Below are 144,179 nucleotides of genomic sequence, written 5' to 3' on the forward strand. Positions count from 1 at the left end.
GTCAAAGCCACAGGCATGGCCTGGACGATCGTAAATGCAGAGAGCCATTCCATCATGTCTTTTCATTATAAGATATGCTGTTTGTGCCAAGGAAGGGCATCCACTGACAAGGTGTTGGACAGTCTCTGTAAATTAGTTCACTTCATAATCGACATTTCATGGAAATATATTCTTTTAGAATCACATTCTGGCGATTGCGAGTGGGAAGTGACTAGTCCTGTGCAGCAAAAAGGAAACCCTCCGTTTCACATTTGCGAACAGCCGACTTGATCCAGGCAATGGAGTCGATTGGATTGTTGTTCTGCTCCACACACTGCATGTACACACAATGCAATGGCTTCTCAGAAAGCTTCTCCATAAAGGACCGACTCTGGGCAGATTTGGTGAACAACTTCACTTGGTTTACTCCCATCGGTGTACCGTCCAACAGTACATCACCATCAACAAAATCAACCTTAAATTTCAGATTGTGTCCAGCAACCCTGGCTGTGGTATTCCTTGCTTTGATCATGAGTCTTGAATATACATCGCCTGAGGATCATCCGATAAATAAATATGTGCAAAAGTACACAATAAGATTCTATCATGAAGAACCTCCACATTAATTAATCCCCAACCTCCTGAACTGACTGACGATATAAACAATTAAAAAAGGAACGAGGGTGATGGGCTCTAATATTAGTTATGTTCCTTCTGGTCAGGAGGTTAAGACTGTAGATGCCTTGCTTTGTCCAATCAACTACGCCAAAGCAATAGGAAAGCACTGGCACAGCAAAGGTATTGGTGGCTGTGACTTTGTTTCAACCATGTAAGCTTTGAACTCTTTGAGCCTTTTCTTTACACGAGATTTATACGAAGAGTGTCTCTTGAATCTGGGCATTGTCCCTAACTTGCATGCAAAAATAGGTGTAGGCCGGATCTTCTACAAGATCTTCAATAAATCCTTCCCCTTTTACCTTGACCAATCCATCATTAGTTACCTTTTCATGTTTGAAATGAGTATTACATTTGTCGATTTCAAATGTCATGTCAATATCATTAGAAAAGGACTCGACAAAGAGAAGATGTTCTTTCAAATAGGTATCTCCCTTGGCAAGGACCTCGATGTCGTCCGTGCAGAGGAGATGAGTAAGAGGTGTTGGGGATCTGTACTGAGGAGGTTCGGGATGATAACCCTTCTCCCTATTGAGAAGAAATCTCAAAGGATTTAGAGAAAGACAAAAACTGCAAAGGACTGAAGACGTCCCTTTTGAAATATTCGCCTTCTGATTGGAACAGATTCCGAAGTCAGCATCTGCCCTTGCGTGTAAATCTCAAGTTGAGTTGACCTGCAACTCATTAAAGATTTGAGTAAATCAATTAGTCGCCCAGGGAGGTCAATACACTGAAGAGACTCCAGGCTCCATTCGTGAGGGACAGAGTCATGTGCTTACTTGTAGTCAATCCAGGAAACGTTGTGGTGATAAGTTCTTGCCTCTTGCAACATCATTCCCTGTACAAGAAGTTGATCCTTGCACCCCCAACATCCCTTTCTCGCCCCCTTCTGCTCTCTGTAAATTATCTCACTGGAAGAGCAGAACGATGTCACGAGGTTTGAATAATTTGCATTAAGTATTCAAACATGTGATAGGGCGGAATTTTGGTGATCAGTCAAGTCTCCTTCTTTGGGAAGAAGTATTGTGCGACCTTTGCAGAACCACGGAGGAACGTCACCTGTGTCCACATGAGAACTGAAACAGTGAAGTAAAGGTGTTTGGACAGAGGGGAACAGCTTCCAGTACCGGTTTCGAATGCCAAAAGGCCCTGGAGCTGTATTAGGTTTTGGCTTTTTGATAACATTCTTTAGGCAACATGGTGAGATGTAACAGACAAACGACACAGCAATTAACGTCATGTAATTAACAGACCGCTTCATACAAATAATGTTATTAATAAATCAATTCATTTTGGGGAAATACAGATAAATGTTGTTGGATTGGCCTCCGTTACCTTAAGGGGTAGCAGATTTATTTTTATCAAAAATAGAGTGAAACAAAAAACATACAGAAGTTTCGGAAAGATCAGCAACTGAAGAAGAGGAAAGCGTCAGCCCTAACTGGGTGATGTACGTTTGGCTTAGAGAATGGTTGTCTGCCTGTCGATGCAGGAGCTCATGGGCGTGAGTTACGTGCCCTCGTTGAAGCAGGATCACATTATCGCGTAGCACAGAACTGTACTCATCATAACCATTTATCTTGCTTTGATCAAGGCAGTAGACCAGAATCTCATGCCACTTCAGCTGAAGCGGTTTCAGTTGTGTAGTTCAGGTAACTGTGTAGCTGCTTATCGTCTCACGATAAACCTCACACGGTTGTTTGCTGCTTTGAAATACCGTATCCAATTATATGTTACATTTGGCATTGCACTTTCTTTTCAGATTAATCTGTGAAGTGCAGGTACTTAAAGTGCAGACTCAATCAAAAATAGAATGTGAAAATATTCTAGAAAAACATATTTGCATGTGTCCGTTACTGAGGCAGCATAATTCCCAGAGTAGCATATATTATATTTGGCCGCTTCCTAAATGGGACGGTCCATTCATTTTCAGACTGTTTCTTGCCTTTTCATCTTTCCTCGAGCTGTGCAAATATTGAAACCCGTATAATCACCGTCCACCTCTGCCACTCTCTACCTCATCAGACGCTACAGTTAAAAGCACAAAAACAAGTTCTTCATCCATGGCGAAAAATATGTGAATACAATTGCTCCATATGAAACTGATACTTTGAAATTGAACCACGTTTGCTTCAATATTCACTTAACTGCTACGAAAATAACAACTTACTGCGCGCAGACTCCATTTGAGATCGTTTCATCTTACAGTCCCCTTGCGCGCCAAGTTACAACTAATATTGACTGGAATAGAATTGTTGAGGAATCTCCCTCTATGAATGCCAGTTCAACCCAACCAAAAAGAGTTCCGTCAATTTAACAAACTGGTCGATATTCTGATAAAACAGTTGCAATCTGAAACGCAGCGATATCGTATTCCTCTTGAAAGGAGGAAACCAATAACTTCTTCAAATATCGCTTTCTGCTGTTACGAGATAGCACCGACGAACCGACCCTATGACCACCGCAGTCTCTTTATTTGCAATTCTTTTTTACAGCGTAAACGAGATTGGCAAGGCGCCGTTCTTCGCCCATTTTATATTACGTGAATCCTCAGAAATAACCAGATAGAGTGATCTAGGTCAAAGCTGGCACTCCACAGAGACATTTTATGGTATAAAGCTTCGCCGTTATTGATGGGAACAGAGAGCATGAAAATTGTTATGTCCGCACTGTTCATCATTGCTGGGAACTGCGGCGATGAGGTGTAACCTTGTGATGAATTTTATTAGGTCTGATTTTCATGTGTGTTTAGGAGTTAGTGCCTCGACGTGGAATCTGAATGCTTTATATAACGTTGTGTGGCGTATGTATCACAGTAGGCTTCTGCGTGTGTTTTGTACAGAAACATTTGGCACATGTATGTGTCTGGTAGTTAGTCATAGCTGGAATTCCACGTCCGCCCGTGCCGCCGAATGAGTATTGCCACATCACGTGGTCTGTAGTGCAATACTAGACAATCTCGATGTACCACGCGGCCTGTGTTGTAACAGGGCTGGGGAAGGTACACTCCTCTCATCATATGCAATTACTTCATGATAAACATGTAGAGACTGTAAACAAAGCATAAAGGATTTCGCTTCTTGAAGATATAATTGACACATATAAAATACCGGGCAAAAGAAAGCATATGGAAAGTTACCATTTCTCAAATATTTTTGTAGGTACATTTTACACTGAAAAATGTCGCCCCAGCGTACCTTCAGTACGTGTACGTAATAAAACGTCGAAGTTGTCAGTTGCATAAACCCTGCTTTAGTTGCACATGCAATAAAGATATAATGCGGATATAAAGTTAGAATGCGGAGAGGTCACACATGCAGATTGGAAAAGATCACGACAAACGTGCTACGAATACTAGCAGTTGAGAGGGCCATATGTTCCAGATGGGGTCGACACAGGGCACCCTTTGGCTGCACCCGTGTGGTGGTCTGTAGAATGTTGCAACGTTACGGACAGGCGGACACAATACCAGACAGGCCAATAAGTGGGAAACCGCGAGTAACAGCACCAGCTGAAGACCGCCATTTTAGGACGTTACAAGCGATAAGCCGTCTTCTGAGGATAATGCCATCAGTGGCGAATTCCCTCGATCACCGTGTCAATTGATACACGGTGGCTAGACGTCTTCGGGCAGCAGGTATCAGAGCCTACAGACCCTTCAAAGGACAGGTTTTGACTCCTGAACAAAGACATCACAGATTGCGTTGGGTCCGAGTTGTTCGTCTTTGCAGCGACGTTGGAGGTACAATGTTAACGTTCTACAGTGGCCAGCACGTTCTCCAGACATGTTCCCGGCCGAATACATGTGGGATGTAGACAGAGGCGTGCGGAACCGCCCTAACCCAACACAGAATAGGCAACAACTTGCACAAGTCCACCAGGACCAATGGCGTCGCATACCACGTGACCTTGTCCGACGTCTGAGGTCTTTGGCGAGAACGAGGCTGAAATTCATGTTTATTGGTGACTGCACGTGCAACCCATACAGGCCCTGATGCCTGCTGCAATGCAACTGTCTCATGAAGGTGTTCCTGTGAATGTGGTGTCCGAGTATCGTTGCTGCTTGTGTCGTCATAGGCGTCGTCATATAGTTGTTGTGACCCCTATGCAGGTCGTATCGATGGATCTCTCTTGTTGTTCTGCTGTTAGCCTTGGCATTCCTGTTGTGTACTTTTCGTTGCAATAATGTCAGTTTATACCGTGGATCACCGATAAACATGAATTTCGAGACGCGTTCATCAAAAGCAAAAACCACTGAAGTTGGTGTGTTTGGGCTAATGATACACATGCTGTGTACCTGGAATATCACACTGACCACAGATTTCAAGATTACTTTATCGGGTTACTTTATTTTCAAATTCCTTTCGAAATTACGGGTGTAAAAATATGTGTACGTCAGTTTACTAAAATTGCGGAAGCATTAGACACATCTTATAGACAATTAGTACATCAATGTAGAAACATGTCGAACTAATGAAATCAGTACGCACCGACTTGGGGTGACGTGTTAAAGTCGTCAAAAATACCTTGTGTTATCTGAGCCACATTTAAATAATGGAAATAGAACACGTGGTGGTTAACACGATAGCCTTGTCACGTTGCTGACGTGGACTTTATCCTTGATTGTGGAACTACCAATTGCAAGCGGTTTATGTACCGTACGAAGCCAAAGTGTACAACCTGCGTCATCTCTAAATGTTTCCCTCGCCGGTTTTCTATATAATGTGATATAACCTGATTCGGTTTCTTGTTTCAGGACCACACAGAGATAGTAAGGCTTCCTGCCCTCAAGGACAAGCTTCCTAGCTGAGGTTACTGAAACCCAAGACTATGGAACCTTATTCCTGGAAACGTCAGTCTAATTGTTAATTCCATATATTAGGATATAGTAATCCATGACCAATTACCTTAGGTGTTTTGTCAAAGCATTATGTAAAAAATGTCAGTGAAAAAGTGTCCATTGGCTTGAAGTCCATTGTGACCACGAAAATAATTTGTGTCGTTGTTAGTACTCAATGCGAATGTACGCGAACATTGCCCGAGGAGAGACAGTGTTCTGGTGTTGTGTTCTTATATTCTATACTTAAGTCAAGATACCTCTTGACTCAAATGTCATCATTCGTTTACCAGTTTATGTTAGGGAATCTTTGAGACTTGAAAATACCAGTTTGATAACAATTTGCCTTTAACCGCAAGCATGGATTGATCAATAACTGACCCGGATCTTCACGGGTGAGATAAATAGAATTTATCTGAGACTAAACCATCTATACATGTAGCATAACAACATTAATTTTGGGATGGCAGCTTTCATTGTTTTATTTGAATTTTAATTGAGAAAGAATTTCAGTATGTATCAATATTTCGTTTTATCGCAAATTTCGTTTTATATCACTGCGATGGCCAAACCGCCATTACAAATCGTGCTCTTCCGGAACCATGCTTGACAGTAATGTAATTCCTTGTTTTCGAAGAATATTACCTCTGCCGGCAATCCGTAAACCAGTAAATCGATAGCTCACAAGGCCGATGTCGCAAGTGCAAGTGCGAACAAGGAACAAGGAAGTATATTTCGTGCACAACACTGTCCATGAAAACATGTTATGGACGACAATACAATAACAATACAGGGTCCTTTCGGAAGTCCTGACAGACAATGTTATTGGCTTTTGTTATCCCCAACGGTTATATCTAGTGATACACAGTTTCGACAGTGTTGGTAAGCGCCATAGATAGTTACTTGAGGTGTGGGGACAGCTATCGATTTCACTAAAAGTCTCTTGCGTTATGGAAGTTGTATAAGGTTTGTCATTGACGGCGTGTTTGTTTCAGAAAGGGCCTGTAGAAGAAAAAGGGCGATTTTCACCGTGGGCAAGATTTGAAGATCGATGGATTCATGAGTTTGGTATTAATCCCGATTTTGTACATCATTTCACTGGTGTCATGATGAGTCAGTTTAGTTTGTGAGGAACTTCAAATGTGAACCAGAGTGAGTGAGTGAGTGAGTTAAAATGTAGTCACTAGAATATCACAGAGAGAAATTTGAAATAAATGACTTAAACGTACATACTATTTAGGATACTACAATATAGACACAGGCTACGAATGACCAACAACTGATCGTGAAGGCAAATCAACTTACTAGGCACCACGGGTGCTTACACTGCTTTTATTACCTGAATGGTCCATAGCTGGACCCGTTTGGAACCTAGCCCTTCAGCCACTGGCCATTGTAGTGGAATTTAGCCACTATTTAAAGCAAACAATATTCTACGATTAAAGTATAGTAGGTCCCAGATGACTGACGTATCCTTTCAAGACAATATTTTTGCAATCACTACGAAAATGACCTGGTTTCCAGAAACCAGGAAACCATCCGTAATGTGGGTAATTGTGGAATGCAGTTGGTTTCACTTCACTAAAATTCCCTGAGTTTCCAGCTAGATTCCATTTTGGATTCCGTGATGCATTGCTAACCTAAAATAGTATATGAATTTCTTGACCTGGATTATTTTCATCAATCATATTCAACACTTTGCAAATTGATATTTATTCTTTTTATTTCACGCTTTATTGTTATCATGAGTGCAATATGACAAGTTCCTGACTTTTTTAATCGATTCATTTCTACATTTCCACAGCATAATGGGGGGCAGTGTTGGACAAACTGAAGAAGGCAGTCAAGACCAACTCATTTTGACATACAAAATGTATGTATAACCTAAGCCGTCCAGTACATAATGTACATACAAAATAACCAAATAATCATTATGTAAATCTTAGGAGTCGGTAAAAATGCACGCCACAATCACTATTCTTGTAACCTGCAACTGGAAACATGTTCCACTTATAGTTATGCATCATGCACAGGTCTCCTTTCAGAAGCTTTTTGACGGGTTTGGATGAACAAGATGGATCACTTATGAAGTTGTGGGGAAAGCAGCGGCCCAATGCTTGTACACTTATTACAACAGATTATGAATTTAAAGGAAACTTTTTAAAAGTTGTCAGAATGTCTGCCACAATGACTCCACGTTGTTGGTTAAGAAAACATTTCTTTTAACAATAACGGATAATTCGTAGTTCTATACACGTAATATATACGCATATTGTAAGTAATATTCAGAAAATAAACTATAGCTTTCAAAGGAGAATTCTTCGTGTCTCTGCCCTCAATCAAATGTCAATAAGGTGTTCTGCGATTGAACCTTTTGTCACTTTGGAGGTCAAACGCTCAGTTTATACTCTCTGAGCTCCTCGCTTAGTAGACAGGGGTTCAGTTTATTTCACCTCAAGTAATACTGGACAGTTTTCTTTTCTCTAGCCATGGATATTATTGACGAATGCGTGTTCGTATTGATACTTTGTTTTCTAAATTTCAGAAGCTGGAAAGCGGGAAGGCTGTGAAACGATTGACTGGCCGGAGGAGAAGCAGAAAGTTCTTCCTCTCTTGGGGAAAGAGCTAACATTTCTCAAACTAGGAAGCCAAGTGATATCGGTTGATCTACATCGATGTGTTTAAGAAAACATTCTATACGCATTGCTATATTATTCCTTTGTTTTTATTTCATTTACTAATTTGAATATTCCAAATATTATTTGTTTACAAACAGATTGTTGAATATAAAGAAACGTTTAATGAATTTCTGTTTAATTCTATTATTTGTCATCCTGAAGCTTTTTACCTTAATGCAACTGTATAAAATACTTGATTTGCTCCATGTGAAATTACCTCTTCTCCGGAGGAGCAGGTAAGGGACCGGCATGAGCAAGTTTCAGTTCATGGAAACTAGATTATAAACTAGATTGTAAACTAGATTGGAAACTAGGTTGGAGACTAGGTTGGAAACAAGACTGGAAACTAGGTTAGAAACTAGGTTGGAAACTACAGCATGGAAACCGGGTTGAAACCTACAATAAACTGATGCATGGAAACCAGGTTGAAACTTTCAATAAACTCATACATGGAAACCAGCTGGATCCTCCATGGATTAGTGGGTAGAGAATCGCACTGGAAACCAGCTGGAAATGGTGCAAAATTCAGTTTCAGGTTTCATGGAAACCAACAGTAAATTACAAACACAGAAACCTTGGAGGATTGGGTAATGAAACGAACTGGAAACCATCCTGAAATGGTGCAGTTGCAAGGAAACCACAATGAAACTTTAGGAAATTCCTTGGATACCAACTGGAAATGTTGGTTTCCGTGACGTTTCTTCTCAGTTTCAGTGTTCCGGAAACCAGCTTATTTTTGTAGTGAATACTTTAACCACCTTCGTGGATACAGCCCCTGATCAGAAACTGCAGCTTTAACTCTGGCAGTATTAAAATCATCTATCTATGCATATCACAATTTATCAGCTAACGCAATGTCTTATTAAAAACATGGATTAAATGAGGTGTGAGATAATTTTAAAAAATCCTTCGTTAGTTTTACATTGAAATAGTTACTTGTGATGAAAAACTCAAAACAGTCAGGCAGGACATGCTTGACCATGGGTAAATCAAATATTGGCGTGCTGTCAAACCTGGATGTCTGATACTCCTGAATAATCTGTGTTATGATGTTGGTGTTCAACGTCGGACTCAGCAATATTCCATCTACAATCGGTGATCAACTTCATTAACAATGCTCTACACAACTGGGATCACAGCAAGAATAAGCTGGTTTCCGGAACACTGAAACCGAGAAGAAACGTCATGGAAACCAACATTTCCAGTTGGTTTCCAGGGAATTTCCTATAGTTTCATTGTGGTTTCCATGCAACTGAAACTGCACCATTTCAGGATGGTTTCCAGTTCGTTTCATTACCCACTCCTCCAAGCGGGATCCAGTTGGTTTCCATGTACGAGTTTATTGTAGGTTTCAACCTGGTTTCCATGTATGAGTTTATTGTAGGTTTCAACCTGGTTTCCATGTATGAGTTTATTGCAGGTTTCAACCTGGTTTCCATGTAGGAGTTTATTGCAGGTTTCAACCTGGTTTCCGTGTTGTAGTTTCCAACCTAGTTTAATACCTAGTTTCCATGAACTGAAACTTGCTCGTGTCGGCCCTTTACCCGGTCCTCCGGAAAAGATGTTGTTTCATATCTCACATGTAGCAAATCAGGTATTTTATACAATTGCATAATGGTAAAAGGCTTCAGGATGACAAACAACAGAATAAAACACAAATTCATTAAAAGTTTATTTATATTCAACAATATGTTTGTAAACAAATAATATTCGGAATATTCCTAGTTTGAAAAATGTTAGCTCTTTCCCCAAGAGAGGAAGAACTGTGTGCTTCTTCTCCTCCGGCCAGTCAATCGTTTCACAGCCTTCCTGCTTTCCAGCTTCTGAAATTTAGAAAACAAACTATCAGTACAAACAAGCATTAGTCTTCGATATCCATGGCTAGAGAAAAGAAAACTGTCAAACATTGCTTGAGGTGAAATACACTGAACCCCCATGTCCGATAAGCGAAGAGATCAAAAAGTATAAACTGAGCATTTGACATCAAAAGTTTCAATCGCAGAACATCTTATTGATATATGATAGAGTGCGGAGACATGAAGAAATTCGTCTTTGAAAGCCATAATTTATTTTCTGAATGTTACTTACAATGCACAATTTGAGTATAGAACTACGATTTATCCGTGATTGTGAAAAGACATGTTTTCTTTACCAATAATGTGGAGTCATTCAGGCAGACAAGCTATGAATATGGGGTCACAACCATACGCTGCAGCATAATGTGCTGCATAATATTTAAAACTTTTTAAGCTGTATTTTTCAAAGGATAAATTGCACATTTTAAACAGTGTTCATTTTGAAATTCCTTGAATGTACATAGAAAGAATCCAAATTAACTTGATATTTTAAAGGTTTCCTTAAAATTTTTTTAATCTCTGCAAGATGTCAAATGACTAGAATACGTTTACTTACTCTGAACTTTTTGCCGTTCTTTGCATGCAAGCCTTGGGCCTCTGTTTTCCCCACAACTTCATAAGTGATCCATCTTGTTCATCCAAACCAACCAAAAAGCTTCTGAAAGGAGACATGTGCATGATGCATAACTATAAGTGAAACATGTTTCCAGTTGGAGGTTACAAGAATAGTGACATGCGCTATGCGTTTTTACTGATTCCTAGGATTTACATTATTTGGTTATGTTGTATGTGCATTATGTACTGGATGGTTCAGGTTATACATACCTTTTGTATGTCAAAATTAGTTGGTCCAGACTGGTCCAGACAGTCTTCAGTTTTTCCAACACTGCCCTCCTTTATGCTGGAAACGTAGAAATGCATCGATTAAAAAAAGTCAGGAACTTGTCATATTGCACTCTTGAAAACAATAAAGTGTCGAATAAAAAGAATAAATATCAATTTGCAAAGCGTAGAATATGCTAGATGAAAAGAATCCAGGTCAGCAAATTCATATAATATTTTGGGTTGGCAATCCATCATTGTATACCCATATGTTCTTTATATACTCTTCATAACCTTTTCTGTGGGACTAACACAATCCACATTTCTTCATTCAGAGTTCGTTAAATCTTGATATGATAAGCATGACACTACTTACATCAGATGGCAAATCTAAATTAAATCATAAATCAATAATATAAAACTCTTCAATATTAGTTTGAAAACATTGTGAAATTTCAATTTTGAAATTTCCTCAAACAATGCACCAAATCTGGTCAGAGAATGCCTAACCTAAAAATGCAAAATGACACACTATTCCCGACTACATTGTTTTCAAACGTGCAAATATCAAAAGCAATATGAAAAGTCGTAACAAGCACATTAGCAATAATATACCAGAGATGTTTTTGATTTATTTTTTTCTTGCAAAGATAATTCATTAACACATTGAACCATTTTAATCGTGTGTGAGCTGATCCAAATCACAGTAATATTGAGTTCTTGAATTAACCGAGTGCTGAGTGAAGGAAGCCATACATCCCTCTTGCTAAGAATTCGACACGCATTTGTTTACCGAGGTCCATCAAGTCTAAAATTTCATATGTATTGTAGTAGTTACTTATTTACGTTAAACATTACGAATAACATGTGCTATTGCTTATTTCAAGAAAATAACACTGTACCTGACCAGATCGTGGAATGTTCCTTTTCTCCCGCGGCGATCGACGACTGCTGCTGTTCTCAATTTTTCACGTATCCGAATCTCAGAAGCTTCCATTGTAAATGTCATTGCCAGTCTCTTGAATCAGATAACACGGGCAAACGTAGGAATACTGCACTGTGTTGACTTCCTTGTCGTCGTTACTGGACATACCGGGTGAGAACTGCTTTCAAAATAGTCGTCTCAAACAACTTGGGATCAAGTGACAAAATGGCGGCAACTGTGCGTAGGGGCATTGTGGGTAATAAGAAATACCTGATCCTTTTTCGATTGGCAGGCACGAAATCCTTCTCTGACCCAATTTGGATGTGATTTTAAGACAAAGACTGAAAACGACCACTTCAGTACATAAAACTGTTGCTTTCATAAAATGTCACGAGTTAGCGTGCCCATGGATTACCGGTTCATAACTTCCGGGTTTGTCTGTCAACACCTGACTCAGGTAAGTTCTATTGTTTTTACAGGTAGCTAATTTTGATAATAGGAGCCTGTTAAGTGGGGACTGCCCCAGTGAAGCCGACACACGAACCCCGACACACTAATGACCTGACACTGATTAGTTGTCAAGTATTTGAACTCAGTGTCACAGTATGCCAACTATAAATGCTTTTAACGCTAAACTTTACCGCACTGCCTCAGTTTATTGTATAATTCACGTATATTCTGCATAAATATCATCATGTAAGTACCGAACTGACAATTGTTTTAATGACTTATACTAATCTTCCTAAATGCTTATACTCTTTCACATTCTCAGGAGTTGGCAATCTATAGCCTGTTTTTTTATATATATTGCATCATTTACCTTTTAATTATTAATATATATCTGAACTATTGCTAAAGTGGCTTTAATTTTATTTATTTTTATACAATATATTTACTGAAAGGAATACAAGCCCGTACACCAATAATCCAATAAGTTATATTTAATATATAATAAAAGTTTGAGCAATGTTTCTATGCAGAGTCAACTCACCTTTTATTCTTGTATATAGATATCACTGTTTTATTATTTCTTTTCAGATAAAGAAAGCGTCTGATCCTCAATTTGACAAAGCAGACAACCGAAACCTGGACTTGCCCCATTCATCCCAATCTAGAGAAACGGAACTAAGTGTGCCTAGCACCATTTGCATGTTTAGTGCGGTTATTGTGAAGTTTGTGTGCATGGTAGTTGGAATATGATGCTTCATTACATTACGAATAAACAAGAATGTGAAGGAAAAAGGTGTATAGTTTGTTCTTGTATCATCAGTTTGAAGCCATATTTAATATTGTGATATCCACAGAATGATGCGTCAACAATTTACTTTTGTTGTCTTGTTCATCTAAGCAAAGAACCGAATCTACTATTCCTTCCCCAGGCACATTCAGATGGATACTGAATGGACACCAACTGGATGTCAGGATGGTAAACAATTACACATTTTATGTTACTTAGTTCAAAACCGCGCAATGGAAACCAACATGAAACTACATTTTCTACTTTTATGTTGGTTTCCATTTAGTGAGATCTGAGAGTTGCAAATTCCAGGTATGGAAACCAACAAGAAACCCCCGAACTTAGTTTCATTTTGGTTTCCATTTACAGAAATACCAAAATCACATTTCCAAAACGGAATCTACTTGGAAACTCAGTTAGTGAGTTTCAGAGAATGGAAACCAACTGGATTCCGCAATTTTCCACATTACGGATGGTTTCCAGGTTTCTGGAAACCAAGTCATTTTTGCAGTGGATATTGTGACGTGTAAGCCACGTCAGCGATCCTTGGTCCCGATGCACAAAGAGTTCACAACATTACGTTATTCGTAAGTATACGGAAAATGTAGAACTACGACAAGTCGTAACGTCACGAAGCGTTTTGGATCCGAACCCTGAACCCGGTCAGCGTAATCAATTTCAAACACGATTTTGCTTCGAGAAGCAGTTGTGAGCAACAACGTGTTTGACAGCCGGGAGTAGCAATAGTAGTCCCTTTTGACGCCATCTTGGTGGGATGAGGATGCCCGGATGATAGGCCCAATGTCCTGATCACGCAAGCCAACTGGCATGAATGTCAACATATGCATAATATAAGATGTGGCATGGCTGCTTGTGGGTCAACGACAAACGTCCTTCAGTTTGGTTGATTTACACTCGAGTGTTTGCAGGTTTTTCGGTTATAAGTACTCTCACTTGTTTTCAGCGTAATAAATGGCGGGAGCTTAACGGGTACAGCGCGCTATAGTCACGCCATATATCCAGGTTCAATGCCACAAGTTGCCAAGTGGTTAAAGCGTTCGTTCAAGACGAATACGCCGGTTCGATTCTCCACATCGCTACAGTGTGTGAAGAAAATGTCTTGTGTCACCTGCGTAAAACTAAACTCAGTCCCGCACTCGCGTTAGTACAAATTGTTTGTTAACCCAGCTGTTTCCAGTGCCTCCTCTGGCATATAGCTGAAAGCAGTGCAAAGCCGTACTATCTTAGTCAAATAGATACAGGCAAACGGGTATTATGACGTCAGGACTGCAGGTCGGTTTAACAGCATCTTAAGATCTGAAGTAATGAAAACTTATAACTATAATTTTACGCCGCGATTAAACTTTATTCCTGCCACATTCCTTTAGTGACCAGCACGTTTAACAAATTCAGGAGTGAATGGTACCAATGTCTGCGACATGGTGAAATATGACCTTTTCAGTACTGTGAGTGGGTTTAGTTTTACGCCGCACTCAGCAATATTCCAGCTATGAGATGGCAATTTCTAAATAATCAAGTCTGGATCAGACAATCTAGTGATCAACAGAATGAGCATAGACCTACGAAAAGAGGAACCGGTGTCATGTGTCATCTTAGTCAGAGAGCCTAACTTCTTAATGCAAAATCGATATCGCCACGTTACCCATTACGACGTTCGAGGTTGGCTCAACAACATTGCTTATCTTAACAATGCCTCACCATCATAAAATTGCCAAAAAAATTATACTGCATAGCTCGATCCATTAAACAGGATGATAGATTACAGAATAGATAATGTATGTCCACATAGATGAAAAATTTAGCGGCAATGGAATATACTGTCATCGGTCCCCAATTACGCAGATCGATGGTCATGTTGTTAATCACTGGAGTGTCTGGTCCAGACTCGATTATTTACAGACCGCCGCCATATAGCTGAAATATTGCTGAGTGCGGTGTAAAACTTATCTCACTCACTCACTCACTCTGCCTCCTCCCTGGCTTCATCATTAACTTTTAACCAATCATGTAAATCCAATACCGTCTTCGATGTTTTTGAAAGGTTTATAAAATCAACACATCACATTCCGTACGCATGTTGTCTTAACAACAACCCTTTGTAAGATTTTGACTGACATAACGATCTGGGTATATTTTCTAAAATTACGACACCATGAAATGATGATAAATGATGTTCACGAAAGGCTGGCCGTATTCTGCCAACCGGTACCACATCCCCCTTCTACAGTGTTCCCCCTCACTGATGCAAGTCAACATTCCACTGATGACGTCAAGAAACAAGGTTAACAGTCAGGCCATGCTAAAAATAACTTGACGGCTGTACTTATATTCACGTTCAGCAATATGGCTCAGTCTTAAATGAGAAGGAAACAGTTTTACGGAGCCATCTATCGCCGTTTGTCTGACTTTGATATTTCTCATTTTCCTTCTCGATTGAACTATTCTGCAACGATGATTTAGTTTTAGTTTTAGATCAAAGTGTCGTTGGATCCAGATTCACCATTTCACGCACACAATCTTAAATAACAAAAATAAAACAAATAAAAAAATCAGTCTTTAAAATGTAATGTAACCAAATATATAAATAGAGCAAGAAAGTCAATGAATGTGGCTAGAATTCCATAGCTTCAGAAACTGAAAATGTAGAAGGCCTCAGGGCTTCCTTTCATTATATTTTATTTTGTTTTACTATGAGCCCTTTTTTTTAAATACGTTCATTTCAGAAACTAGTTGTAAAATTACCAATACACAATAATCCACAGCGAACAAATATACAAACCGAATGTTTGATGAGGAGACGAGTGAGTGAGTGAGTGAGTGAGTGAGTGAGTGAGTGTTAAGCCGCTTTTATTAATTATTATCACGGCAGGGGACACCAGAAATGGGCTTCACATTTTACCCATATGGGAATCGAACCTTGTTTTTAGACGAGATACACAGACGCTTTAAGCACTTGGCTACCTCGCCGCCCTGAGACGAAACGACGCGGTATAGTACTAGCCATGCTATATAACAGTTACTATTGTCATCAATCAGATGAATTCGTATTCTGCCGTCTGCATCCGGCCGTCTCCTTCTGTACCCAGTGACGGCGCATCCCGTACTGCTCTTGATTGATGTTTACCATTGACAGAAGTCATTAATCGAGCAGAGAATGATTTTCTTAAATCAAGCAGGATGTAGTCTGATCACATTCATCAAGAAGTCCGCAACGTTCACTGAGAGCATCCTGGATCTGACAGTGCGCATGTTCTAATAACAGCGAGAGAACCTTACCGCGGACGTATCAGTCTTACGGTTTTCGATCTTACTTCTTAGGAGGTCATCACACAAGGGTTCGCTATGAATCTAATTGCCTAATTGGGAGAGGGAAAATTGGAAGACTGGGCGAAGGAAAGGACGGAGCAGAGACAGAGGCAAGGGAGAGACCGCAAAGAGAGGGGCGAGGTGAGAGGGGGGCGTCATTGGTACCGTCTATTAAGAAGGGACACTTATGGACACCGAGGCCTTGAAGAATGATACCAGAAACCTTGTATTGTCGGAAGAGGCGGCCAAAATAGATGGCAGTGTCAGGTCCGTGTCCTCACTGAATGCGAGTTCTTGTTGTCCTTGCTATGCTCTTCCAAATAAGAAACGCATAAGTGATATTGTTGTATGAAATTTCAAATATGTTCCAAAATTAGCGTTTGCTTGTTGTAATTTCGCCTCTGTAATGACGGATCCCCGTGTGTATGGAACGTATGCACAGCTCATAAACACACCTTAATGGACATTTACATTGGGGAGTGCCATGTAAAAGTGAGAGAAAGTGCCTTGCAATATTGCGGTTATGAGGAATCGTGAACGGGGACCTGGCCTGTACAAGACCGTTTTGGTTTCTAGGCTGTCATCAGCATCTGTTACAAACTGGAAGAATGTCCTAATGCCACGACTCTTTGCTGTAAGTGGAAGCATGGCCATTGGGCGTCTGGCGGCTGGGGAGTCTCAAATCTTTCAAGAATCTCTCAGTCTGCCGTTGCACGTTACCTCAATTGACACCAGTATACCAACACCAGTCGTTTATAAATGGTACCGATATCAACAAAATAATTCAATGCAAGATGGGTTTCGAACCACACGTCTGCATACCACAGCATCCCAAAGTATGCGGGAGGATCTTACGATTTTACGATCTTACGATCTTAAACAACTAGGCTAACAAACCACCCTGCATTATTGTTTTGAGAGTAACTGTTAACTGGGAGAATTGACGTGGGTTAGGTATATATATAAACGTGATATTTGAGATTACAGATCATGGGTTGCAAATGGAGCCCCATATTGGGTTTCAACCCACATTCTCAGACTGAGGCACGAAATATACCCAACACAAAGTGAGTGAGTTTAGTTTTACTCCGCACTCAGCAATATTTCAGCTATATGGCGACGGTCTGTAAATAATCGAGTCTGGAGCAGAGAGTCCTGTGACCAACAGTGTGATCATCGATCTGCGCAACTGGAAACCAGTGACATGTATCAACCAAGTAAGAGAGCCTGACTACCCGATCCCGATAGTCGCCTCTTACAAGCGTCGCGTTTTATGGCAAGCACGGGTTACTGAAGGCCTATTCTACCCCGGACTTCCACGGGTCCCTTCACTAACAATGGAGGTATGAACTGGCAGATTTCACACTAGTGTTACACCCGCCTCATAAACTATACATCCAGGTGCGTCTAATCCCCGGAGGGACATGAGTTATATTTGACATGTGTATTCATACGCGAATATAAAAAAATGTTAAGAGTCGATCAGTGAGAATACTCAAATTTCCAACATGCCATATGTAACCCCCCATCGATCGACATCAGGCTCGCAAAAATAGCGCAATCAATACATATTACATTAACGCTGAAACTGGTATTTCTTTGAAGTTATCGAGTGATAAAAGATTAGGCTAATACTTGAGGCTACAGAAAAGACTTCATGGAAAATTATCTATCTGTGAAATATATATAAAATAAATAGCGACGATGAGCAATTTAAGTAATAGTAGATGAAGAAGATTTGGGTAATCTCGACTTGAATCTTTGACAGTGTGTTTGATGTGCCAGCAATATAGCATACGAGCGAAAGCACTTAACCGTTTCTATTACGATCATTCACGTTTCAAATAGTGTTCAAAGGCTTAATTCTATTCTGATGCCTAAAAACTGATAAATTGCAACATCTGTTTCCGATCTTGAAATGTTATTCATATTTTTAACCTGCACTTTAATCTCGAATGTCATTCAGTATGCACTAAGGTGAACCTCGGGGGGCATTTATGCTTCCATGTGTGTACCGTAAAACCGTAACTGTAAATCATAAATCAAACTGAAGGAAAGACGTATCATGAAGTGCAACGATTAACCTTGCTCCGTGCAAAACATGACAAAGATGATGTAGAATACACTGACTGTAAACATTTATAGACAAAATGCCATTTTAATATCAATTTGAAATGTATATCCGTTAACGCATTTGACATTTACGCGTCACGAGAACCTATACAACCCGTTTACAATTTCACTTTCTATTTTACATCTTTGTAGATTTAAAAGTCAATGTGTTTACGTTTTATAAATGTGTTTTGTGGAACAGGGACAAAATGTATCTTGTTGCAGCAAAAGAGAATGCAATTAAACCAGTCTTTGACATTTGGCATATCAGTTACGCTCTCATCCGTAATACACAACGAATTTAAAAACGCATCAATGATTATTCTGAAATTTGTCAAGCAATCCAGAAATAAGTTTTATGAATATGTATCCTCCATAGAAAACGGTTCCTTATGAAAACCATTGATTTATATTTTATGCATGAAACATACAGGCCAGAATATATTCACATATGCACAAACAGCTATCACATTAAACCTTTACAGTAATGAGAAAGCTGGCGGCTGTGAACATCTGGTGGCTTGTGCGTCACATGATAATACGTGCCATGTCACCATGACAGTTAGTTTATGCAATATATGCCTACAGTTTATTAATGTATGTGTGTGTGTTAAAATGTGAATGTACGAGCGAATGAAACTGGCGGCGGAGTTTGTTAAGACAATAAAAGCGATGGGGTAGCCTAGTGGTTAAAGCGTTCGTTCGTCACGTCGAAGGCCCGAGTTCGATTCCGCACATGGGTACATGGATATTGCTGGAACATTGCTGGAATGTTGCTGAAAACGACGTAAAACCATACTGACTCACTATTAAAGAACACATTACATAACCTACCAAATGAAGCAACGGTGTCCAGCAAGGACACTCCAACACACATCTCTTCTTCCTCAACCAGTTAGGCTGGGTTATTGGAAAATCGCCACACAGATAACTGGAGACAACTGAACCGCCCGCTTCACAAAATTACACAAATTTGCAATAACCTAGTCGATGACGATAAATTGTCGGAATAATTTGGGCCTAATTGCAAATCTCAGGTGCTAAACAGACTAATGTAACATTACCTCTTGGGAGACGAGAAATGCACTTACTCATCCGATAAATGCTTAAGAATTAAGGGACACTGAACATCACTCGTTGAGCGAGAAAATGATGTAGGTAAAACTACGTCGGGCACACATGCTGTTGGATAGAATTACCGCTTGGTAAATAAGTGAAGGCAGGTCTACATAAACCTACTTTCCAAAGACAAAATGCAAGTATCGACATATCCAGCTGATCCTTGTAAACGACCGAATGGCATTACGGTGTATGTCCAACATGAAGAGTAGACCAAGACGTCTCATCTGTGTACAAGTAAGGTCAGCTTTCTGTTTAAGTGACACAGGAGAAAAAAATATTCCCCTGTTCTATCTGTTCTATTTGTTTTGTCTGATGTATTTGTTCTATTTGTTCTATTTGTTCTATTTGTTCTATCTGATCTATTTGTTCTATCTGTTCTATTTGTTCTATCTGTTCTATTTGTTCTATCTGTTCTATTTGTTCCATTTGTTCTATCTGTTCTATCTGTTCTATTTGTCATTTTCCTCTAGCAAATTGATATATAGCTCCGGGTCTTTCTCGCAGCGCATCGTCTATCGCACCATAACCTTTACAGAAATACGCATACCGTGTGAAGAAACGGGACCTTATTCCTGGTATAAAAGTCAATGTCCAAATTATTACATAAATACAAGATGATGTTAGGAAGCACAGCTACATTAATATTTATTTATTACGTGTATTTTATGTTGAGGGGTGCTATTCATTTCTCCGGGGCTCCGTCAGCGTGCGGGTTAATGGAATTTGTCTTTCTCGTGACCGAGGGAATGGTCTTGGCGAATGGATAAAAAGAAAATTGTCAATTTAAACCGTATAACGAGGCCGTCTCAGGAACTGCAGCAATAAATCACGCTTACCGTAGCTCCTGTTTTGCATACAGTCCGATACTTAGAGGAGGGAAGTGTCAAGCTGCGTAAACATAAGGCTCGTGCGCCATTCGGAAATGAATGCCGAGGGTTTAATGATGGTCCTAAAATCACGACTGAAGGGTTATTTGGATGTACCAATATGGGGAGTTTTCTATACTCTGGTTATGTATTCTTGAATTTATTGACGTTCAACATTCACTACTTGTAGTAATTACACTACATCAAGCGACTGTTTCTGATATCACGAAAAAGAAAGGAGTCATCTCGTATTGCACTCACTCTGAACAAGGTTGACAAAGCACTGTCTTACGGCCGGAACAGCAATGAAGCTCTGCTCTGCTCTGCTCTGCTCTGCTCTGCTCTGCTCTGCTCTGCTCTGCTCTGCTCTGCTCTCCTATGCTCTGTTCCCACATGACTATAGTGTGTGAAGTTCAGTTTCTGGTTTTCACCTCTGTGGTATATACTCGAATGTTGCTGAAAGCGGCTTAGATCTGACTCACGCACTCCGGTAGTGGTCGCATATCTGTATTGAACACTACCTGATAAGAAACAAGCATCCATCAATGTAATGTCAAAGTAGCCCTGTGACGATACTGGTTACTGAAACCTTTAGTCGAGACAGGACAGAGCGGTGAGGGATAAAAGTGAAGGATTGTGCAAAATGTTTTGGTTTAGATGACTGGAAACTGAGCGTCGGTTGCCCATCGGTTGCGGGTGTCACATATCGGTTATCATAGCGATGTCTGAAGGCATATAGTACTAGCTGAAAACCTATGTGTGTCCATCATCTATCCTACATCTTCAGAATGCCTAGTATCCGCCTCCAAGATGCTCAATCGCGCTGACGACATTTGTAGCAAGCTGCACATTTACAAACCTGCATTTCCAAACCTGCATGATCCAGATCTTAGGGAAAACCACGAATACACTCAAAAAACCCATAATGGAAACACAACTAAGTGAAATATATAATTTCGTACTATAGGCCAACATAAAGTTAAGGAAATGATTGGCTGATTTTTCCATGACACATGTTTTCATTAGGCAAAAACGTGATTTTTTTTAATTTAAAACAGCTACGCCGCATTGCAAACCCAATCCAATCGGATCACCGCGTCATAATGTCAGTTGTTTATTTGGGACATGTTGTCACGCACGACATGTCACGATATCCTTTGTCATGATGGTCACGCGTTTAATTATCCTGCAAACGTGTTTTAAAAGGCTCGAATCATTCACGTTGGATAGACGTAGAGTTAAAGTGAGGCTGGGCTTGTTACCCCAGAAACTCGACCCATGTCATTGCAGACACAAATAACCCGTCTGCTAACTCACGTTTTAGCGACAAGTCAAAGCTAGGAATAAGTGATTACTGTAATCAAGTAGACACCTTTCCTCAATATCACACAGACCGTTAATAACAGCGTCTAGACGTTGAGTAGGCCATCACGGTGCACGGTGCGTCTGGAATGGCTAAAACAATGAAACTTACTGACGAACAGCAATACTAGCTGGCACAAAAACGGATGTGGTGGAGTGAAGGTTTCGTAATTATTTTGGTAAAAAAAACAAATATTGTTTATGACAGTGAGACTCTAACACCTTTAGCATCAGTTCCACACCTCTGAGCCAAACCGCTCCCCATCCCACAAAAAATAACAAACAGGAACACGTTATCTGGATGTCGGCGTTTATATCAATTTTGAAAATATGAAAATTTATCAATGCGTGGCAGGTTTTATAGATAACAAGTTGGGGTTTTATATTTGTTTTTTCATCACGACGATTCGTAGCAAATTGTTGCTCTTTCGTCTGGTGACGTGAGTGAATTTAGTTATACGCCGTTTCTACCAATATTACAGCAATTCCACATCGGAGGATATCGGAAAAGGGCACAACCATTGTACCCACGTGGAGAATCGAACTCGCGTCTTAGGCGTGAAAAGCGTTGCTGGAACTAACGTTGCGACGTCTCTGTGGACTGTTTGCATTAACACACAATTTGACAATATTTCAATGAAGGTCACCCCCATTCTCTATAGCCACTTCTGTCGGCCCTTGGAAATCGCCTTATGGACTGTTACGCTTAATCTGTGAATATATCTAATTTTTGTAGTAAAAAATGCACCCCATGAGACTGATCAGGAGCCACAATGATATCAGATATTCGGAACCTGCGACTGGACTTCCCTCATTTAAGGCTTCAGCATGCCAGGGAGGCTGGTCAGTAGGGATATGATTTGGTTCAGGGAATGTGAGACAGGCTAATGACCGTAAGGCCAAAAGACAATCTTTGTTTACACAACCCCAAAACTTGGACATCTTCGCTGGCCACGTGTCAGACGAGTCCTCATTCATTCTGAAATTCCTTGATAGACGTCTAAAAGAAGGTCAAGCCAATGTCAATCTGAGATATCACGCTACAGACTAGGCGGTGGATGAGATATTGTGTGACGTCGTATCCTCGTGATTGATCGCGCCTTATTCTGTTCGGACAGTACGATACTAACATCTTTAATTGTCCAGTTTGCAAGGCGCGTGTCCTTCAAGAAAACAACGTCCAAAACAATACAACAACCCACCAGCGAGTTCCGAATGAGGAGTGATTTTCAACAACCATGAGAGGCGACTAACAAGTTCGAATGTCGGGTCCGCTGATTTGGTTGACAAATGACATCATATTCCAAAAACGTACATCGACGCTCATCTGGCTGATCACTTGGTTATTTGATACAGGCTTATTTAAAGGCTTATTTACAGGCTTATTTACGGGCCATAAAGTTGGAATATATCTGAGTGCGGCGTAAAACAACACACAAAAACAACACAGTACGACATCCTCAAAATGCAATATTCATGACTTTTCCCTGTTCCACATACCTTGGGATGACAAGGGGGCATTAAGGTCATGCTGTCGACCACCCTCCTTAGTAGCGCGTGACGGTGGGACAGCATCGTAGTTACAACGTCCGCTCGTCACGGCTAAGGTCCGGGTTCGATTATTCATATGTGTGATATATGTGAAACCCATTTCTGGTGTCGCGGTTAGATTGCTGGAATATTGACAACATTTACTTAATCCCCAGACTCCTTTCAGACACCTTTGGGGTATAAAGCCTCTTTGGTTACATGAATGATTGTCAAATCTTCACGAAATTCCGTACTACTATCGTTGATTCGTTGATATCAGACCCGTGATGGTCCCGGGGTAGAATAGGCCTTCAGCAACCCACTGATTGCCATAAAAGGCGACTATGCTTGTGGGTGATCAGACTCGCTGACTTGGTTGACACATGTCATTGGTTCCCAATTGCACAGATCGATGCTCATGTTTTGGTCACTGGATTGTCTGGTCCATACTCGATTAGTTACAGACCGCCAACATATAGCTGGAATATAGCTGGGTGCGGAGTAAAAGAAAACTCACTCACTCACTCACTCACTCGTTGATAACATCTAATTCCCTTCTTAGCTAAATGCTACACTGTGTTCCACATGTGCTCATTACATCATACATCTAACACTGAGGTTCCTAATATTTCAGGAATTTTAAGCTAGCTCCGTTTAACCTAATGAAGTAATATATCATTCGCAAATATAGCAGCGACATTGTCGGAATGGTCAGAAACGAGTGCGACCCGCTGTCTTAAAGAGCATTATAAAGGCGTGAAGATCTGACCCACGTCTCGAGGTAAGGGCCGTTCTCTCATGATTCGATACTAATGAGGTCTGCAAGGACAGTCGGTACATTGTCCATCCACATTGTGCGGCCACGCCGTAGAAATAAGTCAGACTAACGAACATCATACAGACCCCTCGTCCTGAGATAAATTGCATTGATTTATTATTGGAGGTATTTATCTAAGACATACTGAACCAAAAACGTTTAGCACCCCTGGTGTAAATGAGTCTTTGAAATGATAATCCTGCTCAACATGTCTGAAATTCAAAAGTTTACAATGTCAAATCTCCTGGCATTGATGCATAACGAAAACTCGAAATGCACGTGTATTTTTTCAGATGTTGATGGTAATCATCGGAAACGCATTTTTCCTGTTTCACACAGAACAAAACCATCCAGTTTTCGAAGCTTTAATGCACACACATTAAGACATTCACCAGAACGTCAAAAACGTTTAAATATTTCAAGCATTAGCATACTGACATTTCAGACCCCCATCTCGAGTTTGGGAGTGTGGAGACGTTGTTGGGAACACTGAACACGGTGATTTTCTAGCCGATAAATGAAATGCGACAATAGCATGATTTGCAAATACAAATTATTTTTGGTATAATATGATTTATGTCATTTTGTATACCAGCCTGCTAAACCTTTTTGGTTGAGTATATAATCAAAGGTAACTTTCCGTGCCATCAGATATATTTTTTCCAGTACATATGTGAGTTTTGTTTTATGCCGTTGCAGCATTATACAAATATGGAGTTGCACGTCAACAACGCGAGCAATACTTTACAGAATGGCGCGGAATCTAATAAATTAGTCCCCATACCAGGCAGCAAGTTACATAGATAATGGCCATTGTGTCCTCACGATCCTCCATATTGCATGTTGATCGGCCATGAATATCGACACATCAATGCAGCCAAGCATATTTGATATATTAATAATAATGGCACATATCTTCCTCTGTCCCTCCGCTATGAAGGTATGCTCATAGCGTATCACATATTATTACCCCGGATATCCCAAGCTGTCTGTAAGGCGCAATACATTTACATGATTTATATCCTACCGGGTACCCGTTTTCTTCTGGGAGAACAGGTGCAAATTTTGAATAAACTCACATGCCAAAGATAAGTCCACATGTACCACAGGTGCTTCGTTGTGGGCACGATTAAACTCTCAGAGGTCAAGCTGTTACACACTGTCACGAATCCAACGTGTCTGCGCGCCTAACTACAGACTAACTTCACCTGACAGTGATCTGAGCTCTATGCACAGGAACACACGCCATTACATTTTGGCTAAGAAACAGTGTTCCCTGGGAAACTGCATTTCACTCTTTGTGTTATTCATCACTCAAATGATCTCCGATGTCCTGTGGTACATGTGGACTCATCTTAGGCATGTAAGTATATTCAAAATTTGCATCTGTTCACCCAGAAGAAAATGGGTACCCGGTAGGATACTGTTACTTACATATGCCATCCTCAAAACGTGGTAAAGGTATATGAGCCAGAATATTCATAGAAGATGTTTTCAAAGTAGTCGACATTGCAAAACAGCCGAAAAAGGTATGACGTTTCAGCTGAAGACGTTCAACAATCAAACGAAAAAACAATATTCAAGTCACTATCAGTTGGTAGCATTGTGAACAAGCTTAATATCCCTATGAACCGTTGAATAGTATATGTCACGCAGCCCCCGATAAGGTTGGCCCGTTGAACTAACGTCGTAAGCAGAGCGTGGGACAGTGTCATGTGTATGAGGCCTAGCCCATGACGAGTATGCTGTGAAAGTATGTCACAATGAACACAACGTGGGTATAGAGTGTTAACTGCGGTGGGGCAGAACACAGCAAAATGTCTAACACACGTGACTGGGCAATGACACGTGTAGCTACACAGGTACTACTTGATAACACAGCTTGATTTCAATTCACTGGTGGGACCTGGTGACACGATTGGCTGTTTTCTTGTTTTACGCCGCACTCAGCAGTAATCCAGCAGGCCGTCTGTAATCGAGTCTTTACCAGATACAGATACTCCATGAACAATATGAACATTACCCTGCACAACTGGGATACAATGACATGTGTCAATCAAGTCGGCAAATCTTAACACCTCTGTGTATTCCAAGCATTGGACTCTGAAGACGAATTCTGATATGGGTCTTCGAGGTACGGAGCGGATTTGTAAAAAAAAATAATTCCTTACAATAAACACACAATATTCTTTTCAGGCTGTGATCTTGTACACCGTGTGTCGTTATGCTTGTGTTGTGTTTTAAGCCGCACTGAACAGTCGGTGGTGTAATGGCGGCCCAGTGTATAGACTTCAGGTCACAAATCAGTAGACGTTAAGCAACGTTTGTGGCGGAGAGTCATTGGATGGGTGACCATTTTGGGGTGGGATCCTGACTCCTCAGAGTTTCTTGGACTTCAGTCCTGCCCCACTAAGAATAACATACGATACACGTGATCTGACCACAAGCAAGTGAGTCTGTTCAAAACTGTCACTGTTCAACCAGCAGAAAAAGGGTATCCGTTGGGATATGAGTCACGTGAACACCCTCTCGCGCCAAACAGGCAACAAACGATTATTCTATGTATTGATGTAGTAATCGCGCTTTTGGCTCGTCATGCAGATGATCCGGGTTCGATTCTCCACATGACTACAATCTGTGATGCCCATTTCTGGTGTCCCCCGCTGTGATAAGCGGCGTAAAACCATACTCACTCAGTCACTCACCAACAAACAATCCAATATGCTCATCTCCTGCTTGGAATGTTTTTGAGCTTGGCAGTACTGACCGTGTACTACTTCACGAACTGACCTAAAGAAAACAACACTCATCACTTGATGTGACTAAAGACAATTTATTCAGCAATTATACTTATCTCCCACACCCACAGGCAAGTGTATCAACATAAAAATGACAAAGTCGACCTCTATCTCATATTACTTACAGCGAAATCAGTGATGGATGAAGTACATAAACATTGAACTGTTTGGTTTCAGTATGTTTAATGACATTTGTCCTTGTAAAGATAAAATACCACCGATCACGTGGGTTGCAATCATCTACAAGTGTTATATGTGCGTCACAGGTACAAGTAAACGAATCTGTGTTATAACCATTAGGGCAATTCAATACTCATTTCCCCCAGAGAACAAATTAGGTGGATATTATTAAATCAGCTACGTTCCCTCGGGGAGTTATTTAACCATCCGTCCAAACATTGTCTATATTTGTAACGCTCCGCCGCTCTGGTTAAACAGTTAGAGTAACGCAGTTCACAACCCACTACATATGTTGTACACGCAGTGGAGTGTACAGGTTCAGAAAGCACATTGTACGAAAGTACGTCGTGTTTCGTTGTGTCCTAATTGGAAATGTAAATGACTGCCATAGGCAAATAATTCACTAAATAATTCATGCATGTAATAATATCTACCGAGACGTTGCCGTGTATTTCATGCCGTCACGGGCAACGTCACATAGACGTATTTACTCTCACGGAGATAGTTATTTGATTTTGATCGGACTGTGTACCCAGGGAATGTACGTTTCAAATTATCAGTGATCAGCTAGTGGGAATTTGAATTTTATCAGCAAACACAACATTTCCCTGCCTTTGGCAACCGTGTCAGTACATAACATGCAGCCCTAGTTATGCTTATCTCCTACAGAAGAACCCATGATTTGGAACGTAGATTCACTTGCACCTGGTTTTCAAATATCTGATCATTTAATGTCAAGGATGTGTCACTTGTATTGCTATAATGGATAGACTCTGTGTGCGTCATTGTGACATGTGAAAGGGGAAACACTCCCATGTGCACTAAAACCAATACAACCACAACTATGTGCACTAACACCAACATGGCGACTATGTTCAGTGTACATTCTAAAGCCAATCCATCCACTCCAAGCACACTAAAACCATTCCAGTGTCTGTCACATATATGAACAAGGCTCCAATCAGTATCAGGCATGCCAACGCCAACAGAAATCACTACCACGCACAGTAACACCAGTCAACTAGTTCCACGCACACTAACAACACCCCAACCACTACCACGCACACTAACAACACCCCAACCACTACCACGCACACTAACCACAACCCAACCATTACCACGCACACTAACACCAGCCCAACCTTTACCACGCACACTAACACCATCCCAACCACTACCACGCGCACTAACACAAACCCAAATACTCCAGCTTCTATCATTCTCACCACCTCACACAATTCCACACCTTCTACCACCAGCACAACATAGGCTTTACCGCAGCAGCTATCATCACGCTATATTAATATTGTAAACAAGCATCTGCGCCCAAACATCCCCTCCCCGCACCCATCTCTCTCTTGTGTATTTCTTTCTTTCTCTCTTTCTCTCATTCTCTCTTTCTCTCCCTGTCCACCCCCACCCCCCTTTCACCCCCACACACCCTCCGCCCGCCCTGCAAAGTTACTTAAGTCAAAAGGAGTGGACCAGGAAGTTTTAGGTTAAAGTTAATAGTATCTGAGTAGATAGTTTTTGTTGTAACATATTAACCCATTAAAATTGAAATGGAGCCCAGAGATTCAGAACCTGGGGGAATGTACACTTGCTTCATTAGGGGAACTAATGTGGTTCAGGGACTTTGAGACGGACTACGGAAAGGTTAGACTTCTGATTTTTTAATATACTCTCTGTAACAAGTGGTGAACTTGCTTTTGTCTTCAATGTTTTAGCAGAACTGAAACAGTCTCCACAAATGTACATTATCTGCCAATCACATTTACCTGTAACTGTAGTCATGCATAGACAAGGCACACGCAAACAGCTACACATCCATAAATTGTCACTGTCAAACTGTAAACATCTATCAATGTCGCCCTGAACATGTCGACCATGTCATAATCGTAAGCAATGTACATTACGTGTATGCCATTTGCTAGTGAATCTCTTTATGTTGCTTTTCGTAACTAGGCAGGTTGGCGTCGATTCAAAAGGCGTTTTTAATAAACCTTTCACAAAATAGATTATTTCATTTTACCTTTCTGATGCAACTTGTCATGACAAACCAGGTTGGCGTCGACTCAATTAACCTTTTTGATAAACTTTTCATAAAATGGAGATAGCTGTCAATTCAAGATACGATTTTAATATACTTTTCATGACACAGGGCATGGGTGATTCTACATTGTAGCTTTTAATACGTTTTCTAACAAATGATATTGTCTTCTTCACATGGTACCTTTAAATAGACCTTTTCATCACAAATTATAACAGCCTCATTTACATACTGCACATTTTAAATACGTGCGACTTTTCAAGTATATGAGCTTCATCACATTGCTTTATATAACATTTCATGAAGCAGCATAAAGGTTTCTTTACATTGTTCTTTTCCATTCAACATTTCATACCAGAAAACATTGGCTTCATCACATTGTATTGTTTAATGCAACCTTACATGACAGAGTATACTGACTTCATGACATTGTATTGTTTAATGCGACTTTACATGACAAAGTATACTGACTTCATCACATTATATTGTTTAATGCAACCTTACATGACAGACTATACTGACTTCATCACATTGTATTGTTTAATGCAACCTTACATGACAGAGTATACTGACTTTATCACATTGTATTGTTTAATGCAACTTTACATGACAAAGTATACTGACTTTATCACATTGTACCTTACCATAGAACACATCACAAACTGTGTTGGTCTCATCACATTGTATCGTTTTGATGCAACATTGCATAATAAAATATATATGGATTTTGATTTATTCACTTTGTATATTTAAATGGAACATGTCATCACAAATTGAATTGCCTCCATCACATTGTACGTTTTCAATGCGTCTCTACATAACACAGTATATGGGCTTCATCACATTGTAGATTAAAATGGAACAAAATTATATCGGCCTCATCAATATATTTCATCTGTTAAATAATAAGGGCTACATCAGATTCTACTTTTTTAATACAATTTACATACCAAAGCGCACGGGCTTTATCACATTGTACCTTTATAATATAACTTCTATGACAACGTATATCAGATTCATTTCCGTGTACATTTTAATACACTTGAAAGGTATGAGATGTCACCAAAGTGTGAAGCGGCTGAAATGTTGATGTTATCAATTTCGACAATATCCCAACGCAGCCCTCTTGTCAAAGAGTCTTGTGGTAAGTGATATGTCACTCTGAATCTATATGCGTGTGTCTTAATAAAAAAAAAGTATATGAGGTGATCTCACATGTGGCATGTATTCCTAGTTCAGTTCGGTAAACTAGTGGGCTTAATTGGCCTTTAGATTGTAATTGAACGCCATCAAATCATCAAATGAGTGAGTGAGTTTAGTTTTACGCCGCACTCAGCAATATTTCAGCTATATGGCGACGGTCTGTAAATAATCGAGTCTGGAGCAGAGAATCCAGTGACCAACAGCGTGACCATCGATCTGTGCAACTTGGAACCCATGTGTCAACCAAGTCAGCGAGCCTGACCGCCCAATCCCGTTAGTCGCCTCTTGCGACAAGCATAGTCGCCTTTTTATGGCAAGCATGGGTTGCTGAAGGCCTATTCTACCCCGGGACCTTCACGGGTCAGATCATCGAGACAGCTACAGCCAATCAAACGTCTTTGCCCCTTGATTAGACCTGGCGAATCTGAGCAGATCATCCGATCTATATGCATAACCGAACACAATTGGTGCCCAAGATGTGCCCAAGATCATGCGCACATGAACATAGGCACAATTTAACACCACGTGCGCCACTTAGTGTTCGTGTACGCAGGGGCCCTCGATGTCAGTTTAAAGGGTTATTATTCAGCAAAGTGCATTCTTCTTACTGAAAATGTATCGATGTAGCTCTGTTCTTTTTCCACTCATCTGTGTCATATCTCTCGATGAATGTCGCTTGGTTAACCTTTGCAAAGACAGATAAAGAGTTAAAAAAGTAAATCACTTGTCAGCTGAAACGTTTCATCTTCAGAGGCTATCCAAAGGTAAGACTGCAAGCTTATCAAAGACCTTGTTGTCGGCGCTACATCTAAGGCATCCAATGACGTCACTCCTTTTTTCATGCTGTTGTGAGAGTATGACAGAAATAGCACTTCTCTCTCGTCGGTTAATTGCCCCGCTGTTGGATATGTGCGACATAAGCTACCAGAAAGCCATCATCAAAGTATGAGTAATTTGTATAATTAATATATGTGTCTTCTTGTAGTGACCTGTTCGTTGTTTACGGATATGCTAACGGTAAATTGTTGAAAATTGTAGATTAGCTGAGTCGACTAAATCAAAATATTTTTGGGTCATCAACCGGTTCATTCACCTCCTCTCCACAAAGACGGAGACGGACTATGTACATGGGTACGTTCAGATCGTTTTCAAGTGTAATAAAATCGAATACTGCAAAATCAGAAAACAGATATTTGCTTCAGCATTGATTATGGTTCGTCAGATCCTCCTCGGTGAGGTTAGCTTGACCTGAAGCTGGTAACATCTGCTGAAACAGTAACTGTTACGCATATATGTAACGGCTTCATTCAGATACATATGCGCCAGGTGCTTAACAGTGAACCATTGTAACGACACCAAGATGTGGCGAGATATGATGCCCTGTCTAAATCACGACGTACGAAAAATCGATATTGCCTGCCAATAAAAGTAGGAAACAATACTCCGACGTCGAAACATTTATTAAGTTACGTTCACAGTCGTGTGTGGGTGTGGGTGTGTGAGGGGATTTTTGTTTGTACGTTTGTACACCCCTGTATGGGGTGTGGCGTTGTCCTGCACCACGTCACATGTTTAACGAGGACCTACATTATAACACCCTATCCTCATCAGACACGACCTCCTGGTGATGCAGTTTGTTTTCCATTTGAATAGAAAAGACGCTTTTGTAGCAACGTGCAGACAGAACTGGCTTTTATCAGTAAAGACGACCCTCTGCCAGTCAAGTCGCTGCCAACAACCTACAGCCATGGTATCATTTCGGACTACAATATTCCACTGTCAGTAACAGTCCTCGTAATGTATGAATGTAAAGTCTTATTCCTTTAGTTCTCAATCAGCTGGCCACTGCTGTTCCGATGGTATTTCACTACGATACAGTCGTTTCCGGAAGTAGCCAATACGGTGATTCCATTGACCTGTATGTTGTCTGTCCAGTCTGTCCATAAGGTAGCATCAGGTCCGTTATATGCCAGGTCGGTTACAACGGCATCCGACACTGCCCACTAATGCCTGCTCAAGAAAGTACACAGTGTTCCTGTTGTATCTATAGCGGATACTAAACGACCTTCCGTGTAACACCATTTTTATCGAAAGAGTTAATGACTTGGTATCAAACTAGCGAAAGTTTGCTACCAAATCTTTCACGAGTTTAATGAAAACTGTATTTCACGGGAATGAGTTTAATATTCGGTTTATTACTCTCCATCATAATTTGATAGAAACTGCCTACAGTGTGATGAGTCTCTGCTTTCCGCGAATCAAGCAAGGTTTAGTGAGACTGCTACAGCGTCACTAGCAATGTGACGTCATAAGTGTGACGTGTAATGGCGTCATTCGTCTAGCGATATTACACTAGTGTAATATTGCCGTACAAATATTACACTGCAGTAATAAAGGCATGGAAATGCTCTGATGGAACTGCCCAGCATCATTATGCACTACATACTAGGCGAGTTGGATGGCAAGATCTGAAGGTGTGGTATGCTCTACCTGTTTCATTCTGTAGGTACTGACACTCCCGTGTATTAGATGAATAACTGTCGTGCCGTTCACTGCAACACATTGCAACATAACAGTTCCTTTCAATCCTCATGCATGTCATGTTCTCTGTAGCACGAGTAAAATGACTGTTCTCTAACTGATACTCTGTTGCAATATATGAAGTGTGTTTATTTCCAACGGGGAAATAATTCTAGTGGGTGAGTGAGTGAGTTTAGTTTTTGCGCCGCTTTTAGCAATATTCCAGCAATATCACGGCGGGGGACACCAGAAAATGGGTTTCACACATTGTACCAATGTGGGGAATCGAACCCGGGTCTTCGGCGTGACGAGCGAACGCTTTAACCACTAGGCTCCCCCACCGCCCCAAATAATTCTGGACCGAAAATTGAGGTGTCCAGATCTTAATGCTTCTACGTACACAATAACTCAATAACTTCAAATTTAGAAACAGGGTTAGATTTGTTTCTCAAGGTTAGAGGAAATGACGATATGTCTGGTATATCATGGTCATCTGTTAAAGGGTGAATCTTCATCATGAAACCAAAAAACATTTACACCAGCTGATGTTATTGTGACATGGTGACGAGCAATCTGAACTAAACAACAAAAACAAATCTTATAATTACTCCTTCCACATCGTCGTCTTTTCTTCAGCTGCAGATCATATAGTTGATTTTCCAAGTAAAATACGATTCACTTTATTGCTTAGGTCTAATATCATTTACGATTTAAAGCTGTGTAATGAAACTTAGTATGGTAACTGAATGGATATGATATGTGAAATCAACAGAAAAAAACATCATGTAAAGCTGCTAATTTCTAGTTGTGAAAAATAACTGGGCTCAAAAAAACTCTTAGAGCTTAGCGTCCTATATTTTGGCCAATTATGAAATGAAATTTTCATAAATACATAAAACCGAATGCCTTGTCATCTGTAGAGATAAAATTGACAACATATGTCAGAAAATATTCAAAGACCTGATAGGGAAATATTGTTATTTGGATGAAATATACGAGGCAGTCTAGACAAAATATATGCAAGGTTATAAAATGTTGCAGTAAATGTCACATGAAGCCAGGGAGACCCTACTTACCGTCACCCACATATGAGAACATCTCACTTTAACATCGGGTACAATAAGGGAGCCCTGGTTATAGAGTTGTATTAAGTGTCGAAACTCATTATACACACCTACATGATACACACCTACAATGATACACACCTACATGATACACACCTACATGATACACACCTACATGATACACACCTACATGATACACACCTACAATGATACACACCTACATGATACACACCTACATGATACACACCTACATGATACATCGAATACACATCTGCACTTATTAACGGTAAACTTGTTAAAGCGTTTAACGCTATTGGTTTTCACCTCATCAGACTTCTAACTGACTAACGTTTGAGTCTGTCTTGCGGTAAACTAGTGAGTGAGTGAATGATTTTAGTTTTACGCCGCACTCAGCAGTATGCGGTAAGCTAAATGTTAAATCTAAAATCTAGAGGTCGGTAGATACTGCAAGCTTATCATTATAGTCATCATGACCATCCTCATCCTCATCATCCTCACCAACACCATCAGCCACAGCAGCAGTACCACCATCGTCGTATCGCCATCATCGGGATAGCAAGAGCATCAATAACAAGACGAAAAACAACAACGATACACTGGTTTTGACACATTCTTCTGTGGTGGGAATTCACCAAGTTCTCACACAAAGCAAATAAATAAATAAATAAATAAATAAATAAAAAAGGTTTTGGGGGTAGGCGGTTCCACAGTTTGAAGGGAGGCATAGCCTCCCTACTATTTCAATGTGTTGGATAGATTACATAAAATCTGTCATCAACTGTTTTGGAGGACGTGGTAGATTTTTAATGTGCAAAATTTTTCATATTTATTTGTCTGATGATCTTGATCTCAGTGTCAGTCTTTTTGATTTTTTGATGGTGCTGTACTGCTGGGAGGTACAAGAAGGAATGACAACAAGACCTAATACTGTTGCAAAATGATAGACGCACAGCTATGCAAAGGAATGTTATCACACAACTATTCAATCGAGTGTATGATGTCTTAAGAAGATGATCAGCCCTGCCATGCCCTTCCCTTTGATGGAGTTTGATGGGGAGCAAAGTAAAACCAGGCCTTCTGTTTGCTGCTCAGGAAAAGTCACTTCCTGTCTTAACTGTCCATGTGTGATTGTGCGTTAAAATGTAGATGACTAGTGTGTAGTGAAATATTTGATATTGTCCAACATCTTGACAGCAGATGCCCAGTGTCGGCACAAACACGGCATCTAAAGCGACATGATGGCGTCGCACAGTCATTATATCAAATCGGTGACAAATCTGTGTTGTGTACGGCCCATAATAAGTAAAGGGAATCATGGAATAGGACACCTACAAAATTCTATGGAAAGGCCCATATCTAGACCAGATACTTGTGCCTTTTGACAAAGGTTATGAATCTTGTAAATCATGCAATTTTCTGACTCTTTTGACACTAATGTGATTGACAAGATTCAGGAAAAACGTGACAAATATACGGAAATGGTTCAAAAGGTCACGACTACATCCTAAGTGACAAGTTGTCCGGCGCCACAGTGTCTTAGCCTCCTGAGTTTTGGTACCTGCAAGTCCTTTGACAGAATATACGACTTTGCTGCCAAGACGTTCGGGCTCATTTGGTAATGCAGAAAAGCTGATGGATTGTATTGACATTCCCGGGAAAAAGATCTTGCTGGGTTCGACCAGGAAGCACTTCCTGCCAGAGAAATCCCATCCATTGTTTGGGCTTCAAAGGGAGGGGACGCTTAGCTGATGATGAGCTTTTCAATCCTGACAATGCTGCCATCACCCGAACCCTGACTGCTGCATTCACGTGGTTCAATCTGTAAATAATAACGATGACAATTTATTAGTAGATGTTCTATTTTGTTTAACTGAAAAGGCTGTGAGCTACTTTGGCGAACATACCGGAATAATAAACTCGCACATTCTATTTAATGACTGTTGGTTCATCCGGCAGGTGAAAAGACTGTGACTGGTGAGTGGCTAGTTGCTGTTTATCTGTTCGGTTGTGTGGTAAGCTCTTGCTGGACAACGGACGTGTTGTATGCGAACTGTGTCGATGTGTCAGGAAAGGACAGGTGATGCCTGTTATGAGCAAGAAGAATAATGTTAACTTGCATTGTCGTTTGACATGCAATTGGTTGAGGTTCTAAAATGGCTGGTTTATGTTACTAGTACAAGTAACAATATCAGCTCGTTCGTGTTTCCTTACCGGTTGTCTTGGAATGCATCTTGAAATGTTCAGGAACGAAGGTCATTTTGCTGTTCAACACCTTGTACTTTCAGAGACACGGGAGCTTCTCCCCTGAAGATCCACCCCACAGATACGTCGGTTATGGCGAGGGACCCTCATCACCTACTGACATCATCCTTCCAAGTCCTTAACATCAGCAGCAGCAACATTAGAGTCCATGTACATTAACCTCCACGTCAGCATCTACACCATCAGCAGCACTAAAGTCCATTTACATCAACCTCCACGTCATCATCTACACCATCAGCAGCACTGGAGTCCATTTACATCAACCTCCACGTCATCATCTACACCATCAGCAGCACTGGAGTCCATTTACATCAACCTCCACGTCATCATCTACACCATCAGCAGCACTGGAGTCCATTTACATTAACCTCCACGTCAGCATCTACACCATCAGCAGCACTGGAGTCCATGTACATCAACTTCCACGTCAGCATCGATATCTACACCACCAGCAGCACTGGAGTCCATGTACATCGACCTCCAAGTCAGCATCTACACCGCCAGCAAAACTAGAGTCCATGTACATCAACTTCCACGTCAGCATCTACACCACCAGCAAAACTAGAGTCCATTTACATCAACCTCCACGTCAGCATGTACACCATCAGCAGCACTAAAGTCCATTTACATCAACCTCCACGTCATCATCTACACCATCAGCAGCACTGGAGTCCATTTACATTAACCTCCACGTCAGCATCTACACCATCAGCAGCACTGGAGTCCATGTACATCAACTTCCACGTCAGCATCGATATCTACACCACCAGCAGCACTGGAGTCCATGTACATCGACCTCCAAGTCAGCATCTACACCGCCAGCAAAACTAGAGTCCATGTACATCAACTTCCACGTCAGCATCTACACCACCAGCAAAACTAGAGTCCATTTACATCAACCTCCACGTCAGCATGTACACCATCAGCAGCACTAAAGTCCATTTACATTAACCTCCACGTCATCATCTACACCATCAGCAGCACTGGAGTCCATTTACATTAACCTCCACGTCAGCATCTACACCATCAGCAGCACTGGAGTCCATGTACATCAACTTCCACGTCAGCATCGATATCTACACCACCAGCAACACTGGAGTCCATGTACATCAACTTCCACGTCAGCATCTACACCACCAGCAACACTGGAGTCCATGTACATAAACTTCCACATCAGCATCTACATCAGCAGCAACACTGGAGTCCAACTAGATAAGACGATGATCGATGAACACACACGTGACGAATATCTATCCTCTTGCTGACAGTCCCAGAATTCGGGATCGTGGGGTAGCCTGGTAATAAAAAATGGCTCGTCACGCTGAAGGCCGGGGCTACATGTATGGGTCCAATGTATGAATCCCATTTCCGGTGTCCACCACCGTGATAGCTGGAATGTTCCTAAACCGGCATTTAAAAAAAATTAGTCACTCACTCATTTTTCCCCAAACCACCGTCATAAACTCTGGTGTATTGCTCAATTCAAAGTTGTACAATAGATATTCTCAAAACAAATCTTCCAACCGAGATAGGCCCTCACTGTTGCAGTGATAATGCAACTATTGAATAGACTACGCATTCTTTTTTCACTGTATTGTTTCCGGAACAAAAACGGAAATCACAGCTGTGTCGTCGCCGTTCGATATATTGCCGTGACACCACATCACCCGGTGAACACTCTGCATATTACATCTACTGCACGTCGAGGACGATAGCAACGATGCTGCTTGGATGGATACAAATGGGAAACACAGTTTGCCCCATTGGATTAACCTGTGACGGAAAGGTAATGAAGAGTGAATGAATAATTGATCATATCATAAATAACACAATTTCGTTTTTGTCACAGCACGTCGTCTGAACGAGCAGTTAAGGCCAGACATGAATATAATGCTATAAGGGAGAGATACAGATTCGCTGTCCTTACATTGGGACGTTGGAGCGTATAAATGGCTAGCTTGCGAGTGTGACTTTGTGATAATGATAGATATATGTGTAAATGTCTTCTTATCTTAACTCAGTTCCCTTGACCTCCACTGCCACCATTATAGCAGGTGAAGAATTTTTTACAATTTTATGTAATTTAATGAGTCACTCAATCCATCCATGAAATCTGGGCAGGGTTGGTCTTTGACAATCTTTGCTTAATGGCGATTATTGATCAAGTTGGTATTGTTGATACATGACATTGTAGCCCTGCTCGGGAATTAATGCTCACCTTACGATAGATTCAATAAATTAATATATTAGATACATTTTTACAGGTCCGGTTCGGGGAACGGATGTTATGTTTAACGGGCTTCTAGTAGGGCCCTTAAGTAGGTCACGTCACTTGGCAAGACCTTAGTACTTCCGGTGACAAACAACGTTTCATAACTTTTCCAATGTTCTCTTGGTTGACAGTAAGGAGCAGATGATCCTTGGAGAAATAACAAATTTCCCGTCTAACCGTCCCCATATTAGCTAACTATTACGACTGTCAACAGCTGTGACAACTAAGCATGGGTGTACACTTGGCCCGGTGTAGTAAAGTCATATTTGACGGTAGCGCAATGTGGAACCAGAACTGGTTCTTGAATATACTCCGGAAATCTGGAAACAAGCTGGGCACCGTCTCTCAGTCAACAAGCTGGCGCGCGCAAAGGGATTCGGAAAGCAGCTTAGTACCGGAAGTAGCGAGATATACAGTCCCTCTTAACATCCACGAATTGACTAATCCATAAGAAGTATCTGATAAACGCAGAGCTGATTGTGCAACAATTGAAGCACGTGTGTATGGTATCATTGTCCATACCCATACACTGTATTAATTAACGCCTACGCTATTTGAAGACTGTTATCAGAACGAGGTTGCTAAGCGCTATATCATGGTACTTAAGATAATAAAGTGCAAATTTCACTGTTTAAAATTAATTCCAGGCGAAGTACGGAATTCAAATCACTGAAAATTAAAGAGCACCATGTCTTCCTTTTCATTGCAACTATTGCGAAAGGGGGTATATAATATGACTATATAACTACAATTACGAAACTTTGTACGTAACAGCTGAAGTTCGTTATATACGTTTCTACTAAATTTTACTGCAAGATACAAGGAATACGCAGTTTGTTTTCTTGATAAACCAGCTTTATCGTATTGTTTCGTTGAGAGACATTTGAGAAGTTGTAAGATGATGGAAAACCACCTACTGTGGATAATCAACAGTTACTTCTTTTTTGCAATACTTTGCGACGTCTCGGTGGAGGTACTTACTGACTTTTTTATAACAACGAAGCTGATTTTCGCAGAACTTTGGGTTTTTTTCATTATCGTGAATGTATGTGTGAGTGAGTGAGTTCGGTTTTACGCCGTACTCAGCAATATTCCAGCTATATGGCGACGGTCTGTAAATAATCGAGTCTGGACCAGACAATCCAGTGATCAACAACATGAGCATCGATCTGCGCAAATGGGAACCGATGACATGTGTCAACCAAGTCGGCGAGCCTCACCACCCGATCCCGTTAGTCACCTCTTACGACAAGCATAATCGCAAGCATGGGTTGCTGAAGGCCTATTCTACCCCGGGACCTTCACGGGTAAGTGAATATATGAATGGAAATTCTATAAAATGAGCTTACATTGACAATATGGCCAAACATGTCACTTTTAAATGCAAGGTCAGTCGTGTGGATGCAGTAAGAGGCCATGCAGTTTGTGTTTCGTTTCTATTAACAACGGCGGGGAAGGGGGTGGGGGGTGTGGGTGGGGGGTGGCCGAAGAGAAAAATGATTGTCATCAATTATACAACATATATGCATATTTTATGTAAAGTTTCAATCACTTGTCGCTAAATTAATTGTGGTGTAAACAGAAATATACAAGAAAAAACACACAAGATTCTTCTGGATCATATTTAACAACAGATCTAGAACAACGACCGTCGTAAATGTATTTCTTAATTTAATGTTTTATATTTTAAAAAGTGTTTCGAATGTGACTGACAAGTAGCAGGCAATGTTTACGTGATCCAAAGACGCCGACTTGATCCAAAAGCACCTCGTGTGTACTTTCTTTATTTTACGTCAGAATTCTTACTTTGGTGAGCCTTATGTGAATGTATTTTAATTAACGCACAGTTTTCACACGTTTCGTTGCTGTGGACGCACGTGTTTTCACACAGTGATCCCTCCTGTTTTCACATAAACAACTTAATGATGATCGGGCAGTTTTTCACAATATTTTGTTTTCATTTTTTCGCAAATTAACATGCAGAACTGTTGCCATAACAACAGTATTGAAAGTTACCCTGGAAACTGCATCGGATGTCTGTTCCCCCTTTTTTATATCATGTGTTGTTCATCTTCTGCAACGACTGAATCACTAACTAATGCATATGTCTTCACCTAGTGTTGCATCTTGTATTATTTATTTATCAAATTCTTTCGGATATCGGACATGTTCAGCTTAGTGAGATATTGAAATGGAACAAAATCGTTTCATGATTGACTACCGGGGCTTTGGAGCGAACCCATAAAATAAGGTTGGTTGGTTGGTTGTTTAAAGTCGCCCCCAGCAAAGTCCAAGCTATAAGGCTGCGGTCTGTAAATAATCGAGTCAAGACCAATCAATCCAGTGCTCAACAGCAAGATATAAAAATAAAATAAAATGGTGAGTTGATAACTACGATGCTTTTGTCTGTAGCAGTAGCACCAGCATCTGTGCAGCAGGTAACTGGAATATGTAGCTACAGATTCTACCAATGTTTTATCAGAAAGGCCATGCAGAGAAAGCGTATAGTGGACGAGGAAGTAATGTTGCTTTGATATTGTATCCATGTAGGGTTGGTTGGGTAGTATAGTATTTATAGCGCTCATCCGTTTCGGAGACGAATTCAATTCAATTCCCCACATGGATACAACCTGTGAAGCCTATTTCTAGTGTTTCCCGCTGTGACATAGGTGGAAGTTTGCAAAAAGGAGCGAAAGGCTACATTTACCACCCACGCAATAACAGTTTTTTAGATATGCTCGATGACGTGCTTTGTGCACAATATAAACTTTTTGTCTATGTATATATGACATAACATTAATGTCAATGGTGTTGTTAAGGCTCAAGTTACGAAGCAAATGAGTTTTAAATACGCTCAATTATTGTACGTTAAGAACTTACACAGATAATATGATTGTTTTCTTTTCGTTGAGTATTTAATATTTTCCGATATGTTCATTCCCCTGTTGATTTCATTACAGTACCGGAATGTTTGATCAATGAATCTTTAAGGAGACTTTAACCAGTTAAAGTGAATGAATCGTTTCACCCGTTGATGTCACTCATATCATATAGGTGAATATCAGCTCGACATGACAAGCAATGATCACACAGGTAAATACAGTAGTATGGGAGACATTATACAAGACAAACTTAGTGACCGTAAACGTTTCTGTAGCTCTGGGAAATGAGTGTTAGAGTATCACATGTGGCTGTACAAACCTTGTAGTCATTGACAAGGGCTTGCTGTCCCAGCTTATAGAGCAGATAGTGGAGTTCTGTCGTGTAGTGAGCCAGTGTGTAGTCATAATCAAACACATACACTTCCACATCTCCAAGGTGCATCTCATTGTTAGCAAATACACCTTCCTTGTTCACATCAGCAGCAAAGGATTTCTCTGAAATCACCACATCTTAATTACTACTTCTGTATTTCAATCTACCATGCATATGTCCATAGTTTGCATAAAACCATATTTGCAGAGACAAATGCAACAAAAGCTTTACGGGTCACATGCAACCAAAAAATCAAACTAAATGGAAACACAGTTATCACTTGTTTATGATACATAAAATGAATTTTAAACCAAATGCACTCGTTTACACCGAGTACGGATACAGCAGTCAAGTGTCGTCTGCTGGCCGTTTCAGATGGTTCCCATGGTAGCATCTGGAGCTGCTCATTTGTGACGCCATTCTAACTTTACGTCACAATATGATTTGAATGACGTCACCACTGTTGTTGACACAGCAAAACAATTGTGTGCGACGTTTCTACGTGTCAATACGCAATACGTTTGTAAGAATTCGCTACGCGGATTCATACAGTTTGCACATTGGTTTTTAGTTTCATACTTCAATGCAACGAAAGAAATACACAGTCAATCCTTAAGTAAATAGTATTGCCGTTTCCGGGAATCTAATACCATTTGATCATGTTTTTCAACCAATCAGATTACAGAAGACAGTGACTTTTGGTTTACAATAGAGAATACTACACGCAACCTCATTGCATCTGAATTATACGAAACGAGTGTCCTTCCTATGACCGAGGTCAGATACCATAGGAAGTTCACGAGTTTCGTATAATTAGTATGTAATGACATCGAGTGTTGTATTATATTTATTACCCACGTTTTACTTGGATTAAAATGACAAAATAGCGTATCGTTTTATTTTTATGGTTTCAGACCGAAACCGCTTTCAGAAAGACGTTAACCCCATGGATGCCACAGGGACATATATGTCCCTCCTCTTCACCCCTCACTTTGAAATATACCACGCATATATAAATACTTCACAGTTTTGAATTCTGCGGAAAATTCCCAGTTTCTTGATACCATCCACTATTATCTCAGACCAAGCGAAAGTGCTTAAAATCGCCTTTCAAAATAGGCTTCTTCGTAAATGTCGCCATTTTTCAAACTGTACAAAATCGAGATTCACAGCGTTATTTGCAGTATGTTTTGAAATGTGAAAATCGGATAATTACTGGGAGTAATGAATTTCAAAAACAGCATATTAATGATCACTGATATCAAGTTTTCATGTAACCCGGAATGATAATTCTGAAACGTCACCGATGTACCCAGAATCGGTTGGGATGTTTTCGAAAATACACTTACACGAACGCCGAAGTGCGCTTTCCGCCATATTGGATAGTGTTTACTAAATCACGTTTCGAGAAGGCCGGTATTGAGAAGCCTATTACAGCATGTATACTTCATAGTTAGCTGCGACAAATGCATCATTGAATTCCCCATATATCTTAGAATCAAATTACAAATGGTCTTTGTCACCAATACCAACTGTCTAGACAAAACGAAACGAAATATACTTTGTATGAAAACGAACGCTGTGCTCGAAAGACAGCGCTTGACTGAAATGTAAACAAAGAAAAAATCCAATTTTACACTGCGTAGCATTTTCGGAAATTTCCTAACATCCAGCCCTGTAATCATTGCTTACAATAGCTCAATACGCTTAGTATATTCAGGGGAAGAGTATCGTGGCAAAAAATAGCAAATTGAAAATAGATACAATGAAATAATTTGGTAATTCATAAGAAACTGTCAAACTTTTAGTGCAGCGTGAAGCCATGACTGACGCAAAATCACGCAGAACGACAACGGTACTTATCGGCATTTCTGGCTTGTTCCGTCATTTACAATGTAAACGATAAGAACATATCACAATACACAGATAGTCAGAATAATTCTGATTACTTACATCTCTCATTTATGTACAAAAGATCCCTGAACCCAGGAAAACGTCCTCGCAAAATCCTGTGTACCCTTCTCAGCGAAGCCGCCATTTTGAAAGAAATCGGTCATCGGTAGTGATGTCACACGTCAACATTGTTGCACATATTAGGCAATTGTTTTGAGGTGAAGGTCGGTTGAACAAGAGTAAACACAATGCCCATACCATTCCGATTGCACTTTTAGTATTGTGATGTATATTTTGCGCATCGTTCAGATATTTTTTCATGAAACTGATTTCAGTATCTATGTATATCCATGTTCAACACCATATCATGTGTGGATATAAGGTATCCGTTTTTATTCTTTGAAAGCTTTTGATTGTTTGAATAATATTTACATGGGAAACTGTCTAAGTAAGTGTATTAGACCACATTTCAAGCCTCTACACAAGTGTTGGAAGATCACACGTAGCCATTACTGCAACATGTGCTTTAGTTCACGTGATGTGCAATATTCAGTACGTTGGGACAAATATTGCAGTTTCATATGAACAGGTTAATAAACAACGATTTAATTCCAACTTATAAGTAAAACGGATAATATTAATGAAAATGATTTGTACATTTTATCAAATGTAGGGGCACACATACTACTGTTTAAAGGAATTGTCTTGTTCATTGTATTGGTTTGTGTCGTTTTTATAGACAAAACTATTATGAATATTAATTGACCAGGTGCGACTTTGTCAAAACGTTTCATGATTCATTATCATTGTTTTTCGATAATAAAGCCAATTCAAATGCGATTAAAATATATCTGATGGCAGAATGTCTAACTCAAACAATATTTATACGGAAATTGTTAAAAATATATACATCAGGTCAAGTCTTAATTTGGACAAGCATTACGTCCATTTTCTAATACTTCTTTACTGAAACATCGATCTCTTTGTACGTTTCATTGCCTACTTATGAAGGGAATTGATTTCATAATCATGAGAAGAAAAGTGTTTTTCCTAAATGAATACTCAATGAATATTCAGGTGTTGTGAAATTTTCATTTATGCTAAATTGATGCTAGGCAGGTGCGCGTGTTGCTCACAATAAGATATGTAGTAAAACCGTGTAATTGTTGATATATTCAGGACACTATTTCAGTGATAATACCATTCATTTTATATTTTGGCTGAAAAGTGTTGAATTCTGACACAGAAGCCGAAATCTTTTACACATTGAGTGGAAATTAGGTTAGATATATACTAATCAGCAACCAGAGTAGTCTTTTTCCGACGTCACAAAATGCACAAAACATGCTGTGACGTCAACTAAAATGTCGCATTATTTTCAGTTATTTCATTACGTTTGAAAATGTTGCTGTTACTCCGTTAATAATGATGGAAAATTAATAAAAATACATATACACAAACAGGAGAATATGGGAATCTAAGAACTAAAATATGTATCGGATAGGGACATCCAAATCGCTATTGCCTGATTTTTGATGTAGTACACTTGCATCTTTTCTTACAAATTGTGAAACTACCAAAAGGTATCCTCTCACATTGGGGAAATTTGTGTTGGAATAGTTTGGTTCACTGTGAACAAAACATCACGAAAATATACTGTCCATATCCACAGCAAATTCTCTTCATGTGATCGGAGTTACATTGACCTAATGTAAACCATAGCTGACTTATGCCCCCTTATCTTCATACGTGCATGACCTCTCTGTCGACGTTTGACGTCATAGTAGAAAATCGATTTTTGACATTTATTGCGGGTCATTTTTGATTTTGTGAGTATGACGTTATGCATTAGCACATACATCCATTTCATATACACTTATGTCGTTCAGATATCAAGCTGTATTTTCTTCGCTGACACTTCCCGTAAAGATGCCAAATTAAAAAAATCGTAGCAGAGTGCTTTTATTGGTGCATGATAAAAACCTGAGAAATTTACTGTTTTTGAACACACACAAAAGTTTTTGACAACTTTTAGCAGTGTCTATTTCTCAAACCCCTGAGGTAGCCGCAATTATATTTATACCAACGGATAGGAAATCAAATATCCTACATGTCTGTGCAATTTCATAGCCGTACGCAGATCCAGGACCACGCGAGCGCAAATCTCGCACAACGTTCACTTTTCAAACTTTATGAAAATGTGCGTCTGAAAAAAAACTCGGCATCCAGGGGGTTAAGGAAGAATGTTGTACTATTGTACACATTTTGCATGACGTCACACTGTAATGACGTCACTACATGTAGCTCCTTGATAGCCGACGCCACGATGCATGTCAGTTGTCATTGCCTCGACCAGCAGTAAACAGTGAACTGCTCCGATCAACCCCGCTTCTTGGTTTGTCCCGGGGCGGTGGGGCATACGTAGCCTAGTGGTTAAAGCGTTCGCTCTTCACGCCGAAGACCCGGGTTCGATTCCCCACATGGGTACAATGTGTGAAGCCCATTTTCTGGTGTCCCGCTTCGTGATATTGCTGGAATATTGCTCAAAATGGCGTAAAACTAAACTCACTCACTCACATGTAGTTGTTTCACTCGGCTAACATTACTGGTGGAACAATTATGGTTATGTTTTCGACGAATATAATATCTCGATTCGACTCACAATCAATGCATATATTCACGTGAATTCACGTGTTTGTTAAGGATGGAAACAAAGTTCAGTCACAACGTGACGTAACTGCGAGATCGTCGGTTATCCAATCAAATCGTTAGAATCTCAGGTCAAGTCGTTACGACACATTTCAACGCGATATGACACAGGTCAACCCGACACGACACACCTGTAACGTACGAGATTAGTATGCATCTGCCCGTACGTTGACCACGTGGGTAATAAAAAACGATATCTCATATGAGATAGCATTTGATCTCACACCAGCAATATCTCCCGTGGAACACAGTTTTTGGATGATAAATTATTATCAGTTCAAATGAATAATTTTATATATATCATAATGTGTATATATATATACTCATTTACACACATATATATATAATGGAAGAGACAGTCTTTGACAAGACGTCAGTGTGTTGTACACAGAGGCGGTCATGAGGAAGCTGGGTATGAGCTTCAGGAACTCACTACGACAGGAGTAGTCTAAATTGTTAGGTCGGTAGGCTGTGGCATCTGCATCATTTGTACCTGCAGTTTCCCATCAACATGACATGCAGGTTGATGGGCTTGATATTAGTGATGATTGCCCACAAGATATCCCATAGTCAAACTATATATTGCAGGATGTCGCAACGTGTCTGATAAGGTCCGTATAAGCTTGGCAAAGTGTTGGCAATGTCATTTCTGGTCGTTTGAAAAGATTACCTTAAATGTTCTTTATGTGTTGGGCCTCTGAGTTGCGTCCCTTAAGAACGGTAGACGCCTGTGGTTGTGGGCTCGAAATTAGAAAGCTCCCACACATTTTAGGACCTGTTTCGTGACGACATATGAGTGGCCAGAATATGAAGCAGGTCGACAAAGACACATCATGTTCGGTCATTTGGATGTGAAAAAAATAGCAATATGTGTTGTTTTCAGCAATGTGTAGTGTCTCTGTGTTGTACTTTACAATGTCACCTAACCAACGAAGATTCGACTTACGACTGGTCTTCAGCAACCCATGCTTTGTCGTAAGAGACGACGAACGGGATCGGGTGGTCAGGCTCACAGACTTGGATGAATCATATCATCGTACCTCAACAGCATACATGATGCTGATCATTTGGATTGTCTGGTCCAGACTCGATTACTTACAGACTAACAACTAGTGACTGAACAAAGTTCATAGTAAAAACAAATAATATAATGAAATGGAGCCCCGAGACTCTCTTCTGAAGCTAGGGGAATCTAGGGGGACTTGTCACATTTTTCAGACTTGGATAAATTTGCTTCGGGGTCTGTAGTAAGACCGCCGCCATATAGCTGGAAAATTGCTGAGTGCGGCGTAAAATTAAACTCACTAAACTACGAAAGGAACAAATTGCGTGACCATCTAATCCCTCCATCACTCAGCCGCAATGTTAGTCACCTCAAATTCGACTTAAGGACAAAGGAGGTCAGACAAAGAAAATGCTCTGAAATATATTGCCGCTCTCCAAGGTCCTTCACACCGCTGAGAGCTGACCACCATCCGGGTCGGCAGGACTTGATGTCATTACTACCTAAATGCAACCCAACCCAGATGAGCCCACCATACAGAGCAACATCTTTTGTCCAAGATATTCTCCCAAGGGCTTCCGTAGGCTACCGTTATGGAGAACTATAATTAGTAATCCTTAATTAGAGAATGAGTTACTCATGTTAGCTCGTAGTATGCGTTATTCATCATAACGTAGTTCGTTTTATCAGTCAGGTCTGAAGCATAGGCATGTTGATTCCATCATGCCTTGCCAAACACATGGGGATGTTCGTTTGGGCAACTGCCTCTAAGTTTCAATAGATGAGACAAAACCTGCGGTTATAACGAACTATGAGGGGTTCGTTCGAAATTTTGGTTCGATATAACAGTATATAACTTAATGCTCTTCAAATACGGAACGGCGCCACAAATACAGTTTGTTATATCCATTAATTCGTTATATGCGTAGTTTAATGCATCGTGACAAGGATGGTATGCATGAGTGCATAACGCGCTATCACATCTTGCATTGACATATGAAACGAACTTTGACATATCAAGCGAGACTGGTAAGGGGACACAGTACGAATTTCAGAAAAGAATGTACTTCATAATCTCCGATCTGATTCCGAAAATCCGGATTAGATTTCTTCAGCAACCCATGTTTATCCAAAGAGGCGACTAATGGGATCGGGTGGTCAGGCTCGCTGACTTGGCTGACACATGTAATAGTATACCAACTGTGTAGACCGATGCTCATGATGTTGATCACTGGATTGTCTAGTTCAGCCTGGATTATTTACAGACCACCGCCACATAGCTTGAAATAATGATGAGTGCGGCCTTAAACAACCAAAAAGACATCTTCCTATTCGGCACATCCGACGTACTCACTCACTCATATCTTCCGTGTTGGCTTAACGGGGATTGGATGGTCAGACTGTAGGACTTGGCAGGTAGCTTGTGTTTTTAACTAACCTCAATGTCGAGATAAGTTCATGTCTTCTCTGGTCTGTCGGGATACCCATGTGACTATTGTTCCATGTTGTTTTACTGTTAAATATTGCTGACTATGTCGTTACAATTATTCACCAACACACAATGACAGTAAATCCCAGAGTTGTTAAGAACGACGCATGTGTGCGCATATGCAATGACCTTTAATATATATATGAAATGATATGAACTACCTCAATGTGTATGTAGGCTGACTCGCTTACATTAACACGAACATGTTTAGAATGGCAAATGTAAGTCAAATTCTAGTCTCTCCTCACGGCAATACATTCGGTGGAACATTTTTCAGTAAGCCGTAGGGCGTAAGGAAATACCTATCTTCACTAGCAAACACAGCCTGATAGTAAATTAGTAGGGATGTGGGTCACCAGATATATTATTCCGTAGTAAATACAGGGTCGTGTAGGATGTTAGGTGGAAATTAGAGATCAGGGGGTGGGGTAGTTCTCACTGACTGTCTCACAGCCCCGGAAACACAATATTTTCCATATTGCCAGTTTCTCCCTCAATGCTAAAGCCCTAAATGAAGCATGTCTAGATTTCCTCAGGTTCAGAGTCTCTGGGGCTCCTTTTCAAGTAATGTGAGTCGCCTCATGGTCAAAGTGTCCGCGCTTCTCGCCGAAGACCCGGGTTCGATTCCACATATCTCTGCTGTGATATTGCTGGAATATTCCTGTAGAAACATAGTATTACTCATTCACATATTTTACTAAACACCAGTGTGTCAAGTCTCCTATGAGTACAGCCGAAGCGTAGCTTTAGGCACGCAATCTGCTTGACGTTTGGGATGTAGTCAAACATAAATAATGTTTGCTGTTATCTTGCCACAGCTACTCAAGTTATGGTTTCGTTTGATGTAATATATTCTAGTCACCTCTTCCTTGAATGATCTGAGTGAGCGAGTTTAGTTTCATAAGACTCTTTTAGCAATATTTCAACAATATCACGGCGTGAAACACCAGAAATTGATTTCACACATTGGAATATCGAACTCGGGTCTTCAGCGTGACGAGCATACGATTTAACCACAAGGCTACTCCACCGCCCCAATTACGCTAAGGTACTTGTAGCTACCCACTGACGGTCAGCAAAACTTGAATGAATAAGTACTGATGACTCGAGTAAGTAATTTAACAGTGTACTCTCCAAACTGAACTACAAAATGGTACCCCAGTGTTTCATCAGTCAAAACCCTAACATCTGTACGTGGCTTCGCGTCACTATTTAGAAGCAGTTGTCCCGAATGGACCGTTAAGCTGAATTTCACACCTCTACATAGCTAGAATATTGCTGAGTGAGGAGATAAACAACAGACAACCCTACTTTACCTGACCTCACAATTCCAAGCTAAGTGAGTGAGTGAGTTTAGTTTTACGCCGCACTCAGCAATATCCCAGCCATATGGCGGCGGTCTGTAAATAATCGAGTATAATAATAATAATAATCCAGTGATCAACAACATGAACATCAGTCTGCGCAGTTGGGTCCAAGCTAAGAGCGCCTCTTTCAAAAACACGCCAGGTCTCGTTGTACAAAGCGATTGTACTCCACGACAGTCGTAAGTCTGTCTTATGGTACGGAATTTACGATCACTTAAGCGTTACGACGTCTTTGTAGAATGAAGACACCTACACTTCATTCACCTTGCATAGAAGCATAAAACTAGGACACAAAAGTAAGTCACTTCTCTGACGAAAATTAATCGCCCAGGTCAGGTGAAGCATTTGATATGTTTCTGACATATGTGTCTGACATATCTGTCTGACATGATGTTCAGTGGCAGGTTGCATTTACGTGCTGTGGGACCTTTGTGGTTCAGGTTAAAGCTGATCTTCAACAACCAATACTTGTCGTGAAGGGCGAATAACGGGATCAGGTGCTCGGGCTCGTGGACTTGGTTGAAACATGCCATCTTGTCCCCACTACGTTTTACAGACCGCCGCCATATATCTGGAACATTCCTGAGGGCGGCATAAAACCAAACTCGCTCACTCACTACATGGTATGGCGCCGCTGATGCAAGTAGATGTCAAAGACATCAATCATATTTGCCATGATAGTTTCATATTAAGTTGGTGTTAAGGTAGATGTTTTACAATAAAAATATTACAGTATTCCTCGTCTGTTAGGTCCACAAAATAAAGAGCAGGAAATAAACACAATGCTTTTCATTTAGTGGGGTTGTACGTATATAATAAAATTCTCACGACGATTCAAGCTGGAGGCAAACGTTGCCGATATTGGTCACCACACTGTGCCATATTTCTGAATCAAACGCATTCCTGGGAAATATCGAGACGCCTTTTCTCCACTCAAGCTAAATATACAGGACAATGATACGTGTGGTTTATTGTACCGTGGTTGGACAGTATGACTCATCTCGGCACGAACCGAGCCTCTCAGATGATCGGACACGACATACAGCCTTCCGACAGGGACTATTAAGTAGATCAGCTGAAAATAGTGTGTTTACGTGAAATGCGTTCATCGCTAGAAGCCCCGCGTGCATATCAATGAATTGAGGCCCGTTTTAGTAGTTTGAAGCTACTTACTGACCATGAAAGTTACTGACGTTTATGCCTCTAATACCGTGGGGTTATGAAATTGAACGTCTGTCCTAAATATATAAAATATATTTAATAGAATTAATCCAATTTCCATGAGCGGTATTGGCTGCTGTACAGACCATGTTTCGTGGGGTGTTCCAGCAGCTTTCAGGGGATTTGTCTGAGCTTTTTATTCTGTGTCAGCCCATCGTGCTGACGATGTCAAACAACCTAAGCGATGGATTCTTGTCTTCCTGTGATAAAGATTTTATGCTGAGACGAAGGAAAGGTTTGATAGTCTGTGGATGCATGAAACCAGCGGATCAGTCTACTGACCAATCTAAGGCGTGTTCCCAATACCGGGGCAAGCGAACGACTTTAGTTTTACGCCGCACTCAGCAATATTCCAGCTATATGGTCTGTAAATAATCGGTCTGTAAATAATCGAGTCTGGACCATGGAGTCCAGTGATCAACAGCTTGAGTATCGATCTGTACAGTTGGTAACCGATGACATGTGTCAACCAAGTCTGCGAGCCTGACTACCCGATCACGTTAGTCGTCTCTTACGACAAGCAGAGTCGTCTTTTATGGCAAACATGGGTTGCTGAAGGCCTGTTCTACCTCGGACCTTCAAGGATCGTTCCTGAGATGGTCAAGTGGTTAAAGCGCTCACTCCTCACGAGAATGTTTCGGGGTCGATTCCTAATATCCCAATATCTTTTTCTTGGTCCAGCAGATATTAACTATCCCCTTTTTCAGCTCGAGCTGTTTAAACTCACCCCTTTTCACCTCTAGCGTCTTAACTGAAACTCGCTGATTTCAGTCCTAGCAGCATTAACTATCCTTTTTTTCAGCTCAAGCAGCCTAAGCTCACCCCGTTCTTCAGGTCTAGCATCTTAAACCCATTCATTTTCATTAATCTCTATTATCTTTTTGGAACCCCTTCTCCGTCATGCAATGTAGACATAATTTGTATGCATGGTTATATGTAGGTTGTATTGAGTGGGGAAGATAGGATTCCGACAACCCGTAAACTGAAAGCATATGGTTGTGTCTGAGATTCAAGCCCTCGGCCATTGCATCTCAGCAAAGGAGGGGACGTCCTTCCCAAAATATAATCTGAAATCTGTATGCATTAAAGCAGATGAAATTCGGAATATACATTATTATTCGATTCAAGTTTCAGCACATATGATATCATTTCATTTTTTTCTGGGACAAACTTGGCAAAAATACATAAAAAAACATGCCCGAAAGCATTCATATGACCTTTGCTTTCAACACCGAGGATCAAATAAGTAATGATTCACGGATTTGGCCAATCCGTCATTAATTCTCTGGCCCCAAGCCAGGCGATCGATAGCGACGGAGATCGTATTTTGAAATCTGCTTGAAATAGACCAGCTGTTTGTGACTGACATCGATTTCAGTGCAAGTGTGATTGAAATGTGTTTCGCTTCATCACCGGTCTTACGTTAAAGCGCGGATTCAAATAGGTCGTGTTTGAGCAATAGGTCTGTCTGTCCACAACTTAACAGCTGTCCTTATACGACAGCGATGGCCTGTCTTCCCACATCTTTTCATTGACGTAATAATGATGTTCGCCGTTGTTGTTCGATTGATCAATCTGATCTGAAAATGTATGTATGTTGATTCCACCATGCCTATCATGTAGATGTTTGTCTGTTCGTGCAGACGTCAGCCTCTCCGTAGAAACAGCAGAACTCTATGGGCGCCTGTTTGTGTGTCCAACCATCTGTCTTCTCATTTATCTCTGTTGTCGTCTTTCTGTGTGTCCAACCATCTATCTTCTCATCTATCTGTAAGGTTGCGTGTCTGTGTGTCCATCCTGATCTGTATGTCTATATATGTTTCTATATATGTGCTCATCATGTATCTATATATGTGTCTACATATATATGTTCATATATCTGTGTCTGCGTGTATGACCATCAATATATGTATCTTTGTGTCTATGTGTGCCTCCATCTGTATGTGCGTCTGCGGGTGCTACCTTTTCTATGTGTGTTTCTGTGTCCGTCTATCTATCTGTCTGTCCATATGTTTCTATACATGAGCTCATCTATTTGTGTCTATAGGTGTGTGTCCATCTATATATGTCTACCTGCGTTCCCATCTATCTTTGTATATGTGTGTACCCATCCCTCTGTGTGGATATGTGCGTATCCGTCTGTCAGTGGATCCATATATTATGTGTGTATATGTATTTGTGTGTCAGTGTGAGTATTTTCTGTATATCTGGCTGTCCCTCAATATCCTGCGTCTATCCTTTTGTCAGCTTTCCTTCAAGAGTCATTTGTATGTATCCTCATATCCTTTATATCATATCATTCATCTCGTATATCTGGGACTTTACACTCTGTCAGAGAACCGTGTCCTGTATTGTCTCCATGTGCCTAGCAACACTGCCTGCATGTCTGGTAATTATAACCAACTGCCCCCTTTTCACCCTGTCTGTCTTCATCGTTCCGACTGCATTCGTTCCCCCTTCCCTGTATACCTATCTACCAAGGTGCCTGTCTGATCCATCGCCTGTCTACAAATCAACTCATCGGTCCTAACTGTCTGCCTGTCTGGAGATTACCAGCCCGCGACTGGAACCCGTGGGTAAATTGGCAATCAGCAGGAACCACCGTTGTAACGTCAACGGAAATAGGTCGACGGCCAGTGCAATCGATAGAAATAACAGTCATCGCTTAAGTTGCCTATTTCTGTACACGTTGACTATGCATAGTAAATCTCTTATCTGGGTTCGGAACTGTCTATGCAATGGCGTGCGCTATCGGTCATTGATTTCTTCAAACTTTCCTCCATCTAGTAATTGGGATCCCGTTATCTGTGACTCTGGTGCATGAGCGATACCGACGTGCCTGCAGAATTCGTAGATCGACTTTTGATTACCGTTAAACTGATATCCGTGTTAAGAAAAATTGTGATATAAAATGCGGTCTATCTCATATCAACTCGTGTCACTGTGATCTGCTATTTTCTTATCTATCGGCTGTGCGGAATAGCTGTTATCTGATAATGGTGTTGTCTCCTTCTACAACGGAAAGTACATGTATAGTCCGTTTGATTAAATTTGAGACCGATGAATTGTTCAAGGACACACAATCTAATAAATGCAGCAAACTCAAATTTTGCACAGTCTCATGAAATTGACAGACCAACTCTGGTGATTTGTGCCTTTCGGACACCCAAATACAAAAAGTTGCATAACAAGCGATCATTATGCTGTTGTCACGTTTCGCCATTTCTTACGAGGGAGGAACACTTGTTGGTAGAACATGTAGCTTGGTGTGCGAGTGGGGTGGGTAGACAAAAAGCCCCTGGGATAAAGAGACCTTGGACGAAAAAAAACCTAGGCCAAATATCCCCAGGACAAAAAGCCCTTGCAAATTTCCACCCATAGGAGAAAACGTTTATTTTGACCTGACAGTTGATAAAATGTTGTTTTGTGGGCAATATCTCCCACTGCTGACAGTTGTCACAGGTAAGTGACAAGTCAGAGTTTCTGATTGGTATCGCACACAATATTAGACTGGTTTGAACTGTAATACAAGTATCAACTGCACAAAATGCATTGTGTGCTTGTTGATTTACATATGTCAGTTACGTACTATTTACATAAGTTTTACTATGATATCATATCATATCATATCATATCATATCATATCATATCATATCATATCCATTGACGGCTTTTTGTCATGGGGGCATTCATATTAGCCAAGGGGTGTTTTGTCCGGGTGTGTTATGTCCTACTGGGCCTATTGTCCTACCACCTCGAGTTGCACGTGCAACATTGAAATTCCACTACACACGCTTGCTGATTGCCTGACTTCACTGCAAGTTGAGTGTTTTAAATACATCTGGTATTTATGGCACATAAATTCTATGAGAAATCACAACACACGCAAAGGTAGTTTTATTTTCGTACCTTTCTGCTTAGTGAGTAGGATAAAGTACATCGCATACCTTTCGAAAAAATTTTAATAAGAGAAAATGTATTGATTGTAGTTATTTTTAGTTAGTTCGGTTTGGATAAAAATGTACGAGTAAAGCAAAGCAACATGAAAGGCCTTTGTGAAATGCTCGCTCTTGTTTTGCTGATCGATGTTCTAAATGTGAAATCCCCTACAAGGTTTGATGCTCTCGTGTCATGACACTTAAAGCCAATGTGGAGGGCAAAGGTTGAAGGTCATGACCATACAGTTGAAGCGAATGGTCACGTGCACTTGCTTGCGTGACCTTTTGCCGCCTGCGGTATTGGCTTAAACTTTGAATATTCCCCTTACTTATGCTGACAGTATTGTCTCAGGTATTGGAATAAACCACTAAAATACTCTGCTGTACACGGACGACCATAATCTGTCATTGCTCCTACTACTTCTGCAAACCTTGAACATTTTCTGCTGTGCGTGGGAGTTCTTTGATTGCCTCTGATTGCCTGTGATATTTTCATAAGACCTGACTATCTGCTGCTGTGTGAGGAACGTTTATTCGTTCATAACTTCTAGTATTGTCACAAACCTTGAATATTTTTTCTCGTATGGGGGAGTTTCATTCGGTCATTGTTTCTTGTATTTTCAGAAATCATAAATATCTACTGTTGCTGTGTGTGGGAAGTTTTTTCGATCATTGTCACTGGTATTTTTATACACTTGGAATATCTGCTGTTGTGTGGGGGAAGTCTGTTCGTCCATTACCTCTGGTATACTGGCATAAACCTTCAATATCTGCTCCTGTATGTCAGACGTTTATTCGTTTGTTGCCTCTGGTATTGCCATAACCTTGAGTATTCGCCTGTTCTTTGTGGGAGTTTCATTGTCATTTGTCATTGTCTCTGGTGTTTCTATGAAACGTGAATACCGGCTGCTGTGTGTTGAAAGTATATTCGTTCATTGCTTCTGGCATTGTCACAAATCTGGAATATTTTCTTTTGTGTGGGAGTTCCATCTTTTCTTCTAGCATTGTCATAAGCATTGAATTTTTGCTACTGTGTGTGTGAAGTGTATTCGTCCATTATTTCGGGTATATTGGCACGAACCATGTATAGTTGCTACAATGCGAGGAAAGTCTATTCGTCCATTACTTCTAGTATTGTCACAAACCTGGAATATTTTCTGTTGTGTGTGGTGCTTTTATTCAGTCAGATGTTCTGGTATTGTCATAAACTTTGACTGTTTGCTGCCGTGTGAGGAAAGTCTATTCGTCCACTACTTCTAGTATTGTCACAAACCTGGAATATTTTCTGTTGTGTGTGGTGCTTTTATTCAGTCAGATGTTCTGGTATTGTCATAAACTTTGACTGTTTGCTGCCGTGTGAGGAAAGTCTATTCGTCCATTACTTCTAGTATTGTCACAAACCTGGAATATTTTCTGTTGTGTGTGGTGCTTTTATTCAGTCAGATGTTCTGGTATTGTCATAAACTTTGACTGTTTGCTGCCGTGTGAGGAAAGTCTATTCGTCCATTACTTCTAGTATTGTCACAAACCTGGAATATTTTCTGTTGTGTGTGGTGCTTTTATTCAGTCAGATGTTCTGGTATTGTCATAAACTTTGACTGTTTGCTGCCGCGTGAGGAAAGTCTATTCGTCCATTACTTCTAGTATTGTCACAAACCTGGAATATTTTCTGTTGTGGGTGGGACTTTCATTCAGTCAGATGTTCTGGTATTGTCATAAACTTTGACTGTTTGCTGCTGTGTTGGGGAAGACTATTCGTCCAGTACTTCTGGTATACTGGCACAAACCCTGCATAGTTGCTGTTGAGTGTGGGAAGTTTATTCGTTCATTGCTTCTGGTATTGCCATAAACCATAAATATTTGTTGCTGTTTGTGGGAAGTACATTTGTACTGACAGAAGCTTTGATTATTCGATGGTTTGTGTGAAGTGTATTCGCTAGTTGTCTCTGGTATTAACATAAACTTCAATCATTCTCTGCCGATTTGGCGACGTATATTCCTAAATAACCCAAGCGGTGACATAAGCTTTAACTATTTCTTGGCGTTGGGGGAAATATATTCGTTCACTGGTTCATGTACTGACTTAAGAACTTTGATTACTCCCTGGTGTGAGGAAGTTCATTTGTCCATCGTCTTACATTGCTGATGCTTGAGAAATATATTTGCCCGTTTCCCCCTATCAACTTTGATCTTCGCTGGTGTTTAGTGGAGGTTTATGCGCCCATGGCATCGGATATTGGCGTAAACTTTGATGAATCGCTACTGTTTAGGGAAGTTTTTTTGTCAATCGCAGGGCACTGCCTCTTAATGACCATGTCACCAGGACACGTGGTACTACAGTCAGCGTAAAGCCAAGCCAGTGAATGGTGTTAATGAATTCGGTGTCATGTTGGAGATACATTGTGGGTTTCCATGTTCATTCGATAAAGTCGTCCAAGGAAGACTTTTATAATGGTGAGATTGTACATAAATCGATTGGTTTCTAAAAGTTCGGCTACTGCGTATTTAATTGTCATCATTTACGAACTGGGTGTGGCAATGTTGATATTCCACCAATAGGTTTGTCCGCTTGAACAACCAATTCACAGGCATCTATGACACAGTTGAGAAAATGTTGACTGTGTGTGTAAACACACTGCGTGAGATCCTGACTGTGTGGATACTCATACTATCACCCACTTGTTTTGTAGATATTCTGCCACAGTAATCGATAACATGAGCAATTAATGATTTTGGGGTAAACATGTTCATATCTATTGTGGGACCGGGAATTTTGCCTTTTACGGGTAACAAATGAACAAAACACTGAATATTTGAAACCTGCCTTCTATAATATACAGTTCCTTTAACAAAAAGAAACATTTTATGTCTGTGTATTGTGTTAATCTAGGTTCGGGATGACTTGCAACTAATGGCGATAAAGATAATTCAAGCAAAAACAAATTAGAAAGATGAATGATAATTTGAGTATTGTATTATATACTGCCTGACGCTGCATGACAAGCCTATTTCAAACATATATCAGTGCTTGAAATAGCATACTACACTACCGATGTATGGCCAGTGCGGGATAGTTTGGATTTCAACCTGAACTCTCTTTTAAGTAATTGTACGTATGTCAAAAACATAAGTAAATGTGGAGTAAATGTCTGCGTTAATGTTGATTGTTATTTGTTGTTTAGAGCTGCCTCCAGCAATATTCCAGTTATGTGAGTATTATCAAGTCTCGTCTAGACAATCCAGGGGTTGACAGCATGAGCATCGAGCCATGAATTAGGGGTATGACATGAATCAACCAGGGCCTCCTTCCACAAAGCACTAAGGTGATCTTAAGTCACTATGTTAACCTTAGCGGAATCTTAGTAAAGGTTGCTGTGAAAGGAGACCCAGGTCAGTGAGCCTAGATACATAAAGGAAGGTGTGTTTCTTTGAGCTTCCTCTTGCATTCCATGTGTGAGTGGGGCTTACCTCTTGGATAAACGGACGTGTATTCAGTAAGAGTGTCTTGACCCAAGAAGGAATGGATGCGTCACTGAGGGCCACCCAGCTCCTTCATTAGGCTAACGGTCAGTCTCTGACTATGTAACAGGCAAATCCATTCAAACTGAAAAGGAGCCCAAGGGAGACCATAGAACGTGGAGAAATCATGCTTCATTTGAGGCTTCAGCACTGAACGGAAGGGCTAGGCTGTACGGAACATAAATGGTTCTGGGACTGTGAGACAGACTAGGCTTTAGTATTGCACGGAGGGCTTGGCAATAGGAAAAATAATTTGGTTCAGGGACTGCGAGACTAGGATTTTGCATTTCAGAGAGAGCTATGCAGTTGGGCAAATAATGTGGTTCAGACAAAATCGTGAGACACAGTAGGCTTTTTATTATTACATGGAGGGCTAGGTTGTAAGGAAAACAACATGGTTCAGGGATTGTGAGGCAGACTACACCTTCTTAATCTCTACAGTTAATGACGAAACCAAGTGAGGGTCGACATTGGTGTTTCATGTCCGAGATCCGCATAAGCCACAACATTCGCTTAACGTTATCGTGTATGTCTTATATCAACTATATTCTACTACACGGTTCGGTGGTGATCACGCCCATTGAAATCCGGGCTGTGATTGATTTTCAGCAACCATATGTTTGTCGTAGGAGGAGACGATGTCATGTGGTTTAAGGACTTTGACCCAAACGTAAATGTGTCGATGACTTCCCTTAGTGAGAGTTATCGAGTCTGATGTCATAAATTCAGTTACTGGCTCAAAAACTATTAAGGTCCATATAATTGTTAAAGGTCACATGCAACGTAAAACACAACTTTGCAGATTCTGGTACCTTTAGGTATGCACTTACCGAAACAAATCATAAAAAATGCCAATTCAACCTATAAAGTTGAAAAAAACGCGATGAAAAAAAAGCCCGCGAAATCGGAGTTCAAACGTTTCACTAAATTCCCCCCAGCGCTGGGGGGAAAACTGGTTTCAACAGCTGTGCTGCGCTGCGTCCATAACGCATGCGCAGTGAATAGGTTCACGGAGCTTGAAACAGTATCCATGCCCAGCGTCTGAGGTCGTGAGCAGTAGTCTAATCTTGGTTGTGTACACAAACAAGTAATTAATCTACTCGTTACGTAAAACAACTTGTTGGTTGTAGTAAGCAGTTTCTGTCACAGAGAAAGCTCATTGTCTGGTTTATTCACACCTATATGTCTGTCTGTCTGTCTGTCTGTCTGCCTGTCTCCTAAAGACAACATGCAATACACAGCTTCAATCATTGACCACGTGCAATTTGAACTTAACACCTATCAGACTATACGACATAAAGAAAATAAGTTGATTTATGACTCGTGCCACCGAGTCCCGTGTCTGCCACATCATGTAATTAGGCACGTGTGATACACACGACATGTTTTTATGTCTGTGGGTTGCAAACAAACTACATTCATTTTTTTCGGATGACTGGATCTGACGGAAACTCGTACAAACTCTTGTCTCTTTCAAGTCCTGCTTTGTACTTGGACGAATGACAGATTCCAGTCACGCAGTAGTTTACTATCTCTACTGACATGATTTTTTATTGGATCCAGCACAAATTCAGAGAACATGTATTTTCAAAACCCAGCATCTCTATATACATTCTTCATGGATAACGACTTCTTTTAGTGTATATGATTTTATTTGACAACAGTATATGAATCCTTACTGAAACGACGCATCAAGTACACAAAAAGAAGTTGTTATCCATAAAGAATCTTACTTTCTTGACTGGCTATACTTCTAAAATGCCCATCAAACAGATCATCTTTCTGTACACACAAGGAGCTCTCAGCATATCAGCAAAAGGAGCAGCCAATCGGAAGCCGTCGTTACACTTGAGTGCATATCCACCCGCTATGACTGGGTTCGGTCTCCCGAGCGCTTCGTTTCGGGGAAAGTAAGCCCAAGTACAAAATATTGCACTTTTGAATCGCGATTGTACGCTTATAATTTTGTTTATTTGTTTTTTTTTCAAAAGCATCAATGTATATTATATGTCATGAATAAGTGATAAATGTGTTTTAGTTATGTTTGATTTTTTGGTTGCATGTGACCTTTAATGGAAATATTGTATTAATCTAGCTGTCATCCCGGCTAAAGGGCTCCCCGGTCCGGGTTTCGATCCCGTTCATAAGTACAATTGTGAAGATCATTTGTGGTGTCCCCAAGCGTGATATTGCTTGATATTTCTGGAATCTATCTATCTATCTATCTATCTATCTATCTATCTATCTATCTATCTATCTGCCTGCCTGCCTGCCTGCCTGCCTGCCTGCCTGCCTGCCTGCCTGCCTGCCTGCATGTCCGTCTGTCTGTCCGTCTAAAGCATTGGCTTAAAGCATGCGTTGGGATACGTTCAACACATAAAAGAATATTTATACACATGATTCATAGCCATAAGTCTGAAAGGGTGACTGGAATTATTCAGCGAACAACCATAACGGAAAGGCAGTTGTCAGGAAGTACGCACATTTGTGAATACAAATACCCGTTGTACGTGCGTGGATTTCACAACGATGGAAGCGCCTAGATCTATCGTCCGTGACTGGAGTATATTGAAATACAATGGTTGGGCTATAAGTACATGTACTTTTGATAGAAAAAAGACCTTAAAATTGACGATGATGATTTGAAATTGACAGATGGATTCCGAAACTTGAGGAAGTCTCGATTTGCTTCATTAGAGACAGCAGCATTGCAAATGGGTCTGGGTGGAAGGTGTGTGAGTGAGTTTAGTTTTATGCCGCATTATTCCAGCTATGTGGCCTGTAAATAATTTGGTCTGGACCAGACAATCCAGTGATCAACAACATGAGCATCGATTGTCGCAACTGGGATGCGATGACATGCGTCAACCAAGTCAGCGAGCCAGACTATCCGATCCTCTTAATCGCCTCTTACGACAAACATGGGTTACTGAAGATCAATGCCAACCCGCATCTTCACAGGTCTGTGCGAAATGGGAAACTAGTGCAGCTAACGGAGTGTAAGACAGACTAGGTGTGTGCGTGTATTGTGTAAAATAATTCCATCATAATTCCACTTGTATGCAAACACGATATGAGGAAAAAGACAATTTAGATTATTGTGTAATATCAAACATTCATTGTTTACACATTAGTTTAGGTCAAGCTCGAAGCAACGGCAGCATTTCGAGTGACTGAGTGAGTTTAGTTTTAAGCTGCACTCAGCAATATTACAGCTATATGACGGCTGTCTGTAAATAATCGAGTCTGGATCAGTCAATCCAATGATCAACAGCGTGAGCATCGATCTGCGCAATTGGGAACCGATGACGTGTCATCCAAGTCAGTGAGCCTGACCACCCGCTCCCGTTAGTCGCCTCTTACAACAAGCATAGTCGCCTTTTATGGCAAGCATGGGGTGCTGAAGGACTATTCTAACCCGGGATCTTCACAGGTCAGCTGAACTTGTGAAATTTATCAATTACAGTTTAATCGTTCTAAAGAAGCTAGATGGGTATAGGGTGTGTGTGATTTCATGTCTTCCACCTCATCTTGAGGTTGCAAGAGAGTGCTTATTGTTTTATGCCGCTACCCCGGATCTTCACGGGTCAGTGAGTGAGTTAGTCGTAATTAAGGTCGTGCGACAAGATACATAGTCAGGTCGCTTATCATTGTCGCGTCGCTTATCAGTACAGGAATTTCCATATTACGGTAGGTTACGTGTACCCGGTACTAAAGCGTAATATTACGTGTCAGTGTCGCGGTTACGGGAAGCCTTGTTACATCACTGCTGAACAACAGCATTGCGCTTCCTTCCTTCCAGCCTTGTTTTGTTAGAACTCGGGACTGTTACCGACGGTGTTATTTCCGGGACGATCCGTTTACAGAAAGAGACAGTTTCCTAATTTTCCTACCCAGTAGGGCTTGGTATGCTAAAAGTTACTAACCCACAACCTAACTCGCTAAGATTGAATGCAGAAACTAAACAAAAGATTACTAAAATGGATAAGAAAAAAATAAAAAATGTCGGCATGACACGGGTTGTTTCATCATTAAGCTCCTTTTTATCAGGCCATAACATTGCATGGTTTAAGTAAGTATTATAACGTACCAAGTCAGAGAGAGTGAAATGTTTGCACAATGACCCAAATCACTCTAGCCAGTCGAGCCGATGTATTTGGAGATTTACTGTCCCCGATGGATTTTACTAGCCACAGGCTAGCGGACCAGGGGCTGTTTCGCACATAGACCGTGTATCAGCCATTGATTCCGGTAGATTGTGCGCCTGTCAGTACATAAACAATTACTTGAATAATGACCTCCCGTGATGATCGTGTTTTCAATACTTATGACTGTGTTCCTTGAAGCCATGGCTCTGTGAGATGCGTGACTGTTATCTAAATTCGTTGCTAATTAGTTTCAATATTAATGAGGCATACATTCATATTAATAACAAATGTCATTCTTCGTGATGAGTATAATTATTGTATAGTGTGTTTAAATGCATTGTCTAATTTTAAATTTAAGCAAGTAGTGCATTTATCATATTTTTTTTTAAATGCTAATTTACATTATTTTCAAGCCCCAAACGCTTCCGCCATGTAACGAGAAGTAGCGCATATTGTTTTTTTAGTTATTGATTTTATAGATAACATTAACGCGTTACGTAGGAATAAGTAATAGTTTCAAAGAAGGTAATGGTTAAAAAGACAAAACTGTAAGACAGGATGTATGAAAGAAAAAACACATTGTCAGTTACGCTGGATGTTATCCATAAATTAGATCTGATACTAAATCTAACCCTTCAAATGCCAACCTGAAACGAAATATCGTTTTCGTCTTTGAAACACAGCAAACAGTGAACCGTACGTGCCTATATTACCCATACATAGTTTAAAAGACAAAATTGGTAATCAAATTTCATTTTAAATTCCTAAATATTCAAATTCCTTTCCTTATTTAAATATAATTTTTGTTCAATTGCAAAGTACCTCAACAAACCCACAACAGCAAATGCGATCTGTTCCGCATTGTGTGGTCTTCGTGATCGGTTCTTTATCGATCGGTAAGAAAAACAGAGAGCTGCAGAAGCGTCTCAGCATCTGATGTAAGTTAATCTATACACGATGTCTAATGCGAGACACCGGTGTCAACGTGCGTAATCTATTACGCCACCAGCACCGGTGATGTCAGCGTTTGTGGAAAGACCAAACGTGACCATACGGTGAGACATGAGGCAAGCCAAACACGAATCTTCTTCCCAGATAAGCATTCCGCAAGCAGACGACTTGGACAATAACATTCTGATATAGAGTACTCCGTCTGTTTGGTGGTTACGTGATAGAAGGAAGGTGAGTAACGGTCTTTCATGCAATACCAATTTCAGATATGGTCTTGTCTCGTGCAATCAGACAAAATGATCGCGGACCGTATCGCTAGCCTGGGGCCATTAGGTTTCCTCCCATTCAGGTTCATTGACCGCATTATACGACAACTTCAGGGTCGCGCCTCGTCCGGAGGTGAATGTGTGTATGTTTGGAGTTTCGCCAGCGAGCCGGCCCTAACATCACAGTTATTATGGGCTGGAGAAGTCTGATTCGGGTCAGGCGAGATGGCTGCCTGGGAATCAACTGCTAAATGCGCGTGGAGAAAGTAGTTTGGATGTCGTCTGCGCCTGGCGCCATGGCTTGCTGGTCGGTGTTTAACAGTGACTGAAGGTCAGCTCAGACTCTCGTCATCATCAGCCTTCCCTCATCTTCAAGTTTGACCCCATTTTGCTGAATCATCTCACTGCGAAAGGAGGATATGGACGGCCGTCTTGCAAGCATGTTCCCGTGTTTGTACTCGCGAGGCGGAAATAGCAACAGACAGTGAATTGGGAGTTAGTTTACAGTCGGGATTCTCAGCCCGAAGTTGTTTTTATGATGATGCTATACTCAGCACGGTAAGCAATACATTCGCCTTGTTGTCTACACCTTCTAGTTGTATGTTTTCCTCAGAATTTGTTGTGTATTCCGCGCTTCGAATATATCATAGGCGTGTGTACGAGTCACACGAGCGGGTTGAAAATGAGGCCAAGTGACACACTCCTCGCCTACGATAATATTTGATGGTATTTCAAGTCGTGCTTACTCAGTATCACTGAACAACCGCGGTGTGTCTATCAATGGCGCTCCTACATTCAAATCAGATCAAATTGGATGTCACCATAAGAATATATTCCTGACAACTGGATACATCTGACGTTGCCAAGCACATATTTTTGACCGGCGTGTCTAAACTACTTTCCCTGAAAGGTAAGTTTATTCATGAGACGATAAAGGAAAAGTGTGTGTCTGTTACGGCCACATCAACGCCCTAAAACGTTATTCATCGCAAAAATATATTCATGAATGTTATTTTAACATTAGGTGAAAGAATCAGATTTGAGCTCTTATGTTTATATGAAATCGTGACATGTTGAACATCATCATCCTTATCAACCAGCCTTTCCACACTCGTCACAAACTTCGGGGATTTATTTTGATGTTTGTGTCTATGTCGTTGACGTTGTTGACGTTGACATTTACTGTACATATATTTTATATCTACACAAATAGAATGTGTTGAAGCTAACGCCTCGCGACCTAATGGAATACAATATTTAAAATCCGTTAGTTAAATAACGTAACGGAGTATGTCAAGTGAAGCCGATTCTCATTGTGCTGTCATTACGATGCCATTAAAACGACGGCCATATGTTTGAGGACAGGGCGTGCTGTTTGTTTGAAGGACACCGGCAATAACACGACTATTTACAGATATATGGGAGACACGTATAGGTTTAGCTGGAAGATTATGATTTATGTGTCTGCACGTCAGGCAAACGCGCGACTGTATTTCTTTGTGTTTGTAAAAGCTATGATCAGTAACAAATATGTTGCTACCTGTACATATTCTCCCTGAAATAACACATTTTACAGAAGAATCAGGTTTTAATTTAAAATTACAAATACGATAAAGAGCAGCCAAGGGACTTTCTTCATGTTCAGAATCTGTGGAAATCTAGACTTGTTAACTTTTCTACACTTCTTCGATACAATTGCTTCAGGGTCTGTAAGAGACTAATATTCTCCTTTGTACATGTAGATATTCACTCTGAACACTCAAACCTTCAGCCATAGACACACAGGCATATATTTACCAGCATCTAATGCTCTGCGTATATATTTGCATTAGATCACATCAATATTCTAGTGTCGTCTTCATCCGAGCCTGCATCTGTGTCATTTTATACAGCGGTCTGGCATATTTGCAATAATGCTACTGTCTCGCTGAATAGTTTCTAGTAATATTTGATACTTACGTGGAGATTATCCAATGGAATAAGTTCACTCAATGTCGGCTGTCTCGGAACAATGAAACGATGGAGTCATGAAAAATAGACTTGGATAATTATCCTATTTGTGTATTTAACATTTTTGTGTCAATATTATTACAGTTATTACCAGTACCTACACTACGTTCAATATGTTTGTTGCGTACGTGGCTGTGATATTACTGCTGTACAAGTTGAAACCTGTCTGATTGGTTTGACAACAGAAAGGATGTTTGATTTGAAACGTGACATTAGTTTTATATATGTAGTTACACCAATGTTCTTTGACAAACGTAACCAAACTCCTATATGCGTAGTTGCATCATGTTTGCGCACAAGGCGTAACTTCACATTCATTTGCGGAGTTACACCCATACTTGCGCACAAATCGTATCACCGCGTTTATACACGGAGTAGAACTCCTGATTACGTCCAAAATGTAACGTCTCATTCATTGCGGAGTTGCACCTTTACTTGCGCACAAAACGTATCACCACTTTCATATGCGGGTTGCATCCTTATGTGCTCACAAAAGGTTATGCCACTGTCATCAATGTTTGCGCACAAAAAATAAAACCACTATCATATTCGGAGTTGCACCCGTACTTGATCCCAAACGTGACATCACTTTCATATTTCGGAATTGAACCCACGTTTGCGCCCCAAAGTAAAGTTATTTTCGTGAGTACTTGCACCCACGTGTCGAGACAAACAGAACAGATGGTGGGATTATTTACGTTTTTTATTTCCCAACATCATCAACAACAACAACAACAACAACAACATTGAAAATGCAGATTGTCATTATCACTCATGCATCACGTAAAATTCGAGCACATGCGAACAGGGGCCCGTTTCACAAAACGCTCGTAGCCTAAGATCTCGTAAGTTTTCTCGTAGCCATTGTACCTCCTATACTGTAACACAGGAGCTATGGATGCTACGAGAAAAGTTACGAGATCTTAGGCTTACGAGAGTTTTGTGAAACGGGGCCCAGGTTTATGATGATGTGACATGCCATGTATGATAAAACGACATTTTCTCGTACTCCGATATAAAACCATGGGCAGTATTGGGGAAATACCTAAATTCTCTGTTATATTTAAAATATATTTTGTAACCAAAAAATGGTATCCTGAATGTGGGCGAACAGAGCTGATCGGAATTATGTGTGACGTCAGAAAATAAAATCAGAAGTTAAAAAAACCCAAACAAACAAACAAAAACAAACAAACAAACAAAAATACATGTACACGCAACCGAAACTCAAGCTACATGCCCAGCCTTTCCTGACTATGAATGAATGTGTCGAGAATGAATCTGTGTATGCGAACAGCTGATAATCATTGCCATCGTGAATATTACGTAGGCCGACAGCGAGGCGTGCATTCCGGCAGCTATTATCTTAAATCTTTATCTGGGGCGTTGTAAAACTACACCACTGTACACGCGGTCAGGATTAAGGTAAAACACGTGGTATTATGGACACAGTTTACCGTGTTGCACAAGCCCGGCTCATTACGTACGGTGGCGCTTGAAAGCGAGCTCCTCGCCTCCTTACGCGGGTATGACGTAATGCTCCGATCTCCGTATCAAATAACATAGCCTTGATTGCTTTAACCGCATGAATGAGAATCCCATTTACTGATGTCAGAGGCATTAATACCCCGACTTGCATTCAGCCGGAGACTATCATCGGTAATGGTGTTCATCTGCAGTCAAGTGTGAATGAAACGCGAAAACTGGGGTTAGATGAGACAGCTTCCTAATGAGGACCATTGTAAATAAACAATCTCGCTGAGCTGTAAACTTGAGTCGTAAACCCATGTAAAGCGCTTACAAATTCAAGGTGTAATACAGATGAGTAGCCTAGTGGTTGAAGCGATCGGTCGACAAGCCGAAGGCCCGAGTTCGATTCCCCACAGTGGAACAGTATGCGAGGACTATTTCAGGTGTCCCCCGTCCTGGTGTTGCTCGAATATTGCTAAATATTGTAAAACTAGATTTCTAAATGCGGTGTAAAACTAGATTCATTCCCTCACATGTGTATTGATGTGTGAATGAAGCTCGATTCCCTAGTGTTAGCTTTCAGTACAGGTTTGGAGCAAGGCTACGTAAACCCACCTCACTCATTGTTAAACCCGCGAAGATTCGGGTTAAAATTGATTGTCTTTCTTAAGAGGAGACTAACGGGATAGGGTGGTCAGTCTGGATGACTTGGTTGACACGTTATCGTATCACAACTGCGTAGATCGATGGTCGTGGAGTCGATCACTGGATTGTCTGGTCCAGTCTCGATTATTTTCATCTCGCCGCCATACAGCGGGTTATTGACGAGTGCGGCGTAAAACTAAACTCACTGTTATTTTGATGTCACTGTGCGATTTATGATTATGTGGAGAGATTTTATCGTAGTCCGCAAGCCTGTGTCTAGTTATAATTCATGAGGACAAGAGGGACATACAATGCTCCTAGCCTCGATAAGTGGATAAAAGTCAGTGACAGCTGTAGTGTAATCCCCATTGCAGAATTGCCTGGGTTATAGTGGGTAGAGTTTCGCTTTGTTATCACCTAGTATATAATTGATGAATAGATAATAAATACCACGAAAGTTTGCAGATCGGTTAACCTCACATCGGTGACATTCTCAGTAAAAAGTTGTGATTACAAGTGAGAGCACAAATGGAGAAAAAAAACCAAAACAGAAACAAAAAACAAACAAACAAAAAAAACCCCAGCATCTATTTCTGGGCGTAAATGTCAGATGGAGTTGTTCGGGTAAATAAACACGTGCATTGACCATGGAAAAGGGAAACTCGTATTACGCACACTGTAATTCAAATGGCGCGTCATTATTAAAACAGCTAGAGAAAGCGATACTAAGGTATACTCTTGTGCTTGATCCCTTTTATTTTTCTAGCAGTAGATTAAGTTTGAAACAATGTCATCACAAGTGTCAGATGGTGAAGAAAAAGGACAACTCGCGAGCATCTCGCAACACTGGAATGTAATAGTCTGTACCTACTAGAAGATCCGGGTTAAAAGAGGGTTGACGAGGAATGCATAATTGTCATAAGAGGCAGCTAACAGGATCTGGTCGTTGAGGCTTGCAGATGTGACTGACACATGTCATCGTGACCAAGCTGCATGGATCGATTCACATGCTGTTAATCACCGGACTGTCTGGTTCAGACATGATTATATACCGACTATGGTCACATAAACAGAACATTGCTGAGTGCGACTTTGAACATTAAACAAACAAATCTAGATATGTTCGCAAGCAAGCCATGCATACAGAAGTGTCATGTAAATTAGAACTGTTTTATGCATGTTGAACCCCTGAAGACCCAGGTTTAAACTGCTCTTTTGTAACTCATGTTTATCGTAAGGGCGACAAAGGAGATCGGGTGGTCTTACTCGCTGACTCTTTGACACATTCGTTCCCAAATGCGCAGATCGATGCTCTTGCTATTGATCTCTGGATTGTCTGGTCCTCACGTCATTTAGCTGGAATATTGCTGAGTGTTGAGTAAAAAAAAACCCCAAAACTCACAAGCTCATTCACACACTCATGCATGTTTTATGAACCATTCATCCGAAGATGTCTTGGGTGCGCTTCTTAAAGACACACACGTACCTTCTTGAGAAGCCCTAGGTACATTTCTTTATGTAATTACCTGTTATGCAGACGTAGTCATGCATCAGGTAGAGCCAGACAATGCGATGCTACTTACATATAGGCTTGTACGTGATTTTATGTTCCTTTGGGTCGTGGGAATTTTGTTCCCAAAAGACGTTTGTCAACGTATCAGATAACGATAGCGCACGTCCAATATCCATTATATATGTATACGCAAGAGTTACAGACTCAAGTTTGCCGTAACACTGCTTTAAATATTAAATGAGTTTGTATCCTTCCGGGACGTTGGATAAGTCCAATGGTTATAGCGCCTGCTGACGATCCGGTTTTGATTCCCCTGTGTGAAGCCAATTCTTGTGTCCCTCACCGTGGTAATGCTGGACTATGGAGAATAGCGGCATAAAACAATAAGCACTCTCTTGCAACCTCAAGATGAGGAGGAAGACACTTAAACAGGATGAAGACTCAGTTTTGTCGAAGCATGCAAGGTTCGAACATGTGATAAGCGGATACTTATATGTGTAAGGGAGGGAAATTTGTGAATGGCGTTACATGAAATCACACACACCCTATACCCATCTAGCTTCTTTAGAACGATTAAACTGTAATGCATAAATTTCACAAGCTCAGCTGACCCGTGAAGGTCTCGGGGTAGAATAGGCCTTCAGCAACCCATGCTTGCCATTAAAGGTGACTCAGCTTGTCGTAAGAGGCGACTAACGGGATCGGGTGGTCAGGCAAACTGACTTGGTTGACACATGTCATCGGTTCCCATTTACGCATATCGATGCTCATGTTGTTGATCACTGGATTGTCTGGTCCAGACTCGATTATTTACAGACCGCCGCCATATAGCTGTAATATTGCTGAGTGCGGCGTAAAACTAAAACTCACTCACACACTCACTCACAAGCTCAGCTTATATAAGAAAATGAAATGAACGTAATCGTTGAACGTAATCTATGAACGTAATCTATGAACGTAATCGATTCCTCATGGACGAAGTGTGAGAAACACGCGGCTCTACGCGACTGGCTGGCGATCACCCCTCACGTGGCAGCGATGTTCAGTATGCATGTACTATGCAGGGGGCATTGCTATAGATCATACGGATCAATAACGGTTAGCAAACTACCGATCAATCATCGATAAATATCGGAAAAGAAACTTTGAGCAAAATAACACCATTCCACCCGCCCCACCCCTTCACACACACACACACGCCCGCACACACGAAAACCGAAATAAATAAATATAATAAATATAGTTCATACCACGGATGAGCTGTGACATGCCAATTCATGGGTTACTGCCAAATCAGTCATGAACATAATTTAAAAGCACCCCGTGAACAAAGACCGAAATACCTTTATGTATTGTTTGAGTAAATTAAAACCTATTTTTGTTCATATATTAACTATGTTATGTACGATATTATCAAGGACAGAATTTTCATAGCGATATTCACTAATACTTTTTTCCCCCAATCTACGGATATTACCGATTATCGATCTTTTTTAGTCAGACCCAGTTCTGTGCATCCCCGTGGCACGCCACGTTTCAGTGGAGGCAAACGAGGAAGTAAGTGCAAGGAAGGGCTGGTTTCCATACGTCAGCAACACTTCTATGTGATAATTCTTACTTGTGAAGACTCAGGTTGCTACACATGTTATAGAGGGTACTAATCACACAAAAAAACGGCAGCTGAACGGTGACGTTGGAACACTTGCGGTCCCGTTTTATGACGGTACTTGCCCTCAAACCAGACGCACCAACAAGTGCTGTGTAACCTCTGTACAAGTTGATTTTACGACTCAATTAGTTCGACTTATCATTTGCTTAGAAGTATGTTCGCTATATCCGAAGTGTTTATATATATTTGTTTACTACTTTGTTTTCTCAAGAATTTGTTACAGTGAATATCATTGGACGTATTGTTTACTATTTACTTTTTAACATTTCTTAAAATCGTTAAGTCCAGTGAATGTAGATGTATATAATTGTTACTCCCATAGCCAGATTTACACTCATTATATCCCTTGAATATAGGTTCGTTATAACCGGAACTGAAAGGAATACTATATCCTCGAAATATAGCAAGATTTAATGAATTGTCACACTGTTTACCTACCGTTGATTAATTTGATACGCTGCCCAAGTCGGATTTCAGTTATCCGAAGATAATCTGGAGATCATCTCTGTTATGTAACAGTGTTGTTGTTCGTACACAGATACATACCTCGCCGCGATTAACTGACATCCGGTGACCATCTATACCACAACAAGGTTAAGTCGACTTCGAGATGAATGTCCGCTGGTCGCAAATATTTCATCCTGTTTCGTCTTGGGATCCTGAAGGATCCGGGTTTGAATAAGTCTTCATCAATTCATGCTTATCTTCAGAGGCGACTGGCTGGATTGGAATGTCAAGATGTCACAGGTCATCATAACCCATTTATATTCGATGCTCATGATGTCGATCACTGAATTCACAGAAATACTATGTGAGTGAGGTTAATCTGTTCCCTAATAAAAGGGTGTCATAATGTAGTCAAATGGGTGTAGCGATAGCTTATGACACCGATGATGCTGGGTCGATTCTCACACCTTTGAACCTGTGTAATAGTGCGTTTGTATTGCTACAAATCGGCTTAAACAATGACCTCATTAAATACGTGAGTGAGTGAATAAGTAAGTAAGTAAATAAATAAATAAATAAATAAATAAATACGGCTTTCGACTTTATGTCATATATACCTTGCTCTAAGAACTTGAAAAATACTGATTAAATGAGAATTAAACTTGTCAGGCTAAACAATGTCAAATTAACTGCGATCTTCATAAACCTGAATGTTGTATCCTTTCTTTGATCAGAATGATCAAATATGTGTGCTTAATGAAAACGGGACTGTCGAAGCATGCATATTGGCCGTATAAACATGTCTAAACATTTACCTTGTTTATACGTAATTATTGTCTATTTATGCATACAGATTAAAGCATCGCTATATTCATAACATGCCCTTATTTTATAGGACGCGAGCGCTGATATAGTGTGTTTGTTAGACTAGCTACCAGTAACAAGCCAGTAAAACTACATCGTCTTTAACAAACTTCGAAACAATACCAACAACGGAACCGCTCATAAATTCAGTTGTTTAATTTATCATCGATTCAGGCACAAAGTATTCGTACAAACCCTACATCGATATATTGATGATATTTCCACGCATCGCTTTCAGCACAATATCGCATGGTATTGCGCCGGGCGGCAATCAATTAAAACACCAGACATATGAAATATACATATCAGGGCGAACCTGCGCCTCGAGTGGCTGCGGGAATGTGGGACGCTCGCTGACCTCTGAAACGGAAACGACGCGACAGAAAGATTACAGCGTAGTGTGTTGTTGGTAGACTCGGTTGCTTACTTATCATGCGCGCGGTAAGGGACACCTCGCATTCTCTCGCGCCGTGTCACGCTGACAACACGCTCTCAATGGTGTTTGAAGCAGGTGAGGCGAATGACTGTTTCTTACGAGCGATCGTTCGTTTTCCTTTTAGAAGCATGTGTTGTGGTTTTATGTTTGTTTTTTGGTGGGGGGCGGTCGGCGATGTCTATGTAGAAACTCGTCAACACTGTCGACATTTCCTAGCGTTAGGAGTGGAGCTAGGGCTGGTATTTACAAGGGCGGTGATGGGTGGTTTGAGGACACGACTGTTTATGAATATAGTGGTTTGTGGTATCTAGCTTTGCGATATCGGGAAGGTTGGTTATAAATAGTGTCTGATGTCATTTCTATACTCACGCACCATTCCGTATCATGTACACAGAAACAGTGAACTTAATAAACAATATTGTGTACGGCCTGATCATAATATTACAGAACAGTGGTCTCATTGGCAGGAGCTCACATTAGGTTTTAATACGGGTTGTCATCTCTGAATCATGTGAGCCTGGATATATAACCATATATAACCATATTTATTTATCAGCGTTTGTGTGATGTGCCTTGATGGTCGCTCGTCATGGCGAACACCCGGTGTTCAAGACCCATGTAACGTAAATCTAGATAAGCATTTGCCGTTTCTCCATGTGCCGGATCTGAATCATTACACGGGCGTATTGTGTTCATGTATTTTTATATCCGTGTTACAACCAAATCCTAGTTTCAACACCATGCCCAATACTCAGAACGTTGTATGCATAACATGTAGTAATTGTTAGTTCGCAATTTAGATCACATTTTCCTGTGATCGTAATTATCTTGAGTTTTGAGGTTCTGTGAATGATAAATATTAGTTGATCATTATGTTATCCTTCCAACGATGCGATCCAATTCCGTTTCATTATTCACATTTCTAGTTTTATTTCCACCATATAGTACGAACGTCTGTTGACAAAACCGTCACGTCTGCTCCTCAAATCTATCGTCTGCTATCGGTCCCATGTGTAGGATGTGACGTAAGCGATGTAACGGTTCTCAAGCGAGAGTCGTCTGCTGTTTGTTCATTCTATCGATAGCGGCGATATGTTTTGACGTAATACAGTTCGCTTTGGGCCTCGAGCTAAGAACATAATGAGGCTCCGAGCTGTTCTGTAGGCTTCTAGCCCAATCGATTTTCCAAAGGTCACGGCTTGCATTTTGTAGCCCGCGTGTGAAGAGTCTTCTTCAGATGTATGCGATTTGGACACAGTGGGATGGCTAGATCTGTAATGAGAGGCCGACCGTGCTTGATACGTGCTGTGCTATACGTTCACGGGGAACTATTACTGCTCGAGTTGAGACGCAGTCCACTTGTGTACATCGGCGTCGTTCCTTCTCAGAGTAAACTCAGGATTTCGCCGTAACCGCATTGCGTTGGTTGCCATGTGGGAATACTTTCCTCGTTGAACGAGTGAACATCCTTCTCGGCAAGGGACTGCGCTGGTGTCGTTGCCGGAAATATGTCATAATTTGAATCTTGAATATTGTCAGTTGTCTAATTTGTGTGGCGTTGTTATCGGCCGGCGTCCTACCGGTGAGTTCGTGGTGTCTTTGAAAGGATTATTTTTCGTTGTTCCGATATATATGTTGTAAAGCTTGCTGATAATACGTACTGATCGTGGTAACAATTTTTCATTTTACGTTAAACGAGCGTGTAAAATTAGAATTAACGTTAGACGATAACATGATGCTGGCGTTGATATTCGAATCATGAAGGATGTGAATTAAGGGCATGTTGGGAATATCAATGTTGCAATATATCTGTCAAATAACTTCCGCATTGTTAAAATGACTGTATAGTGACGGTCCATATATCCTTTAAAGGGGTATATATAGGTTCATTTTATTTGTATGTATTCACGTGTTTGTGCGTGTGTACGTATACTGTTCAATATATGTCATTATGATTATGGACCCGTGAAGGTCTACCCGGGGTGGAATAGGCCTTCAGCAACCCATGCTTGCCATAAAAGGCGACTCAGCTTGTCGTAAGAGGCGACTAACGGGATCGGGTGGTCAGGCTCGCTGACTTGGTTGACACCTGTCATCGGTTCCCAATTGCGCAGATCGATGCTCATGTTGTTGAACACTGGATTGTCTGGTCCAGAATCGATTATTTACAGACCGCCGCCATGTAGCTGTAATGTTGCTGAGTGCGGCGTAAAACTAAACTCACTCACTCACTCACTCACTCATTATGATTATGACATATGGTTATGGATGGTGTACTACAATATTATATATGTGTTTGTGTGTATGTGTGATATCTTTACATGAATGAGAAGTGTCTTCAAGAACATCTGCATATTACATATGATATCAATAAATAGCGAATGTTTACAGGGATAGACTTAACAATTTGTATCCAGTTTGTGATGTGGATGATGGTATAGGATGGACTATTCAGTCTTGACGTCATTCATTTGATTAAATTTCCCTTGGCATGAAACCCAAGTTTCGATTGAAGAAAAAATGATATCCACGTTGGTCTCAGGGGTATGGGTTGCTAGACGCAAGTGTGAAACACTAAAGATGCATGAGAGTCCTGTGACGTATGGTATGTGATAATGAACCTATTGGTTATTTTGCAACGTATTCGGTTCTCGAGTCCAAGCCTTATGGACGAACAAAGTAAGCATGTCGGTACGAATGATAAGTTTGCACTAAAATATCAGTCAAGGAAGACTCAACGAAATTGTCTATGATTCACTGTGGTCATGTGCCTGACGTCTAGCCAGGACAATACCGTTCATTTAGTCACCGTCTATGTCCTTGTTTCAGATAGCCACCGCGATGTATAATCACAAGGAACAAGCTAAAGGCATGCCACCATTGGCAATGGGAATGGTGGATCAGCGAAAATCCCAATACACAGGATACCCTATACAACAGCCACAGCCTGAGCCTGCATCCTTATCCAGGGGCACGCTTGTCCCCGGGGTGACTCAGTCAAAGATTGTTCCACCACTTGCTTATGCCTCAACTCAAGGACATAATTCCACCCTGACGTCACAGAGCAGCTCATTGTATTACTATGGCAACAGTGTATCCTCGGAGACCAGTCCTCGATTCCCACGACCCCATTCAGGACACTCCGGAACGGTACAGCCTCAAAGTCTTTCAGTGAATAGTGCCATCTCTGGGGAAAGTCAGAAACATGTGTCTTCGTATGGAGGCGGGTCTATACAAAATGGTTTACCTCTGACGAGCAGACCTGAGAGAGTTCCACCGTTGACCACTGTTGGATACCCATCTCTTGGTCAACAACGTGTTCCGTCTTCTCAACTTGGAGCCATCGACTCTGGACTTATTTCAGGATACCCTAGTTCAATACAAACTGGAATACCTCAAACTGGCGTTCAGAATCGGGGTGGATTAACTGGCGTGTTTAAGTTAAAACAGTCTTCTGACTACAGGCAGCATATACATGAAGCTGCACCTGTGGACAAACACAGTCCTATTCCTAGCCCCAGGTCTTCCGGGTCTGTGTATCCGGGATCTGTGGCCATGGGCTATCAGACGGGGAACAGCATATCTCAGTCGCCTAAACAACCTGGATACCCGCATTCTAGTGCAGTGACTCCAGTAAGTCAGGCAATGAAAATGCCCATGCCTGTGCAATCTAGTTCCATGCAGAGTGCAATGCATGCCATGAGTAGACATTCCCCTATCAGACAGGGCTACCAGGGTCAGTCAAATCAATACGGGCCTCTTCAGAGTCCCACTGGTTCTCAACAACGTCAAGTATTAAGTGAAAGTGGCTACGCGATGCCGAGATCCACTATCCCAGTATCTTACAGTCAAACATCTTCAGCTTCTTCTGAGGCACTAAGACGCTCAAATCAAATGCCCAACACACCCCACTCGTCTCATCATCACTATAATCCAAGCAGCCAACACTCCTCTGTACCACACAGTGGCGACAAGCGTCATAGTGTATATTCTGTGCCAAGCAACCAAAGCTCTAGACCACTTACTTCATCCCAAGGTGTGAGTGTTCGTGGACAGGATTACCCTCCGAGAAGGACAGAGACCAAAGAACCACCAGTTAAGCATGTGATGCAGCCTGTGAAAAGTGGTTCTATTCAGACTGGGATGCCTTTAGATTTGACTAGTGTTGATAATAGCCTGATCTCTAGGGCCGCCTCAGAAAGCCCATTAGATCTGTCAGTTAAAACTAGAAAGCGATGTGCAGATACGACGATAGACTATGGATTGTCTGAAACTGATAACAGAGGAGTGCCTCCTATGAAGAAACCGTGTGTCAAACCTGATATTCCTGTGGATCTACGGTCTAAAGAGGTAGGCAGCAAGGTGTTGATGACAGCTCCTGCTCCTCAGAGACAAAAATACACATATGATATTGAGACTGATCAAATGTTTGATATCAAGCTACAGCAGAATATTTGCCAAAGTAATGTGTATATGAAAGGGAACAAGTATGCGTATCAGAGTCAAAGACACGTGCAACCGAAAGTTGAACATAGTCAGCCAAAGACCGAGCAAATACAGAATATATATTATCCGGCACATGAGGCAAATGTTTCCCAAGTGGAAGGCTTCCAGAACCAAGGGCCAGTTAAGTCGCCTCTTCGTCTGCAGCCAAAATACGAGGAACAAAAAACATGTTATCCCTCACCCCCTGAAATAAATGCATACCCCAGTCAGATTCCGCAAAAGACTACTGTTCCGCAACTCCACGTTTCTAGTCAAAGTGTTGTGTATTCCAAGGCTACTGGATCTTATGTTGACGCATCTGATTACAGAAGGGCCATGTCCTATAGCCAAAACACATCATCCTCATATGGAATAAAGAATGATATACATACTACAAACTCCTATCAAAAACCCGTCAGTAGCTATATTTCATCTCAGACCAGTCATCAAAGGCAATCAGGGCCTCAGAGTAGCGTCAGTTCCAGTGCAAATCATAAACCTCAGCCTCATCATCAAATATATCCTTCAGTGCAGAAACATCAGCAGCAACATCAGCAACAGCTGCTTCATCAACGATCGTTGCAGCAACATCAGCTCATGCAGCACCCAATGTCGCATCATCATCAACAGCCGCCGCCTCCCCCTCAACAGCAGCAACAACTACAACAGCAGCAACAACAACTGCAACAACAACAACAGCCACAGAGACCTCCGCAGAATCAGTATTACAGTAAACCAAGTTCTCAAAGTACAATAGCTAGCTCTGTCTACAGCCAGAGCATGGTTACCGCCAAGTCGGCGTTCTATCCACAGAAGAAAGAAGAGCAGAGATCTATGGACAACAGATATCATGGATCAATTCGATCTCATTCAAATGTTACTCAAAGTAAGCCTTCTTATGAAATGAAGCTACCCAGTAGTAATGGATACATTGTTACAACTCATGAGAAGAGGAATGTTCCCAAGTCTCAGGTTATAAGCACAACCCTGTACAAGCCCCCAGTATCAGAACAACAGGAAGTTCAGAGACCCGAGGCATCGCAATCTACCCCCGAAATTCAAATCACGGGTGTGACCGCAGCCCCAGCTCAGAAGTCCCAGCCTCAGCCTGCTGCCGCTGCTGCTGCTGAAACCCAGAAGGATGAACAGATGAACATGGCCAAGTACACTGAGCCGCTGACAATAGCTATACCGACGTCCACCAGCAATAGCGACCAAAGCCAAAAAACTGCACCGAAATCCGTCCCTCGTCCTGGACCACACAAAATATTGTCCAAAAAGCACAGGATACTGAATGCTTTTGGCCAAGATGAAGATCAGAAGCGCGTGGCAAGCCACGTTCCTAGCTCGATTCCTCATCATGTTCATCGTACAATGGATGGTGTGTTCAAGATGCCCACGATTTCCCCATCCAGTCCAGCTTCTCCTAAAATGCCAATTCTTAGCCCACACGACAAAATTCCCCCTCCGGAGGATGCCTCACTACACAATGAACCACCGCAGCTCGATCCTCCAGCAACTCCTGTTAAGAATAGACTAGTTCCTGGCGCTGTTGGGGTTCGCGGGGAGAATATTCAGAGGGTACAGCAAGGAGATAAAGCTGTGAAGGAGAAGGATGGTGCAAAGATTCTTCTAAAACCGCCTGCTCCACCTTCAGCTGAAGCAACGACTGATGGGCAAGTGAGGCCGGGTGAGAAATATGTACGGCCTGAGATTATGAGAAGGAATTCGTTGCCTGAGAGACCGTCAATGTATCAAAAAAATATCCCCGTAGCCAACGTTGCGCCCTTTGTTCATTCAAATAAGGACCAAATTGGAGCACATTCCGACTCAACTCAAGTTGTTCCAGAGGACAGTGTGAACAATGAATCCTCTTCTAGTCAAGGAGTACGTCAAGACAAAGAGAGTTCCAACACCAGGAATGGGAACAAACAGTCGAAATCCACACCGACAAAGAAACAAAAGCAGGACACTACAAAGGCATCGCAAAAGAGATCTAGTCAATATATCAGAAAGATTGCCAAGTTGAGTAAAACGACCCCACGAAAGAAGGAACTCAAGTTTCTGGCAGCTCCTCTTAAGTACAAGCTTCTGAAGGCTACAACGGAAATACATGAAATGGAAGAAGCATCCTTGGTTAGGAACTACAAGAAGCAGGGTCTGCGTCCACGACAGAAGCAGGTTCCTGTGAAGAAGCCACCGAAGGCAAAGCGGAAGCCGGTGCGGATTTCAAAGAAGGACAAACTGCTGGAAGAAGCAGGGGACTCAGAAGGATTTGAGGTGGACAAACATAACACACAGAAGGAGATCATAGCAGAACCGACCAAAAAGAAGGAGACTACCACCGTTGCAAGACAGGAAAGGCCACTACGGGTGAGTACTCTGTTCAACATGATCAGTTAGAGAATGAATTCATACCTGTACGTTTTGGGGCGCGAGTAGCCAAGTGGTCCAATGTTATCAAATGCATGGGGATTTCTGAGGCGTGTTGTAACTGTTGACTAAATTTTGTCACCACGCGCTAATCCACAAAATGAAATCTTGTCCGGAAGGACGATTAGAGGGATCGGAGGCATCCGGGGTCGTTCCACAATACTATCGTAGCGCTCTGAAGATCGTCACTCCCATACTTTAACGAGACTTAGCACTACGATCGATTGGAGTAACGAGGCCTGGGTGGTCAGATTCGATGACCTGTTTGGTGTTACGTCAACTTCCGTTCTTATTCGCATAAACCGATAGTTTTAAGTTGCTTTCCAAGTCTCTGTCCGTTTAATTTTAATGTCAGTTACTATATCGTAGAACAATATTCACTTTTTGTTATACGTTTGGGATTCTGGTATGTGATTCGTACTGTGACAGGCGACGAGGTAGCCATGTGGTCAGAATCGGTGATACCCACTGCGATGAAAGTTGTGTACGACATCATCGTAAGATCTAACCGTTGATTTGCCGATAAACTCGTTAGGTTGCACAGGCTGTTTGTAGGCTGTGCACACCATGAGGAGGTGAATAATGTGCTATTTATCATATCAGACGACTGCTCATAACCCATCATGAATATGCCACCGAATCTGATGCACGGTTCTTGTTCTGCATCCCTGTTTCTTTAAGCTCGGCGCTCTGGTTATCTCTGCCTACTAAATATCAATATTAATTTCAGCGAGCTGTCATAAAGATTGACAGGATCGAAGACAGCGCAGACAGTCGTCTTCGACTCGAGCAACCCCCGTCCCCGACGAGAAGGACGCTGTCCAACCTGAGCAGAAGGGTTTGTCTTGGTTTGGTCCTTTTGACACAACCCACAAATACGATCAGGCGTCCGCGAGACAGGCCTCAGACAAAATTAAGCTTATCCTGTAAAAGAATAAGAAACTGTTTACCAACATGAGACATTCTTGTCAAGGATCTTGGCAATCGTCTGCTACTGACGTGAAGCATCAGGTTATCTTTATGCATATTGGTTACAGTACCGTCTCTGTTTTAGCAGAAAAAGTGAGTTTCGAAATGGACAAAACTATATGCAATATTTATGGTGAGTCATCACCAAGCTTATGATTCAGCGGCAGAGGGATATATGAATGACGGTCATTACGCATGTATTCTTTATGCACGTTGTGTATTCGCCCTGCTCGCCTTAACACGAAACACACAACCTCACATTCAGATGTGGTATCCCTGTGCTGCACATGTAAAAAACCCAACAACATGGAAAAAAACACACATGGAACCGCCTTAATATTTTTTATTTACACAAGTACTCTTAGTATTAGAAAATGATATAAGATATACGTGTGTGTGATTATGTGTGTATGTGTGCGTGCGTGCGTTCGTGCTTTGTGTGTGTGTTCATAATAAAAGTGTTTTTTTTATAAGCACACAATCAGGATTCTAGTGATCCTACCATTTAGAGTTATCCAGTGTTAATGTGTTTTGCAGGCTCAAGAGTTGAAGAGAAAAGCAATTGATGGCCCCCGCAGACGAGGTAAGACGAATGTTTGATGACATGGTGTCTCGATTGTGAAAACGCCTCCGTCTGTTGCTTGTTTCTGTGTTTGTTACACTTCGGTGGTTCCATTTTTTCACGTTAATTTGATTCAGTATTTTTTTAATGCGAATTTACAAATAGACCAAGTTTTATCTTTTCATTTAGGAATCCGCTTTAATACAGACTTGTACGAGACATTCTCATTTAAACATTAAGTCCGTTAATTCATACATCGAATATTAAATGTATGTAAAACAGGAAAAGACTTTTGTAACTGACATTCTTTGGACAGTGTTCGTGAATGGCATTCGATGTTGTTGGGTGTGGTTTGCTTATTCTTAGTGCGAGTTAATCTTGGATTATATATACCCTCCACTCACGCAATCCTGATCTCTGTCCATCTCATTCCCGGTATACATAATTTGTGTAATCCCATTACAGGTTACCGCTTGCATGTTCAGCTCAACATTTGTTAGCATCCTCGATCAGAGCACGCTCCGTTGCCCATGCTCAGTGTGTCATGGATAATGCATCATTTAAAATTCCGTAACAGCCAGTACAGAAACGACAGTGGCCCTGATCGAGGATTGCTATCGTAGCAAGTTGTGCATGCTTTAATGTCTGTAGTCACGATCACATTTTTCATCACCAACATACACAAACATACGGAACAAGCTTAATCCCCTCCCCCGTTTCTAATCTAGACATGAGAGCTTAAAGTAGGTACATTGGCCTCAGGTCACGAACACAGTAAATATCCTTTGCAGGCACTAAGAGAAGGCATTTGCGTGCTCCGTTGGTTCACTGTGGCTTTACAGATTTTCAGCCACTTGTTCTACAGTCGAGAACACGAAATCAGTGCACAGGTAAGCCGAGGGCTCATCTCTTGCTGATGATGTGGTTGAAACGTCGTCATCGCCGTTGTCAGCAGTATATGACCTAGCGTATCACGGTGGAACTCTAGTGTGGATGAATGTAATTTTAAGCCGCAGAAGCGCAAGTTTCCTTTGCGATTTTGGTTTGATGACAGCCAGTTTTGATCAATTGATACCTCTTTATTTGAGCTTCAACAAGGCTGGATTAATGAACACGTTCATATATAAATCTCTGTATCAATCTTTATTCAGAACTGAAGGCCATAAGCCCGTAGTACACTTATATCCAAAGTTCAAGGGGCGGCGGGGTAGCCTAGTGGTTAAAGCGTTCGCGCGTCACGCCGAAGACCTGGGTGCGATTCCCCACATGGGTACAATGAGCGAGGCCCATTTTCTGGTGTCCGCCGCCGTGATATTGCTGAAATATTGCTAAAAGCGGCGCAAAACTAAACTCACTCACTCCAAAGTTCAACAGCAGGGTTGATTCCTCTTTGATGAGGAAAGCAGTACCTGTAAACCTTAGCTCAAGAGGTCAACCCCAACGTCATGAGATCACGATGGCACGCTTTCAACCAGGACGCAATAATCCAAAATATGCAGCCATTATTGCCATCCAATCCTCATTAACAGCCTTTCGGGGGAAAAAGAAGACTGCGTTTACACTGGATCCCCAATGGAACAGTGTTATGGATCTACTTCCTTTATACAGCTTTAAGCGTTTACGGTGCTGAGTGCTTACGGTGTACAGAAATTGGATACTGCCATCAGTTGAGATCACATTGGCATGCAAACATTTCCTGTTTCGTCATACCAACAAGTGCCCATTATGACGAACTTCTTTATAAAGTTATGTCAAAACCAGGCCCCCCTAAGTAAATTTGCTGTAATTCCTTCAGTTACTTAGGGGGGCCTGAAAACGGTATACGTTATTTACCCTGTACACAGTCCGAATCTTCATGGGGATGCCAGAATTCATTGTCATAATACGTATTTCCACACTCATGTTTGGCATGTGTTTGTAAATTGTGTTCGGGTGCATGTGGCTTATGGGCTAGAAGGTGATATTTTGGACAACTCCGTTATTCAGGTATTAAACTCAACGTCCCGGTTCCAAATTACGTGGTGCCAAGTGTACTGTCTCCTCTGTTGTGTTTCTGCATGTCAAAGTGGATTGGTGTTTAGTGAATCCGTGTGTGACCCCATTTGATGTCGTTGCTTGTGAAATTGATGAGTTCATGTTTTTCAACTCAAGTATACTGTGCGTTGTTTCCATAGAATATTTCCAGCAGTATTTTTCGAAAACATTTTAGCCTTATTTTTAGATTTCTTTCTTTAGTTTTATGACCAAGTGATGTATGAAGCTCTATTGTGTATTTATCCTTGTATCTTTCAGGCAGGAGGCGTGTCACCCAATACAACAGAAATGCCGCTTATGAGAAGGAACTCCGGAAGGACGAGTCTCGAAGGGCGTTGAACCGGGCCAAGCGGCGAGCGCGACTGCGCAGAGTGACCAGACAGGATACGTCATATCCGGAAGACGAGGAGTATGACGACGAAGATGACGACGACACTGATGGATGCTGGGAAATTTCAAAGTCAAGTCAACGTCAGGCTGTTGGTAGGAGTAAGGGAGGTTTGATGATGAAACTGTATTACAGAAGTGGACAAGATACGCTGCCCACTAGAGGGCGCCGTACGAGACATGCGCAAGAATTCATCGGCCCTGACTGCGAGCGTCCGTCACCAAAGCAGTCCCGCGGAAAGGCTAGGCCCCGCGGGAAGATGAAAAACAAAGGCAAATTTCAAAGTCAGTTCGAACAATTCTTGAGACAGGATTTAGGATCGGAAGGAGATCTGTTGGATGATTCTTTCGCAGTGAGTCTGTGTGTTATGTTATGTCATAATGCGTTTGTGTGATATATACTTTTAAATGAACGAACATTATATTCAAGCTGATGTTCGATCAGCAACGTCAAAATACGTAAAAAGGACGGATACTTGTTGTTACACTTCCTGGTGGACGGCGAAGTAGGGATGGAACAACGACTGGTATACTGTTCCTGAGTGGGCTACCCGGGTTAAACTGCTGCGTGGTATCAAAGTTAGCTTACATTACTGTGCTGGTAACGAGATATGCGTACGTCCTTTAAGAGTACAGTGTATTTAATGGTTAATCCCCAATCTCACCAAACCTCACTTAGCCAGAATTCAAACTCATGTTTCAGCATTTTGGCGATGACGAGGAGTCTACGACCTACTTAGTTCAATCTGACGACCCAAACGGGGGTGTGGTGTCGTATCCCATCCCACCGGAAATGAAGAAACTGGCCATTAACAAGAATTCTGGGGAGACTTTATTGCACCGAGCCGCTCGTCTGGGATACGAGGTTGGTAAATTCTATTTATAGATACTGCATTCCCAACAACCCTACTCATGAAAGTCACGTATCAGAGAATGTTCACCTGCATTATGTCGGTCTGTATCTAATCAGTCACGACCTGGGTAAACCAGTGATTAACATCAGGAGCATCGCGTCATGCGATCGGTGTGCGATGACCCGAAAAAAACTTTAACATCAGTCCGTTCCAGACGGAACATGCGAAATGAATCAGTTATGTACAATCTACTACTAGTAGTTGAAAAAAAGAATAATAATTGTAAATATACTACAGTACGAAGAGAGTTAGAAACTGACCGAATGAGTTTAGTTTTACGTCGCTCTTAGCAATACTAGTATTCCAGCAATGTCACGGCGGGGGACCAGAGAAGGGCTTCACTAATTGTACTCATTGTGGATTCGAACCCAGGTATCAGGTGCGACGCGCGAAAAACTGAGAGAGGGCCATAGTATAAACGAGCGAACGTAACGTAACAATTTTCTTCCGATAACGTTTTCCCCGATCGCAACTGCGCGGAATTATGACCATTCCAGATAACCCATTTACGCTGTGATAGCGTGCTGGCTCGAAGCCAAGCCCACAACATTTAGATAACGGCAGAGTTTAGTTAGACTATCATCGTTCACGAGTTATTCAGTGCAATGGAAAGTACACGTAGACACGTACACATGTTCACATGTTCAAGTACGCAAGAAACAGATTACAGGTTAAGCTTTGGTACAGACAAGGTACAATACTGTACTGGTAGACTGAAGTTCGACATTCAGTGACAGCTTCAATAACACAGGGCATATCGCCGTGCTTGAAAGCAGGATATAAATATCTGCCCGTGTTAATGTTTGGATCATGCACTTGACATCGGGTGACAATCAGTGATTCATATGACCTAACGATAACCACGTAAAATATTTCAATAGTAAAAATATACCATATCAGTCGGAGGAATTTTTGGGATGTAAATATGACCTTTTCAGTAATGGCTCATCTTATCTTACGTTTAGTATTCATCCCCTGAGATAGGATAGGTATATAAATATATAGGTCATATTTAACACTTCATTTTTTTAACTTATCCTATCTTACGCTGTGGGTATTAAACGAGACACAGGAATAGTATATGAAAATTCAGTTACTAGTTACTTTTTTTTACATTTAGATCGAATGTACGTCGAATGATAGGTAAACTATAGATCTATGTGGTTCTTTGTAACTAGTAACAAATACTCTGTTGTAACTAGTAACAGATAATCAGAGTTTATTCTCAGTGTTGTCTGATGACCACTACAGCAATGACATTATGTACGCATGACTGTCAGGACAAAATCAGTGTGTTTTGAATCTTATGAATCGCGAGGTCCTTTCATTTATCTGTCTCCGACTCCACCATGTATTGTTGCTACACAAGCACACAGCGACATACTGTTATCCTAAACATTTGACATATCACAGGAGTTTTCAGCCTCGAGTTAGGCGATTTATCTCTCCATGTTTACACTCAACGACGTCTCTCGTATAACAGTAGTTACAACTCGTTATAGCGAGGTATTTTAGATATGTTTTCGATTTTCTGGATAACGGAGCATTGTGTTTGTACACCCGATGGCACGTCTATAGGCTTCTGTCGGTTGACACATGTCGACAGTTTATGGGCATTTTATTCCATATTTCTACAGACAGCTTGATTAATGCCTTCCGGAACATAGATGCTAAACCTTTCACATGCCAATGGCAAGGTCATGATATAAATAGCTCTCTACGTCATGACTGTTGGCACGGATGACACGTTCGCCAAGCCACCGGGAGACTTGTGTAAACAGACAACAAATGAAATTGAGCGATTATCAATTTGGTACGATAATGCAACGATAAAACTGAGCATAGCCCGAAGTGGGATAACGATATGTGACTGTGGGCGTCAAGTCTCGTGATAACAGACCCGTTTGTATAATAAAATATACAACTAGGTCACATGTAATGGAGTACAGCTAACCGCTCACAGTCGGTGGTGCGGAAAAGGTGAAAGTAGCGGTCATGTGCACCCTTGTGTCGGAGATTCACCTAACTGGGTCTCTGACCTTCCGTAGTAATGTTTGCTGGACTATACGATGTCAGTGTTTTGGAAACCGAAATCAGTAATCAAAATGGTTAAACTAACTATAACCTTGAAATAAACCTATCTTCGGGGAACGTTTTTATCACGGACGATTTACGCAAAGCGTGAATCTCATCCTACTGTGTCGTTCTAACCAGGATCAGACATCTCGTTCTCCGCTTGCATTCACCGCATTAAGCCTCTGATAAAAGATCCCATTAGTCATTCAAAAGGTGGTCACGTGATACCCGTTACCGTTTTCTGTTTGACCTATATATGAGATGAAAACGACAAACAACAAAACGAAACGACCGCCTCGTCGTTCGACAGGACATGTTTTCGTCGGCTTGTCCATTGTCAAGGGTAACGCTTCATAGCTTCTGTTCACCATATCTGCGTTTACGGCCTTGTGAGTTTGAATAGCAATGTGAATATACCTGCTGCAGGACAATGGCAGAGCGTTTTATGCTGAAACAGAACACCAAGGCTAAACGATTGTCACGTTATTTTTTTCACATTGTGCTATGCACATCTGAATCAAGAGCCAATCCCAAAGTGTTGTGTTTATTTGAACATATGTCATTGTCGACATGACAATGCCCGGAATATTGAGGGTAGCTTAATCCTCCCAAAGTGCGTGTATTGGTATCATACCTACATCTCGATTAAAAGTTTCACAATTCTGTTAGATCCCGTTAAACCGGTTGGTTTGTCATGGATGAAACTGCCCGAATTACAGTATATCCGTATTCACGAGCACAGAGTAATTTCGATGCACGAGTAAAGAACAGGTTCACTTTCTACAATATATTATTATCCCCAGGTTTCCAGATTAACCAGGGCTTTTACCCAATAGGTTTCACTGCTCTAAAGTCCATGTCACTCTGTTCACATGCTGTAATCTGTGTCAATATTGAGCATGAAGTGAACTGAAACATGTCGTGGACATTAGCAGACACTGAATACCCTCTCTATTTGAACATTAACAGTCTGCTCCTCGCGCGTTGCCATGACGATTTCATGATACCGTCATGAACATAAACACGACGCTATATGAAACATGAAACTGATATTAAACGAAGACTATCGACAGGTGTGAGTTATGCCGTTCCGTCTTCACGAGCTTATCTTCGGCAGGTCACGTGGTTTGCTAATGACAACACGCCAATCAATACATGCAGCTCGGATGCCCTCAAACTAGGTCACCCAAATCGTGCAAAGGATTCAATTAATATCGCAGTAGGTTCGGCGCGATCAATACAGCAAGCAATGTGATGTGTATACCGACGCAGAAAGTACCGTTAGACATCCAGTATATTTTACCAACAGATGTTGCCGAAAACTGGAAATTATTACAACTGCCACATATGTTAGACGCATTGTATACCCGTGAATCACACAACGGTATGATATAACCGAAGTCACATTCTTTGCGCAATGCAGCATTCATGTTATGGAGGACAAATGTGAATAAGAAATGAATTACATGTGCAGTAAATCCACGATCGTTTTATTTCATATTCCTGTATTTGTTACTCGTGTTTTGAGATGGGTTGTTACGAAAATTACACCCAGATGCGGACCGGGAATGGTATTCTGACGTTATGTGGGTCTGTGAAGACAAACGTTTTCTGTTGCATGTCTTGAATCGCCATCTTTGTTTCATTCTGTTAAATGTCATGGTGGCTTATAGTAGCAATGCATAGTGAATCAAATACAAAATCATATGTCTCGAGGTGTGGTCAGCTCCGAGCCATATCTGGTTAACTCGAACACAATTATGTTGATTTCCCGCTGAATACAGTCCTCATATCATTAATACTTATCGGCAATTAGTGCTAGGAAGTGTGATCATTCTCCATAAATCACAGTTTCTGAAAATGAAGAAGTCTCTGTACTCCATGACTATTACTTATGAACCGTTTCCCAGAAAATTTGTTCATTTGAGTGACTAGATGTAAGTCTACTGATGTCGCCAATCCGCTTATATCGAACCATCTCGGATGTGATCTTGTTAGTTAATAATGACGCTTTAATCACAATTACGTTTTGGACACGCTTTTCCTTGGAGTTACACAAAAAAGACCGACTCGTCAAGATGGGAAAGTACGAGTTTGAATTTGATATAGACTTGATGTTTATCCTGTTCTCTGACATTACCAGTTTGATCCGGTTGCCACATGGCGTAAGTTTCACGTCTGTGTTCCGGTGTGTGCTCCCTGTGAGACAAGGGCAGCTCTCTGACATAGTCACTTTCACTTTGTGACTATTTACCGGTTTGTTTGTTGTTTAACTCGACACTCAACAATATTCCAGGTATATGGCGGCGGTCTGTAAATAATCGCATCTGGGCCACAAAATCAAGTGATTGTCGTCATGGGCTTCAATCTACGTAACTGGGGTACGATGACACGTGCCAACCAGGTCATCGAGCCTAACCACCCGATCCCGTTAGTCGCATCCTATGTATTGTTGAAGATCAATTTTAACCAGACCTTTAATTTCAGTTGTTCCATTAACTTCGACTATGGTACGCTCGTTTTGCATATACTATCGCCGGTAATACACCGACGTCGACTGACGTTAGTTATGTAACAGATTGACGTTAGTTTTGTAACAGAATGACGTTAGTTATCTAACGATCCACCTGACGTTACACTGCGAATACGGTAAGGGCGTTACCTTTCGCCGGCATTGTCTAGCTGATAACAGCGGGCCTGTACAAATCGATAAGAACGCTGTGGAGCCGTGCGCATCTCCACAGATCCTCCGCCAGGTGCTAGCGTTGTGCTTCGTCCGTGTAATCAGCATCAACATCTGTTGATGGGCTTCCAGTCCAAATATACCGTTAGGATAATGGGAAGGAACATTGTTTAGACTGAAGGTCAGGAAATCCATTAAATTGGTAATACCGAGTAATACATTTCCAGCGACAGCTTGCAAATAATCACACGTCCCCGTGCGGGAATCGACAGATTGTTAGTATATTTACATTAATGTAACGTCTCACGGATAACAGAATAGGACGTCGGTACGCCGTTGTTTTAACATCATGTTGGGTGCAAGTATGGATGGCGGATTTGTTCTAGGCGGTCCAATTAACTGTGGGGAACAAATGATAGTTCGATTCCCTAACAATTGTGAGGTGTACGAATCTTAAGCCTCTTTTAGCAATATGGCGGCGGGGATTGGCAGTGATGGGCATCATTCAACCCGATCTTCAATGTAGCCTTGCTGTTTGCAAGGACCATGCAAGGTTTTAGAAAGTTGCGTACATTTATAGTTTGCACCATTAGTGCATTGTTAGGCCAAAGTGACAACATAAGAAATATCTGAAATATTGCTCATCTAAAAGAAATATATCACACTCAATTGATCCTGTCCCTCAAAAGGTTTAACTGGTCTGACCCGTAAAGGTCCGGTTGAGAATAGGCCTTCAGAAACTCATGCTTGCTATAAGAGGCGATTCTGCTTTTTGAGAAAGGCAACTGACGGGATCGGGTGGTAAGGCTTGCTGACTTGGTTGACACATGTCATCTGTTCCCAGTTGCGCAGATCGATGCTCATGCTGTTGATCAGTGGATTGTGTGATCCAAACTTGATTATTTACAGAGAGCAACCATTAAAGTTGCTGAGTGCGGCGTAAAACTAAACTCAGTCACTTAACTTGTCATCAGCACGATAAACGATCATTTATTTATTTATTTATTTATTTATTTATTTATTTATTTATTTATTTATTTATTTATTTGTATTTAGCCTTTCTGTATACATCTATTCATGATATACCCATTTCTGGAAACTGAATGAAAATGCTATTTTTCATAAACATCTTGTCATCCTATTAAGTCTGTATATTATTAGACAGATATGACCGTCGATTGGTTTCAGCAAATGTGCCAGTCACGATATGTATATAGGATCTGTACTCTTACGAAACACATGAGTCACACCTTGAATATATTTGCAGTACCGGAGGGTCATGTATGGCAGGTCTTATTACGCGGATAAATTGGTCCAGCGTGGCCATTTTAAGACACGCCGCGACGTAAGTGGCAGGACATTCTGTCTCGAAGGCAGATTAAAGAACGCATGAGGTTTCGTCTTTATCTTTGGCAACTCCTGTGGCACTTCCATTTAAACAAGTCGATAAATGAATAGCAACGTGACAACATCGCCCACGGGGCTTATTTCTGAATTGTGTAATGCGAACTTCTGACCATATATTGACCATAAACACCGATATCTCGCATGCGTATGAAAGGTAGTTTTTTCTGATTCAGGTGGTTTATATGAATTGCGAGATTGGTTGTGGACTTGCACAAGCCTTAAGTTAAAAAATAATAGTCTAAGTGATAGTTTATAAATCTAATAAAAAAATAGATTGGGGTGACAGACTGGGTCCTTATCTACACTTGTCACTTCGAAGGATAGAATATAATGTGTTCAAGAATCAAAGAAGTTGTCATCCATAAATACTTGTTCTCTCTGACTTTTAACTTCTAAACATGTCACGCAAACAGGTTGCTATACATCCGTGTGCTCCCCATTCAGTGGAGCCTTGGAGCCATGCTACAATTGCTGCAGCTGTTTTATAATGATGGTGTTCGATGGGCGGAAGGACGTTCACGTTCACTGGTTGCTTGTTGTACGCCGCACTGGGCAATATTCCCGCTGTATGACGACAGTCTGTAAATAATCGATTCTGGACCAGCTAATCAAGTGTTCAACAGCATGACCATTGATCTACGCAAATGGAATACGATGACATGTCCGTCAACCAACTCCGCCAACTGTCTGAATTCATGATTGTGATAGCGACGACTGAGGATCGCTTGGGTACGATGTCTGATGTGACTACCTACGCGGAATCGCCACGCGATTGCCTGAATTAGCTACTGTCTTATCGGTAGAGATGGGTATTGCAGAAAATGTTCCTGCTGCGGTGTATTGTGATACGAAAGCATGTGATTATTGCGATGTGTATTACAAAGTATTGCAAGAATTGTTTGGCTAAATAATCTTTATATTCGAGTTAATGCTTGATGTGTAAATCAAAATCACAACAAAATCACTATGCTTGATGAACATTAATGAAAATTTTACATTATGACAGAACTATGATATTTGGCACAAATGAAACACGTTAGTTAACTCCACCCTTTAAAAAATGTCTCGCGATATTAGACAAACTTCAATTCACCTGGTCGGAACATGTCAAAGATCACTGATCATTAATGAGTAAATATTTCAAACATTCAGATCGAAAATATTGCGAAACACAACTTCAACCCGAACTTAATTTGACTTCCGGTGTGAAAACTGAAAATGTCTGAAGATTTCCGAGTGTGACAAACTCTTTCGAATGCATGTCTGCATACCGGTTTTCGATCAGCTTATCGCAATACGTAGCAATTTCATGTCTGAACCGGTAAATAATGGTACGCCGGTTCTTTTGCGCTGCCTTGCTTGTCGGGCAAGATAACAGCAGAGATTGGCGACCGAGACAAATATGAACGTGACACAGTTATGACCCGACTGCTTTTCACGTACCACCAATTCAGAAATAACATAACGTCTGTCACTGTGGAAATCCAATCTATATTTCATTGCATACGGTGACGTGTCAAAGTTATCTGTCTCACAGTCCGAGAAACAAATTATTTTCCTTACTAGACCTCCCTGCATTGTCAAAGTCATAAATGCAGGAAATATTTATTTCATTGGATCTCCCTTTGTTACTATCAAAATTATTTATATTCAGAAACTACGCGCGCATTGGTCTATGTGTTCTTGCTATCGGCATGGGCATGTGTGATTGCCGTGCAGTGTAACCTGCTCACCTGTCGAAAGGCATAAAGGGCAAGGAATGTTTATGGAGAGTATGGTACGTGTTTTTCCAGGTAAATAGAGGCCCTCTTCCCCCCGGCGTCCGGATACCGTGGCCCCCCACCCCCGCACACAAGGATGTTTTTGTGCGCTTGTTTGTTTACCCGTGTATCCCCCAACAGCGGTACGTGACGTCGGGCGAGACAGAACGCCGTTGAATGATGTCACGGTGAACTTTGCAGAGCTCTAAAAAGTAGGACGACTTGTTTATTTTGGGTGCGGTGTTTATTCAAGCGCCAGTTGTGACATAAATACCGTCGGCTGGGAGAGAAATCAGGTGTGGAAAAGGATTGAGAAAACGGGCGTAACAGCTTTCAGAAGAGGCGTCCCTCGTCACGTGAAATGGGCAGCGAATATATTTATAGCAATGAAAGATACGCAGCTAATATCATGTATATAAAAAACACAGCTTGACCCCCCCTATACACACACACACTCTCTCTCATCTCTCTCCCTCCCTCCCTCTCTCTGTCTCTCTCTCTCTCTCCCTCCCTCTCTCTCTCTCTCCATGGGTAGCTAACCACAGGGTTAGGCAGAGACAGATTTTTAAAAGTCTCGCTCGTCGTAGTACATACGACAGGTGAACGGGTTACGCGTTTTAGATACATCTGTTTTGCTGGTTGTTTAACGCCAAGCTCAGCCCTGTAGATAGTTTCGCTCAATATAATATTTTAAGACTAGTTCACTGCGTCCCGAAAGCCGGTTACAGATACTGGCGTATTCATATCTCGAGTTCTACTGAACATTTTGCAGGAAGGAAGAAAAGTCACACCCTGAAAGCTTCGGTTACAACTTTAGAATAAGCTCGAGTTCATTCAATGTAAACCAGACTTTCAAATTTAGCAAGAATGCATAAACCGCTCGAGGCCAAATTGAAATCTGAGAATGTCAAGAGACGCGAATAATACAATCAAGGCTGCAGCAGGGAGGCTTTGGGATTCATAAAAATGCAGAGTACAAACAGCCGTGGCTGTAATGATCTCCTGATTTTCACAGAATCTGTCTAAACTCTGCTCATCCCCTCACACCCCGCTTCCTAATCCCACCCCACCACTTTTGTAGCCCCTCCTCTCCCCCCTTCCCCTCCCCCAATAAACGCGTTAGTCAGCAAGACCGGAAATCAAGGCTTGAGGCAGCTTGCTCGCCAGCCGTGACCCTTCGCCCGACGTTGTCATAGCAACCGTCCTGACGCACGCATGCGGCGATTACCTAAGTTTAGATTACGTAAATTAGTATGTTTTCCGAGGAAGGCCTGTCTTATAAATCGGTCATCCCACTTAATGCCATAGCGAATAAATGCACGTTCCATTCCCTTGCCAAAAGCCGGAGGGATAAAATACTATTGAACGATGTACCGTACACTTTCTAAAATGCGACGCTTGGGTTTGCCTTCAAATGTGTCGTGCCTGCAGTAGCATGTTTAATTCGATGTGGTGATGAGAGCTTCAAGGTGATATATCTTGATGGTTTTATAATCATACCCAATTTGCTGAACATCGTGCGTTCAAATTAGAACATGGTTGTGTTTTTTAAGTTAACTATTATGAACTGAACATCTGCTTCCGTAAAAGCATATTTGAAAGATGTGACATGTTTTTGGTGTTATGATTCATTAATATCTGCACTTCATTAGCACATTTGTTGATGATCGAGGATGGCGTCAATGTAATGCTCTGAATCCACCCAACTGAAGTCCCTAGTATGAGATATCTGTATTTAAACATCACATACTGTCCGGGCCCGTGAAGATCAGATTAAAACTGGTGTTCCTTAACCAATGCTTATCGTATGAGACAACTGAAAGCATCGGGTGATCTGGTTCGTTGCCTTCTACAGTCTATGTGTCCCATTTGCGTAGATCGATACTCATGCTGTTGAAGACTGGATAGGCAGGTCCAGACTATTTATTTACAGATTGCTGCCATTTAGCTGGGATATTGTTGCGCGTGGGACTAACCAAACAACACACTGTTTCTTAAGTGGTTCTCTGCTGTTTTGTTAAAATTATCTCCCCTTGTTTCAGGACGTGGCCTTGTACTGCATACGTACTCACACAGTCAAGGTTAACGCGCGAGACAACGCGGGATACACCGCACTGCACGAGAGTTGCGTGAAAGGCAACATCAACGTCGCACGTCACCTTATAGAACACGGCGCCGACGTCAACTGCTGTTCTCAGGATGGTATCAGGTGAGGGACGTCATCACACACTGGACGAGCATTCCCAATTATGCATATACGCCCATGCCATTCAAAGTAATATGCACGTTAGAACTCCGGATTATTGTGTTGCAAACCAAGGGCCCCGTTTCACAAAGCCTAAGATCTCGTAACCCTTTTCGTGCATGCGTACCTCCTGTACTCTGACAGGAGGTACAAACGCTAAGAGAAATCTTACGAGATCTTAGGCTTTCGAGAGCTTTCTGAAACGGGACTAGTTATTTTTAAATATGCGATTCTGCACGTCCTCATATACATGTACAGTTATATCGACATTCATACCGTCTTTATTTCCTCCGAACATTTAACCCGTGAAGATCTGGGTTAGAACTGATCCTCAGTAACCCATGCTTGTCGTAAGAGACAGCTAACGGGATCGGGTTGTCAGACTCACTAACTTGACTGACTCTTGTCATCTTGTCATTGTATCCCAACTGCGTAGATCAATGCTTATGCTGTTGATCACGGGATCGGCTAGTTCTGACTTGATTATCTACAAACTAATACCGTAAGCTGGAATATTGCTGAGTGCGGCATTAAACAACAAACCAACCAACCGCTCCTGGAGATTTATTCCTCAAGGTTCCGCACAGCGATTTCGTTCTTATTGAGACGACGAAGGATGCATGGTGATGCGTAATTCTCATTGACCCATGGCAGATCTTGCGATGAGTCACCTTTGAGGGCGGGCGCATTTATGTTACAGTTACGAAATGTTTGTATCATTACACACAAAATTGTTCCGACATGTGATATTCGCTATCTAGGCAGACTGTGGAATGCGTACTGATTTTCCAATGAATAAATTCCTTGTCTTATGATTCATGTATCACAATGTGGTAATACATACTCTTTTGTTTCTGAATAATGTTATTATACTCACATACCGATTCTTGTTGAGATATGTGATTACCCGAGGTTAAACATTGACAAGCCTCCTGACCCTCAACCTCTTTATCGAAACAGGCGCGGTGGGGTAGCCTTGTGGTTAAGGCCATTCGCATCTTCCCGCCGAAAGACTCGTGTTCGATTCCCCATGTGAAACCCATTTCTGGTGCCCCTAGCCGTATGACATCGTATTGCTGGACTATTGCTAAAAGCGCCGTAAAACTTAACTCAGACACTCACTTTATAGCCACTGTTTCGTATCGGCGTGGAGTGAGTGAGTGAGTTTTAGTTTTACGCCGCGTTTAGCAATATTCCAGCGATATCACGGCGGGGGACACCAGAAAATGGGCCTCACACATTGTGCCCATGTGGGGAATTGAACCCGGGTGTTCGGCGTGACGAGCGAACGCTTTAACCACTAGGCTACCCCATCGCACCGTACATGATAGTCTTCACACAAGACCGCCCACCGTGGTACGTTCTACACTCGCTGACCCTTGTTAGTCGACATGGCTCGGGATAACCAGGGTCATCACGTACATTGCCTCAAAACAACCAGGTCATTTTTAAGAGGAAGAAAATCTTTAACGTAAATATTTTACGACTTTCATCTATTCACACTGCACATATGAAATACGTGTGGAGGAAATCGACCCTGAATCTAAACATGCCTCATCTTGTTCACACCAATCAATTAACGTTTTCAAAATACGCTTGAAAGCGTTTGGTCTGGAAATTGATTTTTTTAAACCGAAAGCAAAATATTCGTGGATGATGAATGTGCACATTCTTTGGAGAAGGCTCTACCGCCTCCGTTCGCGTTTGATGTAGAGATAAGCAATAGCAGGCGGAATGTGCATGGAGTGTTTTTCGCCGACCTGGCAGCTTGATTCATTGAAAGTTGACACGGCTGTAGTAGAACATGAAGTGGAACATTCACTTCTAAGGCGTGATCGCTGTCCGTTGGTTAGTTCTATGATCGAGTCTGGAATCGAGCCTCGACCACACAATCCAGTGGTCAACAGCATGAACATCTATGTACGCCTTTGGCATGCGATGAGATGTGCCAGCCAAGCCTGACCATCCGATCCCTTTTGTCGACTATCACGACAAGGATGTTTACTGAACACCGATTTTAACCCGGATCTTCTCCGACTTGTTGGCGTTGTATCTGTCCATTTATATTTTACCATTGCAGCGTGGGTTTGTTTCGCCTACGTCAAGTTTCAGTGTTTTGAACAATGGGAAGTGAATGATTTCAACATCAGCGGTCGTAGATAAATAAGGCTTTAAGATACGATCGGTGGTGTGACGGTCCTTTTTGTGTAACCACGTATACAGCTGCACGGGTTTAGGTGAATATTGTATAGACTGTTTGCTGTGAGTTTGTTCCGCATCTTGTCATACCGGTTTTGGGCAGTGCTGTAGTTGTGTCTTTTTGCGTCGTGTTTGATTCACACAGCAATGCTTCACGCGAGAAGGCAGTTTTAATGTATGATCTGTTGGTTCCGACTGGTGCACACGGCAATAGGGTGGGAATACATAATACGGCGCGAAGTAATATTCACTCCTGCTGGGGTGACTGAGTTAGTGGGGTTTATGTCAACCATTGGTTTTCTGATTCTGACGTTATTCGTTGCGCCGACGACGTGGATTTTGTTCCATTCGTGAAACCCACTGCCGAAACACCTACCAAGTCTTACCAAGTTAGGCCTCTTTTCCAAAAGTGACCTTATCGAACTATGAAAGACATCGTGTGCCGCTATCGTAATATAGATAGTTTAAAAGCTGAACTATACGAAATCTTTCAAATCAGAAATGTGTGAGATATAGACTGAGGGGCAAAAATATCGGTTCACATGACAGCACGGGTGTGCCTTTATGATTTTCCAGGTTTCTTCAGAAGCTGTGAGATACACAAGCATTTGAAGACCCTTGGAAACAAACTGGAACACTACTACTGTCATGTGATTGGTGTCCATGAAACGTAGGAAAACAATACTGCTGAACACGTTTACTGTATAGGATAAATGAGTATAGTGTCACGCCACTTTTTTGCAGACCCGTGAAGGTCCCGGGGTAGAATAGGCCTTCAGCAACCTATGCTTGCCATAAAAGGTGACTCAGCTTGTCGTAAGAGGCGACTAACGGGATCGGGTGGTCAGACTAGCTGACTTGGTTGACACATGTCATCGGTTCCCCATTGCGCAGATCGATGCTCATGTTGTTGATCACTGGATTGTCTGGTCCAGACTCGATTATTTACAGACCGTCGCCATATAGCTGGAATATTGCTAAGTGCGACGTAAAACTAAACTCACTCACTCACTCACTCACTTTTTTGCAATATTCCAGCAAATACTCTTCACGCATTGTATCCAAGTGGGGAATCGAAACCGGTTCTTGGTTCTAACGGGCGAACGCTGTAACCATATCACTACCCCACCGCCCAGTTTGGTGAATGAGAGATAAAAAGTTAAATATTTTTTCCCGCAGTGATGAGATAAACATGATATTTGCAAGAAAGTACCGCGATCGTCGCTAACCTTCCACATTTTATCATCTCAAACATCCCCTGCAGCGAGATACTGCACGTGTCTCCCAGCACGGCGTTGATCGATTCACGCAGACAAAAACACTCTCCCGATGTAATAGAAAACGAAAACAAAGTTTCAAGTTTCAGATCCGTTTATTTTTTTATTTTGAATTTTTTATTTATTTATTTTTTTGTGACAGTGCAACTGCCAGTTGGAGCATGCTGCGCGTAAACATACCCTCTGAAATGTGATACAATCTATACCGTATAGAATAACAGTACTCACTTTGTTGTTCACGTAACATGCCTCGATCGACGAGGCCAGCGTAAACGTCATTGATGTTAAAGGTCAAAATCCTATGATTATTGTTCGTTATGCATGACAAACGGAGGCGGTTGATGACTATGTGATTCGCCGAGAATAGACCTAGTACTCAAATGCGCGATATTCCATCTAGCGTAATTTAAATGAATTATTAATAAATTTGAATCCCAGTACAAAATTGACGTAACGAAACAAAATTTAGCTTCTAAAAATAATAGGCTTCAAGTTGGATCGATATTTGTAATCGGGATTTGTGTTATTGAAAGTGATATCTTTACCGCTTGATGTCGCTCCGATTAACCAAACTTGTGCTCAATGCATTCAGGGAACAGATACAGTGATTAATGATGTCCTCTGTCGGGTGATGTGTTTAATCTAATCAAATTTTCTCTCAGTATTCTTTTTTGTTTAAAGTATTACCTCTTAAAACGGCTTTATATCGTTTTTCAAATTTTCTTCAAATTGTTTCCTCGTTCGATTATAACCGGACGTGCACAATGTGTTCATCGTGTTGTTGTGCTGAACACGAACCAACTATCACATCTTGTATTTTCAAACCGAGCCAGCCGGTTTGTGTACGTAATTATAAGCAGATGCAACGAGCCCGCATTTAGGAAATAACTTACAACATTCTCGCCAAATATTCCATTTGACAACACGCAATCTAAGAGGCACACACACACACAACATGTCGACGGTATGCTAGCAAAAATGTGACCCAGCAAATGCTTGCCGGTAATTCTATTCCAGGTTTCACGATCGTACTCCCATCAACTAGCCAGCACTATGGTCTGTTTTATAATTTGATTGTTTGGCAAACTTCCATGTCGGCTCAGGGTTGCATTCCTGGGACATTCCATGGTCATCACGGTAAACTGTACGCTTAATTAGAATTGGGTCTGGACAGTTTAATGTTTACCGAAACCACGCCTCAATAATTTCACTTTCTGTGGCCTCTACAAAGAACTTTGTGGAGCAGGTGTGTCCCAGATTCGCTATAATCGTTTGGTTCGAATCCTGTTAGGTTTGTCAATACCAAACCCGGTTTCATGACTTAATCGAAATGGTAAGCCCCTGGGACCGGAGGAATTACTTCAAATCTCCCCAAATCCCGCTCCCTACTTCCAAACACACACACACACACACACACACACACACACACACACACACACACACAATCTATCGCTTAGTCTCAGAATATATTTTATTTTGATAGTATCACATAGACCCATTATGTGAGATGAGGAAATATAGACTTGCTTCATTTTGAGTTTTAACATTGCAGGGAGGGCTAGGCATGCAGTAGGGAAAGTAGTGTGGTTCAGGTAACACATATACTGAGCTGACAGTTATAAACCGACGTTACACTATTTTAATGCCATACTGACACATCATCTACAGCTATAGTAATTTCTTATCTAAGTTTAAATCTCTTTTAAATGCAATATAGTGGCTCATATTCTGTATTGACCGGGTGCAGTACTCAGTTTTATGCCAATTATTTTATAATGTACAACTTGTCTTCTGTAATAGGGGATTGTGATTCACAGCGGCTTTGAAAATCAAATAACGCAATGGAGTTTAGTTGTTTTGTTTTACTTCACACCGACAACAAGTTATTAAAACAGGATATTCTATCACGTTTCTTTTGTAACACAACCGTAGTCATGTGGTCGTTTTATTCCTATTGTCAATATAGGATAGAGTAGAGCGATTCAAAGAAATACCATCTTCTCTATCGGAACGACCGATGATGTTATAAATATTTCATCTGGTACAAGAAAACAAAGCAATTCCCCAACAACGAACAATGTCGGGTTCGTTAATGCCATTTATCAATCATTCATTAAGAAGCAGTGTGATGTCTTTTTATGTCCCATAAATATAACCCAAGGTTATATTACCTTCTCGTTCTAACTCGTGTGTGAACGTGAGTATTGAAGTGTGACGTCAGCTCGATTGTGGCCTACTGACCTAGATGTCTGCCGACACAAAGCTCACAACACATGCCAGAGTGTGGAAGTCATGCACGCCGCCCCTGCCTGTTATTATCATAAATCAGCGCTAACCTGTCATTCGGAGTGAAATTGATTTGGTCACGTGATTACTCTGACAGCTGACCTTTCCGCGTGTAATTGATGACGGACTCCCTTGGTGGTGTTCTCAATTCTTCACCGCACTCGATCTGGTTAAACTGATTATGTCGTTTCTGACCGAATATTTTATAATCTAATACCGGTCTTTTCAAACGCCAGTAAGAATTAGCAGTTATTGGATATCAATAACTAACATGAACGTCAGATGATATTGTTTCTAAATTGTTTTAATTCAACGCCTTCGACGTGTATCGCGGTTTGGGCATTATCTGGATCAGTTGCGCCGACAGTTGAATTCGTCGTTGTTATAATCAACAAAATACATGTCCTGTATGCCACAACGACGTTTAGAAAGTGACGAAAATAATGGCACTGCTAACTCGAATGTGACTCTAGATTGTATCAACTGTCAGCCTATTCGAAATTCGGGTAATTGATTCCTTTCGTGCACCGCAATACCCAAAGGTCAAATTGGGAAGTTCCGCGTCAGGATTACTTCGTGATCATTTAACTCTCTTCGGGTGTTTTCAGCTCTCTTCGGCGTCCACCTTTACCGTTGTAAGGCCGTAAGTGGGAATGAGTCTGGAAGGGACACTGACCGAATTAAATGAAACACCACTGAACACTTTGCTCATAGCAAAACACGTGAACGGCTTTAGAAAGTAGCCATTTCGTGGTCAATAGAAGGGCATAGTGGTGCTGATATCGAGAAACGTGTACGTAATGGCCAATTTTGTGGTTAAATTTGTCCTCTGTGAGCCTCGTGCTAATGGGTTATCATCTAAATGGTTTCACACCATTGCTGCCTGAGATGAGATTAGTGGAGTGTATTTTGACATCCGAAGCTCCAGTCCTTCATTCTTACCCGTTATCCTTCCTTCCTAACACCCATGAAGATCACGGTTAGAGCTGATCTTCAGCAACCCATGCTTGCCGTAAGAGGCGTGGAATAACGGGACTGAGTAGTCAGGTTCACTGACTTGTGTTTCTTAGCTTCACTGACGTTCTGTTTGTATTGCTATCTTATTTGCATATTTATAATTTTATATTTATATTATATATTATATATAGTATTTATAATTATCAGAGGAGCAGTGGCCTTATTTCTAGATCTACTACGAACAGAAATGCTCTTTAGAGTTGTACGAAATAAACGCTATTCCTCAACAAAGTATGGTAATCTGGTTGATCTCGCTCACACATTTGGGTCTACGCTGCAAATTTAATGAGAATATAGCATTTCATTTATTTCTGTAATACTGATAGTGCCAGCTGAAACGGAACATATGTATCTGCATTTCATTTGGAATCCATTAGGCTTATATTTCACACACTTATCAACCCCGTTCACAGCAGACAATCTGAAAGGTGAAATGTCTGTGTAAATGATTCGTGTTGTACATAACTTGGCTGGAATTCTTTCGAAGTTTCAAACACCATCAAAGGTTGATTGGTTAGGAGATTGGTTAGGAGATTGGCCTAAGTAAACTTAGTCTCATTGTATTTCGTGACACTCCATCACTGAATCTCAGTAGTGGAGTGTAACGAAAAGTACTGAGGATAAGTTTACTGAGACTGGCGAGGAGATATTCGGACTATTTTATCATTTGGATGATCAATTTACACTGCAGAACCCATTCGTATTCTAAGATCAAATTCATCATATTCATCGCAATAACTATGATCCCGAGCAGATACGGGTTAGAAATGGTTTTCAGTAACCACTGCTTGTCGTAAGGTGCGGGGTCGGGCGGTCAGGTTGGCTGACTTTGTTGACACATGTCATCTCATCCCAGCTCTGTGGATCAATGCTCATGCTGTTGACCACTGGATTTGACTGGTCTCGTCTGTACTATTTATAGATAGCCGCCATATAGCTGGAATATTGTTGTGTGATGCAAGAACGAAACAAAACCAGTGATTATGGACACTATGTGATAATAAAATACTACCGCAGTTGCATACTCCAAAACCCAAGTCAGCTTGACCTTTTTCAGCTGTGCTCACTTACATCCGTTTCCGAAGCAGCGCAACTCGATCTTCGTCAGTGTATGGTATTTTTGTAAACTGATTTTAAGTGCTTTGAACTTTAAAGGGCCACTGGAAATTATATATAAATAATGTAGGTAGTGTCTGACGTTATTCTCATGGTGATCACATCAATGCGAAACCGGCCAGAATTGCAAAATTATGTCTGTGCTAAGGGGCTTCAGACATGTTTTGTGTGTGTGTGTGTGTGTGTGTGTGTGTGTGTGTAGGAGAGTGGATGGGTGGGTATGTGGGTGCGGGTGTGGGTGTTCGCGCGCGATCGCTCGTGCACGTGCCTGTCGAGACTGACCTATTCAATTACTTATTGAAACTATACTCACTCACTCAACTAAATAAAACTACATGTATGAGTCATATCCATCGTGGTCATGGCAGCTGTGTTGTTTATTTTGACCCTGAATCCGTACCAAATACACAAACTATTTCGTCTTCAGACTGTTCTTCTACACTACTTGAGAATGTACTTTTAGTACAGTGAGAGCAGATTTATCTTTGTCCTAGGACATATTTGAAGGTCGTGTTTTGTGTACACAAAGGGTGGTTTACGTCAGGAAACTCCACAATCACCTGATTGTGGTTGTATAACACTTACGTATTCAGATGATACTGATACTATAGTTTGTATCTCCGAGGGCGGTGGGCACTCCAGTGGTCAAAGTTTTCACTCGTTGCACCGAAGACCCGGGTTCGATTCCGTACATGGGTACGATGTGAGAAGCCCATTTCTGGTGTCCCCGCCATGATATTACTGGAATATTGCTAAAAGCGGTGTATCTTCGAAGAGATCAGTCAATCAATATGTAGCTTTGCTCTAAAGCTGTACTGAATGCCGAGTCCATTGTTGTATACATGTAGTAATTCTAGTCTTCGAAGAGGCAAATCCAAATACCAAGTCTGTTATTTATCATTCTTCGAGAAATAATCATTTAAACTATTATGTTTTTACCTCAGAGATTTGTGCAGGCTTAATCAGTATGGTACACCGAAATGTATTTTCACGATACTATCTTGAGAGTTTTTTTGCATTGCTTTGACGTCGATTTTGAGATTCTTCGCATCACAACCTGAAAAAGAAAATGACATTAAGCATTCGCATTTCTTTTCTTCAGACCAATTCACGATGCCGTGGAGAACGACCACCTGGAGATCGTCCGTCTTCTTCTTTCCTGTGGCGCCGACCCAAGCATCGCTACATACGGCGGCAAAACCCCCATCAAGATATCTCACTCGCCCGCCATGACAACCCTGCTTAAAGGTTTGTTAACCTGTGTGCATTCTGACCTTGACGAAACGTGTGTAACCTTTGACGTTCATATGACGTCACAGGAAATTCATACGAAATCCGGTTTGCCGGTGTTTATTTTCCCCTTCAGGACGACTGCGTACCGGGTTGCACCGAAATACAACTGGCTCTTAAATATGCACGCGGACAACAGAGATAGCGTGTTGATAAAGAATGTCGTAGTTGATTGCGTGCATAGCCCTAGGCTGTTTAATATTACATTAAACACTCATTGCGGGTCCGGATAGAAAAATGAAAAATCCCCCTTTGGGTATTCTATGGGGAAACACCATGCACACTGACAACCCACTTGTAATTAAGGGTGTTAAATAATCTCAAATGGAAGGAAAAATTAAACATCAGACATGCGATCACGTTAGACGTCAACGTTAAGTTTTGAAGTCCGACTTCTGCAGCGCGTGATTTGGATCTTGTTGACAGAGATTCCATCTTTCACGGTAATGGCTGTGGGGTAGTACAGTATACAAAGCGTTTGTTCGTCACGCTAACATTCTGGGTTCGATTCGCCTCATGGGTACAATGTGTGAATCCCATTTCTGTTGTCTTCAGCCGTGATATTGCTGGAATATGGCTACTAAAGGAATGAAAACTCACTCACTTACTCACCAGCCTTGACGATAATACGACCGAGTTATAAAGAGCTTGTTTTGCGACATCGTGTCCGTTTGTCTAGCGGGTATGGGTCACTCGCCAGCTTACGGTCACCGGATAAGTGGCCAGAGACTGCCTTGTGATTAATTAGATACTGTGACCTATAGCCAAGAAGGGTGGCCAGCCGCTAATCAGCTTTGGACCTCTCGCGAGCTGGAGATGGATCTGTTTACGACATAATCAATATATTGATCGGAAACAGAATGGGTGCATTTAGGTTCAACCAAGAATCCCCGATGCGTAATGCGTCGTACCCTCTGTTGATAGAGTTGTGGTCGGATCTCAGCAGGGTATCAGCTATCTCATATTGATATTTTCCATGCACAAGTGCATTTAATTAATTCCATGTCTGGACACAAATCAAATGTGAATGTATTTCGAGTATGAATATATCGATTATGTTTCGATTTCTTTAGTTGTTTTTTTTTTTTTGTGTTTTGTTTTTGTTTGTTTTGTTTTGTTCTGTTTTTTCTTTTGTTGTTTTTTTGTTTGTTTTGGTTTTTTTATATATATTTCTTTTCTTTAATTCTCCATAACGTTAGCCTCGTAGTCGTAATCGTCGAAACCCTTTTAAAATTATACAAAAATAGATCAATAAGCGAGCACAGTATGACAATCAGGGCTAGTATCCATATGAAAAACCAGTCTAAGTAAGCTTCGTCTCAGTGTATTTCGTTACACTCCACCACTGAGTCTAACAAAACCTAGTAGAAGGTCGCGTCAGGTAACCTTTGAGCTACCAATGACGATCCAATCAAATGCGAGACGGTTAAACAGATTTAACCAGACAACGGCTACTATTTAGGGATCGGAGGGACTTTCAAAACAAAAATCAACATCTAACACAGTTATTTGACCTACAGTATATACGCTTTGGGGTTTCTGTTGACATGGTTACCATTTGCTAATATTAACATTCTTGAATATTGTCATAACACTATTTTCAGCGAGTGTTTACTCACCGTTGTCATGGCAGCACGTACGCTGTGTGCATCACCCGGAAGCGATCGTACGCTAAATAGCATTCGGAATCGTTCGAGTACGAACCTTTTCGAAATAAAAAGTTCATAAGGGATGTGCGAATGTGCACTTACGCGATTTGGTAAGCTGTGTTCTGATTGGTCAATCTCAAAGGTTATCTGACGCGACCTCCCATAAGGTTTAGTAAGACTCAGTGGTGGAGTGTAACGAAAAGTACTGAGAATAAGTTTACTCAGACTGTATGAAAAACATGTTGAAACGAACATTCAAGCGACAAAACCCTTTTCAAACATACGACGGATATCAGACAATGGCCTCTCGTATTAGTTAGACCACAGATATGAGTAACAGATGTTAAATGATGTTCCAATTTCAGCTGAAACATTGAAAACAGATCTGGTTACCAAACTCGAACTTTCTTCATTGAACCTCTAAATCTGTGATCTCTGATACCTATTACTGACCCCATATTCTGAAAAGACGATAGGTCGTAACTTTACGAACCATCATATCATACATCATCATCGCTTAGCAGGATGATAAGCATTTATTTTTAATTAAAGGCGTATTCTTTTTGCTATATTTAAATATCATTGCTAAGTAAATCTCTTTTTGTCACAGGATACTTTGGAGACATCAATGGATTTGACTCTGAGAACGAAGAAACGCCATGGGAATTTGCCGGAACGTCCATATCGTGTGGTGAGTTGAATATTGTAAACCACGCAATCTTGCTGTTGATCTGGGACCCGCTGTTCAAGTCAGTCACATAACCGGGAACCCGTAACTCAGAGCTAACAATAACCATATCAGTGTGATCGCGTTGTGAAGCGGGACCACGTAGTTAACTCGTGTTTTTTACTTCCGTGATGAGAAGAGTGCATACTTACTGTGACGGTGAATTACATGTTTTCGTCACACGCCAGGGGTGGTGTTGTGTGACAGACTTACGGCCACGTGACTTCCTTGTTTTGTCCGGACTTGTCAACAAAACTGTACTTATATTTAAAAGAAAAAACAACATTTTTTCCTGTTGTAATATCTCCATCGCGAGCTTGTTTGCAGCAAAGATGAAAGCATTTGTTTTTTTGGGCGCAATTACTAGTAACTGAATATTTTACTTACAACGGGAACGGTCGTGTTGCTATACGAATAGACGAGATGCCCACTGACTGTTGAGACCGATTTGACATTAAGATGGGCCCGAATTTGTTATCATTTATCATTCATATCGCCCTGGTATCTCTGCTTGCATTCCTTAAGCTTGACAGTACACCAGAACAAATGTCCCAATGTGGCGGCGGTAGGGTAGCCTAGTGGTTAAAGCATTCACTCGTCACGCTGAAGACCCGGGTTCGATTCCATTTCTGAAGTTCATTATCCGTCACTCACAGTAACAGACTAACAGAAATAAACACCAGATTTCAGAAGGTAAATGTGTGTCAAAGGTTACACAGTATAAAATTGTACCACTTGGGACCGCAAGATGTCAATCAGGATATATATGGTAATTGTGACGCCATGTTAATTAACGTAAGAACCAATTAGCTCAATTCGTAAAAGACGCATGCATTATTAAATTGCAAAGAAATCCAACTTCAATCCCAAAACGTTGTCGTTTGTTCACGGGAATACATATAAAAGCCACGTGAATAACAAAAGGAGTCTTTGTTGTAGAAAGACCAATCCCCAGTATTGCGCCCTGTGGGAAACTCCACGGAATGCCACGTGCTATTGTCTACTTCACATTCCACAATCATCTGCGCCACGCTCAGACGAGACGAGCAACACTTGTTGTTCGTCACTCAATTTGTGGCAACGCATGCACATAGTTTTTCGTCAGTACTGACGTGTCTGTCGCTAGTCAAATGTACGTAAATAACCCCAGACTAATTAACATTTAGGACATTACCTGTCGATCTGCCAATTACAATGATCACTGTTGTATGAGAATGTACCGACCGATTGTTTAAGGGCGGCGGCCACTTTGGTTTTTATAACCATTACGTTTTGCTTCCGTACGTGCGTCATTTTTCTGTTGTTAGTCCTAAACAAAATTGTATTATATTATTTATTTATATTATATGTGTTGAGTAAACTAATAGTCATAAAATCTTAGTTTTGCTGTTTCTTAATAAGTTAGGGATAAGTACGTGTGAACTACCCGCGCAGTAAGCCCTTTTGACAACTCAGGCATGACGACATAGCGAGGAAATGTTATTCACGCAGCGTTTATGTGAACCCCGCCCCATAGTTGTCACAAGATGAAACATATAATTTTGACACATCATATCTCAAAGTAGCTTACCATTTCATTCTATTCGATGAAAATGGAAAACGTCTCTGAATGAAATATTCAACGGTCATTTGGACTCAATTTTCTTTTAAGAAGAAACGAACAGACTGTGTGAAATGTTTAGCCCAGGGGCTTCCCCAAGGCCCGTTAAATTTGTGACTAAATGGGTATATGTTGTAAATAATAATATATTCTTTGAATTTGTACCTAGCTAATTTCTGTTCAACGAGACTCGTGAAGGTCCGGGGTAGACTCCTTACCATATAAATCGACTATGCTTGTCGTAAGAGGCGACTAACGGGATCGGGTGGTCAGGCTCTCTGACTTGGTTGACACATGCCCTCCTTTCCTAAATGAGAAGACGAATGTTCTCAAACATCGCGAATGATTTCTTATTGTGGCTATTCTCTGAATTGAGCGAAATAGCCACTGGTACGCAAGCTCGTGGCTAGTAAAAAAAAATAGACGGGCCAGTAAATGTTCATAGTCACTGTCCCGATTGACTAGTGAAGTTGTTTTCATGGATTCATTTTGTAAACATACCACTCTTTACGATACAATATACTTTTTAAGGCATGGCCTCCTAAAAATTCTGATCATGTTAATAGCTTAATTATGAAACCCGTGTCTCCAAATTTCGAACAAGTGAATTATTTAATGGCGTAGACTGCTTAGGAAAATATGGAAACTATTTCTCACTCTTGTTCTCTGATCTCCGTCGTTAAACAAATTATTAAAAGGCGTTTTCGCGTCTTCCGGTTTTGGTTTCTTTGTTCTGTAAGTGATATGTGGTAATGGTAGCCTGCTTCATTGTGCGAGTAACTGAATGTTACTGTGGTCGTGCAATTTAAAGGTGACGCAACGCATTTCCGACGCGAACCAGTCTATGTAAAATTGATCTCGTACACATAGCAGAACTCCTTTTTTTCTCTAGCGAGGATGTCTTTTCGTCCTTCAGATTACACATGACGCGTAATTTTGATTATAAGGTAATTTAACTTGACAAAACGTCGTCCTCTTTGTTATGTTCTCTTTTAAAGCTTGTCGACGACATATTTAAATGGGTGAACGTAGCTTTAGGAACTTTGCAGATGTGTCCCGATGGAAACAACATGGCTAGTCATAGGGAACCGAACCTTACGTCTCTGAGAAAACAGTGTTTTATCCACTTGGCCACGTTACCGCCAGTCTAACAAATACGAAGTAAAGCAGTATTGATGTCCGACTGTTGGCAGTCTCAACGGACTAGGGACCATATTTGACGACAATCGTTTTAATGCGCATTTAGTTTGGTGATGTGTTGTTGTAGTTCTAACAAAACCAGTTTGATAGGAAGAAAGTGATGCCGATGTTGCTAGGCAACGGTCTCGCGTTACCAACTGCGCGCTCTTAGTAAATGCCGTGTTATGTTTATGTGTGAAACGAGGACAATTTTATACACAGGTAGGTCTTGATGACTCATGACATCTCTCTGCAGTGATAAGGTTAAACGTAGGATTTCGAAACGATACGTCATGCGTACATGAGTCAGCGAAATGAAATGGCAAAAGTTATTTTGAGTAAAGGTTTTTCACGAGATGAAATGGCTTGAACTGAACACTGTTCACAGTTACATAAAAGGCGTCAAAGGTGTGTACTCCTAACGTCCGTAATGACGTCATTCTAACGAAAATAGCGAGTAGACGATGTCCTCATGGGGACAGGGGAGTCAGTATCATGGAGTGGGTGAATGGTGTTTTCTGCCGTATTTTGAAATGTTTATAATATCAGTTCATAGAAAACCTAGCAAGTAAGTGGTGAATGAAGGTAACGACTCACACAGTTTGAATTGCCGGCGACATCCATTTATTGTCAGTTTCGGGGACAATGCGACGTATGACCAGGCATTGTCACATTTTTTACGATTAAATTTGAGATCTTATATGAAAATAGAGATATGTTTATTTGATTTCAAGATATATTGAAGTAAATTAAAGGTGTCTCGAAAAGAAACAATTACACATATCAGGAATAGCATTCATGATATCGCGAAATTAATCAAAGATATTACCAAGCATATTAATGATATCTTGGCTATTGATGCTATCGCCTTGGCTATGATTGCCGATATCTTGATATGAGTTAAACAACAAATCAACAGAGATTATGTATTGAGAAATGACAGATATCTTTAATTTTTAGTATGTACATTGTGATCGAAATTGTTGTTTTGTATGTGACTCTTATTTAGAGATATTACGAAATATGGATATCGGTTATTCCAATTTTGATATCAGAAATGAATGATATTTTTAATTATTTACACATACACATTTACAAAAGTATAGAAGACGCATATGTTTAATGCAATTGAATCTGACTTTACCTTCATTATAAATATGGAAACGGCTTGTGATATGAACGCACATTGATATTAAAGGCGGCATAAGGCCATGCTCACTCATTCACACACTGAAGTTGTGGGTTGTGTACCTGATGTACTAGCCCAAATAGGAAAAGAATATTAGGAACAGATACACTGGCAGACTTCGAGGCAACCGGTTCTTCTTTATCCCCTTAATGTAGGGTTGGGGCGGGAAGTTAGCCCAGTGGTTAAAGTGTTTGCCCGTCACGATGCAGATCCGTGTTCGATTCCCCACATGGTTCAGTATGTGAAGCTCATTTCTGTCGTCCCCCGCCGTAATATTCCTGGAACAGTACTTAAAGCGGTGTAAAACCATACTCACTCAAGGCAGAGTACAAGGTAGGGAAACAACAAGTACGTCATTTAATCTCATTTAGTCCGAGGCGACTGAAAGATCAGACCAAAACCGTCCACTTCACGGGCAGTGTACCATACAAGATATTCAAGATCGTACCGAATCGATTCTAGATGTGATTACGTAAATAATTACATTGGTATCATTTGATTACATCTGCAAGTATCAGTTTTGTGGTCGGCCATCAAAGCGAAATGAGCTTGCTAATATCAATTATATCTTTGACGAATAAGAATATATATTCCCCAGGGGAATTGGTGTCTGCCGCGTAGCTCCTCTCATTGCTAATGACAGAGTTGTGAGTTATTTATGCACGGTCGTTCCATTTCTCAGCCATGTTGCGAAGCCATAAGGTGTTTATGCCCAAACGTCAAATAAAAGTCTCCGTTTTAGCTTGTCAATTTCTTTAGCGGCAAGAACCCATCACACGTGCTGCCGTGACGTCATTTGGCTGTTTGCCAATTTTTGTGATTGATTGCTTTGCCTTATGTCAAACTGCCCCAGTGAGCCGGTGAAGACAAGTTTAGATCACTGAAATAGCTTTCTCGTCGTAGCTCTTGGCGCATCGTCGAAAAACTTGTTTTTTCATTTTAGTCCTGTTGTACATTTACTTCGGAGACAAATCAATAAAAAAAACCATGTATTTTATATCGTAATCATAAAAACAGTCCTTAAATGAGGATTATATTAAAATGTATTTAAGCGGAATAAGATTTGTTGGAGTGGTAGGGTAAAATAATTAGCCCTTGTAAACGGAATGAGTGAGTGAGTTTAAATTTGGGGAATGCGATTTCTTTACGTGGTAGGGTGAAATAATTAGTCCTTGTAAATGTAATAAGTGAGTGAGTTTAATTTTACGTCGCACTCGGCAATATTCCAGCTGCCTGGCGGCAGTCTGTAATACAAGATGCAACGAACTTTACGCCAGTATAAATGAGGAATATCTTTCATTCAGACTTAAGAGAAAGCCAAAGATTTAGAGTTGTTAATGAATACAGAGAGAAGGTGAACGAGTAGACATATTCAGCAAGGTAAAAAAATCTTTCCCACGGTTGCAATATGCAACCGTGCATGAAATGGCAGCATTTCACTCTGAACCGAATCAACTTGTGCTGGGACCGATATTGTTATGCACCGTAAATAGCATGCCGCGAAACACCGACATACTCATCTTCGAAAACCTCTCGCATCTTGGCACGGAAGTAGCCGTCTCCGAGATGCGCTTGCTAGACTGTGTAAATCAACACATCCCTCAAACATTAGCAATGCCCCTCCACAGGGAAAGGCAAACGACCTATTTCGACCATCTTGTACTAAAAATACACCGCGCCAGAAATTGGCAGTTCTTTGTTGGGTCGACTGACGCGTATAACCGTGATCCTCCCTGTTTCAGATGCTGTAGAGGGCAAGGGGTTTGATATTTTTGCTGACGTGCCCTCTGACCCGGAAGACGAGACGGATGACCTCTTTGACGTAGAGATGACGTCAGCAATCCGAACCTATGACCTCAACCTTGAAAGCGCAGACAGGTGCGTTGTTTATGCAGATACTTGTCTGTCAGGTTTTCTCGGATGATGTTTGTCACTGACTACTGCTGAAGACATTTTAGATGGAGTCATGTTTCGCATCATTGTTAGGCTTGCGTGTACATGTAGAAAGCGTACTTGTATTATGACTCAGCTTCAGTGATCTGTTCTAAACTAGATTCCGTGTTGTTCACGGACAGTAGTAGTAGTAGTAGGTACTATTTCCACATGAGCTTATCTACCGCAGAACAGATTCTTGACGATGAAAAGATCATTGTCATTATTTCAATATAACCTTCCACCAAAACGGAACTGTTCGTATGCATGATATTTGCATATGATATTCATCAATTTGACCCTTTGAAAGTACATTATGACACAGATTGTGAACTCATGGCTTTTGTGTCTTCATAACCACATTTTTACCCCTACTGCCCTAAATAACCCAAGTCTAGATTTCTTCCGGATCTGCCAATTCCAGCGGATCTCCTTTTCAATTTCAGAACATTTGCTTGTCTCCATAAAAATTATTATATATTCAGAGATTACCAGTTAATCTAGTCGTGGGGCGCCATTCACGAAACATCTGTTACTTACGCGAACATTAGCTGTCATTCCTTGGTAATGCATCTTACTGACTTACGATCACCTTACTTCCTTATGTGTCGATGCATCGGTGAATGTTGTTGCTGTCTCGACAGATGCTCATGGTATCAATCATTGGTTTGTCCAGTGCAGTCATTGCTAACGTTACACGAGCGATATATATAAGATATATATTTGTAGTAGATGCAACTCTAATAAACACGAGTAAACAGATTGCAGAAATAGCAGTGCCCGCCGTGGTGTTTGGCGAAATGTAGCGGAATGTCAGTTGTAACAGAATGAGACAAATATTGATTTAGGGTTGTTTCGTTAGGAGAGTGAGTCAGACTTGACATTTTTCCTAGCCATGTTCTGTCACGTTTGTGTGTGTCAGCTGTACGGACTAATAGCGTTTGAGTGAAGCGAAATTTGAAGTACCTTAGTACTTAGTGGTAGGCTTTTATTTCTTTGTTTGTTTAACACCGCACTCTGCAATATTCCAGCTTTACGGTGGCAGTCTGTAAATATAACCAATCCAGATGAGACAGTCTAGTGATGAACAGCATGAACATCGATCTACACAATTTGGATACGATATCATCTGTCGACCACTTTGTGTCATCCGATCCCGTTAGTCGGCTCTTACTACAAGCATTCAAGCATTAAAGTGAAAGAAAGTTAAAGAAAGTGAAATCCCAAATATGACATATGTTGCATTCGAGATCAATTCTAAACCGGATCGTCAGGGTGTAGTAGATGTAGTAGTGACGTCAGTAATAGTCGTTATAGGGTGAGTATAGTTTTACACCGCACTCAGCAATGTTCCAGCTATATAGCGGCGGTCTGTAAATAATCGAGTCTGTACTATACAGTCCAGTGATCAACAGCATGAGCATCGATTTACGCAATTGGCATCCGATGACGCCTCATTCAAGACGGCGAGTCTGACCTCCCGATCCCGTTAGTATCTTTTACGTTGAGCATAGGCTTCTGAAGATCAGTTCTAACCTAGATGTTCACGGACGTAGTAGTAGTAGTAGTAGTAGTAGTAGTAGTAGTAGTAGTGGTAGTAGTAGTAGTAGTAGTAGTAGTAGTAAGCGGTACGTAAGGCAACTCATGAAGGAAAATTACAAGTTTCAGCCTTAGTTGTAAATATCTGAAACAGATGTGTTAAACGTTATCGTGTTTCTTTCAGCCCATGGTAAAAGGTATTTTTCCTGACTAACGAAAATAGTACGTGTAGTTGTAAAATTTAGAAACTAGGTGCAGATACAGTTGCTGCTTGTCTCATCCTCAACACAACGATCGCCATTTCTGATCATATATATATATATATATATATATCAGAACTGTCTGTTTTGTGGCATGTTTCGGAAAAGAATATTTTTCTTGCGAAATCAATATGACCTTTTATGGTTTGTTTTGACAGATTGGCTTCTATTTTCAGACTGGACCGCTATGTGTGTGTTCGGGACGCCATGGCGGATTTCCGTATGTCCAAGGACGACATGAAGAAGATATGCGGAAACAAGATTCAGCTACACAAAATATCAGCTGGGGCTCTATGTAAATCAACAGAACACAACGTGTTAACGTTTTGCAACCAAAACGTATCACCAGTTGAGCTGATGAACTTCCGAGATTACAAAACACTGGAGCCAAAAATGATCGAGCATTTAAAGAAGTCGGAGGATAGCACGAAAGCCAAAAAAGCCAAACCGAAAAAGAGGCCATCGACACCGTCGAAGAAGTCACGGAAATCCAAACAGTTGATCGAATCCTCCGATAACGAGAGCGATGCGACTATAGAGTTCGGCAGTCCCTTCAACAGCGACGACGAGAGTGTCGATTACATGGATTTGTATTCATTCAACGAGTTTGAACCTGAATCCACAAACACCGAACAGAAAAAGCCTTTGAAATTCACGCCAAAACAGGAGTTGTGTGTTCAGTTAAAGAAGGAAACTTTTCCTCGAGTAGAAACTCCAAAAGCCAGACGGAAATCCACGGAGAACACGAAAAACGAAAAGCACGAACAAAACAGTGCCGGAAAACCGGAAGTGCGTCATTCCTCTAAACCTTCCCTGAGTCATTCGTCCAAGTCGGATTCGAACGTTTTGTTCAAGACGAAACTAACTAATACATCGAAATCGAAAAGTGACCCCAGCCAATTCAGTGGGAAAAGTCTTCATTCATCTAAGACACGAATACGTGAAAGTGCGTCTATTGACGCGACGAAAGCTTCCATGAAAGCTCAAAGTGAACACATATATTCGTTTGACGAACATGACAACATGTTGTCAGCCGGAGAGGACACAGAGATGAGTTTTCCTCGGATTGATCGCCTGTTCTCTGAAAGGGGAGAAAAACATGGCCTCCGAAAGGAACGTAGTGTTGACTGCAAGAAAGGCCTGGAAAAATCATTTAGGACTATTATGAGCAATTCCAAAGAGGACCACTTCCGATTCAAAATTGGGACAGTCTCGCAGGACTCTCACGAGAACCCGCGCGGTTCCCTCACCGGAAGTGACTCGGCCGACACGTTGCAAGGGCCCCAAAACTTTAAGACGTGAGATCGCAAGCAACAATGTGATTAAGCATTTAGGAACACAAGCACAATTGCCCGTTTGAATGTAATTGCATTTCAAGACCATTTCTGCTGAATTGATCATTCCCGTCTCGCAGAATCAATACAGTTCTGGTCGTCATGGATACAGCCGTCGTCCCAGCGTTTTGCGATGGCGGCTGCCAGTGAGGATATTAATACCGGCGCTCGGTGATCGACGAGTAATAAATGAAATAGATGCTTTTAATCGATATCTTGGCATTCGATATTGTTTGCTCTTGACAAGTGATTGACAGCAATATGTGATCATTGTTCCGCTTGTGAATAGCCGCCAAATGGATACATATATATATATAACTGTGAAATTGGACATCTTGTGATCTCATGATGGTATTACCTACAGTGTGTGAAAGAAACTTAAACGTGTCACGTGACTATCCCCAGCATCTGTATTGACCGTGTGTTATAGTGGTATATTCATTCCTGTTGTGTTGAAAGCTTTCGGTGCGAATGTCCCTGTAGCACGTTAACAACGATTCGTAGTTTATCCTCTGTTTCTGTCAGATAAGAGTTACAATTGAGTTTTGCAAAAAAAAAATATTATACATCTTGTTGCTGATTGTAAGAAAGGTTCAATTGTGATTTCATATGTCAAATATATTGAAGTATTATGATTGTTGAATTCTGTCATATGATGCATAGAATCGTGTACATTTCAGTTGTTAATTTCACATTTGAAATATAGATCTCTTCACACCTGCCTCATTGAGGCTCTGTGGATAATCGTGTTGTTTTGATAACTTTTTATTGACTCTGTTACATTAAATGGCATAATGTTCATGACATAATTGTTGATACTTTCAAGAAGGGCGTTCTGAGGACGGCTGCCATTTTCATAAACGTTTTGGCCGACATGCATTTATAATTAACGTTATGAACGAAGTCGAAACGTCACGCCTCCGACGTTACGCATCCGACGTCACGCATCCGACGTTACGCATCCGAATGCAATGTGTTCAGTATAACGTTCAGGGTTTATCGGCGTATTCATTGTAATCACCACTAAGGAAAAAATGTTTTCGAATGTCTTAACTTATTTCATTTAGAGTTCAACGCGAACCTTGTTTTATCTTGTTACAATTTATTTCACTTTTGTTAATATTGTGCTAAAGAAGTCTGAATTACTTCCCTTGTTTTGGCGTCAGCTGCTATATAGTTAATACTGAATGGAGTATTCTGAATACGTGAGTTGATTTAATTTTCAAGAATTCATTCCAAACATACTATCTTCTGATAAGAGTCAATTTGTGATGAGGGCATTTGTAGCTGTCAATCAGAACGTTGTTTTGGTCAACGCACTGTGTGGAGCTTGGTGTTGTATCTTATTATGACCCTGCACTGTTTGGAGTTTGTCAGTCTGAAAAAATATATAGACGGATGCTACGACGCAATACGTTCTGGTTGATCAACGAATGAGAAAAGAGAATTAGTTTTAGCTAGTGCCGTCCATTTTGTTTGTTTTACGTGCTCATATGCGATATTATATTCTGAATGGTAAACCTGTTTGGATATGTACGTGTTCGATGTCATATTAAAAAAGTGTTAAGTATGGCAGTGAAAATAAACCGATTTGTTCTTATGCTTCTGTGCTTGTCAAATCAACAGGAGAAGACTAATGCCTTCATCTAATGATCAAACAGAGTAAGTGAAGTTTTACGCCACTTGTAGCGAGATCCCAGCAACATCACTGCGAGGAACACCAGAGATGAGTTTCACATATTATACCCACGTGTTCATCGAACCCGGGGCTTGAGAGAACGCTTTAACCGCTAGCCTGTCACACCGCCCGAACAAGACGTTGGATCGGTTGAACAGGTATTGTTTTTATACGAGGTGTATCTCGTCACAGGTGGCATTGGTGAGTGCGTATGATTTTGCGCCACTGTTAGCAGTATTAACGCAATATCCGGCAGTGGGACACCATGAATTTTCTTCACGCATTGTGCCTATGTGAGCAATCGAACACGAGTGTTTGGCGTGGGGAGCAAACGTTTCAAACAGTAGGCAATCCCACCACCCCAAGGGACGATGGGGATGGGAATATTGTTTCATGCCGCTTTGTTAATGTCCAAGGAGCACATGATCGGACGACTGAACTATGCACCAGGGATACCCAGCCGACAGAGGCTGAAACAAAATTTAGAGAGATGAGCCTTATCCATAACATTTTTTTCTAAATTGTAGGTTTTACACGGTCAGTACCACTTCTGGTATGTCATAAAGGGACGTCATTTTTAAGTCCACGCATCATGCTAATCTGTACTAACTAGTGATGACAATTATTTCGATGAATCACAAAAATGATTACTACAGAAAGTATAAAATATATGCATGTCAAATATATATCATCTCTCATCTTCTGTCGCCCACACAGTTTACGTTGAAAGTTGTCAACTGGCACCGGCAACAATAACGCTTTTCCGCATACCGAAATGCCAAGGTGCTATATATACTGCTCAAAAGGACTTAAGGACAACCTGTTTTTGTCATCCGAATAAAATTTGTCTCTCATGTCACGTCAGGTTAAGTATGGTGGTATGAAAGAATTTAAATATTAAACGAGACTTACCTGTAAGGTGAAGTTTGATATTAATTCCACCGACCCATGAAGTACTGAGGGATTACGTGAGATGTGCGCATGCGCTGAAACATCAGTCTTTAGCGTAGAAATATGGTTCCTGGCTAGCAAGGGTGGGAGTGGAGGGCACGTAATCCCTCAGTACTTCATGGGTCGGTGGAATTAATATCAAACTTCACCTTACAGGTAAGTCTCGTTTAATATTTAAATTCCACCTCCCCATTCCGTACTATCGGAATCCCGTGAGATTTTAGAGTAGGAGGCATATTTCCAGAAAAGTGTTTTCCCCTCAACCACATGTTAAAGAACACACACAATACTCGTTCTCTTTCAATATGTATTCCAAAAGTACAATGAAACATTATTGCGAAAATTTTATGTCACTATGCCTAAAACCTCTACACATTAACTAGGTCGGCGAAACAGGATCAAGCTCTTCCAGAGCAAATGTATTGCTAAGAACTACTCCAATTTTCAGGTGATAGAATAGCATCACTGAAAACACTGTCATTTTCTACTGGTTTGTTGTAGAAACGTCCAAACACACAGTCCTTGCTCCAGCCAGCTGTGTTCAGTATTGTTTTTAAAGGTACTTTAAGGTTACAGGCCTTGCTAGTGGAGGCTGCCCTTATGCTATGAGGCTTAAATATTTTCATATTGATGCCAGCATTCTTTAGCATAGTCTTCACCCATCTAGTAATGGTGTCCTTGGAGACCCTTCTGTGTGGTTTCTGTGTGGCTATGAAAAAAGCTGTCTCTTCTCCTCTCAGATCCTTGGTGTGTTCACAGTATTGGGTTAGCAAAGACACTACACACAGTGCTTTGTCTGGGTATCTCTGAAAAGTTAGTTCTTTTTGTTGGTATCCTGGTCGTGTCTGTTTTAACAGGTCACCAAATCTGATCTTGACTTGTCCGTTAGAAATATCTACATTCCTGTTGTCAATCAAATGGAGAGACTGAATTCTCTGTCCTGACAGCAGTAGTATCAAAGTTGCTAACTTCATTGATAGCAACAGCAAGGATTCATCTTCATTAACACCTTTTAGATATTTTATCACTGTGCTTGCGTCCCATGTCACATTATAACGAGGCAAGGAGGGCCTCAAATTAAAGACACCTTTCATAAATCTTGTGACTGTAGGGTGCTGTCCAAAGTGTGGATGGGTCAGTTCTGGCGTCTTCACAATAGCAGACAGGGCTGATCTGGCGGTGTTAATTGCCGAGTAACTGAGACCTAACTTAAACAGCTGAGCTAGGAAGTCTAAACCTTGCCTCAAAGTGGGTGAAAAGGGATTGATACTCCATTTGTTGCAAAACAACCTCCACTTTGAGAGATATGTCCCATATTGTTTATGCGTGGTTTCTCTCCATGAGTGCAGTATGATGTCCTCAACTGCTGTTGAAAATCCCTCCGTTTGAATAGATCCCCTGATAATTTTACGGCTGCCAGTCGCAATTTCTGGTGAAGCGGGTGTAAAGCTTGTGGTCGGTTTTTCAGTGTCAGTAGGTTTGGTGATCTTGGCAGCAGCCTTGGACAATCTACTAACAATTGCAGCAGCTTGGTGAACCATGGCTGGGTTGTCCATATGGGAACCACCATTAACACGTCGGCCGCTTCTCTGTGTATCTTCTGCAAGACTGGTCCGATCACACTAAAAGGACAGAAAATATAGTCATAAGAATTTCCCCAAAAAACAGAAAAGGCATCCACTGCTTCTGCACAAGGATCAGGGTGCCAGGACACATATCTATCCAATTGTGTGTTCAGCCGTGAGGCGAACAAGTCTCTAGATGGGGTACCATAGATGGATGTTAAGGTTTGGAAAACGCTGCAATCTAATTGCCATTCCTTATCATCACACATATTCCTAGAGTGCCAGTCTGCTTCTGTGTTTTGTGTCCCTGGCAAGTAAGCTGCTGAGATCCAAATGTCTCGTTCGATGCACCACTGCCAAATTTTCCTTGTTATGCTATTGCATCCTATTTTTGTACCACCCATGTGATTAATGTAGGCAACTGCAGTGGTATTGTCTATCATTATTCTTATGTGAAGGTGACTGCCATCTGCGCAGAGTGATTTTAGCACTAACCAGGCTGCATACAGCTCTAAGGAGTTTATATGCATTTCACTTTCCTCACTAGACCAGAGTCCCTGTGCACTAACTCCATTCATAACTCCGCCCCAACCTGTCTTAGAGGCATCTGAGGTTACCAGTACATCTGGCTGACGTTGGTCAAGAAACTGTGGCCTTTTCCCCACATTGTCAATCCACCATTTTAAATCATGGATACAAGTATGATCAAGCAAAACTTTCCCATCATAGTTCCCTTTTTCCCTCTTGAGAGCCTTGTTCTTAACTATTTCCAAATGTTTATAGTACAAGGGTGCAAACATCATCCCATGTCCACTAGCATTTAGTTGTCCGATTGCTGCAGCAAGAGTCCTGATTGAGGTAGTTTTAGTCATGTTGGACTTCAGTAGGTCACGACACACTTTTTGAATTTTCTTTACTCTTTCTTGTGTTAAATTTACAGTCATGGTTTCACTGTCAATTACAAACCCCAGGTATGTAATGGATTTTGTAGGCCTTAGCACCGATTTTTCAGGGTGAACTGTAAATCCTAATGTGTCTAAAGTGTTCACTGTACATTTCACATTCTCCATGCAAAACTCTTCCGTCTCCCCTACCAACAGGGAGTCATCAATGTAGGCAGTGTTATCAAATCCCTGTTTCCTTAGGCTTGAAAAAACAGGTTTCATAACTTTAGTGAAAAGTCTTGGAGCAGATGCTAATCCATTTGGTAAACAAGTGAATTCATATAGCTCATTGTTCCAGTAAAACCTTAGAAATTTTCTATCTTGAGCATGTATCGGAACAGAGTAATATGCATCTTTCAAATCTACTGATGCAAAGTAACAGTCTCTTTGTACCAGATAGATCGCTGTTTTGAAAGTGTCCATTTTGAAATGTGATGAGTCAACCTCTTTGTTTAAGCTTTTTAAGTTCAGAATTATTCTTAGTGAACTGTCTTTTTTCTCCCTGCAGAAAATGTTAGATATATATTCCCCTGGAACATGGGTACATTTTTCAATCACACTAATGCGAAGCAAACGGGAGATTTCGTTGTCTACCCGCTCCCACTCGTCACTGTGTATCCTAAAGGGTGTAGGTATGACGGGCTGGTATATTTGATGCTTAAACTCTATTCGCGCTCCCTGAATGCATTTTAGTGTCCACGTGTCTGACGTGATCACCCTCCAATTGTCATGACACAAGCCAACTTTCCCTGCCATAAAATTTTGGGGTGTATTGCCAATACCGTCAAGTAGCCAGCTCACCTGAGCGGTTTCCACATCACCCTGGTTACAGGACTGTTCTACTGTTTCCGCTGGTCCCCTTTTTTCCATGGTGACCCTGTCGGTCGCTTGCCTAAAAAAGGTCCTTGGTTGTGCCGGCCTGTAGGTCCATATGTGCCTGAGTGAGAGGACTGACCTTTACCTTTAGTAAAACCACCTTTCTTATGTCCTCTATAAGGTGAGTCATAAGGCCTGAATCTGTTTCCATGGTGGGCTCCGCCATGTCCACGTGGAGAGGGTGATGGAGCAGTAAAACTCCTATTTTGCTTCTCAGAGCTATGTAATTTGTTACTCAGTTCTTTGCACTCTGTTATGTCCTTTATGTTCTTTGGGAGGTCATCTCCAAACAAGTTTGTAGTTGCCACTGTATCCACTGAGCACAACCGTTTATAAGGCCCACGAAGGTCTGGCTTAAAATTCTCTCGCCTTGTGTTGTTGATATCACTATGTAGGCCCACCAACATTCTAACAGCATCCTTGGTTTTCCCCAGGAGTTCTTTAGGGTTAATGTCCTTCTTGTGAACAACTGCCGACATAAGGGAGTCCATCATTTGAATAACCGGAGTAGTGGCCTTGTCCAGCAGATTTTGAATCCGTTGCAGGTTAATGTCTTTGGACCTGGTCATAGCTCTCGCCTCATGCCAAATCACGGCATTAACGCGGGGTGACATCAAGTATTCCAGGTTTTTAGGGCGTTTGTAAGCTTCCATAATGGCTTTGAGTTTTTCCAAGTTCGGGGTTTTAGTGAGCCCATCATTGATAGACCTAGCTAAGTCGCTGTTAATCACAGGCCCTGTTTTATCTTCTTCCCCGAAAAACTCCGTCATGTCTTTCATGAGACTATTAAAATCGTCGGTCTCATCATCGGTCTGCGTCTCCTCCCCTTGATCAAGGCACCTGTGTATCAACATGTCCATTTCATCCTCGTCGGACGTTTCACCCTCCTCCATTTCCTGGGCGCCGCCATGTTTGTTTTTGTTTAGACCGCCACTCGCCGATTCTCGGTCTTGTTCGGCCTTCTCCGCGCTGTTGCTAATTTTAGCCAACGCTGTGCTGATCTGAGCCATGGTGTGTGACTGGGCCTGCTGGCTTGCAAGTAGCGAGCGCAAAATGGCATCAAGGGGGGACTGTTTCTCCCCCGCGGGGTCAAGTTCTCTATGAGATGCGGCTTTCCTCTTGACCCCCTCAGTTTCACTCCGGAAACCTTGCATAGAGTTTGACTTTCCTCCCGTGGACGTACTCTCCAAAGGAATGGTGGTAACCTCCGTGAGGTTTTCCACAATTTCAAAGAAATTGTCAGAATCGGGTGCACGCTGGCCCTTGGCCCCTTGCCCCTCTGGCTGCGCCATTTTGGCAGACCACGACCCGTGGCCGTATCGGTCTCTGAGACAAAACCTGAGTGTTCTAGCCACACACTCACAAGACGGTCAGTCCAAAATTCCCAACTGTTCCTGACACAACCAGAAAGTGTCTGGCGATTTCTGATCGATGATTTATCCTGTCTATTAACTATGTAAATAAAACTTCTTGGAACTTATATGGAGGCTGTCGACTGATGAAGCAACTCACACGAACTGATGTTTCAGCGCATGCGCACATCTCACGGGATTCCGATAGTACGGAATGGGGAGGTGGAATTGAAAGTTGAGTGGTATAGGTGTTGTAGGTGTAAATATCAAAATGGGCTTCTGTTAAGCGCACAAAATTTTATTTTAGATTTTCAAGGGCGTGTGTTCTTGCAAATCAATACAATTTTATCATCGTGTAGAAAAAAGCTTTCATATTATATTTTCACGAACTGTAGCACGCACGCAGAGATAAGATATCACTATCACTTTTACGAATAGTTGACTAATGACCTATGGCCTATGTGAAAGGTCACATCAAGCTACCCGGATACGAGATAAAGATTGAGGTCATCATGACCGTATTCACAAAAGAAAGGGCATTTAGTACTTTTATTTGTGAAGTGGTGAGCTCGGGGTAATTAGCAAAGGCTTTGATTTCGAATTGTTGTTACAAATAATATAGCATATCTGTCCGAAGTGCATAAAGGTTTGACTGTTTACTTGCCGTTGTTCGCCTCACCCAGGAACATTTTTGCCAATGTATCTCATATGACCGAAGTGCATAAAGGTTTGACTGTTTACTTGCCGTTGTTCGCCTCACCCAGGAACATTTTTGCCAATATATCTCATATGACCGAAGTGCATAAAGGTTTGACTGTTTACTTGCCGTTGTTCGTCTCACCCAGGAACATTTTTGCCAATATATCTCATATGACCGAAGTGCATAAGGGTTTGACTGTTTACTTGCCGTTGTTCGCCTCACCCAGGAACATTTTTGCCAATATATCTCATATGACCGAAGTGCATAAAGGTTTGACTGTTTACTTGCCGTTGTTCGCCTCACCCAGGAACATTTTTGCCAATATATCTCATATGACCGAAGTGCATAAAGGTTTGACTGTTTACTTGCCGTTGTTCGCCTCACCCAGGAACATTTTTGCCAATATATCTCATATGACCGAAGTGCATAAAGGTTTGACTGTTTACTTGCCGTTGTTCGCCTCACCCAGGAACATTTTTGCCAATATGTCTCATATGACCGAAGTGCATAAAGGTTTGACTGTTTACTTGCCGTTGTTCGTCTCACCCAGGAACATTTTTGCCAATATATCACATATAGTCGTATCTTTACCAGACAATCATCTAATTACCATCAAGAGCATCGATATCGTCCATCAAATTACTTAAAGTGAGATAGTTGGCTGGACAGTCATTAGTTTGCCTAGAACATTGTCGTCATTACTGTTGTACGAATGACCTTAATTTTGTTTGTTCAACGCCACATTGAGCAATATTTCAGCCGTGTGGCATTGATCTATAAATAGTCGAGTCTAGACCAGACTTTCCAGTGCTCAGCATCATGAGCACTGATCTTCCCAAATGAGGTGCGAAAATGGTCAACCAAGTCAACAAACCTGACTACCCGATCCCGACTGTCGCGCCTTTTTGACAAGCATGGGCTATTAAAGGCCATTACTGACTCGGATCTTTACGGGTACAATACATGTGATACAGAACATCCACACATCGGTGGCTGTGTGGTGGGCTGTCCAGGTGATATGACAGGATGTGTAGCCAAATATGTTTGAGTAATACATTTATTTTTCCGAAAACCGAATTTATCGTTACTGGACCAACAGTATATTTTCCAGCTGACATAAAGGTTTTTGTTTGTATAAAACCTGAGACTAAGTTTTCTGAATTTTCAAAGCTGATCCACGAAGGTGGAGACGTTAATCCATCCAAGATTACCATTCGTCATCGACTAACACTAATTCCGACAGCTGTAAACATTTGTGTCTACGTACAGATGCCAATAACTTGTCATTACACATAGCATTTATGTGGGTTGACGTCGCGATCAATAGGAACTGTATTGCCAGGTTTCAGATGATTTGACGGCGGTGTGTCTGTGAAACTAATGAGCAACGACCATCATTAAATCAGCATGGGTTCCAATCGTGCCGTTTCTCATGAGTCTTTTTATGTTATAAACCGTAATCGTTGCGAAAATACAGGGGTTTGCTAAATTAAGTTCTTTGTGTATGCAAGGGATATACTGGTTACAACAATTAACGCAACATACTAGGTGAACCAGTTACACAGGAAACATGTTCATGTTAAATACTAAAATAGGTACATGCGAGTTCAGAATAACACGCGGTTACGTGCTGTCAGAGTAGAGACTCAATGTAGAGCATTTGAATGACGAACCCGCTGCTAGCACATTATTCGTTATTTGAAAGACGAATAACAAATACGCGAACCCTCTGCAAATACGGAAGACTCTAGAACTGATGGGCATACATTGGATAACAAACCCAGTTGTGGTCCGTTTTTCGTAATTATGAGGTTATGAATAATTAAACACCTCATGCACATTTGGTACACCCGTGAATGGCTCCCGCAATGTGTTATTACTTGAGATTCAGTGTACATGACAGCACTACTGTAGAGATTCCACGAAGAGCATTTGAATAACGAAACCGCTGCTAGCACATTAATATTATTCGTTATTCGAAAGACGAATAACAAAAACAGGAACCCTCTGCAAATACTGTATGGCATACTTGGTATGTCATATTCGACAAAATTGATGGGCATACATTGAATAATGAATCTAGTGAAGTTTTTTGTTATTCAGAGGTTCTGAATAATAAACACCTCATGCACATTTGGTACACCTGTGAATGGATCCCGCAATGCGTTATTACACAAGGGTCAGTGTATATGACAGCACTACTAAAGAGATTCCATGTGCAGCGTGTGAATAACGAACCCGCTGCTAGCACGTTATTCGCTATTCGAAAAGCGAATAACGAAACACGAATCCGCTGCTAACTTCAGGCTGCTGCACAGGCTTACGTGGGATCAGGGTAACACAGGCTTTCTTGTGGTCCAGAGTAACACAGGTTTACGTGAGGTACAGGGCAACACAGGTTTAAGTGAGACACAGGGTAACACAGGTTTATATGAGGCACAGTGTAAGCCAGGTATACGTGAGGTACTCCGCAACACTGGTTTACACGAGGTACAAGGCAATACAGGTTTACGTGAGGTACAGGGTAACACATGTTTATGTGAGGTACACCGTAATTACACAGGTTTGCATAAAATACGACAAGAGCTTCAACTGATGTTAATGGGTAACACAGGTTTACGTGAGGTACAAGGTAACACAAAATTACGTCATGTACATGGTAATGTAAGTTTACGTGAAGTACAGGGTAACGCAAATTTACGCCAATTACAGGGTAACACAGGTTTACGTGAGGTACAGGGTAACCCAGATGTGCATGAGGTAGATGGTAACACAGGTTTGCGTGAGGTACACCTCAACTCAGGTTTACCTGAGGTACACTGTAACAGGTGTATGTCAGATACAGGGTAAAACAGGTTTACGTGAGGTACAGGGTAACCCAGGTGTGCATGAGGTAGATGGTAACACAGGTTTGCGTGAGGTACACCTCAACTCAGGTTTACCTGAGGTACACTGTAACAGGTGTATGTCAGATACAGGGTAAAACAGGTTTACGTGAGGTACAGGGTAACCCAGATGTGCATGAGGTAGATGGTAACACAGGTTTGCGTGAGGTACACCTCAACTCAGGTTTACCTGAGGTACACTGTAACAGGTGTATGTCAGATACAGGGTAAAACAGGTTTACGTGAGGTACAGGGTAACCCAGGTGTGCATGAGGTAGATGGTAACACAGGTTTGCGTGAGGCACAGGGTAACCCAGATGTGCATGAGGTAGATGGTAACACAGGTTTGCGTGAGGTACACCTCAACTCAGGTTTACCTGAGGTACACTGTAACAGGTGTATGTCAGATACAGGGTAAAACAGGTTTACGTGAGGTACAGGGTAACCCAGGTGTGCATGAGGTAGATGGTAACACAGGTTTGCGTGAGGTACACCTCAACTCAGGTTTACCTGAGGTACACTGTAACAGGTGTATGTCAGATACAGGGTAAAACAGGTTTACGTGAGGTTCAGGGTAACCCAGGTGTGCATGAGGTAGATGGTAACACAGGTTTGCGTGAGGTACACCTCAACTCAGGTTTACCTGAGGTACACTGTAACAGGTGTATGTCAGATACAGGGTAAAACAGGTTTACGTGAGGTACAGGGTAACCCAGGTGTGCATGAGGTAGATGGTAACACAGGTTTGCGTGAGGTACACCTCAACTCAGGTTTACCTGAGGTACACTGTAACAGGTGTATGTCAGATACAGGGTAAAACAGGTTTACGTGAGGTACAGGGTAACCCAGGTGTGCATGAGGTAGATGGTAACACAGGTTTGCGTGAGGTACACCTCAACTCAGGTTTACCTGAGGTACACTGTAACAGGTGTATGTCAGATACAGGGTAAAACAGGTTTACGTGAGGTACAGGGTAACCCAGGTGTGCATGAGGTAGATGGTAACACAGGTTTGCGTGAGGTACACCTCAACTCAGGTTTACCTGAGGTACACTGTAACAGGTGTATGTCAGATACAGGGTAAAACAGGTTTACGTGAGGTACAGGGTAACCCAGGTGTGCATGAGGTAGATGGTAACACAGGTTTGCGTGAGGTACACCTCAACTCAGGTTTACCTGAGGTACACTGTAACAGGTGTATGTCAGATACAGGGTGAAACAGGTTTACGTGAGGTACAGGGTAACCCAGGTGTGCATGAGGTAGATGGTAAAACAGGTTTGCGTGAGGTACAGGGTAACCCAGATGTGCATGAGGTAGATGGTAGCACAGGTTTGCGTGAGGTACACCTCAACTCAGGTTTACCTGAGGTACATTGTAACAGGTGTATGTCAGATACAGGGTAAAACAGGTTTACGTGAGGTACAGGGTAACCCAGGTGTGCATGAGGTAGATGGTAACACAGGTTTGCGTGAGGTACACCTCAACTCAGGTTTACCTGAGGTACACTGTAACAGGTGTATGTCAGATACAGGGTAAAACAGGTTTACGTGAGGTACAGGGTAACCCAGGTGTGCATGAGGTAGATGGTAACACAGGTTTGCGTGAGGTACACCTCAACTCAGGTTTACCTGAGGTACACTGTAACAGGTGTATGTCAGATACAGGGTAAAACAGGCTTACATGAGCTACAGGATAACACACATTCACGTGAAGTACATTTGAACACAGGTTTACGTAAGGGACGAGGTAACACACATTTACGTGAGGCACAGGGTAACTAAGGTTTACGTGAGGTACAAGGTAACACATGTTTACTTGAAGCAGAGGGTAACTAATGTTTACGCGAGGTACAAGGTAACACATATTTACTTGAGGCACAGGGAAACTAAGGTTTACGTGAGGTACAAGGTAACACATATTTACTTGAGGCACAGGGTAACTAAGGTTTACATGAGCACAGGTTAGCACAGGTACATATAAGTACCAGGGGCTGGAGCTACATGTGAAATACTGGGTAATACAGGATGATGCGAGTACAAGGTAACTTAATTAGATGTGTCCTCGCACACACTGTAGCAAACATGGAATACCAAATAATACAGGCCTATTTGTCATAGGAGAAAGTACATGTATATGTATATACAACAGAGGTGCATGGGAGGAATATAAGACAAGCGTTATTCATCAACATGTGGGATCTACAATCTGACACGTTTGACATACGCTTTATTGGGCATGTTTCTTATGCCATTCATACTACTACTCAAAGTTTGCAAAGGATCATTTAAGATGTCAAAATGTTTTCTCGTGTGGTTAACGGAGACACGTTTAATGAACAAGGCTGTTCTCATGTCGGTACAAATGGGGGTCAGTCTTCAGCATTATCACCCCCTTTACTGATCCATCCGAAACCATGATTGAGCGTCCTCAATAGCGTTCTCAGTCTATAACTAACTGGGGCACAACCATGTTAGGGTTACATAATGACTCGATTGACCTGAAAAGGTACAGTGGAACCTACCTGGTCTGTCCAAATGGCATTATCAGCAGCCATATACAAATCTGTGCATGTCCTTCGTGATCGGAGTCAGCACTGACGTTAACGCCACTGACGTTCCGCTCGTCATTCCGGAGTGTTGGAGTAGGCAGAAAGTGATGATGTCTTGCAAATGTCAGTTGTAACTTGTACTTCCGATTTGTGTTCGGACGCTGTCTACCACCCTCATTTCGCTTGGTACCTGATCTTCACCTTATCTTCTTAGTATGCCCTGCCGTTGACGTTATAACGTCTTGCAACAGTCAGGTGAAGCATGTTTTTTTTCCATTTGTCGTGGAACGTACTCTGTCCACCACCCTACATGTTACTGGGCAGCTTGTTTCGCCACGTTTTGATTCCAAGTACCACTGGAGGTACCACTACTGGCTCAACAGTTGACACCGTTTCTAACTTCGAGTCTAACTTTTCAACTATGCTTCTATCCAGTTCTCTGGTTATCAAACGACGTATCTCACGAGAAGGCGGACAGGTTTTAATGCACCCCATGTACATGGTGCCTGGATTCATGGTGACACTGAAGTCCTGTCGATGTTGCCCAGTCATTGCAAACTGTGACATATGAACATCAGTTTGTTGTAAGACTTTAGGTATCTACACGTCACCAGAAGTCGGAATGCAATACGTGAAGATAGGGGTTAGAATCGGTCTTCAGCAACACAGCTTTTCTCAAGAGGTGACTAAGGAGATCAAGGCACACTAACTTTGTTGACAAGTCATCGTATTACAGTTGCCTAGATCGTTGCCAGGAATTAAAGCATCTTTTTGAGAAATGGAAGTGTGCACTGCATCGTTTCAACGGTCATTTAATATATACTTTGATCTGGATCTGACAATGGATGCTGAAGCTATTGATCACTGGATTGTTTGGTCTGGACTTCATCATCTAGAGGCCGCCGCCATATAGCTGGAAGACTGCTGTGTGCGGAGTTAAGCAACAATCAATCACAGCCAATGTAAGCTGACTTTGGTTAAATGGCAACTTGCGCACCATTCGGGTTATCTTGGTAGCTGAGACATGACTATAAGCTTGCCTAGCCATGAATGGAGACATATATACGTGACAACGTGACAACTCTGTGGCCGTATATTGCCTTAAGTATGCGTAAAAGCGTCGTGACCTTTCATAAGAAAAGGTATACGAGACATCGATCTTGCCTCGAATGAACACGGGTGTAAGTGGCGCACCAGTGACGCTGAGTCTTGGAAAGAGGTATTCATGAAAACGTTGTGACATGTAACAAATAGGTATATATGGCAACGTTGTGATATGTAACAAGTAGGTATATATGGCAACGTTGTGATATGTAACAAACAGGTATATATGACGACGTTGTGACATGTAACAAACAGATATATATGACGACGTTGTGATATGTAACAAACAGGTATATATGACGACGTTGTGACATGTAACAAACAGGTATATATGACGACGTTGTGACATGTAACAAACAGATATATATGACGACGTTGTGACATGTAACAAACAGGTATATATGACGACGTTGTGACATGTAACAAACAGATATATATGACGACGTTGTGATATGTAACAAACAGGTATATATGACGACGTTGTGACATGTAACAAACAGGTATATATGACGACGTTGTGACATGTAACAAACAGATATATATGACGACGTTGTGATATGTAACAAACAGGTATATATGACGACGTTGTGACATGTAACAAACAGGTATATATGACGACGTTGTGACATGTAACAAACAGATATATATGACGACGTTGTGACATGTAACAAACAGGTATATATGACGACGTTGTGACATGTAACAAACAGGTATATATGACGACGTTGTGACATGTAACAAACAGATATATATGACGACGTTGTGACATGTAACAAACAGATATATATGACGACGTTGTGACATGTAACAAACAGGTATATATGACGACGTTGTGACATGTAACAAACAGGTATATATGACGACGTTGTGACATGTAACAAACAGATATATATGACGACGTTGTGACATGTAACAAACAGGTATATATGACGACGTTGTGACATGTAACAAACAGGTATATATGACGACGTTGTGACATGTAACAAACAAATATATATGACGACGTTGTGACATGTAACAAACAGATATATATGACGACGTTGTGACATGTAACAAACAAATATATATGACGACGTTGTGACATGTAACAAACAGGTATATATGACGACGTTGTGACATGTAACAAACAGGTATATATGACTACGTTGTGACATGTAACAAATAGGTATATATGACGACCTTGTGACTCGGAATACACATAGGTGCACATGACAACCTTAATAGTGACTTGAAATAAACACAGGCACACGTTACAACGTTGTGACATGGAGCAAACAGGCATACCTGACGACGCTGTGGTATGGAATAACCATGGGTATTACTTGACTACGTTGTGACATGGAATAAACATAGGCATATGTTATAACGTTGTGCCCTGGAATGAGCAAAGGCTGCCACCGTTGTGACATGGAATGAACATACCCATACGTTATAACGTTGTGACATGGAATAAACAAGGGGAACATGACGATGCGGTAGCCTTGCGTGAAGCCAGCTACACGTGATAATGATGTGACCTTGTAAAAATACAAGGACACATGTCATTGTGTAATCCCTGTATGAAAACAAGTGATGTGCTCTGACCTTGAGCGATTAAAACACTTACACGTGGCATGGGAATGGCCTTCTGTGCATGTTCAGGCAATGTGTCGTTTGCCTGAGGCCTATTATGTGACAATTACTGTGAAAAGACAGCAATATATATTTAAGACAGGACCGACGTACCTCGAGGCATTGACGACATGACGACAGGCCATTAGTCTTTTAAGATAAAAGACGAGATGACAATTACGGACTGTCGAACAGTCTGTGCGTTATTGTAATAAAGGTTACGTCTGGGAATAAAATATAGAGTCGCTTGCTGAAAAAGTTGCAGTCGTGAAGATGTCTTCTAATTTCATCAACCTCTTAAGAATGCTTTATGAATTAGTAGCAGTTATATTAATGTGAATACCTTGTCTCAAACACTTGGGTATTGTTGAGTGATTCTTGATAAAGCAAGTAATATAAAATATTAGTTGTTCTTCAGACCTGTGAATATCCGGGTTACAGCTGGTCTTCACCGACGTCGCACCAGGCGACTAAGAGGATCAGCTGGTCAACACCTTGAGTATTGTTCAGTGCAGCGTTAAACAACAAGACCAGTTTGCTTCCTGGTGTCTGATGACACCATTCACCCAGGTACTCACCTACTGACCACCAGTCCTCCGAATATGCAGATGTACTGCAGACCAGTGCTCCGTTGTTCAAAACAACCTTATCTCTTAAGGGCAACCCTATGTTTCAGATTACTTGGACCTTTACTAAGGTTAGGCTACCCTGGCACGAAACAACCATAAATAAGGATAACCTTAAGTTAAGGTTGATAACTAAGGTTGGTCCGGCCCAACCTTAGCGTCTCTAAGGTTGGGAAGGAAATAATGAGGCTGCTCTTATTTTATGCAACGTGATGGAGAGACGTTTGAGGACGTGTAGGGTGTACAGAGACAGAACGAGTCAGCTGGACACGTTGAATACGCGTGGTAACTAGGGATGCTGTCATTACTCCTGAAGATTTCAACCTTAGTGAATGTTACGGTTAAAGTTGGAGTCCGTGTTAAGGTTGTCCTAAGGTTGTTTTATGCAATGAGCGTATCTTTTTCTTATACTCTAAACTTAATTAGCGTTTATGGTTGATCTTAGCTAAGGTTGTTTTGAACAACGGAACACAGACTACTTGGTCCCATCTATAACCTTTGCGTCAAGCATGGACTGCTGAAGAATCATTCTTACAACGGTCCGTTTCAACAATAGGAGGATTGGATAGATGTGTGCGAATTATACAGGCGTAAGAAATTTTATTCGGGTGTGTATAAGTGTTCTGCTTTCTCTTTGCCGGATAGGTTCGGGCAATCTGGATGCCTGGACATCCCTTCCTTTGTCGACAGGAATGCCTGTCTGTAGCCAATTAAACATGAGCGACCTGTTATAAAGCATGCATACGGTGTAATGAAAGTATGATCAGCAGTGCGTGTAATGAAGATCAACTAGCAAGTGAAATGGTAGGCAGCGTTCGATCACAAATCGGGAATACAGGTTTCACCTGACTCTTGCAACCATTAGACACTCACAGCCACGACAGCAATTGCATATTCATAGTATACTATCTCAAAAAGAAACGCATAGGCGATTTGTATTTATAAAACCTCTATTAATTACCTGTTGTGTACAAAAAAATCGTCAAAATATGTAACAAAGAAAACTGTTCATTGAACAATTCCTCAAAACACAATTGCACAAGTTAAAATCGATTTTAGCTGGAAATTTTGATTTGGTGAGATTTCTTACAGGGATTAGGAAGCCATCACTACAACGCAACAGAAAAGGCCTTCCAGTTGAAAGAGCATTCACTGTCCGGCAATAAAAATCCAGAGTACTTTCAGAAACTGGGATTCGTTTTGAAGGAGTTTCAAGGTCAAATTGTTACGTCACGTCAGGACTCTGAGACACGGAACATCAACATTGAAAACACGCATGCTGGAGATTGCCAATCTTCTGTTGCCAGGCGTCTAACTGTTGGTATGAGCAAGATATCATGTCTTGCTCGTTGCAGCCAAACAGGTATAAGAAATGACCGCCCCCGTACAGGCAGACCTCGAGCTACCTCTGCAGCACAATATTGGTCCATCCGGGTACTACAGTTGCGTGATCGTACTGCCATGAGGGAGAGCACAGCGGCCAGGTGCCTGGATTTCAGATGATATCCGCTCAAATTGTAGGGAACAGGTTGAAAGAGATTGGTCTGAGAGTCAGGAAAACCGACGTCGGGGTCATGCTACGTCGCCACCATCGCACTCAACTTCTCCTTTTTCTAAACGGATCCATTTGGTTCAATAGACATTACTTTCTTCTAAATTGGGGTAACATTTCATGCTCTAAAGTCTATTTGTGGACGAGTGATACATGTTTGAAACTACAATAATTTTCGCAACACATTCCTTGTCGATGCGTTTCTTTTTTTTTGATAGTATATATAGTTATACAAAGACTAAGGCAGACGTTACCGAGAGGTTGTTCAGCATACTGTGCCTCAGAGAATATCATTCTGGACAACCATTTAAGTGCAGCAGATCTCCAGCGCTCAATAAGAACAGTACGGATACCGACCTTGATTTCATTACTTGAACTTGCATAAACAAACCCTTCTATTCTGCTTAAAATTACATTAATACGACGGCTCATAACTACCATTATTTCAGAAGCCAAATGAGTACTTCTGGTAATGCACGTCTGAACATATCACCATTAGTAATTAGGCGTTTTGCTAATACCGGGGCAAGCGAGCGAGTTTAGTTTTACGCCGTACTCATCGATCTTTCAGCTATATGGTGGCAGTCTGTAAATAATCGAGTCTGCACCAGACAGTCCAGTGCTCAACAGCATGAGTGTCAATTGGGAACCGCTGACATGTGTCAACCAAGTCAGTGAGCCTGCCCACTCGATCCCGTTAGCCGCCTCTTACGACAAGCATAGTCGCCTTTTATGGCAAGCATGGGATGCTGAGGGCGTATTCTACCCAGGACCTTCACGGGTCAGTAATTAAAGAATCAGAGCAATAAATTCATCCATGAAATCATAAAAAAACGCTACGATAGTGTATATTCCAATGATCGTCTGAATAGTTTGTATTTCTTAACCTTTATGTTTATGCTGAATCGTCAAACGTTCTGCTACTTGTAGCATGTAATGTATCACTTGTTGGCGATATTACCATTCTGGGACTTAAATAAAGGAATGTAATATCTGTATGTCGTGACTCTATACTTTTTTCAGTTATTTGTGCTTTTCCTTACATTTAATCGTTTTGTGAGCAGGAGGAAGTTACCGAATATTTTGCTTTCTTTCCCGCCACACAGAAAAATTAGGGCGGTGGGGCATACGTAGCCTAGTGGTTAAAGCGTTCGCTCGTCACGCCGAAGACCCGGGTTCGATTCCCCACATGGGTACAATGTGTGAAGCCCATTTTCTGGTGTCCCCCGACGTGATTTTGCTCGAATATTGCTAAAAAGCGGCGTAAAACTAAACCCACTCACTCACTCAGAAAAATTAAGACATGTTCTCTATCCTTTATAGGTGAATCGTGAGGTTGTCATGATACAGTTGTTATCACTGTGATAATGTGAGTACAACGTTGTTATCAGTGCGACAGCGTGTATCAGGGCGCTGGAGTCTCCATTTTAACCCGTGGACAATGTTGTTGTAACGGTTATCATCTTGCTAGTTTAGATTTGCTGACTCGGCACAACTTGGACACCCCGTCACGACACAGTATATGTGTCATAGACTAAATTATTTCAATACGTTTCTTTAAAACTTCATTTATCCTTTGTCTATCCTTTATATTCAGCAGGCATTCGGTGTATCTCCTCTTATCGTACATTGCATAGACGAAGGGAGAGAATTTTGGTGTACTTTGGACATAATTATGTTGAAAGAAATAGATCGTTTCAATAAATGAACTTTTTAAAAAAACTTATTGAAATGATTTATTCTGCACCTTTGGCACAAGCACAGCAAGAATCAAGAATCAGTACAGCATTGCAACCACTCAGAAACATCGCGATCCACTTGGTCACGAGATGCACATACATATACATGTCATGGAGGGGTGTCCGCATTGTCATGTCGTGGATGGATGTCGTGTCTTAATGAGGTCTGTATGTTGACCCGAGTCTCTCTTAGTGGATCCATCGAGTCTCTGTGTTGAGGCTGATGATTTCTACTATATCGGAGTCTGTTGTCCATGTTCATCCAATTCTGCATACAGTGTCTGAGTTTCCATGTTAACTATGTCTCCATATCTTGTCTCTCTAATTGAGGTCCATATCTTAAAAGAAGTCATGTTGTCACAACTTGTAAACCTACCGTGGAAGGAAACGAATTTGGCGTGTATCATGGACGTGAATCATCCCTTCCGAATCCAAAACTACATTTCCATCAATTGTATCGTAATTAATAACTGCGAATATCCGGGTAATAAATGAATGTCAATATGCCTGGTCCCGCAGTATCCTCTCATTTGTTGCCCATGGACAAATACAACTCCACCTTCGAATATCGTCCCGATCTTCCGCAGGTCTCTTATTGACTTGTAGTGGCTACCGCGAGGCCATCACGCTAGGTCTGGATCAGTGCACATGGTTGACCCACTCGCTACCTCTTTGTGAACCCCTTCTGTGTTGTGGCTCATTTGTTGATGTGCTGTTCTTGTTGAGTATTGTCAATCGTGATCAAAGTTCGGAACATTTGCCTATCACTGTAATAAATTTTCTTGCGAAGCAGCAAATAATTTAACACAGCTTTTGTTTCTTGTTTGTTCGTCACGATAGCTTTTCAAAGCTTCTGGCTCAACGACGTGCAGCTCAAGACTGTACACGTTTTCAAAAAAGAATAATGTGACGTCAAATCCACTCTACATTCTCGCTAAAGCAGAAAATCCCGCTTGTATCGATGAAAGCCACCTCTCGCTGACGTAGACTATCTATAGCCCATTTGTTGACGTTTATGGTCCAAAGTACGATGAATAAATGAATTATAAATGATGAGTAGTAATAAAAGAAGAAAAGAAACTCTTGCTTGAGGCCGAGAATATCTACAGCAGTTCCGGAGTTACGTTTCTGATCCGAAGTAATGTACACTCACGGTATCATTCCTGATACGCAGTACATATATACATCTATAGTTAGCGATATATGTAAATAGCCTGAGTCATCTGACCTTTCAGTTCTAGCTGTAACGTGGGATCTAGGTAAAGTACTCAGCCCTGAAAGTTGATCAGTCGCAAGATAGACACGATAATTTACGTATTTTGCGTATGATGCCATCACTCCTGACATTAAGCCCGGTCATCTCTAAAGTAATGGCATTTCTAACGACCGATGAAAGGACACTGGATATGAAATTCTTGAAAAGGAGGTTAAGCATTCCGGGGCGTAGGTTAAGCATTACGGGGCGTTGGTTAAGCATTGCGGGGTGTAGGTTAAACACTGCGGGGCGTAGGTTAAGCATAGATGGAGAAGAGGAGGACTGTCGTCGATTGTCGGAATGGGTATTGACTGTGACTGGACAGTGACTGTAATCTGTCCAGCGGTAGGGTAGCTTTATAGATAGATAGATAGATCGATAGATCGATGGATCGATAGATCGATCGATCGATCGATCGATCGATAGATAGATAGATAGATAGATAGATAGATAGATAGATAGATAGATAGATAGGATATTTATATAGAGCACGTATCCACGTACTAGTGCATGCTCAGGGCGTTGGTATTTTTTCCCTCTATCACTGGATGTCAATCTCAACGGCACATCGTATGTCAATCTCAACTCCCTGGGGAGTATACAACTCCTGCTGGCACTAGGCGCACCGAGTTTATTGTGGCTCTCTCATCCTAACATGGTACCCAACTGACAGCTGGGTGGACTGGGACAGATAGTCACAGCACTTTGTCCCAGTTTACTGCACGTTGCTGTACCCGCAGCTTGGTGTATGCACGTGTTCAGGTAGCCACCATCTGGTCATATACCAACGGATTCGTGGGTTCTTTTAAGTGCACAGGGTTGTGTACTGTACACTAGGGGTTGTGACAACACTGAAAGACACAAAGTTGACTCCAAGGTTTTTACACCCGGGCTCGATCCCGAAACCTCAACTTCCCTGGATCACTAGCCTGGCGCCTTGGATAAAGCGGTCGCTCCTCTCGACAAAAGGCACGAGTTCTATTTCCACATTTGTGAAATTCACGAAAGTTAAGTTTTTGGGTAGGTCCCCACGTTCGTCCTGGAATACTCTCGAATGTGGCATGAGACAATTCATTACAATGTTTGTCGTAATTGTTCGTTTCAGTAATGATCGCGTTAACTATATATGAGCAAATTAACGTTGGTTAAGATTACCTGAACTGACCAAATTGAACGTTTCAAGCTTTGTATATATCAACCCGGAAGCGTTGGTATCCGTTTATGTGATCGACTATAAATCATAGGGAAAATATTTGCTGTTTTCCAAGCTGTGTTAAAAAATGTCTCCGCCCAACTGTATCAACGCAGGAGTTATTGTGTTGTGAGATGACTCAAAACAGATGTATGTGCCCCCAAAGGCTATATCTATGTATGTGATCAAGAATAAACCAGATTTCGATGTGGCTTCACCCGGTATTCAGTGTCCATAAGGCGTACCAGACGCTGGCGGTCAGGGCGACCAGTTTTCCAGGATAGTCATCAATAATGGTATTAATTTTGATAGTCAATGAAGAGTACATGCATTTGACCTGTATGGCTTTTGAGGCAAGGCTCAGTCATATTTATGCATATGACTGACAAAATGAAACACTAAATCAAGTGTGACGCCTCCCATCGCATCAACTTCTTTCTGTTAGCCGATCAAAAATTTCTAAATAGACATACAGGAATCTTAGAAATTGCATTGTTCCTTCGAGAATTCTATACAAATCTCTGCTGTGGAACAACCAGAACATGAATTCATAAAGCATGAATAAAATTCTCTTTCGAGAGGCAATCACATCTCAGTGCTCACATTCCGTCATATGCCAGTGTAGCTCCAGAACGTAGCGTTAGTCGAGACGCATTGATCAGCGGTGGAAATTGATGGGGAGATTGCGAGTGGCAGAACGCCGAGGAGGCAATGTAGTCCTTTATCATCTTTCTTTATGATTCCACCCCAGAGAGGTTTAAACTCCGTGACATTTTGAAATGCCAAGACCCGACCTTGCAAATGATGCCCCAAGAGCTGCAACTAAAAGAGACGCCAGGAAGCAGATATGCATCTTGTTGAATTTTCAGTGCCGGCAATGTTGGAATCACATTTCCCTATATTACTTCTGTAGGCGTAAGCAAGATAGAGGTAATGGTGAAGTCTATTCATGTAAACGTTAATGGAAGCATTTTTGTACACAACAGCGGATGTGCGTGGCACACCATGGAACCCATCTGAAGGAGCTTTTGTAAATTACATCACGATGTAGAATATTCAGCATGAGAAGAGCACTTGATACCGTTAGACTTCAAACCATTGTTAAAAGCAATGTGTTCTGTTTAGGTGTAATCAGTGAGTGAGTGAGTGAGTTTAGTTTTATGCCGCTCTCAGCAACATCCTAGCTATATGGCGGTGCGTCTGTATAAATGAATATGGTTCAGTATGAGATCTTTTTATCTGTCGGTTGTAGGGAATGATAAACACCCACTACAATGAACAGCACACCCTTATTGCCGTTTACTTATTGCCCATTATCTTTTGGGAGCTGTTTTTCGAAAATGTACTGGTTTACTTTTGTACTGTGGGGGAGTCTCCGTAAATTACACACAAGCACTGAATATGCGAACTGTTCGCTGCTATCAGAAGAGTGTACTTCTTCGTGCTTTTAAGTTGGCTCTTGTACATGTTTTAGCTCCGCAAATATCAAATGTCATCAGTGTCTCATCGGTGACGCTTACTAATGTCCTGTCTGTTGACCCGTGTTTTATTAACTGAGTGCCCCCTCAGTTGTCGATTGTTACTTATGTCCCAGTTGTCTCATATTGCCAGTGTGTCAGGTGTGGACTTAAACGTGTGTCACGTTTGACACCTGTTGCTAATGTTTCAGGTGAGGATGACATTTATGATTAGACAACTTCTGAAACGTACGTCTCAGTTACTGTCCATTGCCAGGATTTCAGATGTTGCCTGAAACCGTGTAACAGGTGGCAATGTCTCAGGTGTTGCTGAAACATATGTTTCAGTTGCTGTCTATTGCCAGTGTTTCAGATGTTGACTGACACGTATGTCTCAATTGTTGTCTGTTGCCAGGATTTCAGATGTTGACTGAAACCTATGTCACAGGTGACGCATGTTGCGAGTGTCTCAGGTGTTGACCGAAACGTATGTCTCAATTTTTGTCTGTTGCCAGGATTTCAGATGTTGACTGAAACCTGTGTCACATGTGATGCATGTTGCCAGTATTTCAGGTGTTGGCTGAAACGTATGTTTCAATTGTTGTCTGTTGACAGTGCTCACCTTTGTACTTTGTTGCATGAATGTGTGTCACATTTGTTCCCTGCCATGTCCTACAGCTGTACGCCTCATTCATTCACTGTTCCCTGTGTCACATTTGCAGACAGTAGTTTGCAGACTGTAATCAGTAATGCTGTCAATGTGTTTTCATGGGTCACCGTAGTGTACGTCATATTTGACGAGTGTAAATGTCTGCGGATTGTAACATGAGCTGATTGCAAACCATGTCTCATTGGTTGACTATTAATGTGCTCCCAGTTATCAGAGAAACATGTCTCGCCGGTTAACCGTTTATACATGCATGTTCTCTGTTGTTGTCTAAGCATGTCTCATTGATTTACAGTAAGTGTCTTCACAATTGTTGACCGCACAGCACGTCTCATTGGATGGTTGTAAGTGTTTTCAGAATTTGTTTTGGTAAAAAATATGTCTCATTTATTGACTGTAAATGACTTTCCGATTTGTTGATGGTCACCCGTGTCCCATTTTCAATTGTATACGCCCCAGTTATTGACGTTTTCTGGTGCGTATTGCCTGTGTTGTATATATTGCCTCTGTGACCACCTGCAGCATACACAACACGCACTGGCACAGTGAGGTCACCAGGAACAAATCATGATAAACATGATTGTCCGTTTTGATGAGCTAAGGACCAATAGATTCCCAGAAAGTCGTGCTTGTGATGGGTATCAGGTAGGGTAAGAGCAGAAAAGGTCCGACGGGAGATCTAGATGACTCAGTAGTATGGTTCTCACAAATCACAGGATTTTCTGGAATAACCTCCTCGAGATTCAACTGAACATTGCTGGAGGCTGCATTATACATAAGTTTTGTCATGACGAAAACAGATATTAAAAAATATTAAAAAAGCCAAAAATCTTCACTGACTTCAGGTCAGAAGGCAACCTGTCTATGTGGTACAATTTACAATGACTGATACAGTTATATCCTAAGATGACTCTGACGTGCGATAAAGATACACTATAAAGATACGCTACATCACTATCACCTAAGCTACATAGAGCTAACTTCCCTGAGTTGTTACTATTCAGACCGAGACAATTACAGCCGTTCGATAGTCAACATGATACCAAACAGAATCTACCCGCTCATTAACCTCATTCTCTATCCGGTGCAAGCAGACTTGACTTAGGTCGGTGAGTTATGACGAAGGAATTCGACGTTTAACAAGATTCATTACATCTTGATATGCTCTGTCAGCGTCCTGAAATTATAGTTCATTGACGTATCACTTGGCATCCCTATAGATCACAAACAATAAAAAAACAAAACAAAAATGAAGTCTTTTCTCATAAGAAATCAAGGTGATAGATGTTGAGAGTACTGATCTCCCAAAGATCTGAAATACTTTATTGAGACGAGCTTTTGAATTATTTAAGCAATGGAATATTCATACATTGTAACCCTCGTAAATATGAAACATACCCGTCTGACATTAATAAAAATACTTTCGTCAAAAGTCAGTTGACAATAAGTCATACACTGATGTACAGCTGTAAGTCATTACATGAATAATGTTTTGTTTTATGTTTGGTGCAGTGTGTTTCGTACAAGGTACAACTACCATCTAGAGGCATGGTGTTGAAATTTTGTCATACTGCTGTGGGTAGATTTCCAACCTAAAAGCAGTGCAATCTGCCCTCATAAAACCGACACACAACACAGAAGCACTATAAATGTCCCGTTGTATTATACAATTATCTAGGATTATATCATTTGATGCAAGGTAAAGTGTACACAGAGAAAATATCCCATATGAACACAGTACAATATGTAGTGATCGTACGAGAATAGTGACGGTATAAACATGCAAATTAGTGATGATTTTAGCGATCGATGCACACCTTGTCAGACATTGGATTTCCAGCAAACAAACAAACTGACCATATCTGGTTGCACTTACCAACAACACATAGAAGTTTGAGTAATTTTAGTGGTCTGTGTAATGGCTAGTACACAATGCAGTGCTCGACATAATTATCTTCAATCCGTACTAGGTGGAGACTCACGAACCAAGTTAAGTGTTGAGAACGTCTGATCATGTTGGTCGATTCTCAGTCATGAGTTACTTAAAATCCGAACAAAATTCAAATGATTGAATACACTGAAAATATAAGACACTGTTGCTATTTTGTGTCAAGACATACAGAAGAGATAGACGCTACTTTTGGTATAGTGGTGGGTTTTGCGTTTGAATTCTCTTTTGATTGTTTTAATTTTTGTTTTATACAGGTCATTTCATTTAGTCGCTACAATCACTCGGAGTGGTCACTCGCAGTGGTACATAATGCAGATATTCAGTGATGCATGGATAATTTCATACTGATTGTCATACGAGGCAATATCATTGAAAGTTTGATAGGTTACATAAATTTATAGGTTACATAAATTCATATAATGCATTTACTTAATTTATCAACAATTGCATAATTTCTTAGACAGATCAGTTTAAAGTAATAAGGTCTTGTGCAACAATACTTTGGTCATGACATGATTTTGTCTGCTAATAAAGAATTACCCTACAAAGTAGTGATACTCGACCGACTTCACCCGAATTAATCTTTTCGGTGCTATCGGCCACGCACACATGGTCACTGACTGAATGTTAAAGATAGTCCAAATCCAAACGGCTTCCCATAATATCACGTATCAGTAATACGTATAAGAATGTAACCCAGGGCACCCATTTTGCAGTTGAACACAACTCATATAACATGCCTTGAAACAACATCGTTCACAATTTCATGTACTTAGCATCTTGCGCTTTTAGTGCTTCAGTCCGCAAAAGTGTCAGTTGTCTCTCCATTAGACCTTCAACAAATTCAAGCAATGATAATAACAAGACTTTAACCTGATCTTCCCCAGTGGGCATCAATCACACCATGTAACCAGCAGCCGTGGATATAGATTTCATTGTACACTAGATGCGACTCTTTAATCAATACAGATAATTCGTCCATACCCAAGACATCATGCAGCAGCTGTATCGCCAAGGGTCGTGCATTCTGCCACCAAACTCGATTGTACTCTGTACCTTAATTCTTCTGTTCTGACTTTTGTCTACTTTGCAACATTTTTACTGGCAGTAATCGATTTTTCGAAGTAAAACGTCACAGAAGGGAAAATTCAATCTTGACCCTACGTTAATTTCAGTTGTAGCGGCAAAGAAATATCAAAGTTCATTGCTTGTCCCCAGGTTCATTTTGATGTAGGGAGACGATTACGAGAACGTGGCATCAACGTGATCTGTCGAATCCAGCACTGATGGGTATCAGACTCATTGGCGGTAATAGTTGAGCACGGGCTTTTAAGGTGTTAGTTTACTCACGTTGTTCATGTGTCATGGGTTTATCAATTAACTACGATCACGACATATGTTAACAGTGTGACCCTTCTCCAAAAGAAATCCAAAAGAATTACGTCACAAGTTTAGTGCGATCAGACTTTGAATCGAGATACAAATAGAGGTCAACGGAGGTTATTCTTAGGGTATTAAGAAAGATAAGAGGATATTAAGAAGATATTATAATTATATTAAGAGATTATTAAGAGGATATTAAGAAGATTCAGTAGATTCTGAAACTTGAGCTTGCTTGCCAAAATAATACTGCTTACTGAAATAAATAC

The 144,179-nt window shown here is 41.3% G+C and overlaps 2 protein-coding genes and 1 long non-coding RNA gene across 10 annotated transcripts; 1 reads left to right on the forward strand and 2 right to left on the reverse strand.

Annotated features, from left to right (window-relative positions):
* Positions 1-9,826: 9,826 nt before the first annotated feature.
* Positions 9,827-12,129, reverse strand: LOC137269854 (uncharacterized). The gene is made up of 4 exons (XR_010955072.1): positions 11,750-12,129; positions 10,851-10,926; positions 10,582-10,683; positions 9,827-9,992 (listed from the first exon to the last, which is right to left on the reverse strand). It is a non-coding gene; the product is annotated as an uncharacterized lncRNA (long non-coding RNA).
* A 25,831-nt stretch (positions 12,130-37,960) lies between these two features.
* Positions 37,961-117,477, forward strand: LOC137269782 (uncharacterized). Of its 8 annotated transcripts, none has more exons than XM_067803611.1 (12): positions 37,961-38,029; positions 76,158-80,186; positions 80,977-81,084; positions 81,753-81,798; positions 82,569-82,667; positions 84,070-84,551; positions 84,902-85,063; positions 95,081-95,247; positions 104,281-104,426; positions 106,728-106,808; positions 112,555-112,690; positions 114,720-117,477. In XM_067803611.1, exons 1-12 carry the CDS (start codon positions 37,964-37,966, stop codon positions 115,843-115,845), a joined length of 6,648 nt encoding a protein of 2,215 aa, XP_067659712.1. In that variant the 5' UTR covers positions 37,961-37,963; the 3' UTR covers positions 115,846-117,477. The 8 variants fall into 8 exon arrangements, with proteins under 8 accessions (XP_067659712.1, XP_067659717.1, XP_067659713.1 ...); XM_067803612.1 differs by lacking the exon at positions 37,961-38,029 and adding an exon at positions 64,409-64,832; XM_067803613.1 differs by lacking the exon at positions 37,961-38,029 and adding an exon at positions 73,318-73,403.
* Positions 117,478-119,869: 2,392 nt separating this feature from the next.
* Positions 119,870-123,054, reverse strand: LOC137269845 (uncharacterized). The gene is made up of 2 exons (XM_067803686.1): positions 121,817-123,054; positions 119,870-120,128 (listed from the first exon to the last, which is right to left on the reverse strand). Exon 1 carries the CDS (start codon positions 123,043-123,045, stop codon positions 121,855-121,857), a length of 1,191 nt encoding a protein of 396 aa, XP_067659787.1. The 5' UTR covers positions 123,046-123,054; the 3' UTR covers positions 119,870-120,128; positions 121,817-121,854.
* Between the last annotated feature and the right edge of the window lie 21,125 nt (positions 123,055-144,179).

This window comes from Haliotis asinina, unplaced genomic scaffold (genome assembly GCF_037392515.1).
Source record: "Haliotis asinina isolate JCU_RB_2024 unplaced genomic scaffold, JCU_Hal_asi_v2 scaffold_17, whole genome shotgun sequence".
In the NCBI taxonomy this organism is placed as follows: domain Eukaryota; kingdom Metazoa; phylum Mollusca; class Gastropoda; order Lepetellida; family Haliotidae; genus Haliotis; species Haliotis asinina.

Coding starts and splice junctions, on each gene's coding strand:
- LOC137269782 (XM_067803611.1), top strand. CDS start 37,964: ATGCTGCTTGGATGGATACAAATGGGAAACACAGTTTGCCCCATTGGA. Junction 104,427..106,727: donor CATGACAACCCTGCTTAAAG/GTTTGTTAACCT, acceptor TTTTTGTCACAG/GATACTTTGGAGACATCAAT. Junction 106,809..112,554: donor CGGAACGTCCATATCGTGTG/GTGAGTTGAATA, acceptor TCCCTGTTTCAG/ATGCTGTAGAGGGCAAGGGG.
- LOC137269845 (XM_067803686.1), bottom strand. CDS start 123,045: ATGCAAGGTTTCCGGAGTGAAACTGAGGGGGTCAAGAGGAAAGCCGCA.